The sequence below is a fragment of the Dermochelys coriacea genome, chromosome 11 (genome assembly GCF_009764565.3).
Source record: "Dermochelys coriacea isolate rDerCor1 chromosome 11, rDerCor1.pri.v4, whole genome shotgun sequence".
Taxonomy (NCBI): domain Eukaryota; kingdom Metazoa; phylum Chordata; order Testudines; family Dermochelyidae; genus Dermochelys; species Dermochelys coriacea.
Window position 1 is genome coordinate 75,215,537 of NC_050078.2, and position 144,179 is coordinate 75,359,715.

At 42.7% G+C, this 144,179-nt stretch overlaps 1 protein-coding gene across 1 annotated transcript; it reads right to left on the reverse strand.

Annotated features, from left to right (window-relative positions):
- Positions 1-10,461: 10,461 nt before the first annotated feature.
- Positions 10,462-75,752, reverse strand: TWIST2 (twist family bHLH transcription factor 2). The gene is made up of 2 exons (XM_038422165.2): positions 75,022-75,752; positions 10,462-10,548 (listed from the first exon to the last, which is right to left on the reverse strand). Exon 1 carries the CDS (start codon positions 75,540-75,542, stop codon positions 75,060-75,062), a length of 483 nt encoding a protein of 160 aa, XP_038278093.1. The 5' UTR covers positions 75,543-75,752; the 3' UTR covers positions 10,462-10,548; positions 75,022-75,059.
- Positions 75,753-144,179: the final 68,427 nt, after the last annotated feature.

The window sequence follows — 144,179 nt, forward strand, 5'->3', positions numbered from 1 at the left end:
AATAAATTATTTTCCAGCAAATGCTTCATGCAGAAAGATATTTATTTTGTTTTGAGTCTTGGCAAATTCAGAGCCTTTGGCGTTAGCAGGCTTTTCCCATTCATGACAACTGGCACTTGAGTAAGAAAAGACAAAAAAGAAAGTATTCAATATATTTAAGGATATACCTTTCACCTGAGTCAGTCTATGAGGTCTCTACTGGAACAGGATTCACTCTTTAAAGGTGAACAGGAAAGGAAACACCAAAATTGAGCCAAGCAAGGATGTATGGACAGAATGCTCCTGCTAACCTGCCTGCGATGAGTATTCAACACAGGAATGCATCTATATATCCTTTTAGAAAATTTACAAATCCTGTGAAGACCTCTGTCCAGTTCCTGGTTCACTTTTGTCACCCCTTACTACATAAATCTGGGACATCTCAGATACCACACGTTGTACTGTCTAGCTAGGGAATTATGTGACCATCACCTCCACCAAATCTGAGCACCTCATGATCATGAATGGATTTTAGCCTCACAACTGCCTTTGAGAGAGAGAGGTATTCTCCCCATGTTACAGACAGAACAGTGTGGAACAAAGTAAGTTAAGTGACTTTCCCAATATCACACGTGGAATCTGTGGCTTAGCCAGGAGCAGAACAGAGATCTCTTAAATCCCGAGTTAATGCCCCAACCACAGGATCATTTTTCCACTCTAATGACCCCAGAGACCCTCTGAAAGTCTAAATGGCTGAAATTTTCAATGGGACCTAAGACCTTTGAGTTTTCATTGGGAGTTGGGCTCCTAAATCCAGGTAGTCTCTGGAAATCACAGCTTTTATTCTTAAATGGCACAATTTTCAAAGACAAAACAGCCCAAATCCCATTTATGCACTAAAATATTTAGCCAGGTTTTCAGTAGAGCTCAGCATGTTGGATGCATGGCAGGAGCTCTTGGGTGCTGAATTTTTTTGAGAGTCTGACCCCAACTGTGGGTGCTGATCAGTTGAAATCTGGTCTCACCTGGAGTAAGAACATTAAAAAGCTCATCTCTGCTCTGGATCTTTTGCCACAGAAACCAAAGCTGAACGGATAGATCTATATTTAAATATGAATCAAGCACCTATCTTACTCTTAACTGCATCATTTTCTTTCAAGGTTTACCTTGAAACTGGCAACATACTTGCAAATATTTAAAATGACAGGAGAGTCCTGGAAAAAGATTTAGAAGGTACTTTCACTCCAAGGCTCTGAAATACTACAGGAAATCATAAAAAGGCTTAGTGCACTTTACTATATTCAAAACAAATTCTGAGACTACGAGACTGAGGCTGAAAGGGCATTAAAATTAGAGTGTAAAGACATGGCTGAAACCCTGACTAAGCTGGAATGATTGCATTCGAATTCTGAACAAACAGTTGGTGCAACGTGCAATTTTCTCCTTTCATTTGGCTTACAAAACAGCTGTCTCCTGCTGTGCTATAAAGTTGGGGAATTATTATTGATGAGAGATTACATGGCAGCTTTTACCACCTTGCGAGGACTGCATATGTAAATAATAAAGTGTACTGGTCTGGAATAGGGTCTTCTGATAGTTTCACAGCTCACTGCACTTAACCTTTCCTCTGGCTTATTGTACCTCCTGTTAGAATTTCTCATTTCAGGCACTCACTGAAAGACTCGGAACAGTTTTAAACTAAGTTTATCTGAACATTGTGCAGCAGGAAGTCAGTTAGCATTGCAGGGGTTGATTCTCCACTGAGATTCATGGTGTGCATCACTGCTTACGTTGGCCAATCCCGTGGCGCCTGATCTGGAGTCCCTGAAGTCATTGGCAACACTTCATTGGGGTGTGCCACTCTGTATAATTCATGACCAAAAACGTAAATTGTTGCTCTTGTTTGACATTTTGAAGAGCAATCGCCAAAGTTCAAGGAACCTAGGCCCAAATTTTCAAAACTGGACACTACATTTGGGGGCCCTGATTTGGGAGACACGTATAGGAGAGAATGTAGGTTGGCCCCGGTGAGCAGAAAAACCTCTGGCACAGATTACGTGCTACTGTGTGGTGGCTCACTGCTGTAGGCCAGTTCATTGCAGGGAAAGTGGGGGGAGAGGAGGGTGAGCCTTGGCTCCCCCTCTCCCCAGGATGACCTGTTAAGCATCACATATCTCGCTTGACACTCATGCAGTTGGCAGGTCTGTCATATTGGCCTGCTTCTAGGGTGACCAGACAGCAAGTGTGAAAAATTGGACAGATTGTGGGGGGTAATAAGAGCCTACATAAGAAAAAGACCCCAGAATCGGGACTGTCCCTATAAAATCAGAACATCTGGTCACCCTACCTGCTTCTCACAGAAAATGTCAGATATTTTTAAGACATTGGGAGAGCTCCTCCATTATACAATGGCCTGTAGCCTAGGGGAGTATTCAGTGAGCTTCAAGCCAGAAGGCTAAGCACTCTAGTCCCAGCTTCTATGTTGATTGCTGTTAATGCATCTGTCCACAATGCTTATTAAGTAAGGCCTTCTCTCTTATTTTAGAGTAGGCATTCACCTGCAGATACAACAACTGAGAAGTTGCAGGTCATGTTAAGCAGCACTAGGACTAGAACCCCAGGCTCTAACATGGCAGAGCCAAGCCTTGGCCTTGCTTTGTCACGTTGTTCTGAAGAAGGTATGTGCCAAAGTATGTGCTTGGCTGAGTTATCTGTACCCACTTGACCACACTCTGCTCCCAGAGCCAGGAATTCTGAAACACAACATTCCAGTGTTGGCTCAGTAACCTACTGGCAAGTTGTATGTCATTGTAATCCCTCTGGGGGTTTTCTGAATCCCAGCTCCTGGAGCTCTGGTCTGAGAATGTAGGGGGCCTTACCAAAAGGACTCCAGTTAAGATGGCTGCCAAAGTGTCTGACTTCATTCCCAGCATGCTTGGAATCAGGGTTGGTGACAGAAGGAACTAGAAACCCCTGCTGGGACTGATAAGGAGTCTTCTTCATGGTGTGATCTGGATGAACTGTCCACTGGACCAATGATAAGTCAGGGCTGTGCAGACCCCCTTCCTACTAGGGGATAGTCTGACTACACAAAGGAGAGAGAGTTTTGCTTTGGTTTTGGTTTGGAAACTAGGAGAGAGACCACATGGCGTCTCAGCTATGCACCTACTGCCCAGAAAGGGAGTTCTCACACTGCTCTGAGACTCTGATCACTGCAATGCTGGAGCTAGTATCCAGAGAAGGAGAGAACCCACCTAGCTCTGGCCAGCAAGAGCCAGGCAACACCCCAGGAAGATTCCAGACCAGGAAACCCAAGAGCCTGGCTGGAGTCAGAAGAGGACTCTGGCCTGAAGAGAAAATAAGGTAGCTTTTGGTTAAGCCAGTTGATGCCACACTGCTGTAACATTGTCTCAGGACATGCTACCTCAACAGTGCCATCCACCTCAGGAAGGCAGCTGGGATAGGAGGAGTTTGAGTGTGTTAAGAGGTGGGAATTAACTCATTTATAGATATTGGTTAAATATTAATTAACTGTAGCCCTTTACTTCCCCAGACCCTATGTTCTTGTTCTCAGTAAAGTCACTCCCTCTGTGGTCCTGTTATTTTATTCCTTTTCTGGGGTTTGTTTTGTTGAATTTATTGTCCCCAGTGTACTGGGCTTTACACTCCTTGACAGCTTGTAGTATTCTCATTGATTTCTCAAGGCCACAACCCCTGGGTATCTGGCACAGTGGGAAGATGCTTTGTGTGGAGGCACCAGGTGCCAAGTAAAAACAACCCAGGTCCTGCCATGTGCAAGGAGAGAGGAGAGGCACTCCAAAGACTGGTGATCACAGGCATCTGGGAGAGAAAAGAGAAAAGGCTAAACCAACACCTTGGGGGAAGGGCTACATTATTTCCCTCTATGGGCTGTCTCACAGGATGGATAACATCCCATTTGTGCCGCTGGTTGCTACTGTACTATTAGTAGCACTGGGGTCAGTGGGTGCCTGGTTGCTACATTAGCTGAGCTGGAAGAGGTCTCTTGTGGACTCTGGAGGCAGTAGGTTCAGAGCCTGCTGATAAGTTCCATGGGGTGGCAGAGTGTATGCCTGTGATTCCCTCTAAAGTATGTATGTGGTTACAATGCCTACCTGCAAGAACAGGAGTTCAAGTTTTCTATGTTTTTTTAATTAAAACTGCAATGTGATTTAAAGAATGAGCTGAGATTTCAAGTCAACTGCCAGGCTTCTTACCTGAGATCTGGGTGCAATGTTTCTGCTCGGCAGTGAGTGATACCACACCTATGTTCCCCCACTCTGCTTGCTGATTTAAGACTAGATTAAGCCTTTATGTCCAGCCCTGAGCAAGGGTCAGTATGTAGCTGTACTGTGGAATACACCTTAATTTTCTCCTTTTTGTTGGGTTTTAATTTCAATGAGCTTTCAATTCATTCAGGGCTTGAAGTTAATGGGAGTTTTACCCTTAGGACCCGACCATGCAACTGGCTGTCTGCAGGGACGTTTCTTCACCTGCATGCAGTCCTATTGAAATCAGTGCAGCTCAACCTGTCCTCAGTTTCAGGATGAGGGCCTTAGATTGTAAACTGTTCAGACCAGACACTTCATCTTCCCCTGTGCCTTTGGAGTGCTTAGCAGGGCTGGCTCCAGGCACCAGCTTTCAAAGCAGGTGCTTGGGGTGGCGTTCTGAATGGGGCGGCAGTCCGTGTCCTGTGGCGGCAATTCGGCAGCAGCTCCGCCACTGTTGCGGTGGCAGCAATTTGGCAGCAACTGCTTGGGGCGGCAAAATTGGTAGAGCTGCCCCGGTGCTTAGTACATTGTTAGTGCTATATAAATAATGCTAACCATTTGTTATAAACAGCAAATTGACTATTTCTATTCATGGTCAAATATTAATGGGGATTGATTTTGTTTTCCAGAAATGTCACTTGAGTGGTCCCAGCAGAGCAAGAGCTAGACATTTATAAGTATCTCTGAGCAATTTTGAGCACGCCCTTCCTAGTTTCTTCACGCTGTCAAAATTCAGGATGGGAGGAGGTTAGAAGATTTTGCTTTTGAGAGAAAGTCTGTTGGGTTATTTACTTTTTGGTTTGGAGATGGGACCTTGAGTCTGAAAACTCTTTTCCCTTTGGAAAATCAGGCTCTTGGGGGCCTTTGCCTAAATAAGGTTTTAGTAAAAACTCAGTAAATCTTTGTGGAAAGGTGGCTTTTGAATAAAGGTTACTTTGCTGTTTTGTAGACTTGCAGTCCATTACTGTGCTGTAGTCTTGCATTTGTGTGTGACCGGTTTGGTGATAATATTTAGACAGTCCCTGGATGTGTGTGTATGGTGGCTTGAAGGACTTACTATTGTGAAAAAGGATGGTCTTGTGGCTTAGTGCTAATGTAGTGCATTATGGGATGTGGATTTGATTCCATGATCTGCTATAGATTTTGTCTTGAGAAACTCACTTAGGCCGAGATCCTCAAAGGTATTCAGGCTTCTAGCTTGCACTGATTTCAATGGGAGTTATGTGCCTAAATATAGCGTGACCAGATAGGAACTGTGAAAAAACGGGATGGGGGTGAGGGCTAACAGGCGCCTGTATAAGAAAAAGTCCCAAAAAACGGACTGTCCCTATAAAAACGGGACATCTGGTCACCCTACCTAAATACTTTCAAGGATCTCGGTCTCAATCTCTCTCTCTGCCTTGTTTTATACTTCATAGGGGTGTTTGTGATGATAAATGCATTCATGTTTGTGAATGGAGCAGGGACTGTGGCAGTGAGCACCACAAACAAACTATAAATAAAAATGAACACAAAATATATGAATGGTTAGTTATAGCACATTAGGACAAAGCAGTATTGTTGGTTCATTATTTCACCTTGACTGTTGCTTCGCTTACTTGTTTTTAATTGATATATGGTGCTGACTGAATAGTTACAATTCACAATGAACAATTTCATAGACAAATGTAGCCCTTTTTCTCTGTTAATCAAAATAGCTGTCATTTGACAGTTAATTTTCAAATATATTTGCTATTCAGAATTGTTTTACGTGAACAAATTTCAGTTCCCAAACTGGCAGTATTTCTGGGGATGTTTGATATTCACAATTCAATATCTGGGATCTGGGATTGGTTACTTAAATCACATGACATTCTTCTGTTTTCTCATTGGATGACCAAACCATTCGTTTCAGGCAGAAAAAGATCTTTATAATTTTGTTTAATCATTATATTGATTTAGTTTCATGATTAAATAAATATTGGCTACAGGCCCCAAATTTGCTTTCCATGAATATTCATGTGAATAAACCTTCGCTTGACCAAAAATTCATGAAAAATCCATACCAATGGGGGTTTGTGAGTATTTATTCTCACTATTTGCCTAGCTTTAATTACAATAGATTTTTAAAATTGGTATGTCCTACAAACAGAGAGAGCTTTAATCCGTCATTTGGTGTACTTGAGCACATCACTGTGAAACGAGGAGTCCAAAGCATCAGAAAAAAACTGCAAACATGGATGATTTGATTTTAAAAGTCTTTTCCCACTGCAGAATATAGAACTTTCCATTCCACTGGGTTCCATGAACTATGGATGGGGCACTTGTGCCCCTTGGTAACATTAGCTAAGGTAACATTAGATGGCAGTCTTATCAGAGAGGGTAGGTATGAGGCCATGATTCAGTGAAGCATTTAAGCACGTGATTAATAACTACAGTATGTGCTTAAGTCTCACTGAAGTCAAGCATGTGCTTGGGTGTTTGACTGACTCCTGGCCTGGATGTGCACAGAGAATGAATTACCCTTTTACTCCGAGCTGTGTTCCTTGTAGCTCAGGGTTGAGGCACTTGTGAAAATCAGTCTGCTTAGCTGTGTTTTCTACAGATAAGGCTCACAGCCTTATCCAGCCATGCCCAGCTCATCAAAACCCCCAGGCTAACATTTTCCTTCATTGAGATTTGGACTCAACTTATCTTTGAGCAGCATGAAAAGAGCAGTTGCGAAAGGAAGGGCACACATGAAGATGAGTGTTGCATGGATTGTGAGAAATCTAAGACCAGACACCAACTGTGAAAATCTACCCACTGCACTTTTGCGTGACCTATGTTAAATACACCTTATTGAATGGTACCAGAACCCAGACGGAGATGTCAATTACCTTTTGAGGCAATAAAGATTTTTAATTGTTTGATTTTTTTATTCCATGCAACTGGAAACATTTGGGATTACAGTTTTAAAACCTACCAAGCAAATAATGCATTTGATGCACATATGTATGTTCTCTGTCCAGCGTGTAGAAACACTTCTCTCTGAAGGAAGTTTAGATGGACTCAGCTTTAAATAACTTTAAAGATTGCAGAATTATTTTTACCATAGTAAAGCATCCTTTTCTATCTTTTTTGGACACGTTGTAGGTGTCTGTTTCCAACACAATCTTTCGTAGGAGGCTATCTTTTCTCTCTTTGCAAAGATGAATTGATACTGCCATCACTGAGCATTGAGCCTCAGACATTGCCTTTATTAGAGACCCTCCATTTCATCAATCTAAAATAATTTCTCTCAGGCACCTGTGTTGTCTCTGAATTCTTGAATCCAGATGCTCTCAAATAGGCACAATCAACTGGGGGTGTTGTTAGTTAGGGCATAAGAACAAACCGTCAATTTTGATGATTAATCCCTGTTTTCAAATCCAAGGTGAATGTTTCTTAAAGGAATTCCCATTCAGAATGATTTCTTCTTAAGCACATTATTTATGGCCTGGAATTTGGAACCTCTGCTTCAGAGTCTAAGCACCAACAGGTTTGACAGAGAGCCTCTGAGTGATGCTAAAAGGAAGGTCAGTCTCTGGTAAAGTGGCCCTATCTATGGTCTATTGTTTATTATTTTGGTGCTAAGGTGAATGGGAAGACAGAGTGTATAAGTAATGCTGACAAGTACACCTTTTCTGATCCACACAGCTTCGGCTCCAGAAAATTCTAGCTAACAGTCTTCAGCTAAATAGGAACATTGAGGGGAAGAATGGTCAGGTGGTTAGGGCACTAATCTAGAAGTTGGAAGACCTGTATTCAAGTTGCTGCTCTGCCACAGATTTCCTGTGGAACATTGGGCAAGTCATTTAGCCTTCCTGTGCCTCAGTTTCCTATCTGTAAAATGGGATATCAGCGCTTCCCTACCTTGCAAGGGGTTGCATTCAAAGCTTGTGAGATGCTGAGATATTATAATGATGCGGGTCCTATGAGCAGATAACACGAATTGCGATAGAAAGGTCTCTGTCCTCGGATAGAGTATATGTGGATGGATGAATGATGATTCCAAAGCCAAACTAGATGACTTTATTGTAATTTTCCTACATACCTTTTTATTTTAAATATAGGTGTTCAGTTGAGCTGGTTGAAATTTGATGAAATATATGTCTTTGATCACAGCAAAAAAAATTGAGAAAATATTATTTTGCTCAGAATGCTTGAATTTTTAACAAAAAAATTTTGAAATGAAAAATTTTGAATATTTTAATGAAATTCAATCTGTTTTGATGGAGAAAAAACACTTCCTCTCACATTTTTATCATTTACTATACAGAGAAAAAAATCAAAAAGTGAAAGGAAGTGAGCTTTTTTTCTGCCCCATTGAAGTTAAACAAAACTTTTCAGACAATTTTGAAAAATTAAAAAAAAAATCACAGGAAATTCCAGACAAAAAATTTAATATTCTTTGTTTTTTTGTGAAATATACTTTGTGGGGTTTTTTTTAGCAGCCATAATGTGTAGTAGTAACAAGGACCAACATGATAGAACATGGTATGCATTCTGTTGTCCTATCTGACAATAGAGGCTAACAGTACTTTGGATTATGTTGGAACTGCCTGTTTCTTTCACTGGGTCATACTAGACATCCCATTAAAGTTAATGGGACTACCCAGTCTTTGCAGGACAGGGACCTGGGTCTCTGTACAATAATTTAACGTCACAATGTTGCTTTTGCAAAAACCACTAACAAGTGTGAGCTGATACTGAATTGGAAAATTTGTGACCTACTTGGTGAACCAAGCCTCCCTCTAAGCAGCTTAGCTTTGGAGACATCCTACTACTTACAGAGATGATTATGATGTTCACTGGCAAAACACTACTACTGCCTTAGCCTTCCCAAACACACAAGTTCATGAAGACTTCTGAGGTCTGGGAGATAATCCACTGCTCTGGCAATTAACGGACCTAGTTTATCTACTGATATGCTTTATGACCCAGGGCAATTCACTTATCTGTATGCGTTCTGTGTAAGCTCTTTGGGGCAGGGACTTTCACCCGCTAAGTACAGCCCCTAGCTGACAGAATCTTCTAGGTACTACTATCATATAGATAGTACATAATAATAAAAGAAGTGCTCATTTTTAGAGAAAGTAATTCAGAAATAGATACACTGTTAAGTGGCATTATATTTTATTTGAGAAAGAATTTGACTTTAATAAAAGTTGCATCAAAGGTATGATTTAAAATCAGTTTAGTTAAACTAATGCAAACCCCTGGGAGGACACTCTAAAACTGATTTAAATTTGGCTTATATCCATTTAGCTTAAGTCAGTTAGTAACCAAATATAAGACAGGCTGAAATCAATTAAACATAGACGTTTGCTCTGGTTTAATTGATTCCAAGGTCAGACAGCACCATTAGATAATCTAATCTGACCTACATAACACAAGACCACTGTAGTAAGCCCTATAACTTGTGAAACTGATTTTAGTGACTGGTGTGGCCGTTTAAATGTAGACAAGGTGAAAGTAACAAATAAAGAACTTAGTGTCCTTTTTGCTTAAATGTTGGATGGTGAAATCACAAAGTAAATCAATTACCTCCAGTAGCTGCAGGACATCTTTATTTTTAGTGGCAAGAGAAGCAGTATACACAGCCACATTGCAGTCTCTTAGCTTGTTAAAAATATCTCAATAAATAAAACAAATAAGCAACATATACACTGGAACAGAAAATGAAACATTAACAAAGGATTTAGCTGTAACAAATCATGGAGCAATTGGAAGAGGTGATGGGTGTGTGGAGAGCAGAATCTGTAATCCAGACTTTACTTGAAACAAATCATGCAGGATTTGGGGAGGCCATGATGGTTTTTTTCTGAGCACCTTGGTCCAGTTTTGATGTTATCGTACAAGAAATCATTTTGAGTTAAAAATATACATTTTAAACAAAAGAATACAGCAAAGGGAAGATAAAATCCAACCCGAAAGATTTCTCATAAATGTATTCCTGAATTAAGATGTTCAAAAAAAAAATAAAATAAGACCAAACACACCCACAAACAAAAACCCAACGACACTACACAATCAACATGGTTTTCTTTTCCTTTCTTTTCTTTCCTTCTGGGTCAGTCTCTTGGGGAGAAATGTTGCAAAATTTCAGCCCATTCGCTTCGGTGCTGTTTTTCCACTCAGTCTAAGTGCTCTGCAAGAGTTCAGAGCTAGGGAGGTCTAGAGGGGTCTTTTGGACCAGTTTACTTGAGGTTATTAAGGTTTCAGAGGCTACAAACTTGGATATGTCCCAATTCCACTTCAGTCTCAGACACTGGGCAGTCTAGAATAAAAGAAGAAAAAACAAACATATCATACTGGACATCTTTCTATGCCTGTTCTCTGATAAGCCCTTTTCTCTTACAAATCAAGGCAATGATTCAGAAAAACAAGGCCTAAATCTATTCTTGTTCAGGATTATACTTAAACCTAAACTGACACACCCCTAATGTTTACTCCCCACCCCATCAGCAGTCTTTTAGGCCTCCATCCATTTTAAAAACAAATCCATTGATTTCTACATAGGCTTAAAGTGAAGCATGTGTTACAGTGCTATCCTGAACAGAGCTGCTTTCATGAATCCAGATTCAAACCTCCACAAGCACCCATAGAGGCATGGAAAGCCTTCCAGGTGAGATAGACTTCCCGACATTCAGGGAGGGGAACTTTAGGATTAGTTCAGAATTATTTAGCTTAGTGAGGACACAAACAAGAGCTAACATGATAGAAATAGATGCAGTGATGAATGGTGTAGACAATGTCATTCAAATGCTCCTGTTTACCTTCTCTCATAACACAACACCCAGAGCCACCTAGAGACATGAAATGATAATACATCTTGAAATTACTGAAAGGAAAAATGTTGGCAGTGGAACTCCGTCACAGGAGATTTTAAAGGCCAAGAGTTTAGCAGGAGTCAAAAAGAAGGTTAGATGTTTCCATGAATGATGATAATATCATGCGATACTCAGGTGTGCTAATTAGGGTGCATTTTATGCTGGATATAAACTTGCCATAGATTCATAGAAGATTAGGGTTGGAAGAGACCTCAGGAGGTCATCTAGTCCAACCCCCTACTCAAAGCAGGACCAACCCCAACTAAACCATCCCAGCCACGGCTTTGTCAAGCTGGGCCTTAAAAACCTCTAAGGATGGAGTTTCTACCACCTCCCTAGGGAACCCATTCCAGTGCTTCACCACCCTCCCAGTGAAATAGTGTTTCCTAATATACAACCTAGACCTCCCCCACTGCAACTTGAGACCATTACTCCTCGTTCTGTCATCTGCCACCACTGAGAACAGCCTAGCTCCATCCTCTTTGGAACCCCCTTCACATAATTGAAGACTGCTATCAAATCCCCCCAATTCCCTCAGCCTCTCCTAACCATTTTTGTGCCCCGGCCCCCTAATCATTTTGTTGCCTACTCTCTCCAACTTGACCACATCCTTTCTGTAGTGGGGCGCCCAAAACTGGAAGTAATACTCCAGATGAGGCCTCACAAGTGCCAAATAGAGGGGAATAATCACTTCCCTCAATCTACTGGCAATGCTCCTACTAATGCAGCCCAATATGCCGTTAGCTGTCTTGGCAACAAGGGCACACTGCTGACTCATATCCAGCTTCTCGTCCACTGTAATCCCCAGGTCCTTTTCTGCAAAACTGCTGCTTAGCCAGTCAGTCCCCAGCCTGTAGTAGTGCATGTGATTCTTCCGTCCTAAGTGCAGGACTCTGCACTTGTCCTTGCTGAACCTCATCAAATTTCTTTTAACCCAATTCTCCAATTTGTCTAGGTCACTCTGGACCCTATCCCTACTCTCCAGCATATCTACCTTTCCCTCCAGTTTAGTGTCATCCATGAACTTGCTGAGGGTGCAATCCATTAATGAAGATGTTGAACAAAACCAGCCCCAGGACCAACACATGGGACTGACCCCTGGGGCTTGATAACAGCTGCCAACTAGAAATTGAGCCTGTTGATCAGTACCCATTGAACCCGATAATCTAGCCAGCTTTCTATCCACCATATAGTCCATTCATCCAATCCATACTTTTTAAACTTTCTGTCAAGAATACTGTAGGAGACCATATCAAAAGCTTTGCTAAAGTCAAGATATATCACATCCACTGTTTTCCTCATAGCTGAGGATCTGAGCATGGCAATGCAGTTACAAGCAAGGCTAGTGTTATGCTTATAGAACACTGGGACATTTTATCGACTCCCTAAGAAAAGCGCGATGGAATTTTATCATCTGCTAAGAGAAGGACAGAGGGGATCTCAGGTTAATGCCCTTGATAATTGCAGCATTCTTTGTAAGTACCGCACTGTGCAGCAGAACCAGCACTAGATACGAGCTAGGGCTGTGTGAAAGTTTTACACCAAAATTTGAAAATCTCCATGGGTGGGGGTGTTGATGTGAATCTGAAGCTCCAAGCCACTGTCTGGAGTTTATGAATCCATGACAACCAAGCCATCTGACCTGGGTTAACTAAAAACCCTGTGAACCTTAATTGACGAGTTCCTCTCAGCTGTCACGTGACCCCAAGTTGTGGCACAGAACTTGAACCCACAGCCTTCTGGCCCAGAAGCAAGATTTCTGCTACATGAATGTCTGTGACACCAACATGCACCTGTTAGGATTTATTCCCAGCACATTTAACTCAACCCAAACCCAAACCCTTAAATTCCTTAGAAACCTTTTCCAAACAAAGAACTACCCAGGATAATTTTGCCTGAGAAAGAGACTCAGTGACCCACTGTATATAATTCAATACCTATTTTAATTACATATTTAAAGTGAGTGTCACATTATGTATTGCATTATGAAATCAAGCCAATGGTGTCTGTGTGTCAGTATTACACATATAGTACCTAGCACATCATCTTTTTTTTTTTTTTTTGCTATGTGGGCTAGTCAAGGTATAGTTATTTTACTGTACAAAGGCAAAATGCCTTCACTTTATCTTGTGCTGATGGTTGCATATTTGGAATGTTAAAGTACAGATGGAATTTTCCCTGTCCCCATTCCCTCACCAGCCTGGAAAATTCAAAGTACCAGAAACCCTGCATGGGACCTGTTAATCAAACAACATGTGAAGATGTGATGCTCTGCTCAGGAAAGCTTGCCTATTTTATGTTACATTTTAAAGCAAAATAATGTAAAACTGCCTTTGACTTTCATGGGAGTGGGGGTAGGCCAATGCTGAGCACCCACTCGCAGTGACTATCTGTTCTCCCTGTACGATGAAGCTGCCCCTGTTGCAAATACACACAGTTACTCCGCACCCTTTGGGGGCAGTAGTCTGGATGCGTGCCTCAGGCTTCCATGCATTTCGAAAAACAAGGCTACTGATTTCTATGCCACAGCAGGCTGCACAGCTTAAATCTAGTCTGCAGCTCTACAGAGCGTCTTGCAGGATGGCAGCGAAAGGGTTAAATCCAGAGATGGAAGCAGCACTCTCATCATGCAGCCTGTGCAGTCCTGGGTCTGGGTCATTTTCCTGGAGCCTAGGGAAGCTGTAGGGCCAATCAGTAATGGGCTGGCTTGTGTTGTTTAACCTTCACCATTCCAGCCAGTCAGCAAATTTCAGGTAGATGTCCCTAGGAGAATCCAAAGAGCCAGGGCTCTAGGGCCTTTTAAAACACACAGTTAAGCTCATCATTTCAATCCATCTGTAGCCTTCAGCCTAGCTCCATGGCTCCATCCAACCCACGCCCCGCACAATGTCTCCTAAACACCCTTTAGGCTCAGGTGCCACAGAGGTTAAATCTCACCAAGGGGTACTAAGCTCATCTCGCTTCAACACGACTGGACAATAGGGGGCTCTTGTGCCAGCAGACTCCTTCCAGCGCAGGAAGAATAATGAACATGCTGCTGTTCATTTGCCCAGCCACGGCTTCTCAGACTAGCGAGGCAAGCCCTGTAAGCCACGACTGCCCAGGGGACACCCCGCGTAATTTTTTGGCTTTTCATGGAAGACACTGTATCTCCCCTGCGAGGGCTGACTCAGCTCACATATCAAAAATGATATATAATTATTTCCTCTCTCTAAGGAAAGCTTCCATTTAGCCTTTTTAAAAAAGTTATTAATTATCTAATTACACCCACATTCTGTAGAAGAGTTCAGGACTTGACTGACTGCCCAGAGCCACTTAGAAAAGCTTACATGTTGGGTGTGCCCTGACAGAAGTGGCTTGCGTGTGTGGGTGTGTGCCGACAGAAGACAGAGAAGGCTTTCCTTTGCACTTGTGTTGCTACAGCCCCATTGGTTGTGGAGGGTGGGGGGAATAATGAAGCAGAGGAAGGAGAAAGACACCATGGGATAGTCCCTTGCTTGGGGTGGAGCAAATGTTAAACACTGCACTTCCTTAAATCCCTGTGTCACGTGGCCAGGGAAAATGCTATGATACTACATCTAGCTTTCATGCAGCACTTAGCATCAGTAGATCTCAAAGGGCTTTACAAAGGAGGTCTGTATCTTTAACTTCATTTTACACAAGGGGAAACTGAGGCATGGGGAGGAGAAGGTGGCAGGAAGCCCAAGATGAGCCATATACTGGGTGTAGAGATGAAAGGGGTTCAGGCTGATAATGGGGAGGTATAGGCAGCCATACTCTGCTTTCCTGCACAGCATTTGGTGTAGGAATGGCTGGGGGTGTGGCCAGAATGCTCTCCATTCTAGTTAGTTTGGGCAGTTGAATTTAGCAAGATAGAGGCCATGGGGCTGCTCTAAATTACACCAGGGATTTAAGTCCCCAGCAAGCCCAACATTAGGTGGGTGTAGAGCCACCACTGACCCTGGGTGCCTGTGCTGTGCCTCCTGCATGGTGTAGCACAGAATCTGGCCTGAGAGGTTTGGATAAACCTTGGGAATGGAAGTGAACTGGAACCTGGGGAGTCCTGGGATCTCAGCTGGCTGTCCAGAATTACAGCACTTTGCATCAGTGGATCTCACAGCACTTTAATTGAACATTGATGAACTAAACCTCCCAACACACCTCTCAGGTAGGTAAGCATTAGATCTGTCTCCCATATCGGGAAACTGAGGCACAAGGGGTGGTGAGGGAAAATGGACATGTGACAAGCTAACTTGAAGGTGGATTTTGGGAGGCATTGTGCCTCACTTGCTGGCCTTTCACAGACTGGGAATGGAGTGTAGGGCCCGCCATTCCCTTCGCTCAACAATAAAAGAGGAGAGCGTGCACAGGGCTACCAGGCCTCCCCCTTCAGGTGGTGGCTGGAGTGCACTGGGAGAACAGAAATGTGGCAAGAAGGTTGAGGAAAAGGGGTTAGGACCAAGGGGATAGAGCACGGGACTGGGACTCAAGATACATGGGTTTAATTCCGGGCTGGGCCACTGGCCTGCTGGGTCACCTGGGACAAGTCACATCCTGACCCATGCCTCAGTTTCCCCATCTGTAAAATGAGGATCTTGATGCTGACCTCCTTTGTAAAACCCTTTGAGAGAGCTATAGAGGAAAAGTGCTTTGTAAGAGCTAGGGAATCTTACCACGCATCATACTGGACGATACAACTATACAGTCTGTCAAAAAGCAGACCCCCCCAGACCCAGCTTTGTTTGAATCTGAGTACTGGGGTGCCACCCCTGCCGTAACCCTGGTATCGACTTTAATTTACAAGATCTTTCCCTTGACAGTATGACTTCTAACTGGAAAAGGTGAAGAGAAGGTTACTGGGATGATCCGAGGAATGGAGAACCTACCTTACGAGAGGAGACTCAAAGAGCTTGGCTTGTTTAGTCTAACCAAACAAAGGCTGAGGGGAGATATGCTTGCTCTCTATAAATACATCAGGGGGATAAATACCGGGGAGGGAGAGGAGTTATTTAAGTTAAGGGTCAGTGCGGACACAAGAACAAATGGATATAAATTGGCCATCAACAAGTTTAAGTTTGAAATCAGATGAAGGTTTCTAACCATCAGAGAAGTAAAGTTCTGGAATAGCCATCCAAGGTGAGCAGTGGGGGCAAAAATACAACAACCCCTAACTGGCTGCAAGACTGAGCTTGATAAGTTTATGGAGGGGAAGGTCTGATGAGCTTGCCTACGATAGATGTGGTCCATCTATGACTGCTATTTGCAAATATCTCCATCGGCCAGTGATGGGACACTAGATGGGGAAGGCTCTGAGTTATTGCAGAGAATTCTTTCCAGGTGTCTGGCTGGTGGGTCTCGCCCACATGCTCAGGCTCTAACTGATCACCATATTTGGGGTTGGGAAGGAATTTCCCCCCAGGTCAGATTGGCAGAAATGCTGTGAATTTTTGCCTTCCTCTTCAGCATGGGGCATGGGTTCCTTGCTGGTTTGAACTTGAATAAATGGTGGAACTTTACACTATGATTTGAGGACTTCAGTAACTCATCCAGAGGGGAGGGGCCTATCACAGGAATGGCTGGGTGAGGTTCTGTGGCCTGCAATATGCAGGAGGTCAGACTAGATGATCATGATGGTCTCTTCTTGCCTTACAGTGTGCAAGACTGTGTAGGGAGACTGGCCTACCTGGCAAACAGCGGCTATGGTGGGCCCTAGGTATAGGATTTGGTTTCACAGGGCACAAAGTGCTTTGGAAAGGGATGAGAGAGAAACTGGACAGTGACTTTGTGAGCAGATGTGGCAACTGCTATGCACTTAGCCATGGCTCACGCACAGGCTATGATCTTTGTCTGGATCACAGGAATAGCCCCTGCTCTTTTCAATACATGCTGTGAGACCCAGACTTTCACCTGGGGTCAGGTGAAAGGCATCTCCCCTCAGCTCTGCATTGGAGTGGCTACCTTTTTGAGTATGCCAGTGGGGAAATTGACCACACAGTCTTCTGGCCCATGGCTACTTATAGAGTGACTGTGGCCCAGATCCTCAAAGGTATTTAGGTGCCTAACTCTCATGGGAGTTAAAGTGCTACACAAACAGGATTCCTCTGGGCCCTACCCCCCATGGGAGTTAGGCACCTAAATACCTTTGAGGCTCTGGGCCTGTGACATTGCAGATTACATGATATGGGTGGGAGGTCTTTAAAGCAAAGCCAGGCAGTGCTGGGCCTTGCCATAAGCACAGGATTCACTGCTGGCATAAGTAAGAGCAGCTTAATTGAGGAAGCAGAGCTGTACCCTTACACCAGGGTGGACTATGGCTGTAAAGCAGACAGCTGTGTGGAACCAGTAGCTTTCACTCTGGCTCCCGCTAGCCCTCCTCACTGTGGTGTCTGAGCAACTCCTGATGAACTTCACTTTCACCTCAGTGAGGTCGTGAATATTGTCCCCCATTTACAGATGCGGGCGATGGAAGTACAGGGTAGATTAAGTGACTTGCCCAACGTCCCACAAAAAGTCTGTTAGGAATTGAATATATAGTTTTTGAATCCCATTCCAGTGCCTTTATATTCATGAACCCATCCTTTGCTTATATAGCTCCATGAGTCCTTGGGAATCTGAGCCATGGTGGAAAGGAGGGAATTCAGCCCTCTGAGTAAAATTACAAAGTTGCTACTGATAAAACTATGGCTACTTCCACCGTGAACCTGCTTTTTAAATTGAAACGATACCTGCTCCCCCCATGGAATCTGATTTGCCTTTTCATTAGCATTTCAACAGGAAAATGTTTTAAAAATGTGATTTCCGCCCCCCATCCCTCCCACAGCCCCTTGTTTGTTGTTGGGGCGGAAATGTTTTCCACAAGGAGCACCTGGTTAGCATTAGCTACCTATTAATGCTTGCCTTGAAACTTTCCTGGGGGTCTAATTTCAAAGGAATAGGGCAAAACCAGTATGTCGTTCAGAAGAGAGTGCATTTTCGCATGCCTCCAGTGTTATTTATTTATTTGAGACATAAAAGTAACAAAATAGCCCTACTCTCAGGTGCCTGTATCTTCTCTTATATCCTAGACTAAAATGTCATTTTATCTGATGGGTTGGTGATGATTCCAGAAATAATGATCAACACTACAAGGGAGCAGATCTGACTGGCAGCAATAGACCCATATATTAACTGCAATTGTTATCTCTTTATTCAGCAGAACCTGCAATGTTTTGGTACTGTGTGATATTTTGTTTGTTTGCATGGGTACAAACTCTAGGCAGTATCTAAATGTAAGAAAATAAATCAGTCAGAAGAGGGGAGAGAGATTTACTAGGGATATTCTCAGCTTCCAAACAAAGTGCACCACAACTGACAAAAAGCATTTGTTTGTTATACAGTATATGATGCAGCTCTACATTCAAGACATATTTAGTAAGGCTATCAGCAATAGTGCCAAGAATATTACAGTACCGAACTCACTGGAGGAAGAGGCAGTGATAAACTTTGTGATAATGCTATACTTTTCTCTTGTACTGTTAGATGCTAAACTCTTTTGAGAAGTTTCAGAGTAGCAGCCATGTTAGTCTGTATTCGCAAAAAGAAAAGGAGTACTTGTGGCACCTTAGAGACTAACAAATTTATTTGAGCATAAGTTTTCGTGAGCTACAGCTCACTTCATTGGATGCATTCAGTGGAAAATAGAGAGGGGAGATGTATATACACACACAGAGAACATGAAACAATGGGTTTTATCATACATGCTCTAAGGACAGTGATCACTTAAGATGAGCTATTACCAGCAGGAAAAGGGGGTGGGGGAGAAGGAAAACCTTTTGTGGTGATAATCAAGGTGGGCCATTTCCAGCAGTTAACAAGAATGTCTGAGGAACAGTGGGGGGTGGGGTGGGGGGGAGAAATAACATGGGGAAATAGTTTTATTTTGTGTAATGACCCATCCACTCCCAGTCTCTATTCAAGCCTAAGTTAATTGTATCCAGTTTGCAAATTAATTCCAATTCAGCAGTCTCTCGTTGGAGTCTGTTTTTGAAGTTTTTTTGCTGAAGGATAGCCACTCTCAGGTCTGTAATCGAGTGACCGGAGAGATTGAAGTGTTCTCCGACTGGTTTTTGAATATTATAATTCTTGATGTCTGATTTGTGTCCATTTATTCATTTATGTAGAGACTGTCCAGTTTGACCAATGTACATGGCAGAGGGGCATTGCTGGCACATGATGGCATATATCACATCATGTGCCAGCAATGCCATGTACAATATCAGCCATGTTAGTCTGTATTCGCAAAAAGAAAAGGAGTACTTATGGCACCTTAGAGACTAACAAATGTATTTGAGCATAAGCTTTCATGAGCTACAGCTCACTTCATGAATGCATCCGATGAAGTGAGCTGTAGCTCATGAAAGCTTATGCTCAAATAAATTTGTTAGTCTCTAAGGTGCCACAAGTACTCCTTTTCTTTTTGACTTACAATGAGGCTGCAACAGCAGGTGCTTGGTAAAAGGAAATTTGCCCAAATCCCCATGGTGCTTGCTGCACAGGGTTAAGTTGGCATTGGTTGAAATCAAACTATGAAGACCCGGAATTAATACGAATAGTTTAACACTGTGCTTTTTATTTCTTTAGGCATTTCATAAAATGCTTCGTTACTTGTGGGGCCAGGTCTCCAGCTGGCATAATCAGCCTCAGTAGTGTTATAATGATTTATACAAGCTGAAGCTCGAAGCCCAGATCTGCAAAGGTAGTTTGGCCCTTTAATCGTGCCTAGTTTATTGAGATAATTTCCCATCAAGGCTCACACTTTGCATCTCTGAATGAAGGTGAGAGGAGATCACCTTCCATCAGAGAATCAGTCAGACAGGAAGGGAGAATAAGTGATAGCATGGCACTATTACAACAGCCTTGCTTCTTCCACTCCTCCTCCCTGCTAACACCTTACCCACTGAAATCAGAGAGGCTGCTGGGGCAGGGAGGTACTACTGTGCAAATTAATGCAGCAGGTCAGGCCTTTACTGAGATGTAACTTGGTTGCATGGGACTAGATCTGTGTCAAAGCCCTGAGTGCAGGGCAATGCATAGCTTTGCCAGGAGAGAATTGTACCTCCTTGCTCCAGGCAGAAGGAGTGGTAATTTACTGGTCTCTATCAGCAGTAAATTATTGTGTGCAGTGTTGTAGTAGCTGCGTCAATCCTGGGATATTAGAGAGACAAGGTGGGTGAGGTAATATCTTGTATTGTCTGTTGGTGCGAGAGACAAGCTTTCAAGCCACGCAGAGGTCTTCTTCTGGTCTGGGGAAGATCTGTGATGCTCAGAATACCTTTCCCAGACCTGACAACCCCCCACACCTCTGTGTAGCCTGAGCTAAACAGGCAGGTTCTGGAACTATGCGCTGTAATAGACTCATCTCCCCTGTGGAAGGAGGCCTCAGAACACCAGGAGCCATGGGTTACAGTGACATCACAGACTCCCCTTGCTCCCCTTCTACCAGTTTGAGAGGATAGCAGATTTGCAGCTCCCACTTACCCCTATGTTCCTGGATCTGAGCTCTGGGTAGCCCCTGACGGCTGCTACTCTGAAACATATTCCCTCTTACTTACGCTCGTGTGGCATTGTGCAGTCCAGGGAACACTCTAACTTTTGACTTGCATTCAGCCCCCCTAAGGCCCTGATCCTGCAAAGAGACAGCACGCGTAGGTCCGTGGTTGTGAGCTAGCCTTCTTCCCCTTCTTCAGTCAGCGCTATAGCTTTTGTTTTCCTAGTGGGAATGGCTCTCAGGCCTCATGCTGCCTAAGTGACAGGCCCTGGGAGAGGAGGAGCAACAGGCAACAAACTGGGGCACCTCTGCTTTGTATTTCTCCGAACCAGCTGCTCACAACTGCAGAAGATGTTATTGATTTTTGCAGTCACCGAGAAGTTTATAGTCTGTTTCCTCCCCCTGCCCTTAATCTTGGGGAAGTAAAATACTATGCAGGTTAGAGGCAGAAACTCCCTGTGCTTCACCATTGGTGAGAGAAGCCAGAGAGGAGTTCCCATTCTGTCTAGCGGCAGCCCTGTGACTGGAAGCAATGGAAATCGGAGCATTTACCTTTGAGGCTACTCTGAAGGGATGTGGTTTCTGACCAAACATCCTTCATTGCCAGATTGTGTTTGACTTAAAACAATAACAGAGTTCCCATTACATATATTGCAGAGCGTATTTTGAACCGAACCCCATCTGCTGCTGTCTATATGAGCGGGGTCACAGAAATCCACAGGTGAAGAAAGTCTATGGTTCCTTTAAGGGATAAACCGAGAGGTGGCAAAGTCTGCAGATGATACTAAACTGCTCAAGATAGTTAAGACCAAAGCAGACTGGGAAGAACTTCAAAAAGATCTCACAAAACTAAGTGATTGGGCAACAAAATGGCAAATGAAATTTAATGTGGATAAATGTAAAGTAATGCATATTGGAAAAAATAACCCCAAATTATACATACAATATGTTGGGGGCTAATTTAGTTACAACTAATCAGGAGAAAGATCTTGGCGTCATCATGGATAGTTCTCTGAATATATCCACGCAATGTGCAGCGGCAGTCAAAAAAGCAAACAGGATGTTAGGAATCATTTAAAAAAGGATAGAGAATAAGACGGAGAATATCTTATTGCCCTTATATAAATCCATGGTATGCCCACATCTTGAATACTGCGTACAGATGTGGTCAACTCCTCTCACAAAAGATATGTTGGCATTGGAAAAGGTTCAGAAAAGGGAAACTAAAATGATTAGGGGTTTGGAACGGGTCCCATATGAGGAGAGATTAAAGAGGCTAGGACTTTTCAGCTTGGAAAAGAGGAGACTAAGGGGGGATATGATAGAGGTACATAAAATCATGAGTGGTGTGGAGAAAGTGAATAAGGAAAAGTTGTTTACTTGTTCCCATAATATAAGAACTAGGGGCCACCAAATGAAATTAATGGGTAGCAGATTTAAAACAAATAAAAGGAAGTTCTTCTCCACTCAGCGCACAGTCAACCTGTGGAACTCCTTGCCTGAGGAGGTTGTAAAGGCTAGGACTATAACAGGGTTTAAAAGAGAACTGGATAAATTCATGGAGGTTAAGTCCATTAATGGCTATTAGCCAGGATGGGTAAGGAATGGTGTCCCTAGCCTCTGTTTGTCAGAGGGTAGAGATGGCTGGCTGGCGAGAGATCACTAGATCATTACGTGTTAGGTTCACTCCCTCTGGGACATCTGGCATTGGCACTGTCGGTAGACAGGATACTGGGCTGGATGGACCTTTGGTCTGAGCCAGTATGGCCTTTCTTATGTTCTTAAGGTGTTGCTGCAGATTTTGCTGCATCCTGCAGAATCTAAGCTGTTGTTTTTTGTTTCCCTCCTTTGTACGTTTCCCTTCTTAGACCGCCTCTGCTCTCGAAGTCTCCTGATGCTATTCATTTTAATGGTATCTTTACTTCAAAGCTAATTTTTGACTAACTCTGGGGCTTGGAACAGAGAGCTATATTTTCAGCCGCTAGTCTAACTTTCGAGTGACAGAGCTGCCTGTTGATTAGATAGGATGTTGGCATCCCACAAAAGCATCACCCAAAATAAATAAATAAAAAAATCAATACTATTCATATGAATGTTTTCCATTTGCCCTAAAACCATCTTTCTCCCCCTGAAACAAAACACATGTGGAAGAAATTAATATTAAAAAAATAAATGGCAAGAGGGAAAAAAAGAGAGGCCACAATCAACCGGAATCAAATCTCCCCAGTCCACAGTGAAAACCCATAAATAAAAGGGAAACAAAAATCCCAAGGGGAGAAAAGCAGGAGAAACCCAAGACAACAAGGTGGTCAGATTATCCTTGTAATTAACATCATAGTTCCTAGAGGGTCCCATTGTGCCAGGTGCTATAGAAATGGGATTTCTCAGGGCCCCACCCCCATGCTATCTCCCTGGTGTGGGATTTGCTGAGAGCTACTTGCTCAGGCAGTAGCATGAGGTCCATTTTGCCACCCAGGAAAAGCAGCAAGGCCACTTCCACTCATGAGCAGCAAGGGGCCACTCCTCTGCTAGACACACTCCAGAGCAGTGGGTCCTGGAGGTAACATCTTAGTGAAATGAATGAGGAAGTTCAGTTGTGTCTCAGGCTCTCAGCAGACTCGGGCAGGCAGCACTGCAGCAGCTACCAGCCAGATGCTCAGGTAACATTTTCGGGCATTAACTATGAGAGCTAGAGACTTAGGCCCAGATTCTCAAAGGTATTTAGGTGCTTAGCTGTGAATAGAGAAGTGTTATTGACCCTTTTCCACAATACTAAAATGAAATTAACAGGCAGCAGGTTTAATACAAAGAAGAGGCAATACTTTTTTCACACAACGTGCAATTAACCTTGGGCCTTAGGTACAGGCCGATAGAGCCTATCCCTTAATCTATTCCTGCTCCCAGGTGCTGTTGTTTCCCCCAAAGCACCATGTAGGGGCATGAGAAGGGCCAGTGGCTCTCCCCATCCTGCAATAGCATGAAGAAGAGCATCGCTGCCAGAAGAGAGGGGCAGCTCAGGGCAAAAGAGAGCACCAGGTCCAGGAACCATTAGGAATATAAAAGCAAAGTCCCACAGGTCTAACCCCAGACCATTACAGAACTAATGTCCCACCTGCTGGGGACTGGACTGAGATGATGTGTGACTGGGGAATGCTCCCCAGCTTCACAAGGCACCCATGGCTGCTGGTCTATGCTGCACTGGCCAGATCCCAAGCTAGCATACTGCCCACCCCACAGCCACCCAGCGGAGACTCCTTCTGCTCCTTCCTGCTGCCTGCATGGATATTGGATATGCAGTCCCACTCTCCTCCCCACACCTGGACTCGCAGTACAGGTAACACTGCATGGCTGTCTGGAGGCTGGGGCCATCTTCTCTCCATGGCCTGACTGCCCAGGGCTCAGTCAGAATGGAGATCTAAGGGGTGAGGGCAAAATCTTCCCTTCAGATCTACGTGGAAATAACTCAGTTTTTGTTAACTGGTCCCCACTGTCACCGTTGTCTGTATAACCGTGTACATTACGTGTGTCCGATCCACATGAGATACACAGCTGTCACTGCTGGACTGGGGCTCTTCAGCTCAAGCTGTAGCAACTCTAGCTTGATCTCTGGAGGTCTCCAGTTCCTTCCCTACTGGTGGACAGCACATAAGTGTGTGTATGGGGGATGATTCAAGTGATTGGGTGCCTCAGATATCCAGGATGAGCTTTCTGTGGCTAACCCAGAGGCTATTTGTCCCACAGCTCTCACGTTGGCTTTTTAGTTGTAGCTGCACGTGCTTGTACCTCTGCAAATCCCTGGGTCAGTCTTTGGCGTGGTGGCCACAATGACGGGCAGCAAACCTGGCTGCTGTGGCGACGATTGCTTTAGCTAGGCATATTGTACAGTGGAAGGTTGCACAACAGTTTCCATCCGAACTCCAAGCCTTCATCTGCTTATCGTCGCTTGGTGAGACGTGCTATCTTTGGGCTGGAATGTTCCATGCCTGAAGGTGATTTGTTTTGGTTTTTAAAGTTTGAGCCAGCTGTTTTTGAGCACGAGGGGAGTGGAAAGCACACTTTATCCTCAAATGTTCTTTCCAACCATGTTTTGAACTTCCTTAGGGCTGCCATGGCTGGGAACTGAAAGCTGCAATTGAGTAAGGAAATAGCCCATTCTGAGGCGCCGGGTACGATCTAGTATGGGAGGAAATTGATTTTGTTTTGACCTCCTTATGAACCTTCCACAGTCCTGCTTCTGAGCGGGCCCAGTAGCTCTTTTTCATTAAGACTCTGAAGGATGAACACAAAGAGGGCAGCATGTGGTGCTATTTTGGCTTGTGCTGTATCTGAGCTGGCACTGCCATAGCCAGGCAAACACTGCTGCTGTGACTTAGAAGGACCATCGGAGGCTAGGGGAATGCATTTCTCGACACCCGGTAAGGTGCGTTGGGAGCTGAGGAAGAGTTTCTGTTGGCAGCTGCTAAAATGAGCCAGAGTGGGACTCTCTCCTGTGCCCTTTAGGATGTGGTGGGTGAGGCTGGGTGGGGATGCATTGTAGGTGTGCACTTATCTCTGTAACATGGGATTAGGCAAAATGTGTACAGCCCCCATGGTTTCTGGAAGCTGGGAAGGGATGAAGGAGGAAGTTTACAGGAGTAACACTTCATTAGAACAGGGCTATCTCTACACAGCAGCTGGGAGCAAGCCTCCCAGCCTGGCTGCTGCTGGGAGGGCTCAAGATGGCATGCTATTGTTTGCAGGCTAGTGTGAGTCTCTCTACCGAGGCTTTGACGCTCTTTTCCAGCTGCATTCCCTAAGAGTGATGCCCACAGCTGGGGATGCCCATCCTGCCTTCCTCAGCTGCAGAGCACCTCATGTTTTCAGAGAAGAGAATCTCCCCGGTGGAGTTCCTTATGGTCCCAGGTCAGCGAAGTTCTTACGCACATACCTAACATTCAGTATGTGCATAGTCCCACTGATGTGCTTAAAATTAAGCAGGTGCTTAGGTGCCTTGCTGAATCCAGCCTTAAATCTGCCGCAGAGGGCTTCCTCCTTCCAAAGGGTGCGTGAGTGGTATTCTGGTGGCATTGAGGCAAACAGATCTGGACTGGAATCTCATGCTACTTGCTGGGTTTAGGGTACGTTCCAAGTTTCCTCACAGGATGTGAAAAGTATTTCCCACCCACCTCTATCCAAAATGTTTGCATAGCTCCTGATACACAAGCACAATATTATGTGTGTGTGTGCATGCTTGGATATGTACACAACACTATCCACATAGAGCACACTCTGTTTGCTGTCTCAGCATTTAATAGCTGCCTGCCTCATGCTTTCAGAGTTCATTGTGTTCAGATTAGCCTCAAAGAGCAGTGTTTCTTAATTTTCATGAAAGAGTCAAGGTAGGTAGTATATGACAAATCCATGTGTGCAGACAACAGACACACTTACTGTATAAATCACATGTGCATCTGAGATCTGGAACCATTTGTCCTTCTGCTCCCAAACCACTGGTCTCTACAAAAACTCCCATATCTCATAGCAGTAGCAACTCTTGAACCCCACTGCAGGCTAGCCACTAGAAGGCAATATCACACTGGCATACACACAGAAAAGGCAGTATGTTATAGTAGGAGAAAACGAATGAGGAACAAATTTAGGGTAGCCATATGCATTTAACCCCTGGAGCATTTCGGAAAGGGAATGTCTACTGCTTGTGGGTAGCTCTCTGGGTTACACACAACATGTAGGGGGAATGAGAGAATGATGAGGAGCAAAAAATGATATCTCCCTTGTGTATTTTGCACATGTGTATTTTGCAGGCAAGCAGATAATTTTGTGTATAGGCAACCTGACTGTTGTTATTCAGATTACAGTTATACCCAATGGCCCCATCACTCTAGGCACTGTGCAGACACATAGTGAGACACAGTCGCTACCCCAAAAAGCTTACGGTCTCGACAGATAAAGGTGGAAGGGGAAACTGAGGCACAGAAGGATCACACAGGGGAGCCAGGAACAGAATCCAGGTCTTCTGATTTCTAGGTAGTTCCCTGTTCCCTGGACCAAGAAGAGGTAATTCTACATAATACCTAGCTTCTATATAGCATTTTCATCAGTAGATCTCAAAGCACTTTACAAAGGAGGTCAGTAACATTATCTCCATTTTACAGATGGGGAAATTGAGGCACTGGGAGTTGAAGTGACTTGCCAATGGTCACCTAGCAAACCAGTAGCAGAGATGGGCATAGACCCCAGGTCTACTGAATGGTGGCCCAGTGCTCTTTCCACTAGGTTACACTGCCTCCCTGTGTGCGTGCGTGTACACAATTATCCAGTTTTCATGCCCATTTTCCCTTACTATTTTGCCCACATGCACATTATGTTGCAGGTGCAATTTGGGCACCTGCTTATTTAAAAATGTGGTCCTAGCTGGACAGAAAGTAGCTGAGCAGCAGCTCCAAAAGCAGAGCCTAAAGGCCCAGAAAGAAAAGGAGTACTTGTGGCACCTTAGAGACTAACAAATTTATTAGAGCATAAGCTTTCGTGAGCTACAGCTCACTTCATCGGATGCAGAGTAAAGGCCCAGAGTTTGCCTGCGAGGCTGCAGGCGTGAGGAAGTAAGTGGAGAAAGGAATTCAGATAATCATAAAAATGAGGAAAAAGAGACCAAATCAGATCCAATGCCATGAGTGAAGATAGACTGAAAACAGATTGCTCACATTTTTCTTCCTCCACTGGTATGAATCCTTATCCACTACTGAAATCTTGCAGATGAAAAAAAGCAAGCCACAAGTATGTGCCTTTTACAGCTGGGAAACCATTAAACAACATATACCCTTCCAGCCTCTGGTTCCCAAACAGCGATCCCTTTGCACTATCATCAAACTCTCCCCAGCTCTCTTGGTCTTCTCCAAACATTCTTTCCAGACAAGAATAAATCCTAATATCTTAATTTACCTCAGGCATTTCAGATCTTGGAGGATTTATTTGCCCCCATTCAGGGGCAATGGAAAATCTCCTCAGCGTGTGTCATCAGGCTCTCCTGCAGGCTGCGCTCCCATTAATGGGACCGGATAATGTATGACCCAGAGGCAGCTTACCGTGAGGGAGAGAAGAATCCACTCCCCCTGCGCTAGATGTAAGCCCAATGGTTCTCCCCCACACCCATACCTGCTTCCACTCCTGTTCACTGTCAAGAAAAGCTGATTTCAGTTAAATGCAGCCCACTGGGGCAGGAGGTGGGCTCACCCAGGCCTAACTGCCCTAGAAAAACAGGAATGACAAATAGCTCTTTTAAAAACCCCAACTCCTTTGCCCATGGAAAAATCATGATTCCTCCTCAGCCCACCACTCATCTTAGAGCAGTGACTTGTGGCAGCACTTCCTATGGGCAACACAACCCCAGCCAGAAAGGACACCTTGAGCCAATTTTGTTTCTGCTGGGTCTTTTAGCAAAGAGCATTTCTACACCCCCTCATCCAGGGTCTGTCTCTTCTTGCTGTTCTTTTTCTGCCTTTCCCCGTTCCTTTATCTTCTTCCCCTCTTTGATTTGTTTGGTCTGGTTTACCTTTGCAGCCAGGCCCCTTTCGCACCCCTCTTGCAGTGTAGAGTGGGAACAGATGACATGGAGACTTGCTTTAAGGTTCCTTTATGGAGCAGAGTAAATGGGATCTTAGTGTTAATAGAAATCAGGGCCTGTGAATCCTAAGTATTAGATATACACATATGCCCAGAGGTGAAAGTAAGCCAGTCCGGTCCGGTACAGCGTACCAGCAAGAGCCAGTACGCCGTGACGGACCAGACTGGCTTCCCCAGGCTGGCGCTTTAAAGGGTCCGGGGCTCCAGCCACTGCAGGGAGCCCCGGGCCCTTTAAAGCATCACCCGAGCCCCACTGCTGGAGCCCGAGGGTAGCAGTGGCAGGTCTCCGGTGGTGATTTAAAGTGCCCGGAGGTCTGCTATGGTAGTGGTGCCCCGGGGCTCACCTGCTTGATGAAGATTCTCCGCTTACAGTTACATTTTGAGACTGATCAGTTAGACAGTTTTCAGTCCATTTAAGGTATGCCATGTTCATTTGATATCATTCTCATTTAGTAATCAAAGTGTTGTGTGGTATCAAGGCAAACAGAGTAGTCTACATCTATTTCATCAACACTATTACCTTTATCAACCAAACGTGTAATCTAATAAAAAAAATCACGATAGATCCTGTCAAACTATTTTCCATAAATCTATGTTTATTTGCATTAATTATATTACCCTCCTTTAGTTTTTTCTTAATCAAGTCCCATCTGAGCCACTCCATCATCTTGCTTGGGATTGATGTCAGACAGACAGGTCTATAATTACTCAGGTCATCCCGATCACCCTTTTAAAAAACTGGTATAATATTAACTTTTCTTCCAGTCTTTGCTCTAAGACTTATTGAAAGTCAACATTAATGGCTGAACAAGCTACTTAGCCAGCTCTTTTTATACTCTCAGATGCAAGTTACCTGGACCTGCTAATTTAGACAAGTCCTTTAGCTTTTATGTGCCTCAATTTCCCCATCTGTACAATGGAGATAGGATATTGAGCTCCTTTGAAAAGTGCTTTAAGATCTATAAATAAAAAGCCCTGTATAAGAGCTGGACAGTTTTATTATTACTACTACTACTACTACTACTGGCTTCAGTGGGATTTTTTATGGGATTTTTGGAAGCTGCTGACTCACAAATAAATAAATGTGAGCAATCCTGATCTCAAGGCTGATTTGCAGTTCAAGTGGGATTTTACGGATTAGTCTTGATATAATCACATCTTTTTGAGAGCCTAAATAATATGTGCTGGGCACCTCCCCAAAGCCAAGTGGTAGAAATGGCCTTTGCTTCCAATAGCATACAGGCGAAACCTGACCTGACAACAATTTAAGGTCAAAACCATACAGCAGTGGCTGGGGGTTTGGGGGAGGAGGAGGAGGATAACAACAATATGATTTGTTGGTTATGCACTACCCTAATTAACCCAAATAAATACATATGCCACTGGGGCCAGACTGCAGCAGCAAGGCTATCTAATACCGCAGCAAGACTCAGTTCACAGGGGTTTAAAAAATACCAAGATGTTAATAAATAATAATAATTTTAAAAAGAAACACTTTGCATATCATAACTCTAACAGGCCCAGTTTCCACCACCTGAAACTTCTTCCTACAACTCACTTTCCATGCTAGAAGGCAGGGAATTTCAGGGTGATTGACAGCCCATCTGGCCAATCAGCACTCTTTCCCTCTACAACAGCATCACCCCATCACACAGATGTAAAAGGAATTGTGATGTGTCTCTTATTTTCTCAGATATTCAGTTTTGGCATGAAGGTCCCACTTTCTGTATGGGATGAGATGCAGTTTAGTTCTTATTAGAAATGGCTGAAATACTAGACCTACTTAGGTACCACTAAAATATCTGAATAATCTACTAGCCTAATCTGCCTGGGACCTAAAGAAACGAAGAGTGAGTTATGTGTTTAGTGTCTCCAATAAGTTAGCCCAAAAAATGCCTAAGCATAGGTGGCATTCCCTTTTCTTCAACAGCAAGCCCCACCCTTACCATCGCACAGACTTAAGGAGATAAAAACTGCCAGAATGCGTGGAGAGGAGATGAAAAGAACAAAATGATTACGATGCTGTGTCTCATTCTGATGAGTCCTCCCCCCATTCTTAAATCAATCAGATGGATTGTGGTGTAGTCTGAAGATTGATCAGCAGCATATATAGAGCTGCGCACATCTGGCATACAGGTGTTTTGGCTGCTATTTGGTCGGCAATAATATCAGCTGTAAGATGGTACCCAGAGTTCATAGGAAAATGTACCTGTGGAAAAGTGATGGGAAGGCATGAAACACCACAAATTCCCCACCTACTCTCACTGCTTTTTAACGGGTGTCCTCTTCTGTAAACCAGGAGCTAGATTTAAGTTTAGTTTCTCCCACCGACATAGCTTCTGCCACTCACAGAGGTGATTTTATTATGCCAATGGGGGAGGTCTCTCCCATCAAGGCCTAGAGCATCTTCACCAGATGTGCTGTACGTATAGACATGCCTTCGGTGTTAAATGTAGTTATGCTAGTCATCACCTCTTGTATTAGTGACATCCACCGAGGCATATGACATAGTGAGTTTTTAGGTTAATCTGTAAACTAAATTAAGGTGATTAATTACTTGTATTTTGGTAATACCAAGACTGGCGCCCAATTGTGCTAAGCACTGGACATACACAGGGTGAGAGCCAGTCCCTGCCCAGAAGAGCTTACAATCTAAACAGAGAGCAGGAGGGGAAGAAGAGCTGTGAATGATTTGCCCCAGGTCAGTATAGAACCTAAGTCTCCTGACTCCTGCCCAACCCACCAGCCAACACTGTCTGCAATTTCAACCCCCGTCTGCAAAGCCACAGATACAGGCTGAATAAATGCTGAAGCGTGGGAAACGCAGACAGGAACAGTGATTTTTGGTCGAGGTGTTCAAACAATATAAGATCTTCCCGAAAAACATCTGCAGTCCTTTTCTCAGAGAAACAATCTACCCCAGCAGGATATTTCCCTGCAAAGTCTTCATCCTTACTGGGTGAATAAGAGATGGCTCAAACTTACCATATACTCTGTGTGACTCAGAAATGGTATAGACACACAAACCATTTGTATTGCTGTCACTGGCACCAGAGTACCTGTTAATTTCACAAATATAGTCTGCGTTCTTCCCTGCAGAGATGGCCCCTGACCAAAACCACATTCCAAATCTCAGCCTACCTCAATAAATGGCCAAATCTGAATAGCCAGACATTTGGAAAAGTCTGGATCTGGAGTTCGATCTGGATTGTAAATTCCCAGCTTTGAAAGTTTTTGATTCTAAGGGTTTGGTTCTGCCCCTTATAAGACACAAAGTTCTGGTCGAATGTGTCTCTTCTGGCCCATGGCTAATCCCCTGGTTCTGCATATTAAGATTTCACCATTGTAGTATAGTTTCTAAAAGCTCTGCTTTAGGAAATATTTGGGGCAAATTCTCTGGCCTGTGTTATACAGGAGGGCAGACTAGATTATCACAGTGGTTCCTCCTGGCCTTGAAATCTGTGAAAGTGTGCAGAGTTCAAGGGGCATGACAGGTGGCCTTCAGCTCTTTATTAGAGCCCCTATCAGCAATCTTTGGGGCAAATCGTGTTTTCACCTCCTCTCTCACTAACAGAAGTTGGTCCAATAAAAGATGTTAGCTCACGCACATTGTCTCTTGAGTAATTTTATATCTTCTGCAAATGTTGCCACCTCGGTGTTTACCCACTTTTCTAGATCTTTTATGAATAAACTGGACAGTACTAGACCCAGTACAGATTCTTGGAGAATCCCACTATTTACCTCTATTTCTTGTGAAAATGGACTTTTTATTCCTACCTTCTGTTTCCTGTCTTTTAACCAGTTACTGAGCCATGACAGAAACATCCCTCTTATCCCATGACAGCTTACTTTGCTTACGAGCATTTGGTGTGGAACTTTGTCAAAGGTTTTCTGAAAGTCCAAGTGTACTAAATCCATTGGATCTCAGTGATTGTGACGTTTGGGACCAACACAGCTACAACAATGGAAAACTACTCAAGATAGTTAAGTCCAAAGATGTGTGTGAAGAGTTACAAAGGGATCTCACTAAACTGGGTGACTGGGCAACAAAATGACAAATGAAATTCGGAGTTGATAGGTGGAAGATAATACACACTGGAAAACATAATCCCAACTATACATACAAAATTGGGGTCTAAATAGCTGTTACTACTTAAGAAAGAGACTGGTGTCATCCTGGATAGTTCTCCGAGAACATCCACTCAGTGTGCAGTGCCAGTCAAAAAGCAAACAGAATGTTAGGCACCATTAGGAAAGGGATAGATGTCAGAAAATGTCATGATGTCACTATATAAATCTGTGGTTCACCCACACCTTGAATACTGTGTGTAGTTCTAGTTGCCCCATCTCAAAAAAGATATATTAGAACTGAAAAAAAATCAGAGGAGGTCAGCAAAAATGATTAGGGGTATGGAACAGCTTCCATATCAGAAGAGATTAAAAAGACTTGGGCTCTTAATTTTAGAAAACAGATGACTAAGGAGGGGATATGATAGAGGTCTATAAAGTCATGAATGGTGTTGAGAAAGTGCATAAGGGAGTATTATTTACCCCACCACATAATACAAGAACCAGGGGTCACCCAATGAAATTAATAAGCAGCAGGTTTGAAACAAACAAAAGGAAGCACTTTACACAACACCATAGTCAATCTTTGGAACTTGTTACCAGAGGATATGTATAACTGGGTTAAAAAAAGAATGAGATAAGTTGTTGAAACACATCCATAAAAAAGAGAATCCACCAAAAAAAAAAAAAAAGAAAGAAATCCAATTGCATGGATGAGCTGCAGCTGCATATATAATATGATTTTCTGCAAATGACATTAAACAGCAATGTCCATCCCTTTCTCAACTCTGCGTTGCTCTTATTCCAATCTTGTGTGCATCAGGGAGTCGCTGCATACTTATTGTCCATGGCCTCTAGCATCGTAAGCAGTTTCTGTTGCCAGTAGACTTGGGTGTTGTTCTTTGAGTTTTGATTCTTAGGAATGCTGCTCAAGAACAAGGTGGGTGGGTACAGCTGGGGAGCAAATTCAGATGGTCCTCTAGAGTTCGGAAACGGCCCTACTTTTTCCTGCTCCAATTTCTGATTAGCAGTTTCCGCCTTTTGGCAATTTCTAGCCTTGGTTTCAGTGATGTGCTGCCAATATTTTAACAAGGGGCTCCCACTAAAAAGTTTTCCCTTTGCATGCAACAGATCCCCTTTCCCCTGGAAGCAGAGAAGGTAGGGGGCTGAAGAATACGCTATTCATTTCTTTTTCTATTTAAAGCAAAAGGCTTTCTCGCACCTATACCTATGAGGCCAGGCAGTGCCTTGGAGTAAACATATTAAAGGGCCCTTCTCTGGGGATGGTTGAAAAGTAGTCTGCGTATGTAGCTAGTGAAGGACAGGGTTCAGCTTGTTTAATTTGAAATAGAGTGGGGTAAAGGATTGTGGGAATGGAAATCTGTGAGCTTCTGCCCCGGGAATTGTGGATATTTGGTTCATATGTGGTCCAAACTAAAGGCTAAATAAAAGGTTTTCAGAAGTTTATTATGAGCCACAAGGGTAAATCCCATCTCTCAAGAATATCCAAAGACCTCCATCAGGCTCACAGAAATTATCTCATCCTCAGTGGAAATCTGCAGAGCTCTCCCCAGCCGTACTGACCAAGCATCAGGTAGGGAGCTGTCCTTCTATTTGGTGTCATCTTTTAACAGAGGGGAGATTTGCTCTTTTGGCATCCATGCATTTTGCAATTTTTAGAGCCCTGATCATTCAGTCACTTAAACATGTGCTTGACTTTTGCACTGTAAGCAGATCATTGACTTGAGTGGGATTCCTGAAATGCATGGAGCTGACCATGTGTGTAAGTATTTGCAGGAGCAGGGCCTAAAATGTATATGCAAATGCACAGCCTTGGATTTGCAGGAGAGGGGGTGTGAGCCTTCAGATTGCAAAACAAAAAAACTACTCTATGTGCAAGAGGTGATAAAAAAATCTCATTTGATTGGGCAGTGTTTGGAAATTCATATAGGTGTATGGGAAAATGTACAAACTCCCTACAGCTTAGCTTGTGTACTTTGCTGTCATGGTGTAACACCGACAGACCTCGATAAGGCGGAATCGAATTGGGGACCTTTGGAGCTTAGCGCATGAGCCTCTACCACATGAGCTAAAAGCCACCTCGCTCTTAGCTAAGACTGTAGAGCAGGTTTGTTTCCAAAGAGGTCCCACAGGTATCTGTTCTTGATCCTACTCTATTTAAGATCTTTATCAATAACCAGGAAGAAAACATAAAATCATCAGTGATAAAGATTGTAGATGATACAAAAATTGGGGAGTGGTAAATAATGAAGAGGATGGGTCACTGATTCACAGCGATCACAAGGGACAGGGAGCAAGGGGGTCGTATAGGCGGTGGGATCTCAGGGAGCAGTTAGAGGTGGGAGTGTGGATAGGGATTGGGGCAGTCAGGGGACTGGGAGCAGGGGGTTGGATAAGGGGTGGGGTCCCGGGGGGACGGTTAGGGGCAGGGTTCCCGGAATGGGGTGGTCAGGGGACAAAGAGTGGCGGGGGGAGGGCGGGGTTGGATGGGTCAGGAGTTCTAAGGGGGCAGTCAGGGGGAGGGAAGTGGGAGGGAGTGGATAGGGGGCAGGGTCCAGGCTGCTTGAGGAGGCACAGCCTTCTCTACCCAGCCCTCCATAAAGTTTTGCAACCCCAATGTGGCCCTTGGGCCAAAAAGTTTGCCCAACCCTGCACTAGGCCATTAGGTGCCTGCCTCCCATTAGGTGCAATAGTTCATGCTATTGGAGCTTGAGGCAGGATTTGGGCCTAATTTAATAACAAGTAACAGTGTGAAAGAATTTATTTAAGTCAGATGCTACAGATAATGTAATTCCTGAGCCCATCTGATTATTCATAGAAAAGTGGCTTTTCCATCATACAGTTCAACTGCTACAATTAATATAGCCAAGTGGAGAGGAAGGATAAATGAAAGATAGCAATTATCTCTAATGAGTTATACATGGTTTTGCTTAACATAAAGGTCCAAATTGTCAGCTGAGGTAAATTAGCATAGTTCCAGTGACTTCATAGAATCAGAATATCAGGGTTGGAAGGGACCTTAGGAGGTATCTAGTCCAACACCCTGTTCAAAGCAGGACCAATCCCCAACTAAATCATCCCAGCCAGGGCTTTGTCAAGCCTGATCTTAAAAACCTCTAAGGAAGGAGATTCCAACACCTCCCTAGGAACCCATTCCTTCTAGCGAAAAAGTTTTCCCTAATATCCAATCTAAACCTCCCCCACTGCAACTTGAGACCATTACTTAAATGGAGCTCATCCTTTTTGCACAACTGGGAATTTTATCCCAAATTGTTCTTAAAAATATATAACTCTATTTTATAGATAATATAGATAAAATATATAACCCTATAAATACCTAAACCCATAAAACCCTAATACCTAAACCCTATAAAACCCTAAATACCTAATATCTAAAATAAATAAAATAAATACCTAAAACCTAAATAAATACTTAATACCTAAACCCGTAAAAACCTAAATATGTAACCCTATTTTATTTCCTTATCAGTGTTACTAGTAACAACTCAGATGATAGAAAAGAAAAGAATTTTTACAATCTAATTTGTTCCTTGTTCTTTTGGCCCTTCTCTCTGCAGGGGCCATGAGAATTAAACTAGCTAGCTTTTTTTGTTTGTAGTCCATTTCTAGCACACTTCACTTTCAGGTTCTTATGTACTAACACAGTCCTGCAATGTTTGTGCTGAAGTCAAGGCGGGGAATGCTTAATTATTGGAAACATTACTGTTCATCTTGTATGTTTCAGGCCAAGTGTAATGCCTTCCACATCTTGCCCATCAACTTGTATCACAAAGGACAATATTAAGTCATCCATTCTGACTAACAGCCCAAATTTTGATGTGGACACACAGAAAAAGGCCATTTGGCCTAACAGATTTCTTCCCTTTTAAGATCTCTCATTGCCCTTTTCCTTCAGTGTTAGTGTATCTTTCATCTCTGTCTCCCCATACCTGCTTTAAAAAGAGCTAGCTGTCTCTGAAACTCATGAGGGGGAGGGATAGCTCAGTGGTTTGAGCATTGGCCTGCTTAAACCCAGGGTTGTAAGCTCAATCCTTGAGGGGGCCATTTAGGGATGTGGGGCAAAAATTGGGGATTGGTCCTGCTTTGAGCAGGGGGCTGGCCTAGATGACCTCCTGAGGTCCCTTCCAACCCTGATATTCTGTGATTCATCTAAAATCAATTGCTTTCTCAGCTTGTTCTCTGGGTTGACTAGTCTCTGAATGAAAATATGGTTCTGCTTTCTCTGTTGTGTTCTAAAGCCCTTGTTGGCAACAGGATGAGAAGCAACATACATTTTGAAGACTCTCTGTTTGCTCATCAACTCTTGTGAGTTTCATAGTAGTTGGTGTTTTTCTTAAAGCCTCAGCTGCTGGAGTCATGTGAATCGCACCCTTGAATTTTTAAGAAAGTAAGTTTCTCATGGTTGAAGAGAATAGCATGGAAGTGTGACCCCTCTGGATCCTACAAGCACAGAAACCAGAAAGCAAATGAAAAGGACCCAACATTTTTTGCTTAGTTTTTAAATTTCATGATTTTTAAGACAACCAAGATTTTAAAAAAATTGGGGCCGGCAATCCTGGATCTCTGCAGCTCTAAAAGTCTCTGTCCTAATACTCCACTAACCAGAGGGGCTATTGGTGTGTGCACAGTGAATTAAAAAGGGACAGCATTGTCCTTATATGCATAGCACAACTGAAAGTCTAACAGAATTTCCATGTGTAATGAGTTCTATGTTTTCAAATTTGTAACTTTGTTTTAAAACCTTTTTCTTTTTTTCAAACTCAGCAGAGCGTGTGCTGCTTATATAGTACGTGTCAAGTTTGAAGTTGCAAAGCTTGACTGGTGTGGAGACTGTAAATAAGGAAGTGTTATTTCCTCCTTCTCATAACACAACAAGTGGGATCACCAAATGAAATGAATAGGCAGCAGGTTTAAAACAAATAAAAGGACGTATTTTTCACACAACGCTCAGTCGACCTATGGAACTCCTTGCCAGAGGATGTTCTGAAGGCCAAGACTATAACAAGGTTCAAAAAAGAACTAGATAAGTTAATGGAGGATAGGTTCATCAATGGCTATTAGCCAGGATGGGCAGGGATGGTGTCCCTAGCCTCTGTTTGTCAGAAGCTTGGAATGGGTGACAGGCGATGGATCACTTGATGATTACCTGTTCTGTTCATTCCCTCTGGGGCCCCTGGCACTGGCCACTGTTGGAAGACCGGATACTGGGCTAGATGGATCTTTGGTCTGACCCAGTAAGGCCATTCTTATGTTCTTATGTTTTTACTGCAGTTGTCTATTTGATTTTATATTCACTCTGAATTTCATGCTTCCACACTGAGGTTATCACAATCAGCCCTCATAAAGGGTGGATTTGGCCCTGATTTTCTTCTGCCCTATCTGTTGGGTAATCATTTACACCTTGGCAAAGTGGGTGGGTAGAAAATGATTCCCTATCAGCCTGGTAGCTACATTCCAATCACTTTTCACAAGGTCCTGGCTGTGGAGGACCAAGATGTTCTTTAGTGCCTAGTTCACATCTCCATGTTCCCCTGTGAGCTACCAGCAGGTACAAATGAAAATGCTGGGTCTCTTGCACCTGTGTTCTCCTTCCCTCCTGGTACAATGTACATAGTTTGTGAAGTTGTTCTCAATAAAGAGGTGGCTTTGTTTTAATTAGCATTCCCCCCCCCAACTACTGCTGTAATGCAAAGACACTTACAAAGAAGGTGACTTACTTTGTCCCTGTATCCTGTCAATGACCCTCTGAATGATTCCCAGAGGGGCGCTCTCAGCTTTTCCGACAGCACTTGCTACTTCCTTCCCTCTCCAAGTTATCTATGTGATGACCCGCATGTTCAGAAGCTACAAAGTGTGCTGGGTCTGTGTGGCAATCTCCTCTCTCAACCAATTAGGAAAGCATGACTTGCTGACTACTGCAGCTTATAAACGTGAGGCCATCTAGGGATATGTCACATTCTCTCTGTGGCACCACGGACGGTGCTATGTATTTGTTGTTTCATCAATGCTGAATTCGTGTCTACAACCTCTTTATGGGCCTCATTCTCATATACACTAAAGCCCCTTTAAGGGGCCCTGAAATGGGTATTTATCCCTATTCTTAGACCTTTTTGCACTGCCAGAGTGGTGTGAAGGGGCCTTAATGCAAATGAGAATCAAATCTTTTAATTTCCAACGGCATCGCTTCACAGTAGATGCGGCTGCACTTTTCTTATATATAAAATGGGAGGATGTAGCTTTGTATGATTTTGAAGAGCCATTCTGATCCATTGCAGAAAACAGGGGAGGGATGGGGGAAGCAATTTTTATAGAAAGAAACCAGTTATGAAAAGCAGTTCTCCCCAGGAAATGCCGAAATCTTACCAGGGTAAAGTCCCTAAAAGACCTGAGGTCTAATTCTCATTGCACGAAGGTCCCTTTAAACTGCAAAAGCAGACTAAAGGGGACTTCATGTAAACAGGAATTGGACCCCTGACTTTTTGCTCAGAGGGCTGCATGTCTCCATACCTCTGTTTTCTGGCAGAGACGGGAACCTTGCTCCCTTCGTCAAATCTGTGAGTAATAGCACAGAGAGAAGTTGTAGTTTGGCCCAGCTCCTCTTTACCTGAGGCAATGTTTTAAGAATATGGCCCTTCTTGACCACACCCTGCTTTCTTATATCAGAAATTTGACTTGTTAGCTCTAAACCAATGTGTTTGTTACACACCAGTAGGTGTGGCCTTTTTGATAACCACAGACCCTCTGAGTAACTCTAGTGATTCATTTCAGAGTAGCAGCCATGTTAGTCCATATCCGCAAAAAGAACAGGAGTACTTGTGGCTCCTTAGAGACTAACAAATTTATTAGAGCATAAGCTTTCGTAGCCCACGAAAGCATATGTTCTAATAAATTTGTTAGTCTCTAAGGTGCCACAAGTATTCCAATTCTTTTTTCTGGTGATTCAGTGGATATGTTACTCATCTGTTGGAACTTCAGAACCCGACCCCTCGCTGGTGTCAATTGCCACAGCTCCAGTGGAGTCAATGGACCAGATCCCAAGTGGTGTAAATCGACATAGCTTCAACGGCACTAGTAGAATGTACACCCGTTTAGAATCTGGCCTGCTGTTTTTCTATCAATAAAGGCCAATTCAGCATCAATACTGTAGGATCCACAGGGCTGTATTGTGTTACCCTTGGGCACAATGAAAATACTTTACACACCGAGTCATCCCATCAACAGGATGAGCTGTGGAGAAAGTTACTACACACTGTAAGGATAAGACAATCTGGCTCATGAGTAGCTGCCTGATTCCCGTGAATTACCTCCAAATCTTCAAGCATTGTACTGTTTGTCCTATGTGGCTCTCTTTAAAATTCATATTGTGCGAGCAAAGCAGTTTTAATACACTTTGCAAATGGTGACTGCCTGGTTAAAGAATACTTTAGAGACAGTTATAGTCAAACGACCTGAGACTAGAAAACCAATGAGGACTTTTTACAGAATATTTAGAATTTGGATTCATAGATCTTAAGGGCTGGTCTTCACTACAGGGAGATAGATGCTGCTACAATCGATGCAGCAGGGGTAGATTTAGGTCCAATGAAGACCTGCTAAATCGATGGCAGAGCGCTCTCTGGTTGACCCTGGTACTCCACCTCTCCGAGAAGAGTAAGGGAAGTCGACTGGAGAGCATCTCCCATCGACGCAACACAGTGAAGACACTGGGGTAAGTCGACCTAAGCTACGTCAACTCCAGCTACGTTATTCATGTAGCTGGAGTAGCATAACTCAGGTCGACTTACCCCGGTAGTGAATACAAGCCCTAAGGCCAGAAAGGACCGTTATGATCGAGTCTGACATCCTGCATAATGCAGACCAAAGATCCTGTTACATATATTCCATATGTGTATATCTGTTACATATCTTAACAACAGAGTTCAAATGACCCAAGATAAAACATTGTCTTTGGATGTGACTAAGATTATATTACTCATTATGTGTAGCACACAAATACATAGACTGAGATCAGGGCCCTGTTGTACTAGCCACTGTGCATATATATATAATAGGAGGCAGTCCCTGCCCCCCAAGAGCTTACAGTCTAAATAGATAAGATATACTAAAGATGGAAGGGGATACAGGGGTGAAAGAACTTGTGAAAAGTCACGCAGCAGATCCATGACTGAGCCAGTAATTATGTCCAGAGATCATGAGTCTCAGGCCAGTGTGCTGGCATTATACTACACGGTCACCCAATTTGTTTTGATAATTCAGCCTTTACTAATTTTGGCTGTAATCCTACCAAAAGTTATGCATGCAATTAAATTCACATCATCACTACCCTTATTTACATATTGTATTAAAATTCATCATGTGAACTGATCTGTTGACTGTGTGGATCTATATATATAATAAGGCAACAAATAGATTGCATTGTATAACAAAGGAGTAAATCCATCTTGGGGACCTAGTCACTTATAAAACATTTGATCTTTGTTCTTGTGGCTTATGATGTCACCATTGTGCCTCAATAGAATTATTTCCTGATAAATAATAGCTATCAATTACTGTCCACATGCTAAATAAATAGGAAACATAATTTTCCCAAGGATTCATAAGCAATGATTCTAATCTTTTCTTAAGTTTCATATTGTGATTGGCTGGCCATCCTACAGATTTTTTTTTCCTGGAGCTGTAAACAGGGAGGACTAGAATGGGCAGATGGTGAAAGAGCAGGAAGACTAACCATATTGCCTAATATATTTTGAAACATAAGCTTCTAACTTCAGATTCTCGTGATGACACTCAGCCATAGTCTCTTTTTATTCTGCATGTGCCACTCCCATTGACTTCAAAGGGTTTATTTTTTTGTAATAGAAAGACAGCATGTAAATGATAGGTTAGGATTTGCGACAAAAAACAAAGATGCTATAAACAATTATTCTTGGCTACTGAGGGTAGGACAAAAAATAACTGGTTTAGTTAGTTGGAAGCGACATTTAGGTTAGACATTAGGAAAAACTAATAACTATAAGGAGTAGTGAAGTACTGGGATAGGTTACTGAAGGATGTTATGGAATCACTGTTACTGAAGGTTTTTAAGAACAGGTTAGACAACAGCTGTCAAGATGGTGTAGGGATACTTAATACATCCTCAGTGCAGGGGGCTAGACTAGATGACCTATCGAGTTCACTGCCAGCCCTACATTTCTGTGACAAACCAATCCGATTCTCATGACAATCCTAAGGGATTTACTTTGCCCTAGACAGGTACACTTAATTTTCATCAACATTAATGAATTAATCTGAGCACCAAAGAGTGGCTGTAACATCCTTACACTATACTCGGATTGTTGTGTAGGGGCCCTCCGTGAATGCCAGGCTTTAAAAGGCTCCTTTTGTGGGTTTATTTTCTGAGAATAAGCTCAACTGATGACTTCTAGATGTCTTCATATTTCAGTTTGCACCACCTCTCTGGAATGTCAGACGACATGAGAAGTAAAATGCTGAGGAGATATTTTCTCTTAAAATCAAGAAATAAATGGATACATATAGACTAAAGGGGGAGGGATAGTTCAGTGGTTTGAGCATTGGCCTGCTAAACCCAGGGTTGTGAGTTCAATTCTTGAGGGAGCCATTTAGGGATCTGGGGCAAAAATTGGGGATTGGTCCTGCTTTGAGCAGGGGGTTGGAGTAGATGACCTCCTGAGGTCCCTTCCAACCCTGATATTCTAGGATTCTATGATAAGGTAAGTTCCACATGAAGAGTTCAGTCATTTGGGTAAAGGAAAACTCATGGGCCAGCAAAGAATTTAAGGACATGCTTGACTCATCCCTATCCAGTTAAGCACTTAAACACAATTAATAATATGCCTCAAAGCATGTGCTTTGCTGAATAAGGAGGGACTGCTGAAAGGGAGCTTAGAAGTCCAGCTTCATGTAACATATGTGCAATAAGTTTGTGAAAGCTCTGGAAAATTGGTTTCCATGGTCTTTTCCAGGATGTCACACTGTAAAAGCCAGACATAGATTTTCTTGCCTCTGGTCTTTAGATTTTTTTGTACTGAATGAGTTAAATCTACACTTTGAACCAAATTACTATTGGGATGACTAAATTCAACACCAGCTGGTTTGTCTTGTTTAGGATTGCCATCTGCAAGCTAGACATGTTTGAACCTTTGAGTCTGAACCCTGCTATGCTCCTGCTGAGCTATTTGTCCTTATTGCTGTCAACTGTACAGTATCCCATATCTCTTCTACCCCCCTTTTTTTTTGCTCCTTCTGTCCGAATCTCCATTCTGATCCATGCAGTTATTCAGCTGACTTACAAGTACTTTCAAATGTTCTCAGATCATATTCTTGGTTAACATCTTCCTAAACTTGTGCTCTTGCTGATCCGGGACTCCACTCAAGTTACTGCTTGTGTGGTTCCCAGTCCTGCCTGCCTTTCTGAGAGATGCTGAACAGCCTCCATTCTGGACACAGACTGCTCATTTTACATGCAGTTTACACATGTAAAATATAAATGTAAGCCACTTATATATACATTGCCATTCCCCCAAGTTAAAGTCAAAACATTTAAATGTTTGGGTGTATACATTACATATATGCTTGTGTGACGTATGGATATAATGTGTACACAATTACATATGTTTGTCTACAGCTATAGACATATGCTTAGCCATGTGTAGCATATAAAATACACATTGTGGATGTAATTAAAAAGTTTTCCTTTATTCTTTTACATTTTTACCAGTAAATAAAAACCAGTACCAGATCTGAAAAGGTATTCCAGTTTTAGTTGTCAGAACTGGCAATATCTTACGTAGCACTAAAAAGATAAAAGAAAATTTTCCAGTTGACCCTCTGTGAGTGTGCATGTAGGCAAATGTCTGTACAGATTTACATGCATACACATAAGTATATGTGTATGTTTGTGAGAGTGCATACACACATATCACCATATATGTAATATAGTTAGGGTGACCAGATAACAAGTGTGAAAAATTGGGGCAGACGGTGGGGGGTAATAGGAGCCTTATAAGAAAAAGCCCCAAATTTTGGGACTGTCCCTGTAAAATTGGGACATCTGGTAACCCTAAATATAGCATGTGTCTGTATACATGTACCTATCTACCAGATGTTCAGTTGCTTGTGAACAGATTGTAATGATAACAGGCAGGTCTAGTGATGTGAGCTAGGTGTAAGCAGTAAAAAGTTTATTATGCTGCTTCTTCACACCTGGATGGAAGCGATTTACTCACTGCCCATTATCACCTTAAAGAGAGAGTTTCCACCTAGTAGTGATGAGAACTCCTCTAACTTCCTTTAACATGGCATACACCTTAGATTCAGTTAATGCTCAGATGACACCCACGTGTTAAGCTCTCCACCACTCTGTGCTCTCCGGGGTGTCCACAGCTCAGCTGAAATGGGAATAAAACAGTGGTTTTACAAAGTGCTGCTGCTAGGTCTTTTGACTCAGGTACGTAAAAATTCCATGAAAAATAGAAACCCTCCTGTCTCATACACTGAGCTGTAGGTGGAGAAGTGCAAAGGTGTCCGTAAGTCACATTTATTTCCCCCTCCCCTGCTCCAGTGGCTCTCCTGCTACCAGTCTAGACCCTGGCTCAATGGTGGAGCCAGGACTAGGGGTCCTGAATCAGAGCCCACAGCACCATCTTTGATCACTGTATGAGACAATGAATTCTCTGGTGGATGGATGTGCTGGTGCTCTGGCAGCTTTGCAGAAGGGACAGATGCAAAACTGCCCCCATGCACTAGAAGTTCGGGGCTCTATGGATTATAGTGGATAACCTTTGCTGCATACACAGTGGCATGGATAGAGTTGCCGCTTTAGGTATGTGTGTAAATCCACAGTATCTAACCTGTGGACCCTCAATCATGTTCCTTCAGGGTAATCATGACAAGAAGAAAATGTGTGTTTGATTATGGATTGAAAATGTCCTCCCCAGGTTGCCTTGTGATGTTTAAACCAAAGTGTTTAATCAGCATCATTGCTAAGCGGCCGCTAGTGCTGCCTTCTCAACTGCCTCCCACTGCTACCCCTGTGGCTCTAGCTCTGGAGGGAGCCAGGACTCCTGCGCAGAACAGCTGCTGTTCCTTTCCTGCTGCAGCTGCTCAGTAGCTCGCCTACTGGTCACCTGCTGCATTGCAGGGAAGGGAGGGAAAGTACTTCTGGGGCCTGCATGGCTGCCAGGCTGTGGGAGCCATGGGAGATCTTGACCAACGAGGCACTTAGCAAAGAACAGCTCCTCCCTCCCATAAAGCCACCCCTGGCAGCACAGGAGATTGGAAGAAGCAGAGAAGCTGAAAACCGAAAACTAGGTAGGGCTCCCTTGTTCTTTGCCCAGCCCATCCTTTTTGATGCAGGTTACAGCAGCCTGGAGGTTGCTCTAGCCTGCTTCCGCTGGCTCTGGTTCTCCTGGGGAAAGAAGCAAGCACACTGCAGTCCTTCTGTCTCCCTGTCCTACCAGGTCCCCTGCTATATACCCAGCAAGGGATGTGCAGGCAGTTACTGCTCCCTTTGCACCACCTGACTGTAATTCACAGTGTTGATTGTGGCTTCCTGACCAGAGCTACCCTTTGGACAGAGAAGTTCAGAGACCACTGCTCTAGTTCAAGTCTCGCTCTCAAAAGCAGTGGGGGTAAAGATGGCAGTTTTGGGCTCTAAAGCTCTGGCTTCAGTAAGGCATTCCTTATGTGTTACGTTTATTCTACATGGGCCTTAGAATAAACTTAGTCAGTAGATTGAGTTGAAAACTTTCTATTAATGTTATTCCAACAGAAAATGACTCTTTCAATGACAATTTATGCAAAAAGTTTTCATTTTTGTCAAAACTTGATTTTTTTAATGTGTTTGATACATGAAAACCAACATTATCCTGTTTTAAACCTGAAATCTTTGCTGGGAAAGAAATCATTTCCTGAACAGCTCATTCAGGTGTTTGCACATGTGGTTAGCTGCATTTATCACTTCCACACTTGAAAAGCTCCAGTAAGGGCTTATCTACATTGGAACCCCCAGGAAAATGAATCCCAATTAACTGAAGGTGTGAATTTAAAGTGGATTAGTTAAAATGTATTATATCTCTTTGGTGTACTCTTATTCACAATTAAAGTGGTCTTAATTTTGTTTAGTTTAAATCACTTTCAAAATGAATTAAAGTAAACTGAACTGAGGCCACCTTAATTCTGAATAAGAGAATCCACTGGTGATTTAATGGGATTTAACTAATCCACTTTAAAAGTTTGCTGAGTGGGCCATTTAGACAAGCTGTGCTTCCAGGGATTGTAGTTCCACATAACAGCTCTCCATGATAAAAAATTATGCTGGCCCTTTTAGGAACCTTCATTTCAAACAGCCTCAAAGTACAAGTGAGTCTTTAGCGCAGCCTGACTAACAGGAAAATGGGGTCAGGCCCAGGGGCTGATTCTTGAAGAAAAGGCTCTTACCTCAAAGGTGAAGAAATCAGCAGAGAAAGGGTAGGCAAGTTAGCTAGCAGGTGACAAAGATGCCAGACATTCAGATCGGAATGATAAAGACCCTTAACCAAAGCACAATGATTGGCTGGAGCTTTAGCCTCTGAAATATATTTGGAGTTTCAATCCACTTGAACTGCAGAAGAGCCCCCCTTTAGCCCGTAGGAACTCACAGAAAGTTCATGGAACTCAGTTCCTGCCACACACATGACAATGATTGTGCATTCTCCCATGCCATGCTCAGCGTCAAGACGTAATCTGCAAGAGCTGATGAAGATTTCAGATCACACTCTTCCCCCATGTATGCATGTGTGTGCGTGTGCGTGAGCATGCACAAACCCAGTGTACAGCCATTTAATCCTTATATAGCCCGCGGAACAAATCAGGTTGTGTCTTTTCGGGGCGGGGGGGTTCAGTTGATAGCACAAAGTGGGCCTTTAGAAAGTCCCCTCAGGAGGTCACACAGCTGAAATAATAACCAATGAATTTTTTTTAAATGGGAATTTTGATTACTAAATGGTCTTTTTCCCTGTTTGGTTTGCTGAGAGGAGGGGGGAAAGCTCAGATGGGACACTGAGGGGTGTTTCCAAAAACTAGAGCAGCTGCCCTTCTTTTCTAAAAGGAAAAGTCCTGCTCTTAAGCTATAGTCCAGGGAGGGCAGCCTCAGAACTCAGTGGTAGCGGGAACTGTTGCAGAACAGGGAAATTAGTTGATGGTCTCTCTTAGCACTTCGCTGCATAATTGGCAGCAATCTTTCTTCTCTTAGACTCAAAGCTGTCTCTCCGCTTGGCTCCCACCACTTTATCTTACTGTTTTATCTACTGGATGCTCTTATATGCAGACACTGCAGTTTAAGCAGGAGGGACATAACTATGGGCCAGATCCTCAGCTTCTGTAAATTGGCACAGCTCCACTGATGTTAGTTTACACCATGTGGGTCTTTGCTCATTGACTCCAGGGGCACTGTGCCGATCTACTGGGGGTCCAGCAACATGTTTATGGATCATATCGCCACATGGGCAAATCCAGTCTCCCCCTCAATGGGTGTGAAGGCTCCCTGGGCAGCCTAGTTAAAGATCTGTCTCTGAAGCTGCACCAGACTAAGAGACTTGCAGAGCAGTGTCTTCAACAGTACATCAGGTGGGAGCTCTGTTCCTTTCCAGGGAAGCCTCAGGAAAGTTCATACAGCCATTCTTGCAGAGCTGCTTTGACATTGGCTAGGGGGAGGGAAAGGGGAGTTGCAGAGGACGTGGCTGTCTGTGGAGCCATGCTCCCAGGGAGCTGGAGAGGGCAGAAGGCTGCACGGTGGGTGCAGAAACAAAGAGACTGGCTCATTCCACAAAGGGAGCCCGCTACCTACATGACTGAGCAAGCCGAGCAGAACTCCCTTGGGTCCCACTGAACATGGAGGTGATCCGGCGTGTGGATAAAAATCTCCTTTGCTTGTTGCAATAAAAGCGATAGGGTAGGGGTTACAGTCTGAAATAAACTCATGTGCAGAGGTTTGCAGCAGAGTAAAGTTTCAAAGCTCCATGGTGGAGATGCCAAGGAAATACACCTGCCATTTGTCCATGGACCTCCCATGCTCAGCTGGCAATATGGCCTGGCTCTTCAGGCCTGTGCTGTGAGATTGGGCATTATGGCCTCAATAGGAATTGGCCAGGATGGCTACAATTGTCATCTCTCCCATGAGCTGTCATAAAACCCACTAGTAAATCTGTTGACTAGCGTGGAGGCTGAAAAAAGGCTGCTTAATATACCTTAGCGCTTGTGAGGAAAGGAAGAACCCTAACCTGGGACTTGGGAGATGCAGGTTCAATTCCTCCACCTGCTTCTTGTGACTTTGGTTTGCCTTTGCCTCATTTCCCCCTCTATAAAATGGGGTTAATAGCCCAGTTCTACCATAAGGCGGTGCTGTGAAAACAAATGCATCAAAGATGGTGCAGGGCACAGATCTCACAGTTATGGGAGTTATTTGTCTTCTCTTGTGGGCAAATGACATCTGTGCCCAGAATGCATGCACTAAGCTGGCATTTGTCTTGTTGAGTCCACAGAGAGACCCAGCCAGAAAAACTCAAGATTGTCAAAAAACCTCAATTGCGAGTCTGTGGAGGGTAATTAATATGGTGTTCAAAAAACCTCAGCCTCTGGATGGGATTTAGCCAGAAAAGCTTAACAACTGCTAGGAAACAATTGGGTACATATGAGCCAGTTCAAAACAAAGTCTGATCTTCTCTTTAGTCAAATTCAACCTTGTTTAAAGGGAACATTTTGGTTAAGCCTTTTTTTATTTTTGGTGAATGTCCTGCTTTTCTGGGTTACAGTCAAATATTAGAAGTTGAAATGGTGAAATATGGTGATTAAAGTTGGTGTCGAATATCTTCAGTCAGACCAGAAGTAGTAAGTGTCTGAAATGTTGGGAGAGCCTCTTTGAGCCCTATTGTGTCTGAAGGAGCCTCAGAAATGCATCTGGGCTGGTATTTTTTCCAGGGGTATAGGAGTTAGGAACCCAAGGGAGTTGGATACCTTCACAAATTCTTGCCCTGGACTTCAGTGGTCCCTCTTTGAACCTGACCTCCGAACTTCATACAAAACAGAACAGAAAAAAATATATGTTCCATTGAGCATGGGTGGAACTGTTTCTTCAGGAAACTAGTGGCATGTATGTGAAGCTGCTCAGAAGGAGATCAGGTACACAGTGCAAAATGGAAATAATTTTATCTTGGTTCCAATCACTCACTTGTTATTTCCTTCTGTGGACTTTTTCTTTCATCCGTTCTCATAAGCAACTTTTTTGCCCCATGGATGTGTGAGGTACATCTTCCACAAGGATGCCCATTCAAAGAAATATTCACAGTGCAATCTGAACCTTCCCAAAACTCCCTGGGTGCCAGATTTTGTAACAAACTTAAAACGCGGACTTTACTGAAGTCTGCAAAGCTAGTGAGGCTGGACTGATCTAGCTGGGTTGACACGGGGATTCTGAGAGAAAAGCAGGTGAAACTTGGTTTCAACAAAGCTTTGTTTTGAGTTTGGTGGTGTTTGTGTCCTTACGTTCGTTCCTAGTCTGCAGTGATTTTTCTGGAACACTCTGTATGTCCCTCTTCTTCTCTCTCATTCTACTCGTGTGTATCTCCTGGTGCACATCCATGTTGGTTTTTGGAAACCTCTCATTTCCAGTTGTATTGCAGGGTTAGATAGGCAGGATTTCTGGATTTAGTCTGTGTTGCATTCGATGGCTGCCTAGCTTCCTTCTCCTTGACCTGCTTGGAGGCTGCCCAGAATGCTCATTGACATTTATAATTTGTTTGCACATACTTGACCAAAGCTTTTTTTTATTGAACTCTGTCTCGAGAGGGCAGGGAAAGCTACATAGTTTGGTTTCCTTAGAAATGTCAGTCTACAGTCTTACTGTGATAAACCTGCCAAGAACTCCCCTTGGCGAACTCACCCTATCTGTGAGGCTTGCACTGCAGACACTCCAGTACTTCCAGCCGGAGGTGCTGGAACTAGGAGTGCTGGGGGTGCTGCAGCACCCCCTGGTTGGAAGTGGTTTCCATTATATCCAGGGTTTACAATTTGGTTCAATGGCTCTCAGCACCCCCCACTATACAAATTAGTTCAGCACCATTGCTTTCAGCTGAGCAGGACTGGGTGGGACTCTGCTCAGAGACTGTCAAAGCTCCCCCTTAACTGGTCAGCAGGTTCACTGTGAAGCAACACAAACCATTCTCCCAAGGGCAGGAGAGAACAGGATCAGAAACTGAACCTGGATCTCTCCTGGCAGTATAGATAGAGCTATGCCCATGACCTTGTAGCAAGGCTCTATCATTGGGTTTTAAACTGCACTTCCAAGTCACACCATATCCTATCATGTTTGTCTATATCTGCTTATGTTGATGTACCCGGTATGCCATATAAAGAGTTGGAATTAAAATGTGCAAATATACTTTGTGTCTCTGTGTGCGTATTATAACTGCAGCATTGGTGATCATTCTCTTTGAGGTTATCTAAAAAAATCTCCATTCCGGCTCCTTATTTTCAGTTCCTTATAACTTTCCAGAACTTGCACCACTCAGGATGATATTTTCTATGCCTGAGCTCTGCCCAAGGTGATACATTTTTGGAAAGATTGAATGAAAATAGCTCAGCCACTTTAGGATGTGGGGCAGCGGGAATAAATAACCTAATACATAACCCATTATAAATAATCTTGCCAATAAAAAAGCTCAACATCCAGAGGAGCTGGGAGCAGAAGGCTGAAATGCTGATAAGCAGATAGTCCTCACTGAGGAGAAATGCCATTGATGGTTCTTGTTACAATTGGCTTTGATTTGGCTGATGTAGGAGACTTTGAAAAACCATACTGAACGCACAGGAGTGTGAGCCAGATCTCAGCTGGTGAAAGTGGGTGTTGCTCTACTGAAGTCAAAGGAGTAATGCAGATTTACACCAGTTGAGGATCTGGCTCTATATTTAGCCATAAATATATAACTTGTTTTGTCAAACAAAAATTCCCCCAATTTTTGGTTTTCAAAACCAGTTTTCAGTACAATTTTTCAAACACCAACATTTTTTTACCAAAGCCTGATATTTTTAACCAAAAAATCCCAACCTTCTTCACTTTCCATTTTTTGATTTATCATGGCAAAAATAGAACATTTCAACCCCAGTGAAGATTTTGTCGGGAACATTTTTGCTTTGGTTGAAAAACCATTTTTCATTGGAAACAAATTGGTGAAAATATTATAGCCAGCTCCACTTTGTAAGCTGACAGTCCCCATCTAAGAGAGGTAGATGAAGACAGATCATACGCACTTTTGGTCCTTACATCCTCCTCCTCCGATTTTAATTGCCTGTCTCTTGCTCACATTATGCCTCGACTCAGCTCTGGTCCATATGAACAAGGATTTTGCTGGGTGTGTGTGTCCATGAAACATTTATAGTATCACTCATTGCTTTTTTCAAAAGCACGAGGGTCTGCTGGAGAAACTTACCACACAACTCCAAAATAGTCAATATAGACTGGGATTTTTAAAGGTGTCTATGGGAGCGAGGTGCCCAAATCCAATTGACTTCCAATGATTTTCAGTGGGAGTCAGGTGTCTAATGACCCTAGGCATCCTTGCAAATCCCAGCCATGATGTCTGGTTTGGATACTGCAGAAAGGCACATCTTTCCCAAGTGCCATCATACATTAGGTTGGTCCTCACCACAGTTAGGATAAATGCAGTGTCCCACTTCCGTTATGTGTATTCTATCTCCTGCAAATACCAGGTGTGAAGTAATAGTTTAGTATGTGACCTATAGCAAGGGACAAAACATAACATAACCTAAGGTGTGAGAAACAAACATACAGACAGAGATCTGAAAAGTACTACCAGTCAAGAGAACCAATGCCAATAGACACTTTTAATACTAGACCTCCAGATCATTCTCCCTTGTCCTCCCCTCACATTGTCCCAGTAAAGAATGATCTGCTGTGTCATTATTTAGTCAGTTTTATCAGTGCTCTCAATTTTATCACAAGCCTCACATTTAATGTTTTTCTTCAAGCCCCAGGTCCTGGAATCAGGTGATAATGTGAGAATTTGAGCTTTCTTTTTAAAGAAGTTTCTGCCCCTTATGATTGTTCAGAAAAGCTTGAAAATATGAACTCTAAAGGTTTCAACAGTAGAAGGCAAAATAAAAAGAACCCCAAATGTATGATTTAAAAAAAAATTTCATGAGAATCTGGAGCCTGACTCATGAGTTTTCAATGCTTGGGGTTGACAATAGCACACATGTAACTGGCAGAGCTCATGGCATGGGGTGTTAAAAGTTTAAGAAACCAGACAAGACTGAGACTGTTGTAAGCCACGATATTAAAAAAAAAATCCATGAGCAGACTGTGAAATGGGCATTGAAAGATATAATAATGTGTACCTCAAAAGTACTTGTAAATTTTGCATTTATTTGGGAACAAAACCTTACAGTTGTCTCTTTTTGCATGTTCAAGTGCCTGTTTGCCAGCACAAATAGAGGGTCTAGTAGCCATAATTTTGCCAGCCAGTTTAGAAAATGTGGCTGAAGATGCATTTTGCTAGAAGCCAGAATGATTATTTAAACTGCCTGGTTAGGGTACTATTGCAGTGACTGTTCAGCCTCAGATGTCAGCTGCATATTTGTGTTTCACTCATAACAATGAATTATTACTCGTACTTTCAGCCCCAATTCAGCAAGGTAGTTAAGCACTTGTGTAACTGCAAGCATGTGAATAGTCATTTGAATAGGCTTGTAGCATGACAAGTGGAACTGGAGAAGGAGTATCATGTTTCATGGGGGACCTAGATTGATGTGACACCACGTAGGCGGGGGGTCTGGAATGTAAACTGGGGCAAAGGCGTTATTGGACGAACACAGGCCTCTTACCATGTAACACTGGCTGCTATGCATGGTGAATAAAGATCTCTTTCCTACAACTCTACCTGTTTGCTCCATCACATATTGTCAATGAAAGGGTCTCATCTTTAACTGTAACCTAAAGTAAATATTTGATCTATGCCTAAATATTCTCACAGAATATACATATTGTGTTCTAAAATCTGGTCAGTTTCACTGGTTTAAATAGATATGCAACTGCATATTTTATGCAATATAATGGTGGAATATATTTGGCCAATTTTAAGAGAACTAGACATTTTCTTATCACAGTGATCTGAATGCCAACGCACAGTAAAATCATCAGAAATTTTAAGCCCATCTAACTCTTTGGGACACTTTACACATGCTTTTTAGTGAAATTCTGTTTCAATGTGAGACCTCAGATGGCCCTGGTTGTGCCCTGAGATCTGCAGATGCTGACCTTCTTATAAACTCCCACTCCTTGACTCAAATCCCAGGGAAGCCAGTCCTTCTGTTGCTACATCCCCTGCACTTTGAAGAGAGACAGATTACACAACCTCTCTCTTGAAATCAAGGTTGGTATATTTCAAATGTCTTCATAATTTGAAGTGGTTTTAATAGAAAGATGAGTGACAGATAGAATACCCAGGCTTGTGTATATCTTTAATGTAGAGACATATATACAACCAACATGCGTGTGGATCCTAGTTCATGTGCATGTTGCAAAGTTAGTAGATTGACATTGTAGATATATGTCATGCACATTAGCAATGACACAGACACTATTCCTGAGTTACGCCATTTATCCAGGATTCGCTTTCAGCCTTGTGCTTCCAGTGTGTAAAATATGTAACTGAACTGAATTAGTAAATTACTTGGGGCTAGATGTACCATTTGGTTATAGTTCATAATGGAGGGAGCTGGTGTGGAATTGAAGATCCTAGGTGCAGTGAGTCACTCCTCCATTTTGTAGTGGGTATGTAAAAGGGGCAGAGCTGTAGCCTGGTTCCAAACCTTTTGAATATGCTATGCACTTCCATGATAGTAAGGGCAGAGGATTCTCTGTGCTCTGCCATGCACAGGGGCTGCAATGATGCCTGGCTCTTACATAGTCTTCTTATGCAACGCGCTTGTACACGTGCACAAGGGCCACTTTGCTAATGTTTACTGGTTTGAAGATGCAAAGTACTATGTGTAATTGTTGTTGCCAAGGCTGGGCCTATGCACCAGCATAGCAAGCAGCAGCTGGGTCCCCACTTGATGGAGACTCTGATCTGGTTTGTGTCTGATACAGTGGTTAATGAAACAGACACTATCAGCACATCGAGGAATTCCCCCCTCAGTGTGTAACTCAGCAATGTGACCAAGGGTTTGTTAAATGGAAACCACATCTCCAGAGCCGGACCCCTTGCCGGTGAGACTTTTGCCATCGACTCCAGTGGGAGCAGGCCCAGGACCATCTTTACTTTTGTCATTAAACTGTAAATGACAAACACTTTGCCCCATGCAATCCGTCTTCCCGTTTGTTTGGAAAGCCGTTGCTCATGCTGTTTGTTGTACTGAGCTCATTGGATCGGTTCCCAGAGATCAGCACAGCCTACAATCCTCATTTTCTTCGCTATCTGCTTTGTTAATTTGTGTGTCTGTCTTTTGCCTTTCATGTTTGCTTGTTTTTTCTCCTCTTTAGGTCACCCCTTTTGGGTCGTTTTTTTACTAGCTGCTCGGCAGTGTTTTCAGATTCTTGCTTTTCGGATTCAAACCTTTGTTTTAGGAACTAGAATACAAAAAGTAAATGGCTGTAAAACCTTCATTCAGCATTCACTGCCCAAGTAAGTTTCTAAACCAACAATAACTCTTATTAGAGTGACTCACATTGAGCTGTTTAACCTCCTCGATCGCTTTTGTCTCTCTCCAAATTTGAAATGCACATCTGTAATTTAGATTTATGAAATGAAAAGCTGTTAAATGCATCTAAACAGATGCAGCTATATTAGTTGGAGACTAAAATACATGAAGAGAGCAACTGTTTATTTGGAGCCAGAGGGTCAAATCTTGACCAGCTTTAAAAAGCAACTTAAAACATTAGACAAATGTAAGTTTGGCATCCGAAAAGCATAGTTAGTAGAGGGGAAGAATGGTCTTCTGGGTCAGACCTAGGCAAGCTGGGTTCAGCTCTGTATAGATACTTTGTATAAACTTGTCACTTAATCTCTCTGTGTTTGTCCGGCCCCAAAGATCTTACAAACTGGAAAGACAAAAGATGGGACAAAGGAAGGGTTATCCTTCCTCTTTTACAGATAGGGAAACTGAGGCCTAGAGGTTAAGTGTCTTGAGCAATGTCTTGTTTGACATCCAAGCCAGGAAACTTTTCAGAGCAATGCCTTACACACAATATTAGACTTCTTCAGATAACTGTACCAACTACAGAGCTAGGTGAAAGCTGGTCCTGACCAGAAAGCAGCAGTGGGCAGTGTGCAGCACTGCAGCAGGAAGTAACCACCAGGTCACCAGGATGGGAAAAGCAGACGATGGATGATATGTACAAAGCAGAAGAACATTGGACACAAGCCTGCACACTACAGCTGATAACAGCTGGATGGCAAGAGTAAAGCCAGCAAGAAATCCCTAAGTGGCCCTCAGGGGATTCAAACAAACACACAGCATACGCAGTATTGCCTAGCAGCCTGAAGCATCATAGCCGAGGCATGACCGTAGGCGCCATAGCTATTTTTCTGACTGCCATTTTCCAAGATGCTCCCTCATTTTTCAAGCCATGTAGTGCTCTGGGTCTAGTGGCCTGTGCCAAAGTGATGTGAACGAATTGCCTTCCCTGGTATTTTGGCCAACTAGTCATGTTCGTTCATGTGAGCCCGTGACACACTTGGCAATTTATGCCTGTCGCCTTACCCCACTTTTCCATTCCAGGGGTCTGTTTTGAAAAGCTGCCTACTGAGGTATAGTTCTATTCTGAACAGTGCCTCTATTGTGCGCTTCCAAGCACCTTTCCATGATCTTACAAGACCCGTGCCTGGGCGGTCAAAACATTTTAAAGTGGGTTTTCAACTAAACACCATTTTTCATTTTCTTCCAAATCGTGTGATTTTTTTCAAATGAAAAATGAAGTACATTTTTGAAATGTTCATTTTGTATTGGAAGAAGAAATGTTTCCATAATTTTTCAATAAAAAGAAAAAAAATCATTTCTTTTAAAAGATTGCCCAGAAAATACTTCCCATTTCTCCAACAGCTGTACTTAGTTTACAGTTATGAGGGTAATTTCTCTGTTTGCCAGCTCTGCACACTTTATATGGACTCAGATTCAAGCTGGGTTCTTCCCGCCTCACTCATCACCAGTAATCAAGACTCTGCAGACCATCAAGATGGCCATGGTTGGAGATGGGACATTGGATGGGACATTGGATTGGAGGACTGGGTCTCCAAGGGGCAATGAGCATTTTCCCTCTTAGGTGCTTGGCTGTCTGGTTCTTGCTCATATACGCGGGATGTAACTGATCACCATATGTGGGGTTGAGAAGAAATTTTCCCAGGTCAGATTGGCAGTGACCTTGGGGATTTTTCACCTTCGTCTGCAGTGTGGGGGTCACTTGCTAGGTTTATCTGGGTATATCTCACTTAATCATTTCTCTGCCGTTGTGGGTCCTCAAGCACTGGTGCACCTTGATCCCCCCTCCCCCGCTGGTTCTCCATCTGTGGCACATCATAGTCTAGTCTCCTGAGGGAAGGGCTGTAATATTTTGGCCTCATTATGGTTGTTGGGTTCAGGGGCAGGTGCTGGGTTGCCTATGCTATACAGGAGGTCAGATTAGATGATCTAGTGGTCTCTTCTGTCCTGAAACTCTATGAAATGCTCAGTCTAGATTTCACAGCCACTCTCATACAGATGAGAGGCAATAAGGGCTGCAGAGATTTACCCAGAGGAGAATTTGGCTTTTCAATTGTTACAACAGGTAATGAGATATGAGAGGAAAAGAACCCAGCTTGACTCTCAGCCCAGATTGAATTTGCTGGGCTGACAGCAGTGGTTGGACAAAGCATTTTTTTCTCTGTGGAAAATGATGACAAAATGAAAATTAATTTTGGCAAGAAATTCAAGATGGAAAAATTCCAGCAGGAAATCAGACATTTTGATTCTGAAATGTTGCTGCAGTGTCTTATGGGAGTTGTATTTTGGGTGCCTCATGGCCCCATTCTCTTCTGTGGGCGAGGCTGCCTGGCCAGAATATATCTCCAGTGATGCACCATAATGTCCTCTCTTGCTGAGCTGCCCCACTGCATCATGGGAGTGATGTGGCTGCAGCATTTCCAAATTGAAACCTCCTGTTTTTCAGCCAAAATTCAGTTTTCAGGTGCTCAGTTTTTGAAAGAAAAGTCAGTTTTCCGAGGACAGTGGAACGTTTTAATTTAGTTAAAAACCCAATTTTCTATTTAAAAACAGTTTTGGCAATAAAAAATTTGACTCATCCTGCTGACTGGTTGTGGATACCCTGAGCCCCGCAGCCCTAGAGAGTTGGGAGCTCACTATTGACACCTGTTGGTGAACAGAGAAAAGCAACCCAGAGCTGCTTGAGAACTGTATATGGACAGGGGATTTAGTGGGCAGGAAGCTCTCTGCTGCCATCTGTTGGTGAGCTGGAGTAAATGACTGAATAGGCCAAGCCTTGTTTGCATTTCAGTTACATGACAGTTTGGCGCGTTTGATTACAATACGGCGAAGTTTTGAGTTTGGGGACACAAAGATGCAGTTGACCCTGTTGAGAAATGAAGGGATAAGTGATCTACAAAAATGCATCGTTGGTCACCTGACTGACACTGCTTTCGGGCAGAGCTGGGTCAGAGAGCCAGTGTCTTTGAGAATCCTAAATATCACTGACCTCTCTCTGCTGAACTGAGACTGCTACAAAACAGTGGGTAGTGCAGAGCTGAGGTAGCTTCAAAGTGACAAATGGTGCCAAGCTGAGGTGACTTAGACTTCAGCTGCAGAGAGGACTACCCTGGAATTAAAGCTAAAATCACCTCAGCTGGGTCTTGTGGTGGAATCCCAGGACCAGCCAGCATCCTTTGACCCCACAAACTCTGGGCAACAAACTGTGAGTGGAGAGGAGTGAAGGAGCTAGAATACATCGGCCACTTATAAATAACTACCAGAGGATAACTGAGGCTGGGATTCCTAGGGTCGGGGAGAAGTCTTATCTAGTATTATTAGTTTATTAATTGCTGGCTTTCCCAAGTTTATTCTGTTGCCCCTCTCCCAAATCAAGTTCAATGTTAACCCCCTGACCTCACTGCATGTGAGTAGGGAAACACTGCCTGTCAAGGACTTGCGACGAGCATACGCAGTTTCCCAGGTTTCTGGGTGGGGTCTCAAGCGGTGGTGTTTAAGTCTTTAGAAGGAACTCCTAGAAAATTCATGACACTATTCAGGAGGGTTACTTGTCAACTGAGCATGTTAAGACAGACAAAATATGGCACACCCAAAGGGGGTTGTATTTCCAGAGCAGAAGCACATTTCAGCATCTGTCATTCACACACACAAGTCTCAGGGTTGCGATAGGAATGGATAACGTGAGAGGATGCACTGCACTTCGTTGTATGCACCATTACTACTTTATGTGTAAGGGGCACAGAAAGGAGCATTTTCCTTCTTTTTGCTTAAAAGGAATGAGGATCTCTTGTCTAGGATGGAAGAAAATGTGACTAATCTCAGGAACAAACTACAGAGCTAAAATTCTTTCACCAGGCTCCGGGCTATCAGTATCCAGCTATACTGTAAAGGAGCTTGAGACCTGTCTTGTGAGGTGTTCACTATGAGAGTATAGCTTATTTCTTGTGGTCATCTGATCTGCTTAATTACTACAGCACATCACAAGTGCAGATGTTCACAAACAAGATATGTTGCTTCTGTATAATCTGCATCTCTACTTTTATTTATAACTTGTATTTCATTTTTTAATACCCGACCTTTTAGATAATTTTACCTTAGACATGTGACATGGCTTGAAACCATTTTTATAACCCTATGTTAGTGTACTGGCATGCTTCAAAATTAGGGCACTTATTAGATTCTTGTTAGTCCCGTAGGGCCCAGTTCTCATCTTACTTCTGCCAGGCTTACGCTGGTTTGGTGTTTGGTGGAATTACTTCTGTTGTACACTGGTATAAATTACACCAGGAAGGCAGGCTGTAAGAATTTGTCTCAATTAAGCACCTGTGCTGATTGTGATCAAAGGAAATTGTTGGGAAGGTTGACTTCTATTTGCTATCCAAGCACAGAGGAGGAGATTCTGTTATTTTCCATTATAGGCAGAACCCCATGTCATCTATGATTTTGTGGCTGTGGCATTTGCAATAAAATTCATGTCTTGCCATAGAATTGTGCTATTAAATCTATGTTTTAATTTAAAAAGCAAACAAACAGAAGTTGTTTCTAGCCCTTCTGGCTTGCAAATAAAACTTTTCAGACTTGAATTGTTGTAGTGCTGCCTTCCTGAGTTTACAGGTAGCTTCTAATCCTATCTCTGAGAAGTATAAACTTCCCCCCACTCATCTCAATTCCACCACCCCAAAATAAAGAACACAGGAGGCTACTGGACTGATTGTCTTTGCTGCAGGATGTAGGCACCTGGTTGCAGAATTTAGGTTCAGCTTGCTCTGCAGTAAAGGAGGTCTTGATCACAGAGCTAAGCAATGTTTCAGAGTAGCAGCTGTGTTAGTCTGTATTCGCAAAAAGAAAAGGAGTACTTGTGGCACCTTAGAGACTAACAAATTTATTTGAGCAGAAGCTTTCATCCGATGAAGTGAGCTGTAGCTCACAAAAGCTTCTGCTCAAATAAATTTGTTAGTCTCTAAGGTGCCACAAGAGCTAAGCAATGTATTTCTGGTGGGGACAGTGCACTCTGCCCTCTAGTGCTAGGTGTGGCACAAAGTAGGCAAAAAAGCTGAGAGCATATAGTGTGGAGCCGCAAAGACAGACCGTGTGTACTCTCTGCTGTTGTTTTCTGTATCCTATTTAAGGACGTGGTGTTGTTGGGAAATTTGGCCACCTTTAAATGGTGAGCATGTGAGGCGGTAGAATATTAACCTGCTGGAAAATGAAGGAATATTGTTTAATTATATTTGTGCATCAGTGGGAGGATAGTCAAGAAAACCCCTTTCAGACTGTCAGAGAGGAGATCAAGTTACCACCTATTCCATAAACAGACCTGGCCTTTTCCCACTGGCATTCGGAACAGGCATCCTAGACAGAGCTGGACAACAAATTTACATTGATAGGTTTATTTTGAGGAAAATTGTTTTTTCAACAATTGGTTGAAATTTTTTTTTCTTTTCAAAGAAACACTAATCTGGACAATATTCCAGTGCAAGGAAAGGGAGAGAGAAATAAATGAAAATGGATGTTTTTTCCTGAAAAATGTTTCAATTTTCAGTTTTTGTTTTGTCTAAAAAATGAGAAAATTTGAACAAAACAAAACAAAACAAAACAAAATGTTTCCTTTTGTTCAAAATTGTTTGCAGAAAATAAATAGCATTTTCCAAACAGCTCTACTAATTATTGTCTGGAACCGACACTAATGTTTCAAGAGACAAGCCTTTGAGCTATCCGGAGCTTTTCAGTCTTGAAAGCTTGTCTCTTTCACCAACAGAAGTTCATTCAATAAAAGATATGATCTCACCCACCTTGTCTCTCTAGGATCCTGGCACCAACATGGCTACAACAACACTGCAGACAACTAATGTTTTAGGAATTCTCTCTTGCTCTGCTCCTCCACTGAACCCAATCCAGCTTAACTTCCTTTTGCTTGATAGGTCTTTCTCCTTAGCTATGCATTTTGAATTTTGATTTCTTCCCTAATAGTTTTAACATATTTATAAGCTACCAAAAGTGGTTCAGTAGATGCAGTAAAATAAAGGGCCAGAATCTCTTCTGTTATAAATTGACAAAGCATTACTGAAGTCAGTGTAACGCATTCTTTTCCATCAGGGGGAATTTGGGCATAGAAGGTATGCTGTAGACTCTTCGCCTGTGGGCTGTTGTAAGAGTGCAGGAACTCCAGGTAGAGCATGTTCTAACAATTGGGAGACCTTGTTATTTCTGCATATTAGTTGGATGCTAAAAAAAGGCACCACGATGCAGCGCAGTGTAAATTACTTCCCCCGCCCCCCGCCGGATTAGAAACCAGACCTAAAATGTCTGAGATTGTGTGGGGGGAAATGGCTAAGAGGTCACTCATCATTTTCTTCTGAGCTCATTGTATAAAGTATTAATGCTCACATAGCTGTTAGGGTTGACTGTTTCTTTAAGGTCACTCCCAGAGGGAGGACTAGTACAAGCAATGTGGCAGTTATGGCACCTTCTACTTGCTTTTAACATGCATCTCAATGGTCACATGACTTGTTAGTGAAGAAGGAACAGCTGTCCAGGTCTTGGCAGTGAGTTTTTTACACTATTCTTGTTGTCAACTAGGTATTCCCCCCCTCCTGTAAGCGTTTTCTGTTTGGGATTCAGGAGATGTTCCCTCTTTCCCATCTGATTCAGCTTCCATTGGGAGCCAGGCAGGCTAATTTGCTTTGCATGGTGGGAGCTTCAGCGCAAACTCGGAAAAGTGCCTAGCAGTGAATTCCAGTCACTACACAGCCCCTTTTTCTAGGTCAGCACAAGCATTATTGAGATTAGATGGAGCTTTTGTTCTCATATTAAGATTGAGAGTTTAAAGGCTGCCTATAGTTTTTGGTGCCCAATTCCCATACCAATGAAAAATGGGTGTGCAAATCCCTTAGGTACCTTTCAAGGTCTAAATAATTTAGGACCCTAAAAGTGACAGGTTTACACTTGTTTCCCATTTGTTAGATGGGTTCCCTCTGTGGTGTGGTGTAGATACAGGTGGTTAGCGCAACCTATGCAAGAGGTGAACTAGCTAGAAAAGGAGAGCATCCTTTGGGGCACCCCCTCACTCACCTCTGCTGGCCAGCAGATTGATTGAATTAACACTCTCATTGTACTAAGTGGTTTAAAGCACCAACAGACTGCGGATGTGGCAGGTGCTCTATCAGCAGCTGGATGTCAGGATGTTACAGGGGAATAAAAATTCTCTCTACAGTGTTTTATGACACTCTCGGACCAACCCCAGATAGGGATTGCACAGCAGAGACAGGGTAAATGACTTGCCTAAAGACAAACAGCAAGTGAGTGGCAAACCTGGGACTGGACCCTGCGGTTTTGACTGCTATTCCCCATTACACACCACCACTTCTCACTTCACTATAACTAGGCTTGGCAGAATTTTGACAGGTAATATCAATGTTTCTTTTTAAGAGTAATTTACCATTGGAACAGTTTACCAAGGGTCATGGTAGATTCTTCATTACTGACAATTTCTAAATCAAGATTGGATGTTTTTCTGAAAGATATGCTCTAGGAATTATTGTGGGCAAATCTCTGGCCTGTGCTATACAGGAGGGAAGACTAGATGATCACAATGGTTGCTTCTGGCCTTGGAATCTATGAGCTATCATCTACAAACCAAGCTGTTGTGGGCTTGAGAGGGGGAGAATGATCTTCCCTCCCTCCCCCATTCTCACTACGGAAGCCATGAAGTTTAATCAGGAGAGTGGAAAATCCAAGCAACAGGACCTTAGTTGTGATCTCCTTTTGCTACTGACTGACATTGGACTTCTTGGATCTCAATAAGCCCAGCTAGAAAATCCAGCTGAAGAACAATACTTCATTAAAAAAGCACATCTGAGGTTAGGGACCTTGGGCTTACAAATTGCAAGTTGTTATTAATAACAATAATAGATGAAAACAACGAGGAGTCTGGTGGCACCTTAAAGACTAACAGATTTATTTGGGCATAGTCCAAATATGTTAGTTTTTAAGGTGCCACCGGGCTCCTCGTTGTTTTTGTGGATACAGACTAACACGGCTACTCCTCTGATAATAGATGGTTTGCATGGACAGAGAAGACAGAGAAAAGCAGACTTTTGAGGGCATGTGAATAAGGTGTAGTGTAAGAAATGCTAGATTTGGGGATATTAGATTGCAGTTATTTATACTAAAGCAGCTCCCAGAGGCCCCAGGGTGCTAGCTGCTGTACAAACATATGTGAAGATAGAATCTCTCCCCTGAAAATCTTACAAACTTATGTTTGGTGGCTGTCAAACAAAATGTATTGGAATGGCATATCAGAAATAACTGCAAAGACAATGGTTCTGAAATCTTTCAGTGGTGTATGCCATTGATGAACATGCCTGAAATAAGAGGTAAAAGGGGAGACTGATCAGTCAAGTGGTGGTGCAAAGAAATAGGTCTCCTCTCTAAAAAAGGAGGTTTTAATCTGATTTAATTAAAACTACATCTCATAAATCAGTTTTCTGTGTAGTAGAGGATAAAATGGAAGAATTTGAAAAGATGGAATTCATTTGGGTAGATACAACTGTATGACAGCTGAGTTGTGCTGTGGGTTAGTTTAAAATATTGGGAAATAGGCACACACTAGACAATAGCACGCATAAAGGGAGGGAGCCAGCATGGACAGGGAATTACTAATTACTTTGTAAATATACCATCTGTTATAATTAATTTAAAACATGGAGAAAATGATTCATGATGTTTTAAACTATAATAAACACTGTTCAGTACTGATATTTGAAAACAATCAACCGATGTCAATAAAAGAAAAATAAATTAAAGCAATGTATTTTTAAAAATTCAGGTAATATTTCAATTGTTACATAGTTTACAGTGAAGTGTTAAATAGGTAAAATTTTCAAAAATGCCTCAGTCCCATTGTCAAAAGGAATTTAAGAAGCTAAGGGTTATATTTCAATAGCACCTAAGGGACTTAGGCACTCTTGAAAATTTTATTCTGTCTCATTGAAAGTCAATGGGTCTTAGGCGCATAAGTACCTAAGCCACTTTTGAAAATGGAACTTACACACCTAATTCAATTTTGAAAATTCTACCCCATGTCATTTATCCTCTGTGCACAGTTCAGGTAAATACTTAAACCTAACAGAGTGGGCATCTATTTGCATTTATCCTATTGGACAAAATGATTGTTTTGCGACATTCTCTGTCATGATGTTTGCATTCTATTGCATCAGTGCAGGATGGTATGTGGGTGCCACAGAATTCAGGTGCCCTCCCAGTACATCAGGCTGTTGCATCGCTCAGAACAAATCTGTGTCCCTTTCAAAATACTGCCTTGTGCAATGAGTTTTCTAATAAGGGTGACTGATCATGAGGAAAATATCCTTGAACTCACTTTCACTTGTGACCTAAACTGGAGCTTGAGCCAGGTCGCTACAGTTCAAAGACCAGTGTTTTGAACTGCAGCACCACCTAGCCCTCCCTCATTCAAAGCATAAGTGTAATCTGATTTCTCCTCTGCTTGAAATGCGGTCAGAAAGTGCAGCCACACACAGGTACTCCAATTCCTTTGAAAAATGAAACATTCTGGATATGTGAAAGTTCCATGCATGATAGAAGTCCTTGTATTATTTAGTGTCAGTAGTAATAATAATAGAATCTTAGATTTAAATAGCCCTTTTCATTGCAAATGATGTGAAAACTGAAAAATATTCATAAAACCGCACTGAGAAAGTTGGAAGCTCTGGGTGCAGGCAGACTGCAGTATTGAACCTAAAATATGTTACTCTAAAAAGTAGACGGATTAGGATGAACTGATGATATTAGATGTTTCCTTACCTAATCAGACAAAACAATATAAATGGTCATCTTAAAAGATGACAACTCAAATCTACAGTAACAGAATTTAATGTGATGTATGGTGTATTGAATTTGATCTATTTTTATACTATATTTTTGTTTTATGTACTGGAATCTTTTTGAAATTTTTTTTTCATAGTGGTATACGCTGGCATCATAAATGCCATGGCTGCTGCTACAGCATATGACCAAAATTTCAGTTGGGTAGAAATATTATTTAATTGGTCTGATCTTCATCAGTTGTTTGCATGTGTGTGTGGCATGCTGACAAATTGTTAGGTTAATGCTGTATTGGAAGAAGTTCAGCTCTGCAGTGTGTTTGGTAGGGAGAGGATGAGAGGTTTGCAAGAACTTGCAAGCCCAATGAAATGAACAGAAATACCTGCAGTGGCTTCCGTAGGTTTCAGACTAGGTCCATAATGAATGTGTCATGGTGGGGTGTGTATGTGCATGTGCGTGTGTAGGAGTGAGAGGGGGTTAACACTGTTTTAACATGCTGAAGCCTGGTGTACCCACAGTTTTTGTACGAATATAACACTATCATCTAGGAGTGTTATTTTCTTTTTTGCCCACCACAATAGTTATACTGGTACATTCCCATTATGGTCACAGTCATCATACCATTATCAGCGTGAATTGTATGGGTATGTCTAATATACAGGTATAAGGCACAATTATACTATATAACTGTGTCCCCTCTGGGGTGGTTTGTACAGCTTTAACTGTACTGTTACAGTGGTACAATGTTTGAGTGTAGAAAAGACCCAAGTGTGTACCTCCTATGCTGCCACTAAGTATGCCTTGATGATCATTATTATTTCTATTTTGTCAGCACCTAGGGGGCACCAGTCACAGACCACGTCCCCACTGTGCTACACACTATACAAACATGAGTCTGATCCCCCAACCCTGATCTTGTCATGCCCTAACAAATCAGAGTCTCTCAACAAGTGGAAGCATTTAGTCTAGAAAATTGTTGCACGTCCAGAAACAAACAGGCTGCCCTGTGGCATGACCGTTCTCATGCCACTGGAGTGAGTGGGACTGTCTGACCTGAGACTGACTGGGGCCTGCAGCCGTGGCTGCTGCAGTATAAATATTAGGTTTATATAAATAATAATATAATATATAATATAATAAATAATATAATATATAATAAATAATAATGGCCCCGATTCGGGAAAGCACTTAAGCATGTGCTCCGAGTTAAGCATGTATGTGAGCAACCTCACTGAATAGGGATGCTTTTCTGAATCTGGCCAATGTTTCATTGGGATCTCAAAGGGGTATACCATGCAATACAGTAGCACAGAGAACCAGCAGTGAAATGCTTAATGGACAGATATTAGAAGATATTTAGATATCTACTGGATTTTTTAAAAATGCATAGGCAAGTTAGGCACCGAATTGCCATAGATTTCAATAGGAGTTAGTTGCCTAATTAATTGAGGCACTATTGACATTCCCACCAGCTGCCTCTCTTCACCTTTAGACACCTAAACACTTTTAAAAATCTGACCCTAAATTATTAGTAGATAGGCAGCAGCTTCTGAATTGAAACTTTTCTTTCGGGTTCATGCCTGCGTTCAGGATTCATTATCAATACTGCCTCTTGCTTTGCCGATAGTTTTACATCCAGTCAGGTACAATGGATCCTAAAGAACGCCACAATCCCTGGAGAAATCATTTGCTGTTGAGATTCAATCCTGATGTAATTATTGCACAGTCTGAATTAGTGCGTTGGATTTAAAACAGAATGAATGTTCTAGAAGAAAAGCTGGGATCCAGTAATAACATTCCAGGTGCTAGTCTTTATATCATCATAAATTTGGTGCATTGTTTGGAGCCTGATTCTGCCTCTCTTACTCAGGTTACATAGTGTCTTGTATCTTAAGTAACTGTAATCCCGCTGCTTTTAATGAGGCTGCTTGAGGATGAAGGTTTGAGGAAGAATGGCAGAATGTGGCCCTTAATGTTTAGAGAGCTTAAAGACTAGTTGATGCCTGACGGTGAACATTGGGTTTAGAGAGAAGTCTGCTTAGCTGTCATTCTATTTTCTTATAGTTCTTTCCTCCTTTTTTATTGCCAGAAGAGGATTTTTGTTTTAGGAGCTTATTTTTCTCTTTAAACTCAGTATATTACATCACAATTGGTTGCTGTAGAGAAGGTTATGATGTCACAAACCAAAGTGCATGACCAATAGGTAAGGAGAAGGCAGCAGGAGTTGATTCATTGTTAAGTGGCAAAGATTTGTAATATCATTAGTATCACAAATAAGAGGCAGAAAAATGTGTCCTTGAGGCAGGATATTAAAAAAATGCAAACATTTGTGTTGAAGGGGCAAGTCACAGATATGCTTACAAGCATATCTATTGTAAGGTTTTCTACAGCACTGATCGCCAAAGGATCTAAACAATTCCTGGACTGTACATGCTGCAATGCAGTTATTATCCAAGTTGTTACATAGCTTCAAATGCAGCGTTGTTCCATTTCAGTTGGCACACAAACAGCAGGCATTTTGGTAACAGGGACATTATTGACTTACTACACAATTGTTAAGAGTTGATGCAAAGAATAGCGATGTTATGTGATATCTACATGCCTCTTGGAAGGCTTGTGTTTGTAGTACTATATATACAGCTGCATAGTTGAATACGTTTTTCTTAAGTCTGTCTCATGAGTCTGCTAAGACCATTCTTTTTTTTTAATTGATCCTGATATTTTCTAACCTGATCTGTGAATTTTTTTAAATTATTCCATAGTTCTCCTCTTTTACTTTATGCATATCTTTGGTGTAGAAATTTGTTTTGTGGTCTGTAATACAGTGATACATTTCCTTGCTGCCATTTATACCTTGAATAAAGATCACTCTTGGGAGGTATGTGGGGTGTATGTGAAGGAGATGGGAGTGAAAGGGATAGAAGACTGCCTCCCAGAATGTGGTACTACACTGTGTTTTTAGTCAACAGGCTGTTGGAGTCACTTGTGAGCTGTGATATAGCAGTGATTAGAGTGTTGGGCTCTGAAGCCAGACACAGGAAAAGTTGTGTTCATATTTGTGCATGTATGTGCTGAATGATTGGCCTGCTGTCCAGCACAGTTTGGGAGTGTTTGAGTACAGTTTGGTCCCAATCCTGCCAGCTAGTGCATGTGGGCAGAGCCCTGCTGAAGTCAGCACAGCTCTGCATTGGAGCAGTAATCCAGCCCCAGGGATTAGCTTGCCAGACTCGGATCTTGGTGCTGTCTGGTGTGTAAAAAGCAACATGCAATAACTTTTCGTTGGCACCCTCTGTGTTATGGCAGGGAGATGTTGGGATGTGTATCTGGATGAGGAGCACCCTTTGGCAGTGTGAAATGTCTCCTTTCCATTTCTCTCAATTAAATTCCCTCACTCTTCCGAATTTTCCATGATGGGTGAGCTGACTTGTAACAGGGGTGCTGTTAAAGAGTTGATCCCTCTGTCTGTCCTGGCTATGGAGTTAGGTTTGTTTGTATTTTAAACACAAACATATGATTTTTAAAGTATATCCAAATAGCTTAAAGCAAAAGATCACATAAATTATGGCATACAGAATTTTGGTGGTCAGATTGATCAGAAACTTAATTTCACATTTTAGAGCACATGTTTGGCAGGTCTTGTATCTTTTAAGGAAATGCTAAACTTTTTTTGGGGGGTGGTGGTTATCAAGACAAAATTATTTTATTAAGAATTCAATTAAAGTTTTTACAGGCTGACTGGAACTAGTCCAGTAAATATAAATCAAACTGAACTAGCAGACATCTGCCCGCTTTTTATTTTCCAAGCTGCGGTTTAAAGGCAGAGAAGAAGAGGACATGGAGGTGGGGCTGTCACTCATTTCTAGTTGTACGTATGCAGAAGGAGCCAATGGGCAATTTTCTTTTTGTTTTCTGATCACTTCTGCCTACCCCGCCGAACCAGATCTGCATGGCCGCTGCCTTTACATAACTTATTGAGTTAAACGCGTTCAATATCAGAGTGCTGCTGGCATTGAAACTTACAAAATTAAAACAGAACATGTAAAAAGACTCCTACAGAAGCAGAAATGCAATTCTAAATTGTAGTCTTATGTTTTCATATTTACAAAATAACTTCCCAAAAGGAAGAACTCCAGTAACTTTTTCTTTTGAGAGCAACAGAACTGCAGTCAAACTACCTGCTGCCTTTTCCTTTCCACAGACTCTCAGTTAGACTATAACAGGGTCATTGCACATTGCAACTTATTTTGATCTAGCATCTTTTCTACAAATAACTCAGACATTTTCTATCGAGAACGATTTACCGAGCAAGGTACGAATGCTCCTGCTTCCTTAGGCTGTGTGATGTTGTTGTGTTGAAAAACATGCGTTGTCCTTTGGGGAGTTGATTTGCAACAGCATTACAACAGATACAGTCTGGCCGCTTGACTGGACTAGATGAAAATTATTAAACAAAAAAGTCCTTGCTCTCAGAAGCATATCTCCAAAGTTTCAAAATATAGGCTCTGATTTCTAAAGGAAAGTCAACAGTAGTTGGGCCTATAGGTCCCTTAAGCTCCTTTGAAAATCCCAGGTATATATCTATAAGTAATACTTAGCAGCAATATGATTAGTATGATTGTTTCATATTTGCACTGCAGTATTGCCAAGAAGCCTTAATCAGGGATTAGAGCCGCATTTTGGTAGGCATTGTACATGTATATGAATCCATTGCCGCACAGGATATAACAGGTTTCAGAGTAGCAGCAGTGTTAGTCTGTATTCGCAAAAAGAAAAGCAGTACTTGTGGCACCTTAGAGACTAACAAATTTATTAGAGCATAAGTTTTCGTGAAGTGAGCTGTAGCTCACGAAAGCTTATGCTCTAATAAATTTGTTAGTCTCTAAGGTGCCACAAGTACTGCTTTTCTTTTTACAGGATATAACAACACTTCTTTTTGGCTCTAACCACTCTTACATGGATGCAAATCCACATTTCAAAAGATTGATCTGACTTTTCCTAGTGTCAGTGTGATCAGGAATAGGCTCTATTTACAAGGCAAAATTTTGTAGTCAGCAGACTCTAAGCTGTGATTTGCATGGAAGTTCAAGTGGCTTGCACTATTTTCCAAAAGAAAGCCCTGATCTAATATAAAGGAGGGGAGACGTACATTGAAGAGCAATTTTATCCTGCAATTGTAACTGCTCAAGGAGTTCCTTGTGGAACCTAATTGAAGTCTGATTGCAGGATTGGGGCCATCATCAGAATAAAGTGAGAAGCAGAGAATACGTCACCATGAAAACGAAAAAACCCCGTAAGCATCTAATGCAGTGAAGAGTCACAAAATTTGGGTGCCTAAGGTTGGCTACCTGATTTGTTTGTTAGAGCTTCAAAAATCCTGACTGACCTGTTTGTTATGATCATTTTATCCAATTTGTTTGACAGGGTTTTGGGAGGAAAGTTGAGGGTACATGTGTGGGAGTGTGGGAATCTCAGGGACTGTTGTGCCAGTGTGATTTATTGGCTACCTGAGTTAATTCATAATTTGTAGATATTAGTTTTCACTGCTGAGTGGTCGTCACCTTCAGCTGTAAATCCAATTCATTGTTGGGGCGTCTAGAATTTTTTTGGGTGGACTATTTTACTATTTGAATCTAATATGATAATAATTAGTTACTATGATGATGTTCATCAGCTGGAGAACATCCAGTTATTCCTCACTTCTAAATTTCCTTAAGAAGTAAATCATAAGCACTGGCATATAGTACTCTCCAGTCACTTAGAGTAATCCGTTGAGATGTTCAGTTAGGTACTCAGCTGGGGTTTACTGATTATGTCGATTTACACCAGCTAAGAATCTGGCCTGCTATTCTGGGGTTTTCTTTCTAACAGTCCAGCTGTTTTTTTATGATTAAATTGTGTTCTGCTCTTCCTTGGTGCCTATTCAGAAAGCTACAAAAGAATCTATGCTTTCACCAAAAGGCAACTTAATTCCCTGCTCGTGTGCATTGCTCTAACTGTACTCTGGAGTTCTGTAGTGTTTTCCGACCTGTTCCCCGACTCATCAAAATAGTCCTGCTTGAATTGAGACATACAAACTTTAGATTTGGAGATTTCAAAGCCACACAGAAATGTGTCGAAGAACTACAGCGATAAATGTAACTTTATTGCTGAAAGAAAAGTGACACAATATGTCACCAAAAGAGATTTCAGCTGCAGTTATAGAATCCATCCTTGCCCTGTTGCACAGAAGATGGTGCATCGATGAGCAAGCATGTTTTACTATTTCATCTATTGCTATATATGTATGAAATAAGCCTAACAAAAGCTAAAGGAAAGAAGATATAGAAAAAGAATATGAGGACAATCCGCAATTCCTTGTTGCAATCTGCACATTTATATTTTTAACAAATAGAAGTCTGTATTCTCTAAATTTGAAGCTATTCAGTACAGATGACCACCAAATTAGGTCTACTTAGCTAAAGTGTATACATTTATATTTTTCCTCACTGATCCTTCCTTGTGTCTCCTTCATGACAGGACTTTCAAAGCAGAATTGACTTCAATAGGTTGAATAACAAAATGTTTGTCATTGTTCTAAACTGTCCTTCAGTTTCAGGCCAAAATGTCTTTCTATTGTGCACAGACTTGATATTTTCTACTTTCATATGATCAAGAAATGTACATCAGGAATTCTGAAGCATGAATCATGGGCGATAGAAAATGGTCTTTCATGCATGTGCAAATGCATGTGTGAATGTGTGTATGAATATGTATAATATGGGTGTGAATGTATGTATAATACATAGTACATTGGCTTCTGACACCATTTCATGCTTTCTTCAGTATTTTTTCTTGTGTCCTTTATTTGGGTGGTTTGTCTCACATTAGCTTTGGCTGGTTGACTGCTATGTATTTGGTTGATACTATGTAGCAGACTTATTCTTTCCCAAGAAAAGACACAAACATAAACAGACCATCTAGAATGCATTTTGCAGGGCTTTAAAATATACCAACATGTAAAAACTAAACCTATTAATGTAAATACCAACTTTCAAAACTTGCCTGTCAAATAAGTATGTTTACATTTTTAGTGGTGCATTTAAAAAAAATTGGGCTTTTGAAAAAAGAGCTTTAGTTATAGTATCATGATACAATCAGCTAACAACAGTTAACCAGCTCTACACTTTGAGTGGTTTCCAGAAGAAATTGTTTTGTTTCTATAAGGACAAAACAAAATAGAGATGCTAACCAATCTACTCACTTTTTCCATTGAAGAAACTCCTAAACCATAGTCAAATCTTAAGGAACAATCACAAGGATGTTATAAAATACACCCATTTACTAAAATCTTCTTCCAAAATGAATGAGGTTGGCAAATACTTTTATAATATAAGCATCAATTCATATAACATATACAGCCTTTTATAAAAATATAATCCCGCCACAGTCCTTACTGGTAACTCAAATGTAAAAAGTAATGCTGACAAACAGATCTTACTAACCTTATGATGTAGAACTATATCATCATTAGTACTTGGCTGGTGCTTGCAAGGTTACACTGCTTTAGTTCTGGCTTTTATTTTTGTCCTACCAACACCTCTGATTAGGTACGATATTTCCACGCTTCTTACCAAAAGAAATAATGGAAAAGAATCTTTTTTTCTGAAACTGTCTACTGTTTGGAACGTCTCAGACATTCTAGCTTCCAAAAAAATAATTAAGTGGGGTGAGGTGAGGTATGCAGGTGCTAGGTAGTAAACAGCTGGAGTGCTGGTGTGTGTGTCTGTGTTGCCTGAATTTCTATGTTTGTTTAAACATCCTATAGCTTGTTATGCTAATTGAAGTGAAAAGTTGTGGCTGTTTCACTTGAAATTACAGGAGTATGTTTTCTTAATTACATGGAACAGAACAGGAAAATCTCGGATTGCTGGATACATCAGCAACGGTTATCTACCTACTGGCATTCTCAAATGCCAGGTGGCATTTCCCCAGTTCCCAGGGCTCTGATTTTCGAATAAAAAAGAGCTCTGATATTTCTGTGGGACAGGTTCTTTAGCTTCTTTAAAGAGAAATCATTTCTTGCCTGTTTCTTTTCAAACCCCAGGCTAAAGCAAAGAAATTTGGGTAATATAATTAGTTCCAAGGGCCTGATCCTTCATTCTGTCGCATAGTGACAATCCTCAGAGTTGCAGAATTCCTTCAAAATACAGGATCAGGCCCCAAATTTGTTTAGCCATTTCCTATGTTTTTTCTTCCAGCCAAACAACGTAGCTAATTTCTTTTTGTGCATCAAAGTTTCCTCGGATGGACACATGCACATAGGAATCTATGCTAAAAGGATAAGCCACACTTGAAAATTTCACCAAGTTTCTTGAGGCGCTTGTAGCGTTGGATGGCAGAAACAATTATTTCTGCCCATAAATGACAGACCCAGACGCTTGCCACACTGCTCTTTGGCAATAACATTTTCAACAGTGCCACCACAAAAACACACTTTTTTTTTAATGGAAGGTTTTGTTTTTTTTAATATGAAAGGAAAGAATTGTTAAGTCATGAAAGGAAAAATAAGAAACAAATAGACCACTTCCAACATTTGCTAGGAGGCCAAGTTACGGAAAAGATACCGTATACCAGTTCAGTATGAGCCAGATGAATACGTACTGTATATGCTTAAACATGTTCTTCAAAGCTCTATTTGGATACAAATAATTTTCAACTCTAGATTTAGCTCTTTCATTGTTATTAATGAAACCCTGAACTTCACTGTCTAATTCCTCCATATAGGGACTATCTCCTAGTGTTCACATTCAGTATCTTTCTCATCAGACCAATCTGAACTCTAATTCTGTTGACACTGCACTTGAAACGTTGTTTTTTAAGAAAAAAGTTGAAATACCATTATCTGCCCCTAATGTACTGTAGAATGCAGAGGGAAGGATATACAGTAGATAACAGATTAAAACAAATTGACTAATGACAGCACATAATTTAGGAAACAACAGAATAAATGCATTGTTCCATTGTAGAGGTTTAGTATTCAGCCAATCTAAACTCCTGAAGAAATATGTGTTTGAGACATTTTACATCTGTTTTTGACAAAGACAACAGAAGATTCCCATAAAGGAGGTTTTTTTCCCCCTCTTCTTATTGCCTTAGCCTTTTTAAAACCATATTAATAGAGGGAAAGGCAAATGCATTTTATAAACCAAAGTTTAGAGTTTGTTTGAAAAAGCTACTTTGTTCTGTTGTTTGCAGCTGAAGCTACAGCAAAGCCACATATACATCAGGGCAGACCTGTCTTTTTTTCTGGCCATGATAACAAAAGTAGTTAACTTTTAAAGATTTAAATTGCCTGTTAGTGTGGGATGGACAGACTTTTTAGAATGATGAAACTAACTTATTTCTAGGTCTTCATGAAGGGGTGATAGAAACTCTACTGAAGATATTAAAATACAGAGTATTTCAAACACAAATGAATCATGAAGTTGTTAAAATGCTGTATAAAATGTTTAAAATCTACATTTTACTCCTTTGCCTATTATTGCCTAAATATTGCCTATTTCAGAATAAATGTTGCCAGTTGCATCAAGTTTCTTGTCTGTGTCCTAGTTATTAAACAAATAATAAAATGATATATATAATGATAAAACAAATGATATATAATGATAAAACAAATATGGATTTGTATGAAAAAAATTCTGGCTAATGGACTAACGTGAGCTTTCTTTATTCTTTTAAGGAGTTGATGTCATCTGGATAATTAACCAGTTTCATTCACACTGCTGCATGTTGTACTACAAAATATGAGTGTCCCCTTACTTTCATTTCCTTGTTTATTAATAAATATTTTTCATTGTATGATTATCTTATCTGATTTTTGTTCTGTATTTTATCTTTGGATGTTCTGTACAAGGCATGCAAACAATAGGAATATAAGTAAACTCTGAAATACTGCATGATTTATAGATGACTCTGAGGTGTTTCTTAATTAACATAAAGTTATTACATCATTTAGAATAATTTAAGTGGGTTGCCTAAACACACCTCCTCTCCCCCTTCTGCCCTCTGGACTCCCCCACCCCTCAAAAACTCCAATACAATTAAAAAGGAAAGATAAGAGGAAGCTGTTTTCTGGTAGTGGAATCTGATGAGAACGAGTTCAGTGCTCAGAGTAAATAAGAAACTATGTTCAAGTCGATAAGAGTTTGATACCAGCCTTAACTTTACTGGCACTCTAAGGAAGGGAAACGGAATATGAAATTGACAATGGGTGTGTTCTATCTTTGTTTGCCTTTTATTTGTAAGGGAGGAGGGGAAGTGGACATAGCACAGACAAACAAGTACAGAACATCTGCTGATCATACAAAAATGTTACTAAGATCAGAGCTGAAATTATTCTTCACAGGATCAGCTGCCCCTCCTCCCACTTCCCAAAATGGCAAAATTGTAAAAACACTTAAAGCCTATTTTGTAGGTGCTGGTTTTTTTAGAGCACAGACATCCACCAAATCCAACAAGCAGCTGTTTCAGGTCTTGTCAGTGTGTTTTACTGGCTGTCTTTTCCCTCTCTTTTTAAATTCTTCTCTAAGAAAAGTACTCTTGCAAATTTCACACCATTCGCCATTCAACGTTACAGCTCCCCTCTTGGCAGCAAACTGTTTAAAAGACAGCAGCAGTGTATAAACACATTGATTTTAAATCTGAACATATCAAATGTTTTACTTACTAGAAGTTTCTCTTCTTTTTGGATTGGGGTGAGTGGAAGGGGGAACAAATGTAATCTTGATTTTTAATCTAGTTGTTTGTGGCCTACACAAGAGAATCATTGAGACATTGTGATGGAGAGAAATGTTTTCTCCCCTGTCTAGATTATCATCTGAATCCTTTCTGTCTTACTTCTGGATGGCTGCTGGATTTTCAAGGGGCTATAACATTTTGTGTTCCCCATTTAAAACAAGCTTAATATTTACGTTATAGCACGGATGATGTGAAGCTTCATCACTAAAACAAGGAGACCTGTGGCAGAATTCAATAAGATGCAGTTAGAAGTAAAAAGAAAGAACCAGGTACCTACCCCTTCAGCAGTTGTATTTGCTTTTGCCCAGGTGCTGGCTAGTGGGAGGCAGACATGGACCAAGCGCCTTCCATCCTCCACACTGAAAAGGCATAACTAAGCCGCTCATGGGCCACATAGCTGCAGCTTGTCATCTTATTGTCCATCTCGTCGCTCTGTAGGACCTGGTAGAGGAAGTCTATGTACCTGGCTGCGAGTTTGAGAGTCTGGATTTTACTGAGTTTGTCAGAGGGCAACGTGGGGATGATTTTCCTCAGGGCTGCGAAGGCTTCATTGAGGGACTGAGTTCTCTGCCTCTCTCTGACATTGGCCAAGATCCTCTGGCTTTGGAGTTCTTCATAAGATTGGGAGCTGGGACTGGACTTTTTCCCCCTCTTGCCTGGGTTGGGGCTGCCATCTTCGCTGGATTTCTTACTGTATCTCCTCTTCCTGCCAAATCTCTTTGGCTGCCTTTCCAGCTCCTCTTCACTAGTCCCCAAGCTATCCACAGGGGAAACAGGAGAACTGGAACTTTCTTCCATTCTTTCTGCAAGAAGGGGAGGGGAAGGGACTTTTTCCCCCCTCCTGATGTGGTGTGAGTGTGTCTTAAATGTGTTTTAAATTCCTGAGACAGATCCTTTGGAAAAAAACAGGAGTTTTTTGCTGACCAGACGTTTTCCAGGTTGCTTGAAGGGCTCTTATTTCAAGGACGGGGTTGTGCAAAAACTGAGGTCTTGGAGAGAGGAAGTTATTCTAACTTTTTTGGAAACTTTAGCTGGGCTCGGTTGCTAAATAGTTGTCAGAAGTGAGGGAGGTGCAGGGCTCCTTTCTGATTGGACAGCCAAGCCAGTGGGAGGAAAGCTTTTCTCCTGCTAAACTTTCACAGTTTTATGTTACACTTAACTAAAATCTTGGGAATGCACCTCCAATAAAAGACAGTTTGCAACCACCGCTCCCCTCTGCCCCTTTCGATATATGTTTGCAGCTGTGGGAAGACCTCACGTGCTAATTCAGTGGTGGTTATTTTGTTTGTAAACTTTGCAGAGTGCCTAGGTTCTGAACAGGCATGCAACGCTGTGTCATTAAAGTATCCAGTGCAGCCCCCACTGATAATACGTTAGGACAATGTCACTGCTTATTTTCAACCTGAAAGACAAAACTTCAGGCTGCATCACCAGGCTATAGGTTCTGCAAGGGATTATGACACAAGCATTTTATTGGTACCTGGAATGATCTTGCAAATGGGCTCTGCTTTAAATACTCATGTCAACCCTCTGATCTAAAATTTAATGAGGGAGGAATGACAGACAGACACCCCTTTATACCTCCCTCCCTAGCTGTTTGAGTGCACAAAGTAATGACAATCTTGCTAGTAAGGTTTACACTACTTTGCTCAGTTTAACAGCTTCTCTGTCTCCTTGTAATACACAAAAGACCTCATTTTTTCAGCCTTTAGGACATTCATTCTGCCACTTCTTTTGCAGTAGCTTAGGGAAGTAGCTTAGACCTTTGTGCCAGGCTGATGGGAAGAAATCATTGGCTAAGTCCCAACTGTGATCAAAGTGATGAAAGTCAATGATTTTATTTTAAAGCAAAATGAGAGCAACTCCTGCAATTTACAACACAGTGATCTAAAATGATCAGGATTTGTAGTAGTAGGGTTTATTATGTATATGGTACCCAAAGGAGCGAAATACATCATTGCTAGCTGTAATATATAGCACAGAGCTGTGCTGAGGCAGCCCAGGGCAGCCTCCCCGCCCCTCCCCTGCAAGAAGGGGCATTTGGAGGGGGAGGGGGAGAAGCTGGGAGAAAATGGTGGCAAAAGCTGGGGGGGCAGAGGCCAGAGAGTGGATGGAGAAGGGAGCCTGGGGGACAGGGGATGGAGCGGGGAGTCGGGGGGGCAGATGCTGGAGGGGGAGCAGAGGCTGGGGGAAGGAAATGGCAGGAGAAGCCTGGACGTGGGGGCAGAGGCTGGGGAGATGGAGGAGGGAGTTGGGAGGCAGAGATTGGGTGATGAGGGGGAGCTGCTTGAGAGGACTATTTTGGGACCAGGAGGAAACAGGGAATGTGGGAGTTGAGTCTCAGTCCGAGGTGCCAGAGTGTGAGGGGTCACAGGGTGGAGTCAAGTTTAGGGGACATAGGTACAGGGGAGGCAAAGGAGGAGCAGGAGACAGAGAGAGGTACCGGGAGAAGCAGAGACCGGTGGGGCTGAGTGGTGAGCCGGAGAGGCAGGGGGTGTGGAGGAGACCTCCGGAGCAGGAGCACTCTCTTGGCTAGATATGAGAGACGGAGGTGACGGACACACCCAGACAAACCCATCACAGTCTGAACTATGGCTCACTGAAAGAGCAGGCGATGCCTTGTTGAAAACCCTGCAGAGTGCTCCCTGGAGAGACAGCGCTGGTTAGTTATCACATCAGGTTGGCATTTCGCCCTGTGTCCTGCTTCTATTGTTAATATCCATGGCGCTGCCATGAAAACAGGAGCCTTGATATCTGCTCCTCCAGTTTTTTCCTCCTTTGAAACTACAATGCTTGGTTTGTGACTTAAAAGGACAGTAATTGCCACAATGATTCTGATGCATCAAACCGATGAGAAAGGGCCCAGTCCTGCTCTCATTTACAGTAGCATAAATCTGGAGTATCCCTATAAATCCCGAGTAAAATGAGAACAGGATTTGGCCCTGTGACTTCAGCTGGAGAATAAATAATCGGAACAGATGAATTCCTGAGCAGCAAAGATCATGTTTTCAGTTATAATAATTTAAAAGAAAAGGAAAGGAAAAAAAACAGGAAAAAATTATATCAGAAGAATTGTTTCTGAACAAATTTCTTTGCAGAGTTTTCCAGTGAGCATCAACACTTATTAATGGAAAAATAATGTCTGGTTTGATTGGAAAGTGCTCTTTGCTGGGTGAAGGAATGCCTGGAACTCACTTGACTAGTGGTAGGTAATGTTTATAGTGGAAAGACTTCCCCAGGGAAAGCCGGTGTTTGTTTTCCAAAGGAAAGGTTTTCAGGTGCAGCACAGAAGTCCAAGAGCGAAGGCAGTTTTGCAAATAGACTTTTAATCCAGTTGAAAACCCTGTGGTGTCAAATGTGAGGGATGCCTCCTACTGCAGGTTGAATTCTAAGGCCAGGTTTGCAAACGAGTTCAGGGCCTGGCTGTAAAGCCTCAGCATCTGCAGGTGAGGCCAGATTTTCACAAGGACTCGGCACCCAATGTACCCCACTCTGCTGAGCTCTTTTGAAAATCTGGCCTCACTTGCTAAATTCCATGGGAGAGCCAGAGCAGATGGTGACTATTAAGACCATGCAGACCTGGAGAAGAATTTTGCCCTTGGTTAAGGACAAATGGAACATACAGTGAGAACTTAATAGTGATGAATTTTGTTGTGATAGTTTATAGTTACTGTGCCATTCTGGTGCCATTGGAAGTAAATCCATTGAAGCCTTTGTAACCTCTAAGAGTAAGATTAGATCAGAGTGAGTAGGTTAGCAATGAAGGGACCTGGTTCTTCTCTTGCTTACACTGGATTTGCAGTGGTATAACCCTGTTAACCTCAGTGGAGCTATTCCTGATGTGCAGGGTTGGACGCTAAAATCAGTTAAACTCTGACAGTCCAAATGTGTTGTCTGAATACGTAGACACATCACTGAAAGTCCTTCAAGGACTGCTGGGAGAGGAAAATCTGATTGTGGTTTGGAATAATTGCACAGGCATGAGAGGAGGATGTGGCCAACCTGGACTATGGTTGGAGTCTACAAGAATAAGAGGGCACGCAATCCTGCCTGCTGCACTCCCAGAGCAGGTGAGTGAGGAGGCGTGGCGAGTGGGAAGATATTTATAATCCACTTTCTTCTGTCTTCTTGCAGCAACTGCTGATAGATGGCTGTGTTTTGACACCTTTCCTCATGCTGAGTAGTATCTTACTTCCTTGATTGAAATGGGACTACCTGGAGCAAGGTACTGCTCGTTGTCATGAATAAGGATGGTAGAAGCTGGCCGCAAACTATTGTGTTTTCATACCAGCTGCCAAATCTCCGAGGCAGCATTGTCTAGTGGGTAGGGCACTGGACTGGGAATCAGAAGATCAATTTCTATTCCTGGGTCAGCCACTTTCCTGTTGTGTGAGGTCTTTGGAACAGGGACTTTCTCGCTATGTGAATGCACAATGCCTTCCTAGCACAATGGGGCCATGATCTCACTTGGAGCCCCGAGACACTAATGTAATATAAATAAGCAATAACAAATCCTGCTTGCCTTACTCATGCAAGGGACTGTTTGCCTGAAAAACATAGGCAGGATCTGGCCCTAAATGGATGTTATTTTAAAAAACTTGGACCAGCATAGTGCATATCCTCTAAGTTATCAATCTAATTTCCTTTTGAAGCTCTTCATTTTCATGGCAGCCTTCATTAGAAGAGATTTATGGTATAACAAGGCTGTATTGTAACTACCAACAGTGTAAACACACCCAGCTCTGATCAGAATCACTGGGAAGACTCAGTGTATACGTATACACTTTACAGCCAGAGAGCCCCCTAGTAGTGCTTAGTGCCAGGGTTAACTACAATGTTAACAATACCGTGGATACCTTCCCTTAGAACTGACTGAATGTTCAGTCAGCTGGTCTCCTGGTACTGGTGAAATGTAATCTGGTCCCTCAATAATAGGGATAGGTATATGTAAGGTATGCAATATTCTTCTTCTGTATGGCTTACAAACAGCAGTGTTAGATGTCCCAGTCTAGGTTGGTGAGCCACTTGATTGCATCTAGTGACATGGAGTGGATGGCAGAGATATCACCAAGATATGATCGTATGGGACATTGTGGGATGTTAATTTCTGCAGTTATAAAGATCACTGGGTTTGGTCCCCTTTGATGAAGGAGATGGTGCACTGCCATGTGAGATGCAGATGTGGTTGAGAGTGGCCCATATTTTCTGTGGGAGTTAAAAGCCACTGGCAGAGTATGTAATCGGATCACTTGATACAGATATACCCTTGTGGCCTTGCTACCGAAAACTCCTTGTAAAGCATCAGGGTAAAGTATTATTAGTATTTAAGGCATGATGAGAGCAAGCTATGAAATATCAACTGTGATATAAAATTAGACAGTTTTGGTGAAAGTTTAATATCCCCGCTTAAGCAATAACTATGATGTCGGTACCACTCCACCATAATTAACAGGATTTTTTAAAACATTTGATGCAAACAATTAGCATCATCTTTGTATCAAACAGGTTGCAGTGTCAGTGATTATTCACTGCAGTAACTCACTGCAGTGGATACAGACTAACATAGCTAACCCTCTGATACTATTCACTGCAGTGTTTCTAAAGTCTGCAACCTATAGTCGCATAATCCCCATACTAAGGTGTTTTCCATTGTCTTCCACTTCCAGTTCTTCTTCCCTTTGTCTCAGCTAGAGACTAAGGCCTCAATCCTGCCAACAATGCACGTGTTTAACATTACTACCATAAACCATAAACCAAAATCCTGCCTGACTTTGAAAAAGTATGGAATTGACGTGTGACGACACTAGACATGGGCATTTCAAAGCACGGCAACATCCCGGATGTGCTCATTTGCATGCCAGCTCCTGTGTATTTTATAAAGGTGCTGGGGACAGCACTTTGAGAACAAACCAAAACTATCACAGGTGCTCAGTTGCTCTGAAATGGCCAGGTCCAAAGTTGGATTCATTCCCTTGGGCTCTGGGAGAGCTGGAGAGTGATGTGAGAGCTCTCTACTGCTTGGTTAAGAACCACTAACCTGTTGCTGTACTTTTTTGTGAATTTTTTCGCACTTTTACTTTACAAGACCGGCATGCTCTATTATCTTGGTTTATTGATTTGGTTTGATTCTTATTTGTATTTTGATTGCACCCAAAGGTTTCACTCAGACTAGGCATTGTACAAACACCTAGCAAAGCATGGTTCCTGCCCTGAACAGTTTACAGTCCAAGACAAGACACAGTGTGTGTGTGTAATGCATAATAGCAGGCAATGGGTAGGGAGGACAGTACTACAGTAATAAGATAATTCTCACAGGTGAGCATTTCAAAGTAAACATCAGAGTTGTCTACAGGAGTGTCTGTTTCTGACATGTTATCAACTGAGGCACCTGCTCTTCCTTTCTCTTCTAGCAACATAAACCCTCAGAGCAGAAAACTAGTGCATCCAAATAAACCTTATGTAGAGGCTGAAGCAGAAAGAGACTATCATGAGTTGCATTGGTTGCACTGATAATAATGCAGTCAAGTTCAAGATGACAAAATGAGGGTCTAGAGGGAAGACGTGTGTTTTCCCTGGCAGTTTTCTGCTGCTGCTACTGTAGAGAGTCTGTGTTTGGCTTGATTGCTGCTCTTGGTTCTCTCAGCCTTGGGTGTAAAGATTCTGGAAGGTAAAACAGAGAAATAATCATTACAAGAGAATCATAGAAATTAACCATGGAAACAAAGCATTAGATCATCCAATCCATCTCCCTGCTAGTGCAGAATTGTCCCTTGTAAATACAGATTCTAGTGTAGTGGTTTTCAACCTTTCTTCATTTGCAGACCCCTAAAACATTTTGAATGGAGGTACGTACACCTTTGGAAATTCAGACTGCGGTCCGCGGGCCCCTGCCATAGAAGTCTTAGACTGAAAACTGACTGAATTCAACTATCTGTGTTGCAGAGTGAGAAAGGGCGCTAAACTGTGGGCTTCTATGGTAATGCCAACACTTCTGGGTTTTGACCTGCACTTCACATAGTGTTGGGGGTATTCACATAGTGTTGACTGAGTAGAAAAACAGACTGCCTTGTCTGGGATCTGAAACTTTATTTTCATCGTCACCTTTCGCGGACCCCTTAGGTATAGTCTGCGGACCCCAGGAGTCTGCAGACCCCAGGTTGAAAACCACTATGCTAGTGCAATGCCCAGTCTAGTTTAAGTCCTACATGAAGGGGTATCTATCACATTCCTAAGGAGAATATTCTACTGCTTAATTATACATCTCATTATCAAGAAGATTTGTCTGATAGCCTAAATGCTCCCTTTCTTGGTTTCATCCCATTACTCCTGTTCTTATCCCCATAACTCCTGATTATACCTGTCTCCTAGTTACAACTCTGTATATTGCTTGATGAATTCTCTGCCCTCTCTTTGTTTGGCTCATTGCCATATGAGACTGTGAGACATATCTTCCCACCTTGCAGATAATTACAGGAGCTCTGCTAACCCAGAATACAAACCCTTTACTTGCAGAACTTCACAGGAGTGGCTACCGATTCTCCCACCTGAAATTAGGAACTGGTGACTTTAAAAACAGATCCTTCGTTTTCGTTCAGACAGATTTATTCTTCATGATCCAGCTTTACCCAAAATCTTGATAGAGCAAGTAATCTGCTGAGGATATTTTCCCCTAGAATACTTTATTTTTAAAAGGAAAGGTTTAATGAACTGTAGATCTGACTTCAAAACAGTCCTAAAGATACTATGATACCCACAAGACGTGACCCAAACCAAATGTTAGCAAATGGATACATTTTCCAAGGCACTCTTCCTCTTGATTGCTAAGATACACCTTCTCTGTTTCTCTCTTTTTGATTATAAAATCTTTGGGGCAGTGACTGCCTTCACTTATTTATCTTGTATGATGGATGCTGAACATAATGTTGCCAATGTAAATAGTGATAAATGTAAATTGTAAATAACATTCTCAAAAGAGTACAATCAAATGAAATGGGTAACATGTTGTATGTATAATGGCTTCACTAAAGCAGGCCCCGATTCAGTAAAGCACATATGCATGTGCTTAAAGTGAAATATGTCTCATTGACTTCAATAGGATTTAAGCAGGTGTTCGAAGTTAAGCACATGCTCAAGTGCTGTACTAAATCAGGGTTCAAATATATGATCCAAAGCTCACTGAAGTTGGTGGAAAGACCCAGGTTGATTTCAATGGTCTTTGGATCAGGCCTTAGCATACCAATCTACCCGACAAAGGCCAGATTGTCAGTTGGTATGAATTATCAGGGCTCAGTTGTTAATGGAGCTATTACAATTTACTCCAGCTGCAGATTTGCCTCTAGATCTTTACAGCCATAGTTCAAGCCTTGCTGTCTGAAATCCATATAATTCCCTATCCCAATAACATTGGGAAGACAGTTTTTCTCAGCCATGTGGAGATGCAGTATGTCACTTTGACTCCGGAATCACGCTTTTTAATAGTTGTGCAAAACAAAAAGTATAATCAGTATTTGGGGGACAAAAAATAGAAATTATCACAATTCCAAAAATAACAGTTCTATTACAGATCATTTACCTTAGCCTACAACGAGCTGCAGCTCAAAACTGAATGCCTCTCTGAAAATCCACGGGGAAGACAACTTTTTTCCTCTTTTTCTGGCATGTAGAATATTAATTATGGCTACAACATAGTGAGTACGGTAGCTAAAAACTTGGCTGGAAAAAATGAAAATATTATTTCATGAGCTGAAAAAGCAAAGTATGCAAAGTATTTAGTTTTGCTTGATTTTTTTTCTCATTAAAATGGGGAGGGAATACTGTGGAGTGAAAGGCTGGCTTACATCAATTTTTGGATTGAAACAATAAGTAAACCTCATTATTTACTGCAAGTATATATAAATAGGAGCACTGGGGAGCATTGAGCCATCAAATTGAGTATCCTGCTTCTGGCTGTGGACAATACTTGCTACTTCAGAAGAAGGAGAAAATCCCTCCACAAATGGATGCCCGCCTTTTCAAAAGGCAAAAGCAGGACACATGCAGAAGCCTTGCCTCCTCTGTGGCCTCGTCCCCTGGTCTTCTGACCCCTGACGCTCCGCCCCCTGGCCAGGATGAAAGCTGGAGCTGGGCAGAGGTAAGAGCTGCCCAGGGAGCTTGGAGCATTGTGGGGAGCCCCTGAACCTGTCCTGGGTGGAGGGCCAGGATGCATGAGAGCAGCCTCCAGCCCCTGTTGCCACCCCCAGGTGTGTTGTTCAGGGCAGGTGGAGGATCTAGGGCTCCTCACAGCAGCCCAGGCTCCCTGGGTGACTCTTACTACTGCCCGGCTTCGGCTTCAGCTTCTGGCCTGTCCAGAGGGTGGGACCTTGGGGGGAAGAGGATCAGGGGCCTGTGCCTCATGGAGACAGGGTGGGACTAAGGCCCACATCAATCCCCACGGCCACTGGGAAGAGGCTGGCACCACGCCACGCCTCTGGCAGGTTCAGAGTAGCGCTGCAGGGAATCCGGGACAAATGCTGTCCCTGAGTCATTCATCCCGGGACTGGGACTTGAACTCTGCATTTCGGGACTGTTCCGCCCAATTCGGATTGGGCGATCACCCTACTCCACAATGAACTTAGAACTTGCTCTTGAGACTAAACTTCTGTTGACTTTAATGGTACAAGAACATGTAATCATCTAGACTTGGATTCAATCAGTCATTTGATCATACATTATAGTCAGGGTTCTGTGCTTACAGTGTAGTTATAGTGCAATTGTACATTAGTAGCTCCTTTTGATACTTGTCATCACTACTAATTCAGGTAACTAAAAATTTCACTGGGAATAATTAGTGTGAATACAATTTAGTTAATTCTATTAGTATTAAGGATTAAGTAAGGCAACAAAAGGACAGTAAGTAAATGAGTTTTGTAGTCAGCCTTCTGGTTATGCAAATTAGTAGCAATTACATACTGAAAAGTAAAGCCCTGTTGCCAGGCATCTTCTTGAAGTTGTGTTGAAACTGGTTTAATTGATAGTGTAGCCAAAACTACATTGACATTGCAGTAGCCATAAAAGTGTGACCAGGCTTTCTTATATGGTGTCAAAACCAGTTGTGCCAACATTCGCAATTAAACCAGTGTCAAGACCACTTCAGGAAAATGCATGTCATTAACAACAGGCCAGTTTCCTACTGTTTGTGGTGACTTGAGATCGTGACTGAGGGAAATGACCTGAAATATTAATGTGTGATGTAAATAAAGGCAGGGTCAGAAGTGGCTTCATTTAATTCCTTTTAGTTTTTAGACTACAGTGGTTTTTGGAGTAGATGAAAGAACCTAAGAGTAGAATCTGGTACACGGTGTCAGTATGTGTTGTAAATAACTCTAGCAAAAAGAGCTCAACAATAATTTCACTAATGCTAGTTTCAATTTTTTTGCATTTAAAAATGTCAGAATTCAGATTATAAATGGGACAATTTTGGACAAAAATGTTCCTCGTTTTTCAGTCAATTGGATCTGTAATGACACCAGCAGCATCTTTCTCTCCTTTTCCCACAGAACTTAATTCTCTAACCAGTTTTCTCATGGTTTAATCCACACTTGAGGCCACATATCACATTCCATTATTCTTCTAGCTAACAAGGCCTGCACAGCTCATTAGGGTTACTCATTCATTGATTGGTCAGATGGGTCCCAACTAAGTGACAAATCATTTATCCCATTTCCCTGGCATCAACAGTGCTTCCTCCAGAGTGTGCCCAAGTCCCATTGGCCTGGGTAGTAAGAGACCATGAATGGAATCTTAGTTTCCTGCACAGAACTGAAGAATACTGCCTACCTGATAGATCACTGCACTAACTCAAGAGATTGGCTTATGTCCCCGCGTGATTTGCCTCACTATTCAGAGACATGTAACATAGACCTATACAGAAAAAAATCTCAAGGCTATGGAGAACCAAGTTACAGCTGTTACTCTGTACTTTGGCAGGGCTTCATAGCTCAGTGGAAAAAAATACATTAACATTTTTCTTCTCTTACCTAGGTGCATTACAGTGAAGGAAACATTATCTTCAAAAGCATGCGTTTGGGGAGATTCTCATGCTCACCCTTCCTTCCCCATTCATCTCTTTAATGTATTTTCTTTATTTAAAAAATATTTTCCATTCTATTTTCATCTTCTTTCCTGCATTTCTCTGTGCTCGCTGCACAGCTTTAAGTGTTAGTGCCATCACCAGCTCATGTGGAATAAAACAGTATCCTGGACTCAAGCCTTGTTAGTTAAGTAGGGACGAAAGTGCTGATTTTTAAATACAGTATTTTTGTTTTAAGGTGCAATCATTTGGTATATGTAAGGTTTTGTGTTTGTTTTTTTAAGTCTATATACTTTGGGACTGATAGAAGTCCCATTGAAATCAGTGGAAAGATTCCCGTTTATTCCATGGATACTGGTTCAAGCCTTTATTGATTTAGCATCTCAATGGAATTTTAAAACCAAGTAATCTGGGGTTTACCTTTTCAAATAGTATAATCTGATGATGAATCCGTGGCCCTTCACTGCAAAGGAATATCAGTGGGTAGGTACCCTTCTTTTGCTTCTTTGTGATGTATCAGGGGGCCTGACTGGGGTTGTGCTCCTGAAAGAACTATGGATGACTGGAAAACTTATGACTAGAGCTGGTCAAAAAATTTCCATCACTACTGTTTTTGATGGGAAATTGGATTTTCAACTGAACAATTATTGTCATGAAAATTGCTCACTTTCCATGGAAAATTTTTACTTTTTGTCCAAAACCTGAGTGAGTGAAAACCATCAAGTTTTGATTTAAACTCAATTCATGGGCACTGTAGTTCAGCTGTCTCATGTCTCCATTCTCTACTACAGGCTTCTACAGACTACCATGATGCACCACAACATCTCAGCAAGTGGAGAGACTGTAGTGCATTATGGTAGTTGGAGTCCAACAGGGAGTCCAACACAGTGAGGATAATGGGGGGCATAAGGCACCCAAACACAACTCCCATAAAGCATTTCCAAACTGAAATTTTCAGCTTTTGGCCAAAAAAGGACTGAAGGGTTTTGATACTTGATTTTTTGCTGAGAAGTCAAATTTTCCATGGCGTGAAAAACAGGAAGTATTATGACTAGCTCTATGTTTGACATTAGAGAGACCATACAACTAAACCTAATTCTAAGAAGGGAAATTACTGATATTCAGACTGAGTAAAACATTTGTCTTTTGTTTGTCTCTTTTAACGTCTGGAACAAGGCTGGGAGCAAGCAGGGGCTAACACAGCCATGGGCAAATGCTTTGAGTAGCTGATGAACTGCTGCTGGGCTCCTAAGTCTTCCACCCAATCACCCGGTGTAACCAATTAGGCAGCCCACTACAGGCCAGGCCCAGCTGTATGCATTAGGTGGCCTGGAGATTGGCTCTGCTACATGCCCTGATTCCTGACAAGTTTGCCTTTGTAGAATTGACATAAAATTCTTCTGTTAGGTGGGATTTGACCCCTGCTCTGTGAAAAGGGCAGGGGCCTCAGCCCTGAAAGTCCCTGGATCCCCTAAGATCTTCCTGCGCCAGGGAGTTCTGCACAGGGTACTCTGTACTCCATGCCGGCTTCTGTTCAACACTTCCAGCTGCTGCTGATGCTTCTCGGTTAGCTGCTGCCCTCCCTTCAGATGCATGTATGCAGGGTTCCAATCCTTGAAGGGATAAAGCTTTCAGACTTGCTCAACAGTTATCTTGTACCAGATGGCTGTTGGGAGGAGGGAGATGCGGCAGCAGCTTTACCTCATTGACCCACCAACTCCTGGCTCTGCAAAGCCTGAGTACTTTGGAGCACCACAGAGTGGCTTCCCAGGGCAGAGGATGGAGAAGCTGCAGAGTCAGCACTCTCCCCTTCTGCCTATCCCAGGGCTGGACTGGCAAGCTCCAACTCCCCTTTGCTTAAAGGGATGAGCATGATGGCCAACATTTACAATCGCAAATGGGTAAGACTGGTACAGTGGGTTGTTGTTTTCCTTAGAGACCAGGCCACAAAGAAGCCTCGTCTGCAGACTTGCATGAAAGACAAGTCCCTATCCCTTCCATTCACAAGCTGCCACCAGCAGCCCAAGCTAGAAGAGGGATGAAATTGTTTCTTTCTGAAGCAGCCGTTAAGTGCATTCTAGCACCTGCTCTCTTGGCCTACCCTGCCTCACCCTAGCAGATGGTACAGGGACTACCCAGACCCTTCTTCTTGACTACCCCCTTTGCATGGCTCTGGAGATCAAACAGAGGACTATGCCCAAAGAGATGGATGTAATAATATTGTTTGATATGTATAACGAATGATGATCCTGATTCAGCAAACACATGCTTGAGTGCTTTATTGAATCGGGGCCAATGTGCCCTGTTCTTCTAGCTCTTCTGTTTAATTGTTCAAATAGAAGGGCTGTCCGCAGATGGGCCACATATTTTTCTTATTGATTGAATGTAGTGATTTTTTTGTGGGGGGCTTTTCTGCTGCTGTTTCATTTTCTTAACTTTATCTTAGATAAAGGGGAAAGAGAACTATCACTTTACTGTCAGTTTCACTGGGTTGATAAGTTTATGAATGGCTTTATATGACAGGGTTACCTGCGATAGCAGGGAAATGGCCTTGATAGCCTAATCCTATGCCTCATGCTGCTACATTCCTCTGTCAGGTGACTGAGTCAGATCCAAAGCCTAGTGAAGTCCATAGGAGTCTTTCAATTGATCTCCATGAACTTTGGATCAGGACTTTAAACTTGCTTTGCAAGGGGACACAAGGAAGGCTCTAACAGGTCTTTTTCATGTGGTCCTAAAGGATGCAATTGGTTTTTGCAATTTGCTTTTAGACCTCTGATCCCCCACATTTGTTTACTCAGCTCCTTGAAGACTTAAAAGTGCATCATATTTAGGCTTGGAAGGATTAAATTTTTATTGGTATATATCAGTGAACGTTGATTTTACCATACCCACACAGACTGACCAAAAATATACCTATTGATGACAACCGAAATGTACAGATAGTCAAAGAAAGGAAACTGCTGCTTGAGAACTTATTGGAGTTTGATTTGAGGATTTTTATTTTGCATATTTTGATGTGATGTTGACAATTTGTGTTTTAACGGTTATAGAGCTTTAGCTTTTTGAATGTCAACATCGACTCTAATTCAATAATTATCTGACCCTCCCATAATTTTCTCAACTGTGAACATTTAAATCGATACAAACTGGGGAAAATGCTTAAAAACAAGCATAGATATTATCCATTAAAATTGTTTAAAAAGTGGAATTCTGCCAAACCTAATCTTATCCCACTTGTATTAAATTTAATTTTTCCAGTTGCATTTCACTGGAAACAATACCGGTAGGAAATATAAATGGGAGATGCTTCATAGGAACTGTCTTAAATTTTGTGTATGGGCAAGAAATTGAGCGTATTTGTGACAAAACCATATGTTTGATTTTGATCAGAAGAGAATATCTGAAAAAGTAATAAAAGATAGTGGGAGTTATGTGCTGGCATCCAAGGGACAAAACAGAGTCTTCAACGTTCAGTATTCCATTTAGAAAGAATTAGCATTAGGAGGATATAGGCACAGAAATTGCCATTGGCTCAGGTCAGATATATTCCTTGTGGGAATTTAGCATAGCTCCTCTCCAGTTCTATACTCACTGGAATGTCATTATTCCAGGATCAGGGGAAAAGAAAATGGAGGTACCCAAGATTCCACAGCTGAATGAAAGGGAAAGATAGAACCATTTGTTCTACCATTTTCTTAACGGGGTTGGGGGGTGGGAGGGTAGAGATCAGAGTGGAAGACACTTAGCAAATTTCACAAGCGGTCGCTAAAGTTAAACTCTCAACTCACAAGTTTGTGACTGTCACTCTGAAAACCTTTGGGGAAGAGAACATGGGAAGAAATCAGAATTCCATCAGAAAAAACAAGTGTTTTCATAGACTGATTTTTGTCTGAGACAAACATTCGCCAAGATATTCAGAAGTGACAAATGGTTTTGGGTCCCTTAATTTTGGGGTGCCCGGCCTGCCACACCTTAAAGGGGCTGGAGTCTCAGAGGGTCAGTGCTCTGTACATCCTGCAAATCAGGTTGCTTTAAGGTATCTTACACTGGACACCTGCAGACAAAATCACTAGTTCCTACTACACACATGGACTTCATGTTCTCTGTGTGTATATAAATCTCCCCACTGTATTTTCCACCGAATGCATCCGATGAAGTGAGCTGTAGCTCACGAAAGCTTATGCTCAAATAAATTTGTTAATCTCTAAGGTGCCACAAGTACTCCTTTTCTTTTTTAAAATTATTTTGTTTACTTAACTATTTATTCGAGATTTTCTCTTCAAACTTATCAATTTGTTTAAAATATATTTTAAAATAGTTAATCCTGCTGCCCGCCCCTACCCTCTACTTCCCCAAATTTTAGTAGTTTCTTCCCATTTTCACTCAATGTTAAAGAAAGCACAAAGACCCAAATATTCAGTGATGAAATCACAGAAACACATCCAGGCAACAATGATACATTGATGGACTCAAGCCAAGAAGCAGATTAATGTTTGATAACCCCTCCTGCTTTCCATGTGATGCCAACACTGATTGTTGAAGGTAGTCAAAGGGGAAATATTTTCTTACTGAAACTAGCCTATTAATATTAAAATCTCACCACACATTTTGGGCTAAATCCTCTGATGGACCTACTCATGAGAGAAAGGGGATCAGGATTTGTCCCTGGCTTGTAATGCCACATACAGGAGTCAGAGAAACGACTGGAGAAAATCTATTTGTGCAGCCCTGCCTGCAAACAACAAATTGTGCACATGAAAGCAAATGAGTCATCAGTTTACTATATTCTAGTTCAAGTAAAGTACTGCTCTACATAAAAACTTGCCTGTGCCAAGACATTAACTCAGCAGAAAAGGAAAACCAAACAGAATAGAGAGGAAGAAATAATGATCTACAAAACCCTGATTGAACAAAAAAACATACTACATCAATGCCCATTGAAGTTGAGAGACTCCCATTGACTTCAATATGCATTGTATTAGTCCCAAGGTTACCAAAACCAGGTTCAGAAGGATAGAAAGGATCAAGTCCCAAAGACTGGGACTGATCTGACACTGACTTTGAAAAGCAGGATATCCAGTATTGGTAACTGAGATAGCCCCAGAGCTTCTCAGCTGTTTTGACAGCACATTAGGCCGGAAGTGATTTCTGAATCTCTGTGTGTACATAATCGTGTACAATTGAAAATCTAAGTTTAAAGGTAAAGTTCTAATGGAATTCAGTGTAGTGGAGTTAGTGTCACATGACACATTGCATTTAAAGCCAGTCAACAGGCTTTATGTTTATTCAATACAAAATGGCTTTTTTAAAATTAAAACAGAAATTTTCTTGAAAAACATGTGGGTTTTGTATAAATGGATTTTCATCAAAAATCAAATATTTTTCAGTTTTCAGCAAAACAAACAAACAAAAATTTGCATGGGGAAAGAAAATCTGTTTTAATTGAAAACCAGGGAAAAAAGGACAGAAAATTTAAACAAAAATGAAAAAAATTCTTGTATTTTTCATGGGGTTGGGGGAAGAAATATTATTTCCCAACCATTCAATTTACACTATAAGATAACATGAGTGGGGAGCTGACTCATTTCACCACCATTCTGTAGTCTGACCTGGTGGATTAAATTCATTGTTGTATGCAGTGTTGCTGTACACAATGGTGTTGTAGCAATGTTGGTCCCAGGATGTTAGCGAGATAAGCTCTAAAGCTCGTCTCACTCACCAACAGAAGCTGTGTCTATAAAAGTTATTAATCCCCCTCCCCGTTGTCTCTCTGGCAGATTCAGGTAATTTGCAGACCCCAAATTGAGCGTTAGTGTGGCACAAGACTGGTTGTATGTAGGTTTTTGTCTTGTGTGGAAGGGGGTGAAGGGAGAATTTACTTATAAACTTCATGTCAGGGGGCATTGCCTGTCAAATCTGCTTAGAAGGTAATCCATGGTTAAGGATTTCCCAAACTGAGTGGATCCCAGCCCAGATACATTTTGTACTTGTCCTTTCTTGTGACAGTCAGATTTCCACCATCCAGGGAGAATGGATTGTTCCATTGTCACACCACAATGGAAATACTCATTTGCTGAGAGAAGAGATCTCAGAGCATGCCTGCTGGGTTATTGCTGGCAGGTCTTTTGTGTCTATGTGTAATGGGAGAGGGTCCATTTCAGGTAAAGGCTGGTTCCTCACTCTTCTCCCCGCCCATCCCTCGCATTTAATTTGTCTGTCTAAAAATGTGCTCTAGTTCAAACCACCAGCTATGGACGTGATGCAGAAAAGACTGGCTGAAATTATATGGCCTATGTTACACAGGAGGTCCGACTAGATGGCCAGAGTGGTCCTTTCTGGCCTGCAAATGTATCAGTCTGTGCACACTCTGGTGCATTTATTTTGCTGAGTAGCAGGAGGCAGCTACAAAGTGGTAGGAATTATACTGTCAAGCCTTTTCCCACTGCATGCCCTCCAGTTTTTCCCCACTTCAGCAATGCCCATCTACTTAGTTACTATGTACAAGAGAGGGAAGTAGATAGGCTGAGAGTGGAATTTTCAAAAGCACAAAGCATTGGCCTAACTCCACTCCCAGTATAGTCAATGGTAAAACTCCCATTGAATTCAGTGGGAGCAGTTAGGCCAATACTAAGTGCTTTTGAAAATTCCCTCCTAAGACTGTCAAACACCCATAGGGTTGCCAACCCTCCAGGATTTCATAGAGTCTCCAGGAATTAAAGATTAATCTTTAAAGATTATGTCATGTGATGAAACCTCCAGGAATACGTCCAACCAAAATTGGCAACCCTAAGCACCCAGCACAGATTAATGAAAACTACATCACAGATGTATGGTAAAATCCTCTCCTATAGAAGGGAAAATCCAACATGTACTATATTTTCATTATAATGCCATAGATGTATCAGTAACACACACAACAATATGTACACTATATTGTTATGCCATATGTTTTAAATATCATGAAAATTGGCCTGTTTTGCAGTATATTTGATATTCTAGCTATTGTCACTAGGGATGGGCAAACCAATTCAGATGGAATATGAATTCGCTTTAACTTCAGCCCAGTCTCTGATCCATAGAGATCTTTTTAAAAATTTTTAAGTGCAGCTCTAATCTGAAAAGTGTCTATGTAAACATGCATTGTGGTGGATCCACATTCATCATCTCACAATTGATCCATATACAACTTCTCAGTTTACAAAAACCTTTTTTGGGGGGGCTAGGGCTGCTCAACAAAAATTGGGTGACATATTTTAATAAAAAATAAGGTTTAATTGAAAACATTTTTGCAAAAAAATCATTTTAAAAAACGTTTCACTTTTTAAAAAAATGGGAAAATACTGAAATGTTCGCAAAAAGAAAAGGAGTACTAGTGGCACCTTAGAGACTAACAAATTTGTTAGTCTCTAAGGTGTCACAAGTACTCCTTTTCTTTTTGCGAATACAGACTAACACGGCTGCTACTATGAATACTGAAATGTTGATATTTTTGATGTTTTGTTTAGAAATTTTTTTACAATTCTCACTTTCTCTCAGGTTTCCTCTTCCTTTTTGTTTCCACTGGAAAAATGGGGAAAGATGAAAAACTGAAAGGAATTGGGGGAAAAACACTTTTTAAAATACATTTTCCACTTGAAAAGTTTTTTAAAAAGTTTAAAAAATGAGAGAATTTTTTAAAATTTACAACAAATCCCCCAGTGCACACAGTTGCAATGGGGAGAAAATAGGGGAAAATACTTTCTGTCATTAATTTACTCCCCTCCCACACTGTTTTCACTGCAACAGGGACAAAAGTAGAAAATGCAGAGAAAATTGGGATCTTTTTTCCATTTTCTCCTCAATTTTTCTCCCTTTTTCACTTTTCCCCCCTTTACAGTTGGGGGAAAAGGAGGGGAATAAATAAGTGGGAAAGGTGGTGGGAAAACATCCTAATTTTTTAAAAATCTTTTTGGCAATGGAATCACAACAAAAAATTTGAAATAATTGAATAGTTTCAAATCAACTTTTTATGGGAAAAATGTTTGATATTTTTCAACCAGCTCTATTTTTCCCCCCAATGCAAGCTGAAATCTGAACATCAGACTGGGTTTATTCTAGTTCCATCCTGCATCTTTGCCAGTAATCAGACCCTGGAAACAGGACTGTGGGTTAGTCCAGTAGGTCTCAACCAGGGATATACACAGAGGTCTTCTACGGGGTACATCAACTCATTTAGAGATTTGCCTAGTTTTACAACAGGCTACATAAAAAGCACTAGCAAAGTCAGTACAAACTAAAATTTCATAAAGACACTGACTTATTTTACTGCTCTACATATTATATATTGAAATGCAAGAACAATATTTATATTCCAGTGGATTTATTTTATAATTATATGGTAAAAATGAGGAAGTTGGCAATTTGTCAGTAATAGTGTGCTGTGGCTCTTTTGTATTTTTATGTCTGATTTTGTAAGCAAGTAGTTTTTAAGTGAGGTGAAACCTGGGATACGCAAGACAAATCAGACACCAGAAAGGGCTGCAGTGGTTGGGAAAGATTGAGAACCACTGGGCTAGTCTAACTTGAAACACTACAGCAGCACAGTTTGCCCATAGTTAATCCCCCTCTCAGAGAGGTGGTAGATAGGTCGACAGAATAATTCTTCCATTGCCCTAACACTGTCTACACCAGGGGTTAGGTCGGCTTAACTACGTCGCTCAGGGGTGTGGATTTTTCACACCGCTGAGCAACAGCTGAGTTGACTTAACTACTGAGTGTAGACGTGGCCTTAGTTAACAATTCTTTGGATGACACATGAGCCAGAAGACAATGTAGCTCACTCTCTGCACTGTCCTGACTGCGCAGTTCCTACAGGAGTACAAAGCAGTAAACCCTACTTTTGTTGCAATAGTTGGCGGATATGACTGTGGATGAACGTAGGGGCTGATCTGATGAATAAGAAGTTGCATTTTTCATGAAGACACCTTTTGATCCCAAAGTCACTGTAGACTGCAGTTCTACTCTGCAAAAATAGTGTGTAAATTGGTGTCATCTCAATTTGTTTTCTGCTTGTGTTCACTGTTGTATTTACTTTCATTTTAACTCTTCTTTATTCCTGTTAGAACTGCTGCATCAACAAAATGAATCCTGAGATTTTCAAAGGAGCCAAGGGAGTTAGGGGCCCAAAATGTATTGAAATTCAGTTGGTGTTCAGTGCCCAACTCCCTTGGGCCCTTTGAAAAATCTCATCCTGGCTCCTAGCTGGATTCTATTTCTTCTTTTTTATTAAGCTCCATTCAGATAACCCCGCGCAAATGGATTGGCAGTCATGGGACACATGTTGGGCAGCAGAATGTTTAGTGCTGGTGGTGATTCAGAAGACGGGAAGGAAAGAAACCACCTTGATGTTCAGATGCTGGTTTGCATGTTTAGGGCTAGCTGCTAGAAAAACCAGCGGTTAGTTGGTTGGTTGGTGTTTTCAGTATCTGTGAGGTTATCACCCCTGCTCCAGGGATCAGGGATAGGCAAAATGATTTTGGTTTAGGGGAAAGGAGAAACATAGGTTGTTCTTTTGAGGGATGACCAATGTTGCCCACTGATTTATTCGTAGATTCAGAGAATTTTAAGGCTAGAAAGGACCATTAGATCATCTACTCTGAATGCCTGTATAGCACAGGTCAGAGAATTTCATCCTGTCCCTGTGTTTGACTACAGAATATTCCAGAAACGTCTCCAGTCTTGATCTGAAGACTCCAAGAGACAGAGAATCCAGCAGTTCCCTTGGTAGCTGGTTCCAGTAGTTGATCACCCTCACTATTAAAATTTTTCATAGTTCTAATTTGAATTTGTCTGGCTTTTGCATTGGTTCTTGTTCTACCTTTCTCTGCAGATGAAAGAGCCCTTTAGTACCTGGTGTTTTCTCACCATTCTCACTGTAATCAAGTTATTTCTTGATCTTTGTTTTGCTGGCGGGGTCCTCTGAGAATGATACAACTTCATCTCTTCACTCTGCAAATCCAACCCACCCCCATGGTGAATGTGCATTGGCTTTCAGGGGCAATTGGTGGAGTGTTCTCCATATCATAACTCTGCTTACAGAGAGAACAACAGCTAGGTGTGACGCTTTCTCAGCATCCAGAACTGTAAGTCACCCATGTTACCCTCCTGCTTTAGGATTTGCTGGTGCTAAACTGGGCAACAGCTCCCACCCAACCTATTCTGTTAGCCACCGCAGACAAATTACTCAGGACTCTGCCAGCCTTTACTATGCCTTGCAGGTTAGAACTTGGTGTACCCCAGCTCCCGAACTTCCCAGAAGTAACCTTCTGTAGCGGCCAGCCTCTGTCACTGAACGATCACAGAAATCACCAAGTTCTCTGTCTCCAGCCTGTTTGATTCAACTAAGGAGTTATACTTTGCTTACTATTCTGGCACAAAGATGTATTTAGGATAAAACCAAGAAAAGCTTATTAACAAAGACAGAGATGTAAGTGATACTGAGGAAGGATAGCAGAAACACAATTGGTTACAAATAAAACCCTCTTCTAAGGGACTAAACATCACTTTAGCACGTTACAATCCTTGGGCTGGAGAAGTTTTCTCACTTTCAACATCTGTATGCAGAGCTTGTTGGTTTTCAGTCTCGACCTTGATTCATAATGGTCAGGAATCACTCCCCTGTGCTAAGAATGTTCTTCAGTGAAACGTATAACAAAATGTCTTCTCCCCTATCCCCCTGTGATCCCTGGTGTCTTCCCCTGCTGATTTCACATCCCCCTTCAGCCTGGCTTTTCCTGTTGACTTGCATGCAAATGTAGCTCCTGTTGTGTTTTGGCTTTTGCAATGCTCAATTTACATGTGAGGCCTAGGCAGGCAGGTAAATCAACATTCCTTTGCCTAGGACAAACTTCTTTATCAACCTTGCCTTACATGGCTTAACCATACTTTCAGAATATACATACATCTTCTTGATTATTCCCTGTGCATGCCTTATACAATGCCTATAGGGGCCAGTATAATATGAGTTTTCATTTGATACCTAACACAACTTTCTTTACAGACCAATACTATGACAGCAATGTGTTAGGTGTGGTGAGTTTTCCGACCTGATAAAATTGTTGACACAAAATATTATCCATCAACAGGATTCTGTGTCAAACCTGACTCCTGACATTGATTAGACAAGGGCTACTCTGAAGGTGTCTGTTCAAAGTTCTCTGATTCCATAGAATCAGGGGCACCTTTCCCCATTCTTAGCATCCATACTTTCCCCAGTGCTAGCCACACACCCCTCAGGGTCACACAGACCAGTAAAAGCTTCGGTCACCCCAGAGGTGTGAAATCAGACACTTTACAAGCCAGAGTCTTCCCTGCTCCCAGTGAAGTTTGGCCTACAGCTATGCTTAGCAGTGTCAGTGTCTCACCCCATCCAGCAGTTTGTCCCTGTTCCCAGTCCTGGCCATAGCATTTCCTAGCTGAACCAATGACTCCCAGCAGATCCTGGGCCACAGAATCGTCTAGCGGTGCCTCAGTTTCCCTGTGCTCAGTGGATTCTGGCCTCCCGCATCCCCTAGCTGTACTAGAGTCTTACCATTCCACTAGGTTCTGTTCTTGTAGTGTTAGTATCAGTATTATAAATTAATTACTCTGTCAGTCCAAGCTGCTGACATGAGTCCATGGAGGCCTCTTGTGTTTCATAAAGGAAGTTTGGGGTTGATGATCTTTTCTGTCGCCAATGGAGATTCAGTTGTATTTGTTTAATTATCCCAGTTAGGTCTCTTGCAGATGACAGTGCTTTAGCAGCAGTATCGATGTTTCATCCAACCCCATTTTGAGTCATTGCATTGGCCATGGCTTGCTGGCCATGGCTACATTTCAGTTCTCTTACCAAATGTGACAAAGGCAATTCTGGCTTTGTTGCTACAGTGACTCATAGGAGGCTAAGTTATTATTAAGATATTAAGTACCAGCGCCAATGCCAAGAAAATACAGACACTGACTGCATCACAGTTGCTAAGCCTCTGTTGTGTTCTATGGAATGTTACATGTCAACTGGAAATTTGCTAAATAAGTCGATTGCAACCATCTACAAATGTATCTCTGATAATGCACATTTCATGGTAGTTTCCAGTGTTCTGCCTACAGGAGGATATATTAGTGTTCAATAACATCTCTTGTTATAATATAGACTCCTGACTGGTTTCTTGGCAGCTTGTAACTTACTGGGAAAGATCATAAATTCTTGGAGAAGCAAACAGTGCTGGCTATTTTTCACATTTCAGAGTGTGTGAGTGAATAGCTGTAGCGGAAAAAAAAAACCCCACTCCTTTAAAATTAATCAAGAATCAAATTAGAGTGAATATCAAAATGTGCACATTAAGGGTGTGAAAAGATAGCCTCTCAGCACATTCGGTGGGCTTTTATAGGAATCATGAGCCTTGCCAACCATTTAATACTAACAAATTTATTTGAGCATAAGCTTTTGTGATCTACAGCTCACTTCATTGGATGCATTCAGTGGAAAGCTTATGCTCAAATAAATTTGTTAGTCTCTAAGGTGCCACAAGTCCTCCTTTTCTTTTTGCGGATACAGACTAACACGGCTGCTACTCTGAAACCAACCATTTAATGTGTGTCTGTCTCACATTTCTTTTTAGAATTCAACACAAATTGTTGAAATTCAAGAGAGTAAAAGCTTCAATGCGCATTTCTCAAACCACTTTCATTAGTTCATCAAAGTCACTGTAGAGAAGATGGATTTGGGGCCCAAACATAGGCACCCTTAAGGGGAAATACAGAGTGGTCTAAAGCATCTAGGATGTAGCCCATCAGATCAGCAGCAAGTCATTAGCTGCTTCTCTGGCGTGGTGTGAGACAGCACGCTTGCTGTGTTCCTCCTCCTCGCTCTGACAGGCAGGATGAATATAGTCATCATCCAGGATTTTCCTGTTCGCTAGGGCTTTGCTCAGAGCAAGGCACAGAGAGGTGACCTCAGCAGGTGTGCAAGAGTCACTCGCCTTCCTCTCAACCAGAGGCCAGGCACCGAAATAAGTGACTGTGCATGGTGAGAGGGAGTGGTGAACCAGGCTGTGCGTTCTTTGATCATTTTACCCTAAATGTGCAATTACCACAAGTACATGGGATAAACTTGTTGGACCAGAACTTTGTGCTTTCAAGGATAAAATCAATTGAACATAGGATGCATGGCTGAAGATTAGCAGGGGCTGAAAATATTCCTTCTAAATGTTTTTTTCCAACCCGGGTTTTTGGCTAAATGATTTTTTGCATGAAAAGCATCTGCTTTTCATGGAAAATTGTGAGGTTTTTGTCAAAAAACTGAAAACCAACAAGATTTTGGCCAAAAAACTTTTTAGGTTGGAATTTTTTTATTAGAAGTCAAGGGATTTTTTGTGGACAATTTCAACGAAGTTTTTTTGTTTTGTTTGGTCAAAATTTTCTGCAGAAAACTCTGACTTTTTTTTCTGACCAGTTCTATTGAAGATGAAAAGAGACAAGGGAATTGAAATACCATTATGAAGAGATGGAGGACTGAGGAAATATGGGAAATAAATTTCCTGCCTGTTTTTCTACAGACTGGTTGGAATTTTTCAAATTTCAATGAAAAAAAAGTGTGGAGGGAGAATTTTCAAAAAAACAGTGTAAAGAATTTTTCTTTTCCTGCTTTTCAGTCTACTCTGGTTAGAAGCGGTACCTTTCCAGGTCACGGTTGAGATCTATCGGTGTGACAAATGGAGAGGCTGCATTCTTGTAACTGTTCAATGGGCAAAAGGACAGAAATGCCATTTTTGACATCTCCTCCCAGCACCGTCCATTTAGAAGTTTGAAACTATTATTTTCAGTCTGTTACACTCAGCCTTTACCTGCGGCTTGTGAGAGATTTCGAAATAAAGGTGAGGACAGATCTCTGCCATCTCCCTGTGGTACAGGCCATTGATTTCTGTGTATGTTTGTTATTGATAAGGAAGGTTGCCATTTTAATACAGATTGTCAGCAAATGGTGAGTCTATGTTGCCTTCCCTGGGGGGTAGGGGGAGGAACAAAAGACTCCATATGCTATCTTCACTCTGAACAGGAAGTCACCTTTTGTAAGGGAGAAATGCCATTGATAGATGAAGAAATGGGGCTGTGTGTTTGAGACCCTAATGGAATAAATCAGAAGTCATCAGCGAGATTCAGGGCTAGATTAAGAAAACGTGGGGTATACCTACACTGCGATAAAAATCTTGTGGCACTGAGTCTCAGGGTCCGGGTCAGCTGACTCAGGCTCACAGGACTTGGGCTGTTGGGCTATAAAATTGAAGTATAGATGCTCGGGCTTGGGCTGGAGCCTGGGCTCTGAGACCCTCCCCCCTCATGGAGTCTGAGAGCCCAGGCTCCCACCCAAGTCTAAACATCTAAACTGAAGTTTTATAGCCCAACATCCTATGAGCCCGAATGAGCTGACTCGAGCCAGCTTCAGCCATGCTGTGGGTCTTTTATTACAGTATAGACATGCCTGGGGGAGGCACATGCCAGATGAAGCCACGTGTCCTCACCCCCAATTCCTGTAGTGTGGCCATGCCCTGTGCCATGGCCAGCTGGGAGAAGGGCAGCAATACTGAGCAGCAGCTTGGAGCAGCTTAAACAGGGAGAGGAAGCAGCATCCAGAGATACATAGATTTTGAGGACAGAAGGGACCGCAAAGATAGTAGAGTCTTCATAACACCGGCCACAGAACTTCCCCCAGAGAAGGAGTGCAGATGCAGTGACTAGGAGCCACTTGATTTTAATGTACTGGTGGGAGCAGAGGTCACTTTGAGTTGGAACCCCTTAGCTTAATTCCTCCTGCTCCTACCTGTGTGCTGATGGCAGCATCATATCAGCGTCTAGCAGATGAAGGCGATCTTATTTTTATCCAGAGCTGGTGAAATTTCAAACATTTTCAATGAAAAAAACCCCAAAACATTTTTTTTTCAGTTTAGAAACTGAATATTTTTTGGTTTATCATTTTCCCCTCCATATCTCTCCTCACTCCCCCCTCCCCTTTCTTTTTCATTTTAACCCTGAAAGGGGGAGCAAGGAACAAGCATCAGAAAACTAAAAACCAGTTTCAAAAAGAATTTTGAAGGGTTTTGGGGGCTCAACATATCAGAAAAAATGCTCAGAAAATATTTGTTTTTTTCAATGAAAGACCATTTTTCAGCCAAAAAAAAATTGGAAAGAAAAATGTCAACCAGATCAGCTGATGGAAAAATTAAATTAGAGCTGGTTGATTGTATTAATGATCCATTACACTCATAAACCAGTGTAGTGGGGGATAAGATCCATCTAGTGACTTGATCCAAAGCCCACTGGAGTTCTGGAATGACTCCCATGCAATTCAGTGGGTTTTGGATGTGGCTCTCAATTAATTTTAAAAGAGGCATTTTGATTTATTTGCTCAATTTCTTTAGCTGACTTTATTTTATATTAATTTATTTTTAATTATGTGCTATGGCATAATGGGTTGGCTCGCAAAGACGCTTTATAGACCCAATGGGTGTACTTTTTGGAAGATAATTACATGAGTTCAAAGTCTCTTTGGCCAATCATATTGCAGTAGTCATGCAAGCTGTTTCATAATACTGTTTTGAACCCTGTTGGTGGCATAACTAAGATTTAATTAAATACAGGAATAGAAACATGTTTGTTCATTTGACCATCTGTGAGTCAATGACTACAGTGGTTTTCTTAGTTTCTATGCTACATGCTGTTACTGAATGTTTCATATTATTTTCCATCTCCCCAACCACACTCACACGGTTTAAGAGCCAGTGAAGAACCAAGACAGATATTCTAGTCTTGCTGGGATGAGGATCTCGGTATGTTGTTCTCTGATATTGATGTTATAGAGGAAAATAAAACTTTGAATATGAACTAGAACAAGGGAAAACAGAAACCTCAGAAATAAAGAAATGGATGGTTTAATCTAGTAGACAGAGGAATCAGGGGAGCAAATTTGGCTTTCTACAGTTTTTGGTGGGTAATTAGATATCTTTGCACAAGCCAGGAGCTCCTGTATTCTAATAATAGTGATACTATATTTAGCTCTCACTATGTCTTTGTAAAGCACAATGGGGCCCTGTTCGTGGTTGGTACCTCTAGGCAGTACCATAATAAAAGGAATTATTATTATAGTTATTATTATTGTTATGACTGTTGTTTAGTGGTATTGTGGGAGTGCTCAAGGGCCCAGTCCTTCTATGAAGGGGCGGATGGGCCAAATTTAAGTGATGCTGGGTCCTGCTTTAACCACTTGAAATGTTGGGAGGTACATAATAAGCTTTAATACAGCAATACCCATAATAAGCTTTAATACAGCAAAACACATTCGCAATTTCAACCACGTTCTTAAGTCCCAGTGGGAGTTAAGCACATGCTTCCGGGCTTGGGCGAATCAGCTGGTAAACTCTCCCAAGATGGTGTAGTGGGACAAAGCATGAAATGTATACAGATGAGGTTACCCACCCTGGAGAGCTGATATTCTTTGTGAAGCTATAACAGGTCTAGCTGGAGCTCTATTATTTGGTCCTCTTCATTGTCTGAACCCCTTCCTTGCTCCCCTGCATGAGATACATACTGCAGAGGGGGTGTATCTCACGTATCTCGTGCTGGAGAGCAAGGAAGGGATGTGGATATTGCAGAGGTTTTGGATAAACTGGAGCGTACTGTATTTCACAGCTGTGCCATTGCCTCAGGCTGTTTAAGACTGAAGGTCAGATCCTCAGTATGAATTAAGTATGTATGAATTAAGGTAGTCCCATTGACTTCAATGGAGCTATGCTGCTATATACTAGCTGAGTATCTGGCCCTGAGAGTCCTGTATTATGATATTGGTTTTTCTGTGCTGAAATAGGCCATAAGGACTAAGACAATATGTCAGCTGTTCTTCTGGGCCCCTCACGAATATGAGGTGTAGTTTTTATAAGGCTGTCCCAGCAAGAAACCTTTGAAATACAATAATAAATAATTTAGTACAAAAACAAACTGTGTTTCAGACAAAGAGTGAACTGTCACGAGTAACCAGATCACCAAACACCTACATAGAACATGGAAAAAGTCCACAAGTCCCATAGTAATTTTCAAAGGGCAGGAACTGAAACTAGCCCTTTAGTGTTGCCATATTTTTTTAATGAATTTAATTTGATTAGCCTCTAATATAAAAACTGTCTTCCTTTTTAATTAAAAAATATAGTGTGAGCATTTCACATTCAAAGTGGATTTTAGTTACAGTTGAGTTGTCAAATTTTTCATTGTTGTCCCTAGTTGTAAGAATTTACATTCAAAAGGCATGCAACATGTAAATCTATGACCGTAGAAAAGAGTTTCTTCTGCTGGAATCTGTTTCTGGGCAGATGTTATAAAGATACATTTATGCTAAGTACAATAGACATTTCTCTGCATTCCTTGACTTCAATGGGAGTTTGGCTTTTTTAAGAAATGCAGAAATAAGCCCTATTCTGTAGCTCATTAATTTCTCTATATAGTTGAATCTTATGTTGAGTTGGTAACATTTTTATAGAAACTTTTTTTGGCAAAAATGTATTTGTCCAGGGAAAATTTCATTTTGCTCAAAAATTTCTTTTGTGGTTGAAATTTTCCATATTTTCCCCCAAAACCAGAAATTGAAAACTAAACAACAAAAAAGTAAAAATTCCATTTTTAAGTAAACATTTTTGGTTTTCAGTAAAAATGTTAATTTTTGGTTTTTGGGAACTGAAATAATCTACCAAGAAACCAGAATTTTTGGAATTTTCACTTTTCTATTTGAGAAAAAAAAATTTCACGGGAAAAAAAATCCATTATTTCAAGCCACTTTAGTCTCATGTTCGTTCATTGACTCATCGTGACTCCAGTTGTGGACAGCACTTAAGCACGTGGTGAACTTCAAGCTTGTGCTTAAGTCATTGACTTCTGACTTATTGAGCATGGCCTCTAACCTGCAGAGCCTTACGCTGGCAAATAACTCACAGTGCATGTTACCTAAGTTAAGCATGTACATAAGTCTTTGCAGGGCCTGTGTGCTAAAGTACTGTCCTAAGAGTGACACTTTTCAGAATCATGATCTCAGTTAATTGCCATTATTCACCCAGCTCCTTTTTAACCTGTGCTGACATCTGTCATATTGATAAGGTTCTCTCTCAAACATTATCAAGTGAAAGCAGTGTTTCTGATCTCCTCAAAGTTTTCTTCAGCATCTTCCCTCCACTCCACCCTTTGCTCTCTTTCTGGTTTAGATTGTAAAAGACATATGTTTATTTGCAAAGCACTGAAGAATACCATGATATTTTACGTTTTTCTAGATGTTTTTGGCACAGCACTGAAGTAATTTTTTAAAAAAGTTGCAGATGCTTAAAATTCTGTTGGTATTCTAGTTCCCAGAGGGACCCCTCCAATTCGCAGCCCCCATGTGCTGTTACCATGGCAATCTTCCTCTTTCCTTTAAGCTCTAGCATGCCACAGTCCATGAAATTTGCACAAAAAGTATCTTTATTATAAGCAAAGGCTTGTCAGTCATGTATTTAACATTCTGTATCAATAAACACGTTGGTAGAGTTGACTTTCTCCTCTCAGTAAGAGATGGAGTTTTTAAAAAACATGTCTATCAGAAATTCCCATGAAATTCAATTCTTTACAATAGAACTAAGGTGGTGGGGGGGCACGGTGGTCTGAGTGTGTGTAGTGATAAGTAGAAAATGAATGAGGTATTTACACTGATGCTTTTACTATATATCAGTATAAATATAGTAACATATACATAAGTTGTCTATATAAAATATGATATATATAATATATTACACTGTATATATAATATTTTATATGGGCAACTTTGTAAACAATGTAGGTCATTCTAATTTGGATGGATGGATGGATGGATGTAGAGAGGGTGACACTAAACAGAACACTTGGGAGGGGGGGCACTCTGCGCTCAGATCCCATTAGGTGGGATAAATGCAAAGAAGCAGAAGGAGGAAAAGGGAGAGGTAGATACATTAGAATGGCTATGATCATTGCAAGGTTGCCCTTATAAAAATGGAGAGTTACAACTAAGTTTCAGCTTTAAATAAAGGAAAAAAAATCCCTCTGGGGTGGAGAATGGTGTCTGAAGTGATAGGGTTCAGTTGCAAAATTCAGATTCTGAGATGTATCTGAATTGGCTGAAAATTCAGAGGTGTTTGGATTCAGATTTTTGCTTTGACCCATTATAGACACTACAAAGCTCTCCTGCATAGAAACAATTTGCGGGAGCTTGGTCCTGGTATTGTAATTCATACTCATTTCTAATTTACAGTTTGGAAAAATAAGTAAAAATCAGATGTGTTCTTTGAACACTTTAATTTGACATATGAAATAATTTTGTAAAAGGCTTGGAGATCTTCAGTTGAAAGGTGCTATAGCTAGGTAAAGCATTATTACTATGCACTGAATAAAGACAATATTTAAGACAAATAAATTGAATAGCTTTGAGGTACTGCTTAAAGGCAGAGGGAGAAAGGGCATATTTAGAGGTTGCTGATCAGATTTAGTCAACTAAAGCAGGGGGATAAACGCAAGAAAAATATGTGACCGAGGCTTACTTCAAGACAAATATATATGTATTAAAAGTTATTCATAATGCAAAAGGGAACAGATGCCTGGTAGCAGTATAATGAAATGAAATTCTTTTGCATTGAATAGAAATAGTGCATGTTTCCCAGTAGAAAATATATATATATATAAAATTAAAAAACTTAAACTTTGTTTATTTATCTTCTTGATTATATTAAACAGTGAGGTAATGATTAAAGGCAGGAGTGTCAACCATACTCATTATATTTTAAACTGCTCAATCAGTTTCTTTTTGGCTGAGATGATTACAGTAAACACACCTGCAGTATTTTACAAGGAGGCATGATCTTGGATTGAGGTGCCATTCTATTGGAAACAAGCCCAGAGTCTTAACCCTACTAATGAATCCAGACAAGTTCATAAACTCACTTTCCCTCAAAATACAGTAGCAGCTTTGCAGACGTTGCAAATGGCATACTAGGCAACTGCATAAACTACTTAAGAAATTGGGTGGGTTTTTCTAAAGATCCCAAGTCATATAGGAGTACAAGTGTGAGTGAAAGCCAATGAGATTTGTACTCCTAAATCATTTCGGCTATTTGGAAAATCCAACTATCAATTAGATACACAAGGGAAGATAAATGTATAATCTTAAATTAGAGTGAATAAATGAAGACTCGGCACACCACTTCTGAAAGGTTGCCGACCCCTGATATAGAGCATAATAATATATAACCGGGTAGCCTCTCCACTCCATAGAGAAAACTCTGCTATGGTAAGTGTAGCAGAATGTAAGCCCTGAGTTATTTCAGTGCGCTACAACGTATGCAAAGTGGCAGTGTTCACAGTGAGCTTCTGCTTATAGAATCTGATCCGAAGCCCATTTGAAGTCAAGGGGATTCTTTGTATGAACCTCACTGGACTTTGGATCCGTGAAGTTGTTCTGTGGAATAACAGAACTGCCCCATAAACAGGGCTCTGCTGTGCCAGTGGTAAAACAATTGTAGAATGAAAAGAATGAAAACTATTACTAGAATAATAAATCTTTAGAAATGTATTAAATGCTGCAGTAACAGTAATAAAATACTGCATGTTTCTGAGAGTATGTAATAAAGGCAAAATGTGGATGAGAACTGCTTGCTCATGAAAGTTTGTGTGAACTTTTTCCCTTATGAACACGGACATGGTACAACAGACGTTGATATGTACTGAACATAAAGAGGCCGGATCCTCACCAGCTTAGGATTTGGCCCTCTCTGTGCCTTTGTGTGGATAAATACACTAATATAAAAGTGTACTGAAGTCTCTCTGTATAACCATATAAGTATGTATTTTATTTAAACTGATATTCACCACATTCCAAAAATACAATGAAAAATAAATTCGTGGCTTGAAAAGATAATGCCCTATTTTTCCTGCTGTTTATTAAAACCAGGTTTTTATTTTCTATACCTTTTCCTTAAAGAGGAACTAGATCTTCGCCCATCAAAAGCATCTGGATGAGTTTATGAACTTGGCAGAAGCTTTTTTCATTCAAGATTCAAATGCACTGATCAGCTCCGGTACTATTTTTACCGAAGGACATTGGATGTAGTAGACTTTCTCATCTGTTGAGGCAGAGAGATTCGGCTCAAAACTATGAAATTCCCCACAAAGATCTGCACTGCGAAGAGCTGCCCGCAAAGTAGGAAAAAAGCCGTAGCTAAGACGTGTGCTAGTGATCGGTGGCAAAATAACAGAAATTGCCAAATTAAATTAAGCCAAAAATCACTTTTCTTCCTATTTATTCAGGGTCTTTAATTTATTCAAGCAGTGACAGAGAATGGCTTAAAAGATACTTATACAAAATTGCTATGATAGCAAAGAATGTTTTGGATTCAGGTGAGCTCACTGAATAGACTTCTATGCAGTTTTTTAACTGAATTCTTAAATAGTTTTGAAAAACTCAATATTTATATAAGTTATGAGCTGTCTCCCATTCTTTATTAAGTGTTCTCAGAAGTAGAACAGTAGACCCTCCACATGGTAAACATTTTTATAATTTAAAATGTATATACATCAAAAGATAATGAAAACAAATTCTGTTCGCTACAAAATTGTTCATATTCTGAAATCAGTAAATTACAGGACTGAGAGAGAAAGTTTTTAATAAGAAATAATTTTGATAGTGTGCAGGTTATCAAAGAATGGCACATTTTGTATGTGCACATTTAAATATGTCTAAAACTGGTGACATCTAACCTAGTCATTCTATTACTAATATTTTTTAAAATGTTGCCAAGCTTCATTCACTGATTTAATTTACTAGTTTGATAGGATTGTTGGGTCACTTTTCATTTTAACTTTATTGAATCAGTTCCTTGGTAAGATACCAAGTGTGCATTACTTTCATTTTGTGAAGGAATTCAACTTCAATGTGAGGCCTGAGTTGCATGTTGTAAGGATTTACCCCAAATATTACTATTTTGCCTTGACATTCTCTGCACAATCTGCTAATCTTGCCAGGCCATGAAGACTTAGGAGTCAGGAAAAGCAGATAATGTGGGAAGGAAAAAATAGTTTACTAAACGACCTGTTCTGTTTATTTTTCTGAAACAGATTTAATGTGCAAACTGTCGTTCTGCTGGACCTCTGCAATGTTTCTAAGTCGTGTTTTCATACCATTGCTTCTAGGCATAAATCACGGTCAATAACCACCAAAAAGGGCATGTATAGACAGTATTAGAAAAAGAGTATCTGGGATTGACTTGCTGACAGGGATCAATTAAAAGTGTGAAATATATTTAAATAATGAGATTTTAAAATAAAATAATAATAATGAATAAGCCACTGTACTTGAGGCAGCAATGCTTTCCCTATAGAAGCCCCAGTTCTGGAAAGCACTTAAGCGTATTCTTATTCTTTAACTATAAGTAGATGCTTAAGTCCCAATGAAGTCGATGAGACATAAGTTAAATGCTTTCCTGAATCAGAGCCCGCAAGTATTTTAGGGCCTGATCCAAAGGTGTTTGAAATCAATGGGTATCTTCTCATTGACTTTGATGGGATATGGGTCAGGCACTTTAAAAATAAGGATAATCTATGCAATGAAAAGCAATGCAATTTAAAATAGCAGAAACCCAGTTGTGGCATCGCGAGCCAGCCGGTGAGTTTAAAAATATGAATGCAGAGAATTGGAACGAAAGACACATTGGGGAAAGTCAGCTCCGGGCTCACTTCACTAGCCATTGCAAACTCAGGAGCAGGTGTTACTGCATCCGCTGAGACTCCTGAATGGGGTAAAGGAGACTGGATTTCTTTTTCAGACGGAAAAAAAGAAGGGAGAGCAGCACACTTTATTGATCATTATCAAGCCCTCCAGAATATCTCCTCACACTGGATAAAGCAGTCAGTTTGAGGAAAGTAAACTTAAGGAAGACACAGGTCAAAAACCTTATTAGAAAGGGGGAAACAGGATCAAAATGGAATGAGTACAAATAAAGGGAAAATTTGATATTTGTTGACAACCAAGTCTCAGGTTAGCTCATAGCTGGGTCTAGTGCTCTAATACCTAATAACGATTGCTCCAGTTCGTTTAGTTTTGTTTTCCTCCAGAGATTTGGGTAAAGGTTAGCTTGGAAAAATGTCTCTTCTGCAGCCAAAAATGATATATTTTATTTTATTGTGGTCTGATTCCATGGTAAGGAGCCTTGTTAAAATAAAAAAATGTTTAATTAGGAATCAGAACTGAAATCTTTCACCCCAAAGGAGACTGGAAAGGATCCTTTGCAGAAAGCCTGAGTCTGGACGCCTGATGATACAGGTCATTAGAGCTCCAAGCAAGAAAGAAAATAATTAGAAAGCGGCACTGAAACATTTGAAGAGTAAGAGGTTATAGTTGCGCATGAAAATCTTGACAGAATCCTCACCCCTTCTCTAAGTCCAATAATAACAAATATCTAGCTCATATATAAAGGTATCACCTAAAATACAGTCCCTCCCCCTTTTTCCCACCCCTTATCCCTTATAAATGGTATCTCTATGTAATTAGAGATTGATGCACATACATACGCACACATAATAGATAAAGCTGGTAAGATTGCCTGACAGTTTCCATTATAAATTCCAGTTTTTAGTTGCTTATAACTTTGCCAAATTGTAACAGTTTTGGCTGAAACTTTCCATGCTTGTTGTCTGCCTCTGGCTAAATATTTTCGGAAAGTTTCAGCAAAATGGTTAAACTATTTGTGAGAATGAGATGAGGGACATGTACATTGCTCTAGGATAGACTTCTCTGGGAATGAATCAGGGGCGTGTAGTGAATGAGACTGCTGTCTGAAGGAAACTCAAGCTTAATGGATGCTTGTAGCCATCTTTGTGCCTCAGTTTCCCATGTGCCTCAATTTCCCAGGGGGGTCCTGTGAAAATAAGTTCATTAATATTTGTGAAGAACACAGATGCCAAAGCATCAGAGAAAAGCCCAGGAGGCAATTTGTATTCAGAGCAAGATTTGAAAAGTGTGCAGTAAATAAGGCCCAGGGCCATGCATTGAACAAGAAGAAGAAAATAGAATACTAAACAGGTACTCATTAAGTGAGCAACCATTCTTTGCACTCAGTGAGGCAGGGGTCCTGTGGAAAAAATAGTATGTGATCAAGTAATTAAAGACTGTTTGATAATACATATACACAAGGGGGCTGAATTATGGTTGCACAGGAACCTTCATTCTGTCATTTCCTAACTTTTGAGTGCTTTGACTTTGTAACCTCAATTGTCTTCTAAATGTGTGTGTGTGTGTGTGTGTGTGTGTGTGTGCAAAATAATATGAGACGTGGAATAGGAAAGGAGGAAGAGATTATATAAAAAGTGTCTTGCATCAGAAAGGCAAAGCATACAAACTCATGGTTATCTCTTTGCAGTTAGATATATGTACATGTGCGGGGACACAGACAAATAAGCATATGTTTATTATATGTTATATGTGCTTCTTTGTTTCTCTGTCTAATATTTGCTAGTCTCTGGCTGAGGAATTTTGATCCTATTTCGTGAATCGCTTTCTATTTCTCGTCAACATTAGAGCACTTTCTCCTTTTACCACAAGAGGGCAGTGCTTGCAACTAGATTTGAATCAACACTGCAATTCATAGCGTGCCAGCCTAACTTTTGAGTGGTTTTCCTTCCTTGTGCAAAAACAGTCTGTTTTTTTCTTCAAAGATTCTCTCACTGACTTTGATCGTCTTTGTTGTTCCTCTTTTAAGCATACACTGAGACCCAAGCAAGCTAATTGGGTGTTAAGTGTGTTATCTTTAAATTAGACACAATTAATTCAATTGTAAAATGATCTAATGGAAGAAGTCGCTGTGGTTTGGGAATATACATCCAGAAAGCCACCTCTGATTTCCAGGCATGAAATTATTGAGGGGAGCTGCTTGAGAAAGAGGGTTTCTTGGATCATCGGCTCCATCCTGTTGCATCAAGCATGAAATATCCTGTAATGATCCTTCCAGGAACAATGCATTTAATGTTCTCCTGAAAGCTGTGAGTAGCTGTGCCCTAATTTCCTATTTGCGCCAGCTGCGTCGCTTTTGGACTGACCTTCCCATCCACAAGAATTTCCTAATATCAAAGCCCAGCTTGTCCAACTTTCATCTCTGACTCTTTAGCAAAGGAGAATAGGATGTCTGCACACAGCACTGTAGGGCTTGGTAGTGGAAGCTCTTGTAGGGTCATGCAAGGTGAGCGGCTTTCTCACCAGCCCCCTTTCACTCATTGCCTCTGCCCTGTAAACTTTATAGGTTAAAACCAATAACTGCAATAGCTCACAGAAATAAACTGGCAGCCATTGCATATCACAGAGCATTGGTGTAATGCCAGCCCTATAAGAAACATCTCTCAGCACACAGGCTACTGTGTTCTGCCCCAGCTGAGCTTTCTGAGTGGTCTTCCAGAGCTGTGTCCTCTGGAGAGTGCCTCACAGTGCTCCAGTCTAGAAGTGACAAGGATGCGGACTGCAGCAGAGTGTTCTGCGTCTGAAAGGAACGGCTGTTGCCTCCTGGCCCAGAGTAAATGACAAACATCCACCTTGATCACTGCAACTGCCTGATCATCCAGGAGCAGCCATGGAGCCAACACGAGCATGGATTGGAAATATGGATAACAAACAGCAGGCAAACTCCTCCAGTGGGTGGAGATGATATTCCTCCCTCCAGGCTGCTCCACCCACTCTGCCAGCTTAACCTCAATCACACCTGGACTGAGGCTCATTGGAGTCCAATGCACTAGAAAGACAGAGCAGGCTGTTATCCATGTATTGGAGATACCACAGCCCATCTCGTCTCATTGCCTCCACCAACCATGCCACAGATGAATGGATGGGCCAGAGGGGAACCTTGTGGTAACTGGCAAGAGAGGGCCTTTGGCAGAGGGGAGCCACCATGGGGAGGAATAGTAGCCATGCCAGAAATGCTCCATGCTCACCCGTAGCAACGACAGCTGGCAGGTCTACTGAGGTCAGCGCGGATGTGTGTTTCTCATCCAGGGCCAACAGGAGCCCATCCACCCATGAAACCAGGCCACGGCTGTGCCACACTGAGGCCTACAGGTTGATGGACCAAGGTGGATGAAATCAGTGAAATTCAAAGATGTCCAAAGTGGCTTCACCACCTCCTCCTGTAGCCCCAGATTTCCCCACCAGAGGAAATCAGAGACGGGGTGATGCTGAGTGAGACAAACCGAGTCCAGGGATGGTTTCTTGGGTGGAGATCTCACCCCTGCTTCCTGGACAAAGGTGGCATCCTCCAACAGCAGATCTGCTGACTTGCCAGTGGACTTTACCAACCAGGAGAGACAGGGGTTCAGCTTCCAGGGAGTCACCCAAAGCTCCCCTGCACTTCACTGAGGGACGCTGTCCGCAACCCCAGCAGAGAACCCCCTGCATTTGTCCCCTTCCATCCAAACCCAAGCAATTGTTTCTGCAAAGCACCTTGAAAACTCCTCATTGCTGCAAAACCCTTTACGGTGTATCTACTTGGAGGCTGTGAGGATTCGACGAGTTCAATGCAGGTCCACTCATCAGCACATTGTGGATGCCAAACTGGAAGCAAACAAGTCCCTTATCTTCCTGCACAGCTGCAGCATGTGAGACCAAAACCTCTTTGATATGACTGACCAGGCTCAGTCGGAGGCTTTCCAGCACCAGCCTTCCTCCTTCCTGCTCCATGCTTCTCAGGCTACTTGTGTAGTAAGGTGACCTGGGAGGCTGAGGAAAAGGGCATGGGGGAGACATCTTCTGGATAATTAGACACCAGATTGTTATACCTTCCCATCAGAGCACTGATCAAATGGAACCGATGTGGTTCCATGTACCACTGAGGTCAGTCGTTGAGAAAGGGCCAGATGTGACAGGATACCATACACGGTGAGGGTCACAGCAGAGGCAGCACCCCCACTGCACACAGCCCCGTCCCATCCTCTAAACCAGATCCAGTGTGTGTCTACCCATGCCACCTCCCCACTCACTTCAGCGCTGGTGCCCCACCGGAGACATCTGGACAAATAAAGAGCCTGCTTTTGAAAATGGACCACGCCATGCACCAGCAACACTCTCTAATTACACTAACGAAGGCTGGCAATGTGCTGCTTTATACAACTACAAAACAAACAGAGCAGAGAAAAGCACCCCCTCACTAAACCAGACCTAACAGAGGGGTGGAGCATGTTCCAACCCATAGTATGCCGAGTGATCCAGAAAACCCCTTGATGACCACTTTACCACACCCGCAGGGCCCTCCCCCGGATGAAATGGTGATTGATCGCGTTGTTAATGTGGTGGGTACAGCTGTGTATGTAAGTCATCCTACTGTGTGCTTGTGCTGTTTCCTTTGAGAGCTTTCCACTGTTTAGCACTGACGCTCACTGCTTCCCTCTCCACATCACCTTGCTGTTGGGTTCTGTCCTCCTCCATATTTTGCTGCCTCTCAGATTTGATGTCACCAAAGGTTTGATCACAGTCGAGTACATGCCCAAGAAACACCCAGCAAAAGAACTGACAGATGTCAATACCTGTCATGGGTGTGAGCTGAGTAGAGAACTCTCCTTGAAGATAGACCTTCTGTGCAACTGGAGCTGTCTGGAAGAGCAGGGCCGTCCCTTGGTTCAATCGTGCAGGCTTTGGCATGGTGAATGAAGCAGCTCTGCAGGCCACCTGGGAGGGCTGTGTGGCCCACCATGCTATGGGCCACAATTTGAGAGCTACTGTTTTGGATATCACCTTTACTCTTGGGGGGCATTCTGTCCCAAAAAATCAAAAATTCTGCAAAATTCTGCAAATTTTATTTGCCAAAATAACATTACATAATCAAGCCAGTTTAAATTATTTTGGTAATTTATTTCAAAACACCTGTCAGCAAGTATGTCTGTAACACTACAGACACATAAAATAATCCCCCCAGGAGCAGAGAGTTAAAGAATCCCCATGACAACCCAGTTCCTATTTCTCTGCCCCCTCTCCCCCCAGAGCCCAGCCATGCCCCCCCCCAGATACCTGCACCTCCTCTCTCCCACAGAGCCCGGCCATGGGGCTCCCCTTATCCATAATCCCCATGATTATGAAAGGGGATACGATTTGTGTTTCCAGGATTCAGGTTTAATGAATAAGCACCATGTATACTGTTTCAAAAAAGAGCAGCAGTGTAACTCTCGGGGAAGGTGTAACAAATCTTTCTCATTTATCTTTGCAGGGGACCAGAAGAGCTGGCAATATGGACTATGTTTCAAATGGACCATTTTTGCGCTGTCAGGAGGTACCCAAGTGGGTCCCAGAAAGATGTAACATGGGAGGTTTTTTTCCCTGCACTTCCTGGGATCCCACTGTAGGAAGGTACCCATCTGCCCTGCTGTGAGAGGAGCCAGCTCTTTTAAAGAGAGCAAGAGAAGGCCTTTTGTGGTAGAGCCACTGTGCACAGCGAGAGGAATTATTACAGAGGAAACTGGTTGGGAAAATCAGTCTGTGGAGCCCAAGCCAAATCCCAATGAGTTTCTGTTCTCCCAACCTGGAGGGAGTTGGACCTTTTCCATTTGTTCAGAGGTTTAGAAAGGTATCCCCAAAAGAGCCATCTCTGGTTTAATGTCTTTGCCTAGTGTGGCAGCTGGAACTAGGAAGTCAGCGTCCCGAGTTCTGGTGAATTCAAAGAGGACAGAAGCCAGTACAGAGCCAGAGAGCTGGATTCTCCTCTGTAAATCAGGAGTAGCTCCACTGAAATCCAGGGAATGATACTGGTATAAAACCAGAGTGTGTGAGAGGAGAATCAGTTTCATATTTTTTAATGGTGCTTACTGGTACAGGAGCCCAGGATTAGAGTTTTAGCTCCCGAAAGGAACGTTTTTATTTCTGGTTTTGACTGTCCCCAAATGAAATCCCTACATATCCTGCTGTAGGATTTATAGGTTGCAACGTTCACAAGCTAGAGTCATCAACAAATTCAGGCAGCAAGTTCCCCAAAGCCCTGCTTTTTGCAAGGATTCCTTAATATCAAAGATGATGCCTGGAGTCTTTTAGGCAGAGTGTTTCTGAGAACTGACTCAGCATGGGGGCGTCTGGCCAGCTTTGGGTGAGCAGCCATGATGCCTCTTAGGAAGCTGAGGGTGAGAAGGACCACAGAGTGATGGACTATGGGGAAAGATCAGTAGGTATTTCTCTGGCCTTTGCTGAGCATCAGGGAGGAGGAAATTAAGGTGGGAGTTTGGGGCATGTGAGCTTTGTGCAGGTTGTCAGTTTTGTGATCCTTTGAGCTGACATAGACAGCTAGGTCTGGGGTTTCCCACTGAGGACACAGCTTTAAGGAAAATCCTTGGATTCCAGCCAACTTCCTCCCACTTTTGTCCTCAGGACATTCCTTGTGCTGACGTAACCTCCAGATTAGTAATCCGTTCTGACTAGGTTTGGTCATGAGAGTGAGCTGCTGTCTGAGAGTAAACTCCGATGGAAGTCCTTTTAAGACCATTTACCACAAGTCCCGTAGTCAACTCGGTCTCTGGAGAGCCAAGGGTACAGCCAGTCGGCTTTAGCGTGGAATCTCTCAGCCTAGGATTTCTGGTGTTGGGCATGACTCGGAGTTCTCCTCCACTCACACAGCCTGTAAAAGGAAAGGCAATGAGAAGAGAGACAAGAGTTTAGACTTGAAATCACAGCTGGATGTCGTTCTAAAAAGTGAGCTTGACTCAGACACAGGATATGGGATTAATACAGGGATCACTGAAGGGAGGTTCTCTGGCCTGTGTACATAGGAGGTCAGACTAGATCATCACTGTGGTCCCTTCTGGCTTAGGAATCTATGAACTTGCATAGTACCTTTGAGCGACAGATCCCTCTCCAGACGAGGACTATGATCCATGGCATCTAATTTAACTCTTACAAGGTTTAAAATGGGAGAAGCTTTTACCAAGTTCACAGTGGCTAAACTGTGTAGATTGTTGACTCTGCACCAGCCCTGTTTTCCTCAGAGTGTATGGCACCTGGCAGTTAGACACCCCCCACTGGCCTGTGCCCACTGACTTGGGCTCAGGTGAAGGGGCTGTTTAACTGCAGTGTAGATGTTCGGGATTGGGCTGCAGCCCGAGCTCTGGGACCCTCCCACCTTACATGGTCCTAGAGCCCGGGTGCCAGCCTGAGTCTGAACATATTCACCGCAATTAAACAGCCCCTTAGCCCAAGCCCCACAAGCCTGAGTCAGTTAGCATGAGCCAGCCCCTGGTGTTCAATTGTAGTGTAGACATACCCGGAGAGACTTGCAGAGAGAGAGGGAGGGAGAGAGAGAAAGATGGATCACTGATCTCAGGACAAAGGCCCTTGGGCAATATGCAGGCTCAGTAACATTATCCTCCATTGATTGAATACCTATGCCCAGGGAAACTTTAAGAACTTTGTGTTCAGTCTGTTTTTGCCAGGAAACCCACTTTGTAAATAGCAGATTTGATTCACTCTCACAGGCACCGAGAGTGTGATTTGCACAGACCCATGGGTGCCGCTGTTTCAGTGAGACTTTCGGCCCCTCGGCGAGGGCAGGCAAGATTTTGCAGGTCCACCTGGCAGAGTGTGCAGGGCTGACAACCCAAGTTAGAGGGGCAGATTGCTGGATGGACAAGGCCTGATAGGGAATCTTTATACATCTGGGTAGAGGCAACTGGAGGCCAACAATGAGGGCTCTGGGGTCAAGGCTGGAGCTAGTGAAACATCTTCCAAAGGCCAGATGGCTCTGGATGAGATGGTGGAATATTCATCGATGCCTAGCTTCCAAGGCCAGAAAGGACGACTGTGATCGTCTGGTCTGTCCACCTGTATAGCACCGGACAGAGACCTGCCTCACAATAATTCCCAGAGAAGCTCTCTCAGAAAGACAGACAATTCTGAGATATTGCTCGGACTGCAATCTGCTGTCATGATGCCAATTGACAGGAAGCTGTCACGTCAACGTAGAGAGTCCTGCTTCAGAAAATGAGATGTGGCCATCTGAGCATATACACGCTGCAGTGAAAACTTGGGTCAGTGATGCCCTGCTATCACTGACGTCACACGTGATGCATTTTACAAGGATGCATACTCCCTCCAGATCCCCTGCTGGGGGCCTGGCATTCCTAGGTCATGCTCCATAGACATGAGGTGAAGACCCCATTTAGCTCTAACAAGTGGTGCAGCCATGCAGTGTGCAGTTCCAGTGTGCGCTCACACCCTGCAGAGGTGGATCTAAGTTACACTGGGCTGTGATTAGTAGTTTGCTCTGCTTGAGCAGTATCTTGTTCACAAATGCTATGTGTTGTGGCAGCTCTAGGCATCAGTGCCTTTCTGGGACTGACACGAGACTAAGCACAAGAACAAAGAGACTGCTACCGCCACAATGGTTCTCATTAATTACTTGACCACAGGTGAAAAAGAAGCTAGCCCTATGTTGCCCATCTCCCACCCATGTGCCCAGGATTTACTGCAGACTGACCTGTATCCTTAAGAATATGTTTGCTGAAGAAGGTCATGTTAACCAGGGCAGTTGCATGGGTCCCGGTGGCCACACCGCCTGGAGAAGGGCATAGCATCAGGAAAGGAGGCAGCAATTGATCTAGATCAGGGGTGGGAAAACACTTTGGCCTGAGAGCCACACGTGGGTATGGAAATTGTAGGGCGGTCCAGGAATGCTTACTAAATTGGGGGTTGGGGTGTGGGAGGGGATGAGGGCTCCAGCTGGGGTGCCGGCTCTGGGCTGGGGCTGGGATGAGGAGTTGGGGGTGCAGGAGGGTGCTCCGGACTGGGACCGAGGGGTTTGCAGGGTGGGAAGGGGATCAGGGCTGGGGCAGGAGGTTGGGGCAGGGAGGGGATCGGGGTGCAGGCACTTTCCTCAAGCAGCTCCCAGAAGCAGCAGCATGTCCCCTCTATGGCTCCTATGCAGAGGCACAGCCAGGTGGCTCTGCATGCTGCCCTGTCCACAGGTGCCACCCCTGCAGCTCCCATTGGCCATGGTTCCTGGCCATGGGAGCTGCGGGGGCAGTGCTTGGGGTGGCAGCTGTGTGCAGAGCCCCCTGGCTGCCTCCATGTGTAGGAGCCAGAGGGGGGACATGCTGCTGCTTCCGGGAGCTGCACAGAGCCACGGCACACATGGAGCGGAGCAAGCCCCTGACCCTGCTCCCCGGCTGGAGCACCAGAACGGAGCAAGCCCAGAGGAATGGATTAAAACAGAGCAAGTCCGGCAAGAGCCCAAGGGATGGATTAAAATGTCTGAAGGTCCGTATGCAATCCCTGGGTCTTAGTTTACCCATCCCTGATCTAGATGGTAACAGCAGCGGCACCGGGAGGGAGGGCAGCTATTACAATGGGCTGTTAAAGACATGGTGCACACACGCATGGAATTCAGGCTAATCCAGAGTTCAGGGGTACAGCAAATAGCATCCTTAACTGCCCCCATCCTAAAGGCTGGAGTGTCCCTTTCCAGCTGTCTGGTGATATCACGCAGGCGACACTGTTCTAGAAAAGGTAGCACTTGAAGAAATCCTGTATCTAGGGCATAAAAGTTCCATCAGGCCTGTAATGCCAGTTTCCTGGACTATCAAAGAAAGCTGGTGTCTTGCCCTCCTTGATGACCTGTGAGATTGGCTGTGCCAAGGTCTGAGAGGTACAATGCTCAGCCTTAGCATGAAACGCTTGCATGACAGGACTAGTCAGGGGTGCTAGTGCTGCTGGATTGACTTATTTTTCAGGGCATGTTCCTTGGAGCTGGGAGAGCTGAGTTCTGTCTATGCCACTGACCTGCTGTTTAATGCCAGGCAAGTCACTGCCTTGTGCCTCAGTTTCCCCATCTGTAACAAGTGGGTAACAATGCTTTCCCACCTTCGGAAAGCGCTTTGAACACAGATTGAAATGTGGCTTTTATATTGTAATAATTGTAACAATAATTACATTGTAATAATATTACAATGACCATGACACAGAGCGTAACAGAGAAACAAAGGGCCAAAATGGTGCTGTTTACATTTCCCTGGTCAGCTGGGATGCTGGGACGAAGTGCCAAGAGCAGTGGGTGAGGAAGCTGAGAATGTGGAAGGCAAGGCACCTGCCGGCAGGCTCCTTCTGCAGGGATGGAGATGCAGCTGTCAGACTAGCTCCATTCATCCTAAGCACTAGGTACTAGGCTCAGGTTGTGCAGTTAGTTTTGCTGCCCTGTCATTGTGCCTTGAGAGAGAAGTTTGGTTAAAGGGACGATTCAGCATTTTGTAGACAATTGCTTAGATATAGGCCTGTATCCAACACCTGTTATCTATCCTGTTGGCCTCATGCATGGCTTTGGCATACAGGCGGCGCATCCTTCATGCCAGATTGTTTAATATAACGGCTGGGGGCTCATAAAGTTTCTCCTACCCATGATTTAATAGCTGATGAACCCCAGGAACTGTCTGCTGCTGAGTCCTGGCAGGTTGAGTGTGCTGGCCCTTTGCAGAAGGCCTGGGAAAGGTTGTTATTTTGCTTCTGATAGAGGAGGTTCCCTGCTCTAAAAATGAGTTAATCTGAGTTGTGTTTTGTTCGTGGGTCAGTCCAATGAAGGGGCTCAATTAGGGATTGCAATACTTCTTGGAGCCCCCTCCTGTGAGTGCTGGGAAACCCTGGGCAGCTGCCCCCTGGTGCCTCAGTAATGGTGAAAGTGCTAGGAGGACACAGAGTGGCACCAGCAGTATGTGAGACAATGCACCCTAGGATGCACTGTTGCACAGAGAACTGATTTGCTGGACTGGTTGCAAAGACTTGGCTAGAAGGTGGCATGCCCACAGTGAATCACAGCGTACTGTACCCATTTCAGAAAGGCCAAGGTAGGCCTCTGGCAAAGGCCAAGCACAAATAGCTGCCATGGTTACTGCCTGTGGTAGGTGCTGTACAAACATATATGGAGAGTCACTTGTGGCTCTGAAGAGATTACAGTCCACATGGGCAAAGGGCAAGCAGAGGCACAGAGAGGGGAAATGAGCTGCCCATGGTCTCCCAGCAGTAGAACCAGGAAGAGAATCTATATCTCCAGACTGTGAGGCCCGCACCATACCCACTGGATCATGCTTCCTCACGAGAAATTTAAGAGATGAGCCTGGCTTAATCAGCTCTTTAAAAAAGTTCCTATATGCCACCCTCACATGAGAAGGGGCCTTCATGTTACTTATTAAGGAGTGCTGTAACAATGCATATAAAAACAAAAGGATAGTAATTTCATAGCTGGAAGTGTAATAGCAGGAAATCTCGTATGAGTGTGAAAAGTTTACAGCTCTTGCCACAAACTACAAAGAAACTCAAAACTTTTGCAGATATATAATTGACAGCAAAACGACCTCCCAAAATGTGCACTTGCCATTTGATCATTGTTACATAGAATGGTCACACACAAAATGATTGCCAAAACAATTACATTTTTATTCAAATAAACTTTTTTTCATGATGAGATGAATGTCCTTAGAGTAACTCCAGTTACATGACACGTACCATGTGGAAATTACTCTTCAGTAAACATCTATCAAGAACAAGTCTGAATACACAGCATTGCTTCTCCATACTCTTTTAGACCAGGAATTTCAGAAGCACCCAGCATTGTCCTAACTGCTGCCACTGAAATCAATGGTAAAAGTCTCATCAATTCCACTGGGAACAGAATTAATCCAACAAGCTGTGCTTTTGAAAATCTCACCTTTAAACATTAAGAAAAAAATTGAATAAAAAAGTCAACATTGGCTTGCTACATTTGTAGAGAGACAAGGTGGGTGAAGGACTGTCTTTTATGGGACCAACTTCTGTGGATGAATGAGACAAGCCTTAAGTTGCCATGTTTTTTGGGTGTTCCACTTGAGACATGGGCCGAATATTCAGGAAGTGCTGAGCACCTGCCCTCTAAGAATCAGGATTCTCTAAGGTTTCAGAGTAGCAGCCGTGTTAGTCTGTATTCGCAAAAAGAAAAGGAGTACTTGTGGCACCTTAGAGACTAACAAATTTATTAGAGCATAAGCTTTTGTGAGCTACAGCTCACCCTCTGGCCAAATGCATCCGATGAAGTGAGCTGTAGCTCACGAAAGCTTATGCTCTAATAAATTCGTTAGTCTCTTAGGATTCTCTAAGTGTGCCAAATAGGCACCCAAAAGTCCCTTTTGAAACACTTGCCACAGTCCGAACAAACACATTTTGAAACAAGAAAGCAAGTCTGACAGATGATACTTATTATATGTATGACTGGCACACCTAAGAGCTCTTCTCATGGACCAGGATTCCATCATGAAGAACAAAAAGATGGTCTATGCCCCAAAGAGCTTACAATTAGAAGACAAGAGACAACAGATGGATACAGATCAATGGGGGAGTACAAAGAAGCAATGGGACACAATTGGTCAGTCAGATTGGCAGTGGACTCAGCACGCCAGCCCCTTCATCATCAATTCCTGTTCATTTTAATGGGAACTGGGCATTCAAATCAGCTTGGAAAATTTCAAGCTATGTTTTCAATTCTAGTCTGATTTTCATACAGGAGCAGACCTTTTCCATGGGAGAGACTCCAGAAACCTGGAGCAATACTTTATAAAGCAGAAGCCATTAAACCGGGGTTAATATGTTAGAAACAATAAAAAGAAGATGGGCAATAGGGGAAAGGAAGAGAATACAAGTCTGTCACGATAATAAAAGTTACAGGAGGCAATGTTTTTGCTTGCAGTAGTGAGAATGTAACAGCTGGTACGCCAGCAGTCAGGTCATCAGGTTTTGGAACTGATTGTCTTTAAAGAACCCTCTTTTTGTTCTGAGTGCCTCTTAATTCCATTTGATCCAGGAGAGGCGGGTTGTCAGATCTACATTGAGCAGAAGGGGAACAAGAAAACCAAATACACTGATTTAAATACATTTCAATAAGTGTTTAACAAGTCAACCATTCAGGCTCTCCGGGAAAGCAACTTCATTCATCCAACTCTTCCCACACACAGCCATTCAGAAATATTAGTTAACTAAAAGCCTAACAAAGAGGAGATGCCAGTGAAACCAACTTGTGTTATTTTAACAACTGTTGGTTCACAAAAGCCAAAGGTAGAGGCAGCTGGGATCCAATGATAAGTGTTGTAGTGCATACTAAAGAGAGAAGGGTGTTAAATGGCATATCATGATTTATTTTTCCAACCATTATCCTGCAGTTGGTGAAACTAATGGGAAAAGGTGACATGAGTTAATTAACATATAAGACTGTTTTCCTTAAAGTAAGTGGCTGATTTCTCTCTGCAGTGTCTGTGCTTATGACATTTCTGCTCTCTAGGATGAAAGGGAAATATTTTGTTGCAATGATTTTTCCACAGCCACATTATGCTTTTCAAAAGCACCCCCCTTTAAAACAGTAATGTAGGCACTTAGGAAGCAAAATCCCACTGACAGTCAATAGAACTTAGGCTCCATAGGGACAGATTTTTAAAAAGTGTTTGAGTGCCTAAAGATGCAGATAGGCACCTATGTGATTTTCAGCAGCATCTCGGTGCCTAACTCCCATTGGCTCTGCCTAGATGCATTTGAAAATCTCAACTCTCTGCACCTTTAACCACCTAAATATCTTTAAAAATCTGGCCTTACATGCCTAGGCAATTTCTGATAATGGTATTAGGCTCCTCAGTTACTTAGGCATACTGGAAAATTTGACCCCTGCATTGATTTCAGTGGAGTGACTCCAGATCTACGATGATGTAACTGAGAGCACATCTGCTCCAACTTCCTTCATACTAATTAAAACAGCAACAGAAAAAATTAACTATCATCCCTTTTAAAATGTAAAAGGTTCTAGTTAATGTAAATTATAAGTTAGATACAAAAGCACTTGCACTTTAAACGATTCTTGTATTTGAATACACTTTGGGTTGTAAATGCTAGTTCTTGGTAGTGAACTTGTCCTCAGACCCTTCTGAGTGACCTTGATTCAGGGAAATACTTTAGCATGTGCCTATTTTCAAGTCATCTTGCTGATCTCAATGAGACTACTCGTGCTTAAAGATTGGTGCGTGAATCAAGCCCAAAACAATATAATAAAAAAGATCATTAAATACCCTAAATAAATGTATACAGACAATTTTCTATCCATGCTAAAACACGAGTTTTGTACAAAATTTTGAAAAGGACCAGCAATGTTAATAGGTTAACCAAAATATCTAATGAAATTTTTGAAAGGAGCCTTTCCTGTGAAATCAGAATGAATGACTAGGTTTATGATTTCTCAATAATTAAGGGAACAGATCTAATTGCAAAAATTATTTAAACAAAGTGGAGGATTTTGCTTTGAAACATGCAATCTCTTTTTTAAATGATTTGTATCTAAACTGAACAGTTTATAAATAAGGTCGCAGAGCTTGGTTGAATGTTTTAAAAGAGGATTTTTTACTGATTCATGCCATTGCAACCAAAATGGGATTGTAAAGGTCTGAAATAAAGACATCTGCTAATCAGAGCTGCACACTTACCGCTGGTGTTCCAGATTGCATTTTTATGACTTTTGTATCCATTTTTCATACATTGTTCCACATAGGATTTGGGATGGCAGCCCGAGATTAGGATATCATTCAGCAGCGCAATGTATGCGATGGCCAGCCTAAGCGTGTCGATTTTGGAGAGGCGCTTTTCATAGGGAAAAGTTGGTACATGGCATCTGAGTTCATCAAAAGCAGAGTTGATACTGAGCATCCTCTTTCTTTCCCTAATATTAGCTGCATGTCTTTGTACCTTGTAAGGGGGAGCAGGAATTAGCCTGTGATGTTTATGCGGCTTATTAGCCTCTGGTTGAACCAACAAGGAGCTGTCCAGTTCAGCACTTCCCTCCAGCTGCAGAGCTTGTCCATCCAAATCTGTGAGTGAAATCTGAGCATCATCAGGGAACATGGACTGGCAAGTAAAAGAGGGCCAAGGGGAGAGTTGGCCTGTCAGAGAAGAACAGTCAGATAGGCCATTTTCTGGCTGAGGTTGGAGTTGGATATTAGAATCCATAGGGCCCCAGAATGGAAAATCCGTTGTAGAATCTTGTTCAAAATCATAGAAAGGTTCCTCCATCATTTCCCCCCCACAATAATATTTGAAACAATGGAATGGACGTAGTCAGGGATTAGTTTACACTCAGTGCTATTAGAACAAGGAGTAAATAGTCTAATTCTAAAAGATTCTAGTTAACAAATAAAAACCATGGTCAGAGTATACTGCATCCGTCTCCTACCTAATACAGACACTAGTAAAGGGTGACTTTGGATTGTAAGTCTGAGTGGATCTCATGATTTAAATACTTCTAGGCTTCTCAGCAGGCAAAACATCCCTATTCTTCTGAATTCAAAACTAATTAGAACACATGATTCTTGTTTTACTAGCTGTTGGCTACAAAGGGATATGAATGAATGTAACAAAAAGAACTGATCTTCTATTGACTTTCTCATTGAAAACCCATTGAAATAATTATCAAGTTTTCCCCAAGTTCAGTCTCTCTCTCCAGCTCATGTTTACAGAAGGGATTATGCAGTGCTGAGGAGGAGGTGCATAATGCAGCCCTTTATTTTCTTGGTAGACTGGGACTAGCCACATGTTCTGCTACAGACTGAAGGACACAATCCAATTATAATGCTGTCAGAAACATACGACTGTGCCCTCTTTGATACAAGGAGACAGTTGGATCCTCTGTATTTTTAAGAGGGTAAAGACAGTTGGGTGAAGGCTTTGTGCAGAACACCAGTGTTAAATGGGAACATGAACTTGCTTCATAATAAGTGTCTCAGCCACTGCCACTTTATTTTGTTAAAGCGCTCTCTCTCTCTCTCTCTCTCTCTCATGCAACACATCCGGGATGTTATTCAGCTATTCACTGCTCGATCGCCAACCGTCTGACACTCAGAAAATAGAAACAAATAAACCATAATGGGCCCAATCCTAAAATGGGCTGAGCTGCTCTTTTACATTAATGACCTCCCTCAACTCCTGCTGAGTCAATGGGTCCCATCCTGAGAAGTTCTGGGGACAATGGGAGTTGCATGTGCTCAGCACACCTCTGAGGAGTGGACCAACCGAAGCAGATGTGCTCAGCCCTTTTCAGGGTCAGGCTCTGTTGTCATTATTTTCCATTCATATTACTGTAGCAGCTAGAGACCCATGGTGGGGTATATACTCCACACTGGCACTGGAGGGGTTAACTGGAACTAGCGAGCTCAATTAAGGCACCTGGCTGCACCTGTGGGATGGGCCAGCCCCACGTGAAGGTGCAACCCAGATGGGGAGGAGCTGGGGGGTGAGCATAAAGGAGGGAAAGATGCTGTTGAGAGAGGGGGGAAGAGCTCTGCAGTTTCTCTCTAGGTTGCTAGTGTGAAGGAAGGGCTTAGAGAGAGGCAGATGTATCTTAAGACCAGAGAGGAGCTCTGGGAAAGCACCTTAAGGAAGGCCGAGGTAGGAGGAAGCCCCAGGAGACAGCGGTAAGGAGTTTGAGGGAGCAGACCTTCGCAGCTCACCACAGAGTTCCTGAACTGGAACCTAGAGCTGTGGGAAGTCCGGGATTCCCCTAGTGGCCATTTGGAACGGTGGTGCAGGAAGCCCCCTGACACAATGGGGAGAGGAACTATTGAATTTGGAGCCAGTCCTCTAGTCCTTGGAGGCCTCTCTCTGCACAAGAACGTGAGGACAGCCCTGCAGAGCCAGGGAAGGGGTGAAAAGCTTGCAGAAGAGTGAGGCAGGCGCAGAGAGTTATGTTGCTGGGAGTTTAATTCCTTGTTTACCCCAGAAGGGGTGGAGCTAAGTGTGAGCAGAGTCATAAGACGAGGCGGATGACCATGAGGCCAGAGCAGCTGTCGGCAGTGGCTACTCCATGAGGAAAGAGCTGCTACACCATGCCTAGCCACAAGGGGGCATGCTGGCAGTAAACTGACCCTTCGACCTGATCCCAACTGAGATCAGGCCACCATTGTGCTAGTCACTGTGCCCCAACATGGTCAAACCATCCCTGCCCCAACCAGCTTCGGATCTATACAGACAAAGGTTGGGAGTGATCAGAAACACTGAGAGGGGAAGTGACTTGCTCAAGGTCACAGCAGGTCAACAATACAGTCTGCACTGTTAAAATCTGTGGCCACTAAAGTATCTTAATAGCCTTGGTTTCAGCACCTGTCAACAATGAATCAGAAATGTTGATGCAAGATTAAGCTGGAATGTGACTGCATTGCAAAAGGCTGTGACCATTGTGCTGTGGGAGCAGGGGTAGGGGCTTGAGCAGTTTGAATGATCTCTTATGATAAGGACCCGGCTCAGTCCCTCCATTTGAAAATGGTGCTTAAGCTCCTAAATCCTGTAGGCAGGGTTGAAAATTTTACCCCATGTACCTAAATATATACAGGATCTTCATTTTTAAATGAATGCTGTATTGACATTATAACAAGATAAGATGATTTAATTTGCTTTCTAGGGCTTTGATGGATCACATTTAAATATATTTAGGTTAATTCACAGCACACACATTGGCTGGCTATAGCACCAATTCAGCACTTAAATACATGCTTAACTTTAGGTAGATAATTAAGTCTCCGATGGGAGTTAAACATATGCTTAAACTTATTCAGTAAATCACTTAAGCAATGGGACTTAAGCATGGGCTTTAAAGTTAAAGTTGGCTTAAATGCTTTCCGGAGTCAGAGTCTAGGAAAGGTATATAGACCCCCAATGCTGCACATGCTTATGTCCCATTGATTGATGAGGGCCATAGAGAGGGCTATTACAAAGCCTATCAAGAAGTTAGGGCTTATGAATGATAGGTGTTAGGTGAGACTTAAATAATGCATAGACCCTTTGCATTTCACCCCGAGGGAGTTGGAAGGACCTGGCAGGATCAGGTCTGCTGTCTCTTAGTAACAAATTAGGACATAGTCACTTGTCTAAAACTTTCATCTGTAAAGAGGATTTAATTTCAGCCTGCATATCCCCAGGAGGCAGCTGGTTAATCACTCTTCATACTGGTGTTGGATTGGCAGCACTCTGTGTCTGCAGTCCTGCGTGGTCACTGCAGTGCACAGTGCTGAAGACCATGCGGCAAGAGACGAAGAGGTGGGAACGTGGCATTGTGTGAGCCAGCGGTAGCATCTTTTCGTTTGCAAATTAAAGGAGGAACTCTTGAGTTACCGAGAATAAAGCAGAAAAGGTTTCATTTCTGAAACCTGGTGAATAAATAGAAACGTGGTGTTCCAATGAACTCATAGAATTCATTATGGGTGAAACTAACTCTGTGCCAAGGGCCAGTACGAGACCTTTGTGCAACTTAAGCCCACTTAAGAAATGCACAAGCTTTATGCTGGTCTTATGCAAAGGAGTGAATTGCACCTCAACACAATTAAAGTGAAGGAAAGCCATGGGGATTATTAATGTTTGTATTATGGAAGCACCCAGACACCTCAAGATTGCCAAGCACTTTACACACACATAGTGGGAGACAGCTTCTGCCCCAAAGTGCCTACAATCTAATTAGACAAGGTAGACCCATGATGGGAGGGGAATCTGAAGTAGGGCCATGACTTGCCCACAGTCACCCAGATGATCAGTGGCAAAGTTAGGACTAAAACCAATGATCTTGACTAGTGCTGAGGGGAAATTTTCAACCAAAACTTTTGTTTGGGCCAAAAATGCAGATTCAGGTACAATGAAACATTTTCGGAACTCATGTCAATATAGGTGTCTTGGTTCAGTCAAAAGAAATCCTTTAACAAAATAGAAAAATGATGGGGGGGTTTCAACTTTTCAATTTGCTAAAAATGTTTGAAAAATTTTGACCCCAAGTGACTTTTTTCCCCCTAATTTTTTGGAATGGCCAGTGAACTGAGAAGTCCACTATCCTGATTCCTCCACCGGTGCCCCAACTATTAGCCCCTGTTGCCATGAAGCAGCAGCCGCTGAAATGCACATTCTCAGCATGCTGGGCTACTCCAGCTATTTCTAAGTCATGGGTAATTTTTTACTTGGTATTTGATGTGTTTTATAGTAAATCCAGGCTCTGTAAATTCATTCTGTAGCACGGTTCTCTGAAACCATGCCAGTATATTTCTGAGTGCGATGAACATTTAAAGCAACATTCTCCAAGGGAGCGTCCTGTCAGGGTCACTGGGGTATGCACTTAGGGGTGTGCATAGGGGAGGGGAGAAATGGAATCCCCAACCGCTGTTAAGCAGTAATTAGCATTGCCACAGCAGGCTATGGGCAGGAGGAGTGGCTGTGGGAAACTTCCTTCACACTTATCTGTAAGTTCATGCCTACTGCCTGGTCCCAGCATGGCCTCTGCCATGTGGAGCTCACTTCTGCAGAATATAGATGTCACAGGATGACTGGTCCCTTTAAGGGGACCTAGGGCCAGCCCCATTTGTGCCCTTATTAACTAGCTGCTTCCCAGCCTGATGGGGTGGGGACTAAGCAGGTCAGCTGATACATTAGTGGACACCTGGGGCTTGCAAGAGGACTGAGAGAGAGAAGTCTGTGGGTGGAAACGCAGGGAGTAGTCAGGTTTCTGAAGAAGGCCCTGAGCCAGGTGCTGCAGGAGGCTGGGGACTCCAGGAGAACCGGGTCTCTACCAGAACAGGGAAAGACCGAAAGGGGCTAAGAACAGAGCCTTGAGGGTAGGCTAAAGAGAAGCCCACGAATGACAGAAGAACATTTTTTGTTTGTTGGGGCTTGTTAGTTGGAGTTTTGTTACACCTGGAGGGGTTAAATTTGTGGCGGGGCCAGCAGGCCCAGCCCAAGCCACATCATCAGCACGGACCTGTGTGCATGGGCTTTAAGGAGCCCTGAGGAAGAGGGAAAAGAGCCACTCTTTGCCATGATGGGGTGCTTCGGAGCTGGGCTATCCTGTTACAATAGGGAGCAATGAAGCCCACCTGCCCTATCACTCCACATCTCAACCCTCCACCCCCAAACACAGACCTGCAACAGTTCTGTTGCATTATTAGCCTGCCATGTGCAGCTCCCAACGTTTTACTGTTAACGATGCATATGTAACCCACTGGTCAGTATGTTTTGTGTGTCCCCTCTGTGTCTGATCCACAGAGGATATGGGTCTATTGCAGCCTCTGGCTCTTCAGCTTAACCTACAGAGACTCTGGCGCTTAGCTCTGTGAGTCCCCAGTTTAATCCTTGCTGCATTGGCCAAGACTGCAGCCATCACATAAGCAGGAGCTCTGCCGGGATTTCAACTGCAGTGGGCCTCAGACGCTTGGTGCGAGCATCCTCTGTAGCCTGTGTTATCTGCCTGATCCACTGTCTGAATCCAGCTCTGGGAGAATAACAGTATTATAGGGTCTCTGATGTAGCACTGAGTTGACTGCACAAGGCAAAGCCCCTTGGGGAAAGTACCTTCATGTTCAATAACGAGAAGGAAGCAGTGACTACCCTGAATGAGACCACGGAGGAGGTAATTCCTGCTCAGTAAGAACAGACTAATGACAGGAGGTGGTTCAGCTGACAACAGTTTTCACACTGGTGTGGCAATCTACACTCAGATGCAGCCAGGGCATCTCATTTTAAAGACCTGCATAAAGACATAAAGGGTGTGAAGGGGCCTTTTACCAAGAATAGCCAGATAATTAGACTGAAACTTCCCTTGGAAAATAATCAAGGGCTCAGCAGCATCTTTGCAAACTTCAGCCTGTTCTGCTGTGCTATGCTATCCTTGTGTGAATATTTAGACCATATGGTTCTCTCAGATCAGAAATACTTTCAGTCTTGACTGAAGAAAAACTCTCTGGCTGCATCATTCTCAGCAGATGCTGCTTCAATGCATTAAAATTCTCTTCCAGATCCATTGCTCCTAACAGTGTTGCCTGGAGATATGTCTGCCTCCACACATGGCAAGCAGATGTTCCAGCAAACCAGCATTTAGCAGCAGCATAATTCAAGGGAAATTTGTTCTTTTTGAGAGACTCTGGACACAGCAACAGTGGTAGATAATCAAAGAGAAAGGGGAAAAATCCCTCTCCTTGGCCAAGCCAATTCAGAAAGAATTCAAACCTCAAAACAGAAGCTTCTCTCAATTCTACCTGAAAAAAATCAGACCTTTTGCACTCCAAATTCTGGGATATATCCTTGATAGAAGGAGCAGAAATGATTCTGTAACCTTGTCCTTCAGAGCTAGACATAACTTATGGCTAACTAGAGGCCCTTTCCATGAGTTTTGAATAAGTGGGTGAAAGACTCTCTGACTGTAGCAGTAATGGACCCATCCTACCTCGGAGCACTGTATTATAGCTATAGTTGGGTATGGCTACTACACAGAATTTCAACAGATCTAGGCAACAGTTATCTCTCCCCAAATCTCCTTAGATCTGACATTGTCGCAACAAACTCCATTGTGCTATGGCTCATCTTCAACATATAGGGCTACTTTCTGAGTGAGAGAAATCCTCAGAGGTATACTCCATTCTCTTCACTTGGGTCTGTGTGACAGGATATCCACCCCACACCAGGCCTGAAGGGGTAAATTAGGCCAAATAACCTATAGGCTGCACCTGGAGGAAAGCCAGGGAGTGCTAAGGCCTAATTGGCTGATGTAGTCCAGCTGAGGGAGGAGCTGGTCTGGGTTTATAAAGCCAGGAAGCTGGTAACAGAAGGGGGCTAGGGGGAAGTAGGCTGTAGTCACTCCCTGGGAGAAGGGAGGAGAGTCAGAAGGTATGGAGGCAGCTCAGGGAAAGGCAGCCGGGTTCAGGAGGGAACTGACCTTGGCTGCTGACTAGAGGGTCCCTGAGCTGGAACCCGGAGTAGAGGGCAGGCCCAGGTTCCCCTGCCAGCCACCCAGGTAGTGGCACCTGGGGCAGTGAATAGGAAGCCTGAGACTGCTGGCAAGGAGAGACTTTGACTCACCCCAGAACGGGAAACTACTTAGTGACCTGGCCAGAGGGCCAAGTCATGAAGAGCAGGTTGCACTTCCTGGAATGAAAGATTTCAGAGTAGCAGCTGTGTTAATCTGTATCTGCAAAAAAACCAGGAGTACTTGTGGCACCTTGGAGACTAACACATTTATTTGAGCATAAGCTTTTGTGAGCTACAGCTCACTTCATTGGATGCATTTAGTGGAAAATACAGTGGGAAGATTTATATACACAGAGAACATGAAACAATGGGCATTACCATACACACTCGAAGGAGAGTGATCAGGTAAAGCGAGCTATTACCAGCAGGAGAATGGGAGGGGGACCTTTTGTAGTGATAATCAAGGTGGGCCATTTCCAGCAGTTGACAAGTAAAAGAATAAATCAGATGTCAAGAATTATAACATTCAAAAACCAGTCGGAGAACACTTCAATCGCTTTGGTCACTTGATTACAGACCTAAAACTGGCAATTCTTTAACAAAAAAACTTTAAAAACAGACTCCAATGAGAGACTGCTGAATTGGAATTAATTTGCAAATTGGATACAATTAACTTAGGCTTGAATGAAGATGGGAGTGGATGGGTCATTACACAAAGTAAAACTATTTCCCCATGTTTATTTCCTTCCCCCCCGTTTCTCAGGTGTTCTTGTCAACTGCTGGAAATGGCCCACCCTGATTATCACTACAAAAGGTTCCCTCACCCCCACACACTCTCCTGCTGCTCACCTTACCTGATCACTCTCATTACAGTGTGTATGGTAACACCCATTGTTTCATGTTCTCTGTGTATATAAATTTCCCCACTGTATTTTCCACCGAAATGCATCTGATGAAGTGAGCTGTAGCTCACGAAAGCTTATGCTCAAATAAATTTGTTAGTCTCTAAGGTGCTACAAGTACTCCTTTTCTTTTTGTGGAATGAAAGAGAGGCTGCCGAGAGAGGAAGAGACAGAGAGATGGGGTGGGACTGTGGGAAAGGGTGTTGGCCTGGCAGAGCTAATCCCCAGAATGGCCAGGAGGAGGCGCCATCCTAGCAGTGAGTAGTGGCCCCTGTCACAGTCTGAAATGTGTTAATAGACATATTCTATAGCCTGCCTTCCTGAGGAGAGACATGTTCATCAATCCTATCAACTCTGTCTCTGTTAGGGAGATTTTCTTTCTTCTTCACTTTGTTAGACATAGCCAAATGCTTAGCTAAGCATGTTGATCATGTTAACCTATGCCTAAAAAATTCTGTTATTTTGCCTATATGACCAACATTTTCAATACCAGACTCTTTCTAGGTAGCGTTCTCATTGCCACTGAGATATTCTCCAAAGTTCACCGAACTTTGACTGCAGCCTTGCCACGGAAAGCCATTACTCCATCCTCGTATCTAGAACAGGAGGTCTCTGCAGGAGGCTGTGTTTCCAGGAAGCAAACAGCATCCTTCTCCTGACTCCTCATGTTAAAGAACACAAATTTATCATTACCTGTGAGAACAGTGCCGAGACGTTATGGACTCAGTGCAGGAATCCCTGGGTGGAATGCTCTGTTGCTGCCATGGCAATTCTGCAGCTTCCACAAAAGCAAAGTTACTTTATCACTTCTCCCTCATTCTACTCCTAGAAACAAATCCTGATCCCAAGGAATCTGGCTGCCTCTATTCTGTTCTAGGAGAAAGAGAGGTCCTGACACACACATTTCACTTTTAAATTTAAACCTGAATGGTGACTCGTTTTCCTTAGTTATTTACTTGCCCAGGTATTTTTTTTCATGGTGGCTTTGGAATGCTATGCTCTTGTGGTAAAGTTGTTGGATGGGTTCGTAAGCTTTGGGAACTTGTGACTGACCTACAATTTGCATCTAGCTGCCATGCACAAAGGCTCTGACCCAGCAATAATGCAGTATCAGTGTGCCGCCCTAGGTGGCCTGCTGGCAGAGGGGCATGGTTGTTGCTTCTGATGCTCTAGGTCATAGGGCCAAATCTCTGTAAGGCTATCACAAGTGGAGTGAAAATTGCTGTATCTTCATGCATTAGTCTAATTAAGGTCCTTTGGACCCAATATAGGGGTGAAATTTAATGGCCTGTATTATGCAGGAGGTTTGGTGAGAAAGGATCTAATGTCTGCTCTGGCCTTAAACTCTGTGAAACTACAAAAGATACATTCAAAGCGTATTTTTTTCCCTGCTTCTAACTATTCTGACACTTCTAAAGGGCCTTTGGAAATGTTATACTTCACTTTTTCGAAGTATATTTCACTATAAATATTAGTTACATTTACCAGAATGCACTGGACATTACCGTGTTAAAGCTGTCTGATAAAATAACCACATGAAAGAAGACTTGTTGTGCACATGTTAATTTTTTAGTGAAAAGAGGTTTGGACATTGACTTGAACACATGAACATAAGCCAGAAAAGCAGAAATTCTAAGCCCAGCCCTGCAATGCTAACTTCTCCTGTCACTTCACTAGGGTATCTTGCTAGTAGGGCTCACTGGAAAACAATAAAAAAAAACTTGAGGTTTTGAAATTTGTTTTCATTCCATGTCAGAATGAAATCATGAACTTTCAAGAATTTTTTTGTTGAGAAAAACATATGAGCCAAAAACATAGTAGTCTGGTGGTTAGGTGAATCACCAGAACAAACACTTGAACCCCACTGTCCCACGAGTGCCTCTAACCATTAGGCAATTGGCTATTCTGATGGTTTATGCTCTCTCTGGTTTTGACCAGCATTTCCATCCTGGACCTGAGAAACCTTCCCAACAAAACTTTTGTTGAAACTGCTGCATTTCCATGAAACATTACAGTTTTGACAAAATGGCATTTTTCAAGGTGGTGGGGAGGAGAGTTTTGTCCAAAATTGTTCAATCTGCTCTAATTGGTAGATGAAGCAACTCATTTTTGGACTCGTACAAGTTAGAGATGTAGAAGTGGCCAGAAGTCTGCTTGACTTAAATAGCTCCAATATGCACTGAGCATATGAGTTAAATGCTGATGATCCAACATCTGTAACACAGTTAAGCCACTTTGCTCAGCAACTGTGTGAATCCGCAATTCATGGCAGTGCTGTCAAGGTGGTTGGAATTTTCTTTCATAGATGAAAGGAGAAGGATGGAGCATAGGCAGTCGATAGTGGAGGACAGGGCAGCAGGGTGTCGAAGGCTTTGGGGAATACTTTGCCATGGACGAAGAATGGAATTTTTGATGTGCAAACTGCATAGAGTTCTGGGAGGAGATTAGCAATGGTCCTGGCTGGACTACAGCCACACAAATGAATTTCAAAGCGCTGGATTTTGCTTTAGCAGAACAAGTTTGCTCAACATCTCCACAGTGCCTGCCTGGAAGGCTGCCAATCCGTAGAACTCTCACTGAAGTCAATGGCATGGGATGCCTGTCGAATCAGACCAAGTGTCTGTGAAGTCCTTTGAACATGAAAAGTGCAAAGTATTATCGTGTAAGGGTAGAATATGCTGCTGTTTAAGCTAAAACAATGCAAATGTAACAGCGTAATAAAAAGCAGAGCAAGGATTTCCTTGGTGAGAGCATTTCAAAGGGATAACAAAGTATTTTGGAAAGCCTAGCATAATTGCTAAATGAAACCTGCATAGTGCATAAAGGAAGTTGATTTTAAGCGAGAAAGGTAACAGGACCTGTATTATTCACAGGGTTATAAACATCAGATGTCAATGTTTGGGGGGGGGGGAAAGGCAGCAGTGAATGAATGATAATCTAACTTTGATTTTTTGTTTAGTATAAATTGTTCATAAGAATCCTTTGCTTTTAGCATTTGAAGTGTTTAAAAGTGAGCATGGTCATTTAACCTTTCCTCTCTGTATTTGGAGACTCTCATAAAATTAATTCCAGTCTCTTTAAACCAAGAAAGATGTTACCTTGAATAGAAACACCCAAGGATGGTTTCCTATCTTTCACGGGACTCTTTATGGGCTGGATTGTGCACCTTTGCTGAGCCATTACTCAAACAAATCATTCCATTGAAGTCAATTGGCCTGCTCGTATGAGTACATGATCACCATGGTTAGACACCAGTTCAGGAAATTACTTAAGCACCTGCTTAGCTTTAAGGCTTTGATTTCAACGGGGCTTAAGTACATGCTAAAGTGCTCTTCTTGAATAAGGATGCCTTAGTGGGACACTAACCCTAATCTGCCCCATGATACAGAAACATACTGGAGGAAGGTTAGTTTAATGGAAACAGCCTGTTCTTGGTTTTATAGTATGCCTATCCGAGGCTTTGGGCACCCTACCATGTTAATTAATCATACAATATATAAAATCCCACGGACATTCAACTACAGGAACTCCTCACTTAAAGTCATCCCGGTTAATGTTGTTTCATTGTTACGTTGCTGATCAATTAGGGAACATGCTAGTTTAAAGTTGCGCAATGCTCCCTTATAACATTGTTTGGCACCCACCTGCTTTGTCCACTGCTTGTAGGAAGAGCAGCCCATTGGAGTGAACTGGTGGGGGCTTGGAACCAGGGTGGGCCGGCAGCCCCCCTGCTCCCCTAAGTTCCCTGTGCAGCAGCCGCCCAGCGGCTATCAATTGCTGGCAGTTTTGCTGTCCCTCCCCCCACTGCCATGTGCTGCTCCTGCCCTCTGCCTTGGAGCTGCTCCCCTGAGCCTCCTGCTTGCTGTGCAGGGGAGGGGGGAGAGAAGGGATGATGTCAGGGTGTCCCCCTTCCCCCTCCTCCTGCCCCCCCGTTTACCCCTTCTCCATATAGAGCAGGGTGGGGACAGGACAGGACTCAGGACAGAGAGACCACAGCTGCTGTCTCAACTTCCTGAGCTTTTTAAAGGCAATGTATTTAGAGTCCGGTCAGCATACTTAAAGGGGCAATGTGTATCTCTCTCTCTCTCTCTCTCTCTCTCTCCCACACACAGGGTGTGTGTCTCTGTCTGCCATGCTGTCTCCCCTCCCTCCATTCATGTTGCCTTGTAGAGTGTGAGGCTACATTAACAACGTGTTAACCCTTGAGGGCTCAGCCGAATGCTAGTTTATCATTTAGCAGTAAGGCATCTCCTGGGAAATATCCTACCCTCTAACTTCACCAGCTCAACCAAGCTTCACAATCATCATTGCTGTGTACAGTATTAAATTGTTTTTTTAAACTTATACTTTGTGTGTGTGTGTGTGTGTGTGTATATATAATATAGTTTTTTCTATGGTGAAAAAAATTTCCCTGGAACCCAGCCCCCCGATTTACATTAATTCTTATGGGGAAATTGGATTTGCTTAACATTGTTTTGCTTAAAGTCGCATTTTTCAGGAACAGAACTACAACGTTAAGCAAGGAGTTACTGTAATCAGATCAGCAGGAGCTCAGCCAGCCAGATATCTACAGAAACTCCTTTCTACCCCTTCATTGTGGGAAGCAAACCCTGGCCCCACTCCAAAAGCCCTCTCTAAGAGGTATCTTTTGGTGGTCTTCCCAGCATGCTGCATATCTGGACTATTTCCAGACCAAGATGAGGAGCGTGTTCCAGAGCTGTAGCAGAGACCACGCAGCCAGATGCCCCCCCTTTTACAGAAAGCACATTGTCCCATTTTAGACAGTCACTGCTCAGAACCAGGGCTTGGGCAGTCAGTTCAGTGGCTAGAGCTGTAGGTGATCAGGCCTGAAGGCTCAAGTCAGAGTTAGTACCAAGGTCTGGAGTCAAGGGTTGAGCCAACGTCAATAGCAGGTGCCAGAGTCAATAATCAGGGGCTGGAGCCAAGGATCAAGCCAGAGGCAAGAACCAGAGGGTAGGGCGAGGAGACATGAACAACACAGGGTCTGTCTGTCTCAGCAGCAGGTCAGGGATCTGTTTTGTTGCAAAGACAACTTCTTGGCACTCCCTCCACACTTAAATAGTAGGTCTGGGCCAATCAGGAGTTATGGGAGGGGCTGCTGGTCATGTGTACTGCGTGGGGCACTTCACACAGCGCCTGCTCTCCCAGAATGAGTGGTGTGTTGATCAGAGCTCCGCAAAGGCTGTCTGGTGGCAGTGTGTAGGCGCTGCCTGTCTGCAGACTCAGGCATAATAAAAAGGGCCAGATTCTGTCTCCCTTACAGGTGTGGAGTAGGATGTCGCTCCAGAGGTAGCCCTGTGGCTGTCCCTGGGAGCACTCAGAGGGGAGGGAGGGTGTGTCAGGTCATCCACTCCTTTAATGGTGTAAACGCCTGTGTGGCTCTAATTTGCACAGCTGTGTGTCCACAAGCTGCAATGGGTGCCCTGCAACTGCCTCTCCCCACTGCTCTGACAAGCTGCCCCCAACAGCCAGTGGGGGGAGCTGATGAGGCTTTTGCAGAGAACCCACAACTGTTAGCTTCTGAAATTTGTGGCACAAAATGCTCCCCATGGATCAGTCCAGAGGGAGTGGCACAAGGTCAAGTCTAAGCTCCTCCAGTGTACGCCACGGCCGTGCCAAGGCCAGGAACCTACACCCCTCCCCACGCACCTGCACAGCTCTCCTCAGGGGTTGTTAATCACACAGCTGACACCTCGTAAACCTGCCTGGAACTCCGGGATTTGAAAACAGAGTGATCCAGGCAGGTTTGCAGAGGGATGTGTTTGACTGACCTCTGTTGCCGCTTTATGAAAAGCCCAGCACATGGTCACGCTATAAAACAGGAACAACAGCTTCAAAAATATCTGCGTGTGTGGATGGGGAAATCAAAGGAACATCTTTTTTGTGCTAGGCTGCTCCGGGAAAGAAACTCTCTACCCTCACTATTACATAGCACCTTCAAATGGGTCAGCCCCAATCCAGCAATTCATTCAAGCATAGGCTTAATGTTGGCTTCCATGGGGCTAATCACAGACTTACAGTCAAGCACATACTTAAGTGGATTGGTATCTTAGGGTTTGTCTATCCTGTAGTTAGAAACCCACTGCTGGCATGTGTCAGCTGTCTTGGGGTCATCGGGCTGTAAAATTGCCCGCAAGGTGGGAGGGGCCCAGAGCCTGGACTTCAGGCTGAGCCTGGACATCTACACTGCAATTTGACAGCCCTGATGCAGCTGACAGGGGCCAGCTGCAGGAGTTTAATTGCTATGTAGACATATCCTTAGCGACTTTGATTTCCTGGTGTCTCTGGCTCACCTAGGAGGAGTGAGTTTTAGACTCAGGGCGAACCTGAGCATGAGCTGGGCTCTGATTTAGAACTTCCCAGTGTTCAGTACACCTGCCTAGCACGAAGGAGCCCTGCATCAACTCCTTACTCTGCCACAGGCTTCCTGTGTGGTCAGGGAGTCATTGAAAACTTGATCCACATAGGCACTTAGATGCCTAAAACCAGAATTTAGACCTTTAAAGCGCCACTCAGCTGCAACTTAACCCTGTAATGCCTAAAGCCCCTAGGCACCCAAGTTTCCACTGGTAAGGTCCACCAGGCACTTAAAATCTGCCGATGGGCATGTACCTAGCTACCTCAGTCGTGACACCCAGGGCCTAACTCATGCCTTCCCCACAGTGGGCTTGTTTAACTGGGTGTTCTCTGGCCCGCAGTGCCCATACTGTGGGCCCAACCACCTCCATTGTCATGGAATCATAGAATATCAGGATTGGAAGAGACCTCAGGAGGTCATCTACTCCAACCCCCTGCTCAAAGAAGGACCAATCCCCAACTAAATCATCCCAGCCAGGGCTTTGTCAAGCCGGTCCTTAAAAACCCCAAAGGAAGGAGATTGTGTGAATGCTGTGGCATGCAAGGCCCCGGGTGAATCTTGCCCTTTGTGTTTAAATTGCCTTTGCTTCTTTGAAAATGCCACAAGCCCTGAAGGTTTTGTTTGATGCAAAGTGATTTTTCTTTGGACTCTTTCAGTTGCTGCAAATTCTGAAAAATTTTGGTTTTGGGTTGATTGAAAAGAATTAAAAAATCAAACCAAATCCAGAGCACTGTCAGAGAACCAGAAAACTCAGTTATTCACCCTGCTCTAGTCACAAGTTCTAGGGAGGCATCCGTGGTTTGCTTCATATCCCCCTCTGCTCATATAGCAACATCTGAGTCCAGGGTCTGTGTCTGCCTTGCATCAGGGAGAGACATCGTTGCCACCCATAGCTCCAATCTCTTCTTCTTTTTGATCTGTAACCCTTGTCATCCTTTGTGCAACCTGCCAGGACCCAAATGTTGGCACCTCCAAACCTTTGCATTATCCAAATCTCTTCCTTATCCTCCAACAGGAGATGCATGAGAAAAGCACCCTCTGCAGCATGTGTCCTATGCTGGGAGACAAGAAAGGGTTTGGATAATGTGGAGGTGCAGGTAACAGAGAAGATACCCCTGGCTGGGACTGCCAGGAAGAGGAGGACAAGCCCCTGGCCACAGGAGGGGCCTCCTTGTAGCTAAAAGGCTTCCCAGTGTAGGGAGCCCTTGCAGCCCTGCTGTCATGGCAGTGAGTGAGCAGGGCAGAGCAGAGACCCCCCAGCCAGGACTCTGAGGAGGAGGATGAGCCCCCAGCTGCAAGGGAGGCTACCCCACAGTTGAATGGCTGAATGGCTCCTACCCTCTCGATTCTCTGCTCCTGATTATCCAAATAAAATCCATGTCCCCCTTGCTATTTGGATGATCAGGAGTGTACTGTGTCTTCTAAAAATGGGCAGACTCTGGATTCAGATCTCCTGATCTGTCAGAGTGTGAGCTTTTTCTGGCAGGGACCACATGGTCTTTTCTCTTTGGCAAATGTCTCATGCCCTCTAGCTGAAAATAAATAATGGTGTCTGACAAGGAGAGCTGACATCCAGCCCTCCCTCCAGGGGGCAAGAATTGGGAAACATCTGGGAAGAAGAATTCTCTGTCTTCCACCTACACCCCTCAGAACCATAACAAATATCATTTCATGTTATTAACTAATTATGTATATGTCTGCATCTCCCATTTAGAATGGCTGAATGGAGCAAAAGGAAATCTGTATCTGCAATGTAGCTGTTTCTTCCCCCGACGCCATTAACTTTTAAAGTGGTGTTCTGACTAGGGCTGGGAGAAATTTCAGATAAAACTTTTTTTGTTGCCAAAAATGCATATTTGGCTCAATAGAAACATTTAGCAAATTTGTGTTGCATTCCCCAAATTGTTTCAGCTACAAAACCAAGAAAAAACAAATCTGAAAAAGTTTAAATGCTTTGCTCCAACATTTTTTAAATTAAGTGCTTTGATTTTGAGTCAAAATCGCTTTGTTCTGAATTTTGATTCTGTTATCTTTTGGGAAAAAAAAAGATTAAAAAAACTCTCAAAATGAAACAATGTTTTATTTGACCCAAAATTTAAAAAAATCACTTTTGGATTAAGGGTAGAGCAAAACATTTCCTGTTTAACTACCAAACCAAAAAAATCAGTTACTTGTACAGCGCTAGTTCTGATTAATCTTCACTCTTTGTCACAATTATCAACTGGGGAGAGAAGATGCTCTTTAGTACATGTGTTCTAATAGTATAACTAGTGCAGCAAAAGGGAGTAAAATGAGTGAACTGTAACCTCCTGAAAAAAGAGTGAAAAGAACACTGGCTAGTAATTGAAGAAACAGTTGGATGGTGGTATATAGTATTGTTCAATATACGTTCCACACCAAGTGTTGACGGTAGTTCTATATTAAAGGCAAAGTTTTGGACGCTCAGTGATGGCTAGCCCGAGCAACGGTCTGCAAATCACACCTGGTAGCAGCAGGGCCAGCTCTACCGGTTTTGCTGCCCCAAGCAGTGAAAAAACCTGTTGCTGTCGAATTGCCGCCATGGACGGCAGGAGAGAGAGATGCTGCTGCCGAATTGCCATGGTGGCGGAAACTCTGTCGCTCCTTTCTGACTGCCACCCAAGCACCTGCTTGGAACCCCAGTGCCTGGAGCCGGTCCTGGGTAGCAGAGCAGATAATTAGACAAGCAGCATCTTCAGGAATAGTGAAGTTCTTCAAAAGGCCCCTTTCATAGAAAAGAAGTTCGATGGAGGTGCCCATCTGTGCGGTGCATTAAGAGAACGTGGGGGGCAGTCATGGTATGCCTGGGCCATGCGTGGTGAACAATGGAAGGAGCAGTGTTCATAACTGGGCCGTGTTTTCCTAAGAGCTTGGCATGTTCAGCAGTTTTGAAACTTGGGCCATAAGTGTCTCAGTGGGAGCTGAGTATGTTTGAAAATCTGGCCCAGCTGCATACCAGACTGGAAGCCCGATCCAAAGCCCATTGGAGTCAGCAGTGCCGTGGGTGTGTGACGCACTGGAGCGTTACATGGTTCCATCTGTGCCTGAGCCAAAGAGGAAAGGACTCTGTTGCAGCTCTCGGCTAGCGAGTCTCGCTCTTTAGCTCACGCTATAGAGACTCATGCTTTTTAGCTCTCAAGATTGCCCCGTTCAGTTCCCATATTGGCCAAGATAGAAGCCATTACATCTGCAAAAACAGCAATACCCCTAAGTGACTGGAAACAAGGAAGTGTGCATGCCTTACACAGGAATCACCTGGACAGCGTGGCAATCATCCAGAGCATATTAGAGTTCATGTCAGTAATGGAGAGATTGTGAAAATGTCTCTCCTGTATGCATGCAGTGTAGTTGTAGCTGTGTTGGTCCCAGGATATTAGCAACAAGGTGGGTGAGTTAATATATTTTATTGGACCAACTTGTCTCTCTCCCTCCCACTCCCATGCAACATGCTGCAAGAATGGCTGTCATGCTCAGATGTGTGATGCATTGGCATATATAGAACATCCCAATGCAGCCGAGCGCGACACTTTTTTAAGATGGGGTGGTGAAAGTGGCTGCTGTCCCTGGTGCGTCGTCAGCAAGGATGTGGTGTGATAACGACGAGACTTTTTTTTATTGTTTTGCATTGTAGAAACATGCCAAAGACAGCAGTGGAAAGGCCTTAGGCAGGGAGTTGCACCTACTTTCCAAATGAGGACCGGAAGCGCATCAGTGGGAGGTTGCGTTGGTTTGGAAACCAGAAGTGGGAGAGAGAGAAGTCCAGGAGTGAGGGGGATCTACAAGAGGTCAGGTGGGGGAGGGGTGGTGTGGTAATGGGACAAAAGAGAAAACTAGAGGCAAAAAGCATCACAACGATATCCAGCCCCAGGAGTTAGGGGGTGGAGATGGAGTTCTAACCCTCAGACCCCCTGGATTACCTGACACAGGCCCACAAAATGTCACACCATGAGGGTTGCCCAACAGAGAGCCATGCCCTGGCCTGTATTACATTTTAAGTGCCTGATCCAAATTGTGCTGAATTTAATAGACTGGACTTTTGCTGAGGCCCAGGGAGTGTCATGAAGGGTGTGGGGCTTACTGTGCCCCCTCCCCCCAGCAGATCAGCGCTATGTACAGACTGACTGGACACACCCTCGGCCACCAGACGGGCCCCTCAGTAACGAGGTGCTGAGTGCTACCACCGAGCTTTTGGAGTCTGCCCTGGGAAAAGGCAGGATTTCTGGACAGAGACCCTCCTGCGTTGTCCCCTGCATAGCAGACCCATGCCTTTTAAACCCTTCGGAGCCCTAATGCACTGGAGTAACTGGATGAGGTTTAAGATTAACCCCTCCAGTTTAATCTGTCTGCAGAAAAGGCTCAATCTAACTTTCACTGAAATGAATGGAACTTTGCTGTTGGCTATAATGGGAGTTGGATCGGACCCTAAAAGAATTCCATGTAGGCGGAGTACATACCTGAGCACTACACCACAGACTGAATTGTTTTTACCAGCCTGAATTACTCTCTGGAGACTGGGGCTGTTGCTTGTCTCAGCGAAAGTGGCAAGATAATGTGGGAAACTCTGGAAGACCTAATGTGTTGCTAGTGTCTTGCTTATTTAATTGTGAAGCCAGGATCGTCCTTATTAGAGGTCTGCCTATTGGCTTGTTTGCTGGAGTGTTTTTACCGGGTTCTAAGTTACTTTAGCAGTGGTCCTCCTGCCTGCTGCTCAATAGCTAACAGTAGCAGCAGTGTCCATTTATTTTCCAAGCTGAAGGAAAGGCAGAACAAATGTGCGAGCCAAATGTGATGAGAACTGACGAGGATTCTGTGTTGTTAAACATGGAATGCAAAAGGAGTAAATATTAATATTTTAAATGACCACATTTTATTTGCTTGGTGTAACCAAAACAACTACTTGCAAAACGTACAAAAGTGCCATCAGCATAATAAAGTTAATTTATGTTTAATACACCGGGAATGCTAAAATGAGTTTAAAATGTACTGCCACTGAAATTAGATTGGTGGGTTAGTTCTGAAGATGTGCTAACTAAGAAGTAAGACATTGGGGTACATAGAATCATAGGGTTAAAAGGGCCCACAAAGATGCAGGATTTGTTGCACCTAAACCATCCAAGCCAGATGGCTATCCAGCCTCCTTTTGAAAACCTCCAGGGAAGGAGCTTCCAGGACCTCCCTACGCAATCTGGTCTATGTACGGTCATGTAAAGGTATGATAACAGGAATGCTGGGGTCTCATAGAATGAGTGCAAATGGTTCTATGAAAATATTGTTATTTTAAAGGGATGATTTAGGCTTTCATTGTCACAGCTAAAGGAAACATATCCTGGTTGTCCCATACATTACATTTTTTAAATAGTAAATGAAAATCAAGGATAACATCTCTAGGTCCAGAAAGCTGTGCCCAACAATGCAAACACAGACACTTAAGTGTATAAATTCACTGATACATGGGACTAAGTTGGGGTTCAATGAGCACATACCTATATGGATTCCTCTGTAGTGCAGTGACTGATGGAGTGTTCTGTCCACGAGGCTGCTGGACTGGGAGCTGGAGACCTGGATTCTATTACTGACTCTGCCACTGATCTACTGTGTAACCTTGGGCAAATCTCTGTGCTTCTGTTTCCCCTTTGTCTCTCTTATCTATTTAGACTGGGGGAGTGGAAATGGCACTCCACCCCCAATACTCACGGAGGGGAAATAAGAGATCAAAGAGCACATGACCAATATTAGTCCCATCACATAGTGCACCACTGGAGGGCTTTCAGGCTGTGTCCACACGATGAGCTGCTCATGTACACATATTTGCACTAGCTCTCCACGAGCTAGTGTGAGTATAAATAGCAGTGTCACTGCAATAACACTCCTAGCAGCTGCAGATGCTGAGCCATGTTGAGTACAAACCAGCCTGAAACCGGGGGGTATGGAGTGCAATATAAGCCTAGGTAGCACAGAAGTTCTTTGTAGCAAGGCATGTCTCTTGCTGTGTGTTTACAGGGCCGAGTACAAGGAAGCCCAATAGCAATCAAGGCCTCCATGCCATACTATAATACCAATAATAATTTATGTGCCTAAGGCAGTTGCATACACTAATACCCTGATCCAGCAAAGCACTTAAGTCTGTGCTTAATTTTAGGCATGTAAGTAGCCCTATTAATTATTACTCTCTGGTAAATGTAGGGTATGACTTTTAGTACGGCTTTTGACACAATCCCACATGACATTCTCATAAGCAAACTAGGCAAATCTG

Bases quoted from the DNA above. Each gene is read 5' to 3' on its own strand.
- TWIST2 (XM_038422165.2), bottom strand. From the start codon at position 75,542: ATGGAAGAAAGTTCCAGTTCTCCTGTTTCCCCTGTGGATAGCTTGGGG.